At 52.9% G+C, this 131,566-nt stretch overlaps 5 protein-coding genes across 14 annotated transcripts in view; 2 read left to right on the forward strand and 3 right to left on the reverse strand.

The window, feature by feature from the left end:
- Window positions 1–9,672: 9,672 nt before the first annotated feature.
- TP53INP2 (tumor protein p53 inducible nuclear protein 2) lies at window positions 9,673–32,023 on the forward strand. Of its 2 annotated transcripts, none has more exons than XM_065032714.1 (4): window positions 9,673–9,832; window positions 18,714–19,051; window positions 22,450–22,759; window positions 24,164–32,023. In XM_065032714.1, exons 2-4 carry the CDS (start codon window positions 18,928–18,930, stop codon window positions 24,414–24,416), a joined length of 687 nt encoding a protein of 228 aa, XP_064888786.1. In that variant the 5' UTR covers window positions 9,673–9,832; window positions 18,714–18,927; the 3' UTR covers window positions 24,417–32,023. The 2 variants fall into 2 exon arrangements, with proteins under 2 accessions (XP_064888786.1, XP_064888787.1); XM_065032715.1 differs by having other exon boundaries at window positions 22,630–22,759.
- A 3,428-nt stretch (window positions 32,024–35,451) lies between these two features.
- On the reverse strand, window positions 35,452–83,608 carry NCOA6 (nuclear receptor coactivator 6). Of its 4 annotated transcripts, XM_065032707.1 has the most exons (16): window positions 83,437–83,607; window positions 76,044–76,146; window positions 71,425–71,577; window positions 71,046–71,320; window positions 66,505–66,660; window positions 65,804–65,926; window positions 64,280–64,408; window positions 61,558–62,373; window positions 57,886–58,032; window positions 55,889–57,008; window positions 48,788–48,909; window positions 44,912–47,908; window positions 43,303–43,371; window positions 41,555–41,591; window positions 38,930–39,078; window positions 35,452–36,051 (listed from the first exon to the last, which is right to left on the reverse strand). In XM_065032707.1, exons 4-16 carry the CDS (start codon window positions 71,278–71,280, stop codon window positions 36,005–36,007), a joined length of 6,147 nt encoding a protein of 2,048 aa, XP_064888779.1. In that variant the 5' UTR covers window positions 71,281–71,320; window positions 71,425–71,577; window positions 76,044–76,146; window positions 83,437–83,607; the 3' UTR covers window positions 35,452–36,004. The 4 variants fall into 4 exon arrangements, with proteins under 4 accessions (XP_064888779.1, XP_064888777.1, XP_064888778.1 ...); XM_065032705.1 differs by having other exon boundaries at window positions 35,452–39,078; window positions 83,437–83,608; XM_065032706.1 differs by lacking the exon at window positions 83,437–83,607 and adding an exon at window positions 82,204–83,308 and having other exon boundaries at window positions 35,452–39,078.
- A 6,668-nt stretch (window positions 83,609–90,276) lies between these two features.
- On the reverse strand, window positions 90,277–111,332 carry GGT7 (gamma-glutamyltransferase 7). 4 transcript variants are annotated; one of them, XM_065032712.1, is made up of 17 exons: window positions 111,104–111,287; window positions 108,599–109,045; window positions 108,308–108,431; window positions 107,836–108,062; window positions 106,363–106,514; window positions 105,295–105,409; window positions 104,764–104,831; window positions 104,034–104,107; window positions 103,084–103,277; window positions 100,824–100,911; window positions 99,969–100,096; window positions 97,790–97,878; window positions 96,479–96,631; window positions 95,858–95,975; window positions 94,999–95,136; window positions 93,939–94,038; window positions 90,277–92,449 (listed from the first exon to the last, which is right to left on the reverse strand). In XM_065032712.1, the coding sequence occupies exons 3-17, from the start codon at window positions 108,321–108,323 to the stop codon at window positions 92,286–92,288; spliced, it is 1,824 nt and encodes a 607-aa protein (XP_064888784.1). In that variant the 5' UTR covers window positions 108,324–108,431; window positions 108,599–109,045; window positions 111,104–111,287; the 3' UTR covers window positions 90,277–92,285. The 4 variants fall into 4 exon arrangements, with proteins under 4 accessions (XP_064888784.1, XP_064888783.1, XP_064888782.1 ...); XM_065032711.1 differs by lacking the exon at window positions 108,599–109,045 and having other exon boundaries at window positions 111,104–111,295; XM_065032710.1 differs by lacking the exons at window positions 108,308–108,431; window positions 108,599–109,045 and having other exon boundaries at window positions 90,277–91,238; window positions 111,104–111,332.
- A 5,777-nt stretch (window positions 111,333–117,109) lies between these two features.
- RAB5IF (RAB5 interacting factor) lies at window positions 117,110–125,786 on the reverse strand. Of its 3 annotated transcripts, XM_065032716.1 has the most exons (5): window positions 124,983–125,146; window positions 122,888–123,783; window positions 122,399–122,502; window positions 119,487–119,616; window positions 117,110–118,854 (listed from the first exon to the last, which is right to left on the reverse strand). In XM_065032716.1, the coding sequence occupies exons 2-5, from the start codon at window positions 123,170–123,172 to the stop codon at window positions 118,813–118,815; spliced, it is 561 nt and encodes a 186-aa protein (XP_064888788.1). In that variant the 5' UTR covers window positions 123,173–123,783; window positions 124,983–125,146; the 3' UTR covers window positions 117,110–118,812. The 3 variants fall into 3 exon arrangements, 2 of the variants coding, with proteins under 2 accessions (XP_064888788.1, XP_064888789.1); XM_065032717.1 differs by lacking the exon at window positions 122,888–123,783 and having other exon boundaries at window positions 124,983–125,189; XR_010466674.1 differs by lacking the exons at window positions 117,110–118,854; window positions 122,399–122,502; window positions 122,888–123,783 and having other exon boundaries at window positions 119,485–119,616; window positions 124,983–125,786.
- Window positions 125,787–129,673: 3,887 nt separating this feature from the next.
- The window catches only part of MYL9 (myosin light chain 9), a 9,111-nt gene continuing 7,218 nt past the window's right edge, over window positions 129,674–131,566 (forward strand). Inside the window, exons 1-2 of the mRNA XM_065032718.1 lie at window positions 129,674–129,792; window positions 131,052–131,125. The gene's annotated coding sequence lies outside the window, so the exon portion shown is untranslated. The remainder of the gene's footprint in view (window positions 129,793–131,051; window positions 131,126–131,566) is intronic.

Here is a 131,566-nt window from a genome sequence, read left to right on the forward strand (position 1 = left end):
TGGGAGAGGTGCAGGAGGAGAAGAAGCAGAACCCTGACTAGGGTGAGAACAGGACTCAGCCATTCTGCTGGCCCTGAATGTCCTTCACTTGTCCCAGTCCATCTGGGACCTCTGGGCACCACAGCCCAATGCCTGTCAGCTCATCTCACATTGGGCACCAGATGCACAGCACTGGTGGGGTGGGAAGTTTCTCCCCGATGACTCTGGTGTGGCTGTGCACCGCGGTGCTGCCTCCCCCAGTCCTGTGCACGTGGCTGTAACTCAGCCCAAGGGAGTAACCAAAGACAATTAACATCCCCAGGAGCACAGGAGACGGAGGATGGACATTCACAGCCCCTCTCTCCAGACGCCTGTCCCATGGCCGGGTGTCTGGAGCCATGGTCCCAAATGTTGCACCCCTCCTGTGTGGGAGCTGTGCTCCATCTCTGGGCTGGTGCCGTGCCGCTGGTGTTGCCGCTAAGCAGTGTTGCTGGCCTGGCTGAAAATAGCCTAAAGCTAATTTTAACCTTGGCAGTGTTATATTTTTTCAGGTCATGGGGGTGGGTGGTGGGGAGGACGGGGCAGGGGCATGTACGGGCATGGGGCATGCGGGGCTGTGCACACATGGGTGCCTGCACAGACATCGATACTTGGGAGAGGCACCCCAGGTATAATAACAGGGGATCTGTTTCTGTCATCTCAGCACAAAACCAGACTGTGGATTAAGAGAAGACTTTAGTGTTCCCTTCCCTCCATATAGCGCAGTCTACACAGGGCAGGACATTTATAGCTGCCCTCCCTTATGAGGAGCTCTCTTGGGTTTCACTGCGGGGTGACACCCGGGCTGTGCTCTGGTGCTGCTGCAGGCAGGAGGCTGCAGAGTCTGCCTGCCCTGCATGTGCTGCACAGCCCCCGTGTCCCTGTGGTCTGGGAGCCACCGTTGTGCAAATTAGGAGTGGTAGCCATGGTGCTGGACACCCGCAGCACCATCGGTGCTCCTCGGGGCCACTGCATTTCTCTCTGAGCAGCAAACGGGAGACGTCTCTTGGCTTGGTGTCACACTGCATCTCTTGGTACCTGTGTCAAAAGACTCCAAAGACTTTGCTCAGTGCTACCGTAGCCTTTACTGCAGCCACAGGAGCTTGACAAGGAGGAAAGTCCCTCCTTTGGAGAGGTGCCATGTGTACATTGGTGAACTTGATGCAGGCTCCCCATCAGCTCCCTGGGTCCCTCCTCTCCATTTTTCACACTTGGCTTTACAATCTTGCTTCAAGAAGGAGATAAAGAGCTGCCCAACAGGATCCTGACAGCAAGGGAGAAACTCTGAGCCAAATGGGCATCGTGGACCAGTTTGTGGGCAGCATTAGGGAAAAGCTGCAGGCAGCCAGTCCCTGTCCCCCAGAAAGAGCCAGGCCAGGGCTCAGGGCTCCAGCTGCAGTGAGGTCCCTTCTCACCCGGGGCAGCTGCAGCTGGTCCCCCCGACTGCCCCCTAACCCCCCGGGGACAAAGAGTCTTGGGGCTGAGACACCGTGGTGGGGGCTGCCCTGTGCCCTGGCTGGTATGTCATAATCTGAAGGCTCCATAAAAAGAGCCAAGGTGACTCACTGCAAGGACAGCCACCAACACAGCCAACACCGCCTGGAGCAGATCCTCCAAGACTGTTATTTAAGGCTGAGGGTCACAATCACAATGAGTGATAAACCCATCCTTGTCCCAGGGAACTGACTCCAGCACGAACTCCTTAGATTGCGGAAAACTCAACTAATGAGGAAAGAGAAAGTAGAGCAGAGTTGCTGCTGGTGCCCTGGCCAAGGTGGCTGAGTGCAGCACAGATCCCAAAGCTGCTCCCGCCAGCTGCTGCTGGAACAAGATCCCTGGCCCCTTCCTGGGGTGCTCTGGGGAGACCTTTCTCTCAACATCAGAACAAAACCAAACTGCAGGACAGAAAGCTCCTCTGGAGGGGCTGATGGGTTCACTGCCCCTCACTTTACTTGGACCTTCTGGGTTGAGGATGCTCGGGATGAGGCTTTGACCATGGAGTTTGGATGGGATCTGGAGGAAAGCCCAAGGGAGCAGCTCTGCCTCCATGCCGGTACCAGACCATGTTCACCATGTCACTGTGTCACCATGGTGGTAGCCAATAGCAATGTCCCCTGTGAACACCAGCTACTAGGGAATGTGTGGTGTGACCCTGTTTTGTGAGGTAGAGGGACCAAAGGGAAGGGACATGTCTGGATGGCACCAACGAAGTGCAGGAGAACTGGTCCATCTGGGAGCTACCATCCTGGCCGCCCTCCAAAAAGCCTTGGCTAGGCAAGCAAGGCTCGCCATCCACAGAAGAGGGATTTTCTCCCCTCTGATCTTCCTGTCCCCTGAAATAGAAGACCCAGGTTTCATTTATTTGCTTATAATTGTCCTGGCTTGAATTTGAGTGTCGACAGTTCTGCCTCTTGTTCTAGAGAGAGATTTAAAATAAATGAATACAAATAAATGGGATGGTGAGCAGACGAAGCTGATCCAGGGTGAAGGCCAGCATGCTGCCGTGCCCACCATAGGCTGTAGGCCTGTGAGGGTGCGGCTGCCGTGCCACGTTCACCACGATCACCACCACTGTGCCGCGGCCCAGCTGGGCTTCATGGGGAGGTGTGTGTGCTCCCAGGGCTCCAGCTCCAGCAGGCGAGTGATACACAAATCCACACCAGCATGGCAGCCTGGCTGGGTGATCAAGGGGTTGTTCTTTTATCCAGCTGCAACCCAGCATCATTTTTCACCCTTGCCACAGGAGGGCTGAGGCTTACTTGCCTGGATGGATCCCCGGGGCTCAGCACCATTCTCCAGCAGGACTGACAGCCAGGACCTCATCTTGCACAAGACAAATATGTGGCAGGAGTCAAAAGAGCCAGAAAGCCTCTCGTGTGAGAGCTGACAGTTTGCAGGTTGCTTGGTTCAGTCGCTTGGTTCACTCTCATCGGTGCCAGCGGCATTCTGGCGTGAGCTGCTCTGACCCAGCGGGCTGCAGCATCTCCAGCGACTGAGGCTTGAACTTCCACTGGCCTAGGGTCAGCTTAGGCAGGATTTAACCCTGACGTTACAGAGGCCCTAGATTCTGATTCAAATGCTCATCCTCCTTTAGGAACACATGGCTGAGTTCGAGGACTTGAGGGCAACCCTGGAGCACCCTCCGGTACAGTATCACTGGGCACAGCACTAGCCACATCATGACACCTGTCTGGAGGGGGTCACTTCCAACCCTGGAGCAGGTGAAAGAGCAAAGGCTGCCCTGATTTATAAAAGCTACAAGCCTGTGTCATTGCTGAAGCCGTTTAGGGGGTGTCAGAGATCTGGGGGGATCCTACAGTCCTGAGGTACCCAAGGACCTCCAGGGTCCTTGTCCAGACTGGTTGCAGTCAGCAGGGCCATACGCAGAGCAAGCCTTGAGCCAGGGTCCATTCCTCACCTCGGCACCATGATGTGCCCTCTGGGGCACCAGCCTGGGTGCACACTCACGCTGTGGAGCACACACTCCCCTTTTTGGAGAACATACACCCCCCTTTTTGGAGAACACCCCACCCCTATGGAGAACAACCCTCTGGAGACCAGTCCACTCCTATGGAGGACACAGCACCCCTACAGTTCGCAGTACAAGCCCTTATAGGGGTGAGGCGGGGCGTCTGAGGGGTGACTGCTGCTGCTGGAAACCACACATGGAGCCAGGGCAGGGAAGGGGAGCCCTGGGGATGCCAAGGCTGAACTGATAACGGGGAGACAGGACCAGCCATCCCCCAGCAGCAGAGGGGCAGGGGCGGCAGGGTGGGCAGGCTGCGTATCAGCCACATCTGAGGGGACCCATCACCGACACACCACTAAGGGTGACGTGACCCATGGTCAGCGGTTGTTAATGGGGCAGCAGCTGGGTTCCCCTTCTCTTTGTCCACAGTGCAGGCAGGGAACAGGCAGACCCTCTCCAGCTCTCTTTGCCCATGACAGCTCCCTGCTCCCTCTGCCGGGGGTGACAAGGAGGTGGCAGTGGCAGGGGGTGATGGGCAGGTGGCAGTGGCAGGGGGTGACGGGGAGGTGGCAGTGGCAGGGGGTGACGGGGAGGTGGCAATGGCAGGGGATGACAGGGAGGTGGCAGTGGCAGGGGGTGACAAGGAGGTGGCAGTGGCAGGGGGTGATGGGCAGGTGGCAATGGCAGGGGGTGACAGGGAGGTGGCAGTGGCAGGGGGTGACAAGGAGGTGGCAGTGGCAGGGGGTGATGGGCAGGTGGCAATGGCAGGGGGTGACAGGGAGGTGGCAGTGGCAGGGGGTGACAAGGAGGTGGCAGTGGCAGGGGGTGTCAGGGAGGTGGCAGTGACAGGGGGTGACGGGGAGGTGGCAGTGGCAGGGGGTGACGGGGAGGTGGCAGTGGCAGGGGGTGTCAGGGAGGTGGCAGTGACAGGGGGTGATTTGCAGGTGGCAGCGGCAGGGGGTGACGGGGCTCTGCTGTGCCCGGTCCCACACCAGCCCCTTGCCACATGGGCAGTGACCCAGGCCAGGAAGGTTAGTCCACACTGAGACACACACCCCAAAATCGCCCTGGGTCAGATTACTGGGCTCATCTCACCAGCTGCTATTTCCTTCTGTCCCAAAGCCAAGCGAGAAGCGTGTAGAAAACAAGAACGTGTCAGTCAAAGGATGCACTGAGTCAGAGAGCTCCTGGGCTGGGGACACGCAGGGCTGCTTGTGGCAATGGGCTCTCTGCAGTGTCTCCAGCTGGGAGGGACAACCCCCCCTGGCAGGTGGAAGGCAGCCAACTTCTCCCTGATGACACCCCCAAAGTATCTGCCTCCCTGGGCAGCCTTCCCAACGGGACACCACTGCCTGGCCAAAAGCCAGTTTGCATCCCTGGGTTCAAAAGATGTTTTGGTATCTCCCGGCAGAAAGCTGCTGGTGACCCAAATTCTAAACATAGAAGCAAATCCATTTTTCGTAACGAAAGCAAAACATCTGTACCACGTTCATCTTTGGGAAACAGGTCTTTTTGTCAGAGAAGTGTAAACGTAACACCCAGATTTCTTTCAGGTGAGGTCACCTCCTGGCAGTGGTCATTCTAAGAGTGCTCTCACAGTTACTTGCTCCAGGTAAACTCCTCCAAGCTCCTTCACTGCTGGAAAGGCACACTCAGAGCCTCCAGCAAATCCCAGGCCGGTGGCTGCAGCTCTTCATGTGATGGACTGTCCCCACGCGATGGGCAGTTCCTTGGGATGGAGGTGCGGTGTGAAGCCTGCCCACTGCCTGCTGCGTGGGCAGAGCAGCTGGGGACGGCTGGAAGCCTGGTCCCCACCTCTGCCCTGCACCTTTGGGTGCCACGCAGGCTGTGGGCATCTGTTGGTGGCACAAGGAGGTTTCTTGGGGCTGGAGGGCTGTGGTTGCCCCATAGGCATGATCACCTTCAATCCTCTCCACACTTCACTCAGGCTGGCGTCTCTCATCCAGCTCCAGCAGCACAGAGCAGCTGCTGCCCACTGCAGAACATATCGCTGTCCCTGTCCCGTAGACACATGCAGTGTCCCCAAGGGAGAATCTGTCCCCAGCCTTGAATTTATCACAGGTTCCCTGGATGCTCAGCTCCTAGCAGAGCCCAAGAAGCCTCACAGCTCTTCTCCAGCACAGGCTGGGTGGTTGGGCAGAGGTCTCTGTACCCACCGGGTGGGTTAGGGTTAGGGTTAGGGTTAGGGTTAGGGTTAGGGTTAGGGTTAGGGTTAGGGTTAGGGTTAGGGTTAGGGTTAGGGTTAGGGTTAGGGTTAGGGTTTAGGGTTGGGTTAGGCTGGGAGCCGATGCCAGCAGTGGAGCAAGGGCAGGATGAGGCCGCAGAGCCCCATGCTGGGAGCAGTGGGGTCCTGGCCACCAGGCAGCAAGTGACCAATGGTCATAACAACTCCAGTTTAATGACCACCTGAGCCACAACATGTCCACACAGTCCCAGCCCCTGAAGGAACTGAACTGGACCCTTAGCCTATGGACCCCTGCCAAGCATGGTTGGGTTTCCCTGGCAGTGTCCCTGTGATGCCAGTGGAGAGAAGAAGAGGAGGAGAGGAGACACCAACAGACACCAACACCTCCTGTTCCTGGTGTCACTGCTCAAGGAGACAGAGCTGCTCGCAAAGAGAGCAAGGAGGCTTTTTAATGATGTAAACCAGTGTATGTTGGCTTTTCTTGATCTAGGACACAGAAAACCAACTTCAGGCAGGAGCTCCCAGGCAAACCCATCCCAAGGGACAGGCAGCATGGAAACAGCAGCCTGAGGAGCTGAAGCCTGGCAGACACGGGGATGCCAGAGATGTGGGTTATTGATGGCAGCTCCCAAGCCACCTCAGTGGGGCTGAGGGGGGTGTCAGGGTTTCTGGGCACATCCCAGGCCCCTGCAGTCGGTGTCCCAAGGGCTCGCAGGGGAGTGGGGTGGCTGCACAGGGTGTCCTTCTGGGGAAGGAGGAAGAGCAGCCTCTGCTCATCTGATTTTTCTGTTCTCTGTTGTTTCATGCAGGGTGTGTATTTAAGGACTGTCTCTGTGTATTACACATGTGTGTCTTCATTAACTGCTCTTCCCAGCCCCGGCTGATGAGCACACAGCTCACAGAATGGCAGCAAGCCACGTGGCTCAAATGGACTGTGGCCTGCAGGCACCTGGGAACTGTGAGAACCTCAGCTGGTGCTGCCCCGTACCCCCAGGACACGCAGACTGCGAAATGCCTCTTCAGGGTGCTCAGCAGTCACCTGTGTGACCCGGCATCACCAGGAGAAATGACTGGGGCAGCGCTCCCTGGGCTTGGGGAAAACTCATGCCAGGGATGCCAGGACCAGCATCTGCTAGGGGTGCAGCGAGGTGACCCCAGGGATCCGCAGGGAAACCAGAGCAGGCAGCTGGGGCTGGAGGGACACCCTGGGACACCCATTCCTCCTGAATGCTGGATGCTGTTCTTGGAGGGCTTTGTAAAGATCCAGTCATACTACTGTATTTCCTGATCTCTTTTTTTTTTTTTTTTAAGTAGCTGGACAGAGTGTATATGTATATATATTTTTTTTAGTCAAGGACAGGTAAATGTTGAAAGCCCTGACCGATTTGCATGCCATTTGTTAGGTGAAACAAATCACGTGCATTCCATGCCAGCCCTGCACTTTGCCAGGAGCTCTCGGTGCTGCTTCCCAAAACTTCTTGGGTGAAGCAGAAGCCAATGTGATCACTGTCTCATTTCCAACAGTCACCCAAATACTCAGAGTGCTGAATCTGCGCAGCAGAGCCCCGGGCGCCTGCTGGCGCAGACTGACACAGTGACATGCCAAGGCTACAGCTCACTCTCCATTACCTGCAGGCAGGTGACGTGCAGGCAGCTGCCTGCTCCCCTCTCCAGGCACAGCCAGCTCGGGCCTTGCAGGCTGACTCACCACAGCGTGACTTTGCCCAGTGACCCCATGGCCTGGAGCCCGGCTCAGGTCATCCCCTTGGCTGGGGTGGGTGTCCCTGAAGCCCACACTAGCATGCCACAGAGAAGTTACTGAAGTAACTCTGTTTATCTTTCCAAATTCAGTATCAGCAGACACTGCTTAGCCTGGGGACCAAAGGCAAAGCCACTCCAACACCCGCAGGCTCTCGCTGCCAGCCCTGCAGCACAGCCAGTCAGCAGAATGACACAGGCTCCAGTGCAGGGTGGCAGCTCTGTCACTGCAGGCTGGGACGCACGCGAGGGCTGGGTGACCACGGCTTCCTGACAGCTGTTCCCTGCGCTGGCGAGATTAAAGACACCATTTCCCACTGCCACCAGCGCTTGAGCCCACAGACCGCAGCACCCAGGGCCAGGCCCAGCAGCCTCTGCCGACTGCTCCAGGCTGGTGCGCAGCTCACACCTCTGCTTTATCGCATTTGCAACAGCTTCTCCCCAGCAATAAATCACTGTGGCTAATAACCACCATGAGAAGGGGGCTGCCTCCCTTTTCTTGCAGTAAAAGACCAGGGAATGGTGCAGCAGAGACTGAAGCAGCTCCCATCTCAATGGGGAGAGTCATTCCATAAAATCAGCCCTTTAGGGGACATGCTAGTGCAAATGGGACGATTTAGCCCGGGAGGAGTTTAACCCTAGCAAGAGTTGTTTTGATGCATTTATTTATATCTACCCCTATATGGCAGCAGGATTAAAGGTTAAGCTCTGCACTCCTGCTGCAGCAAATAAGAGCCATGTTGTAATCACTCCGTGTGAAACAAGCACAAATAAAAGCAGCAAAATGGAACCCCACTGGCTGCATGAACCGTTGTCTTCAAGCAGGAACCAGACTGAGGGTCAAGCTTGCATTATGCTGTAATTTCTGTGTCTCCTGCAGACGCCTGCACTGCTCTGACCCGCGGTGCTGAGCAGCTCCAGCTGTTCGTGGCATCAGCTGAAACTGCCATTGCCAGCTGGCAATGCCCTCCATGGGACATCCCAAACGAGTGCATTTTTTGCTTAGAAATGTTTCAATGTTAATGGGCTTCTGCTCCCTGCCCGGTAACGCAGGGTGAGAGCTCTGCCAGGTGGCGGCTCTCATCCTGAGGTGGTTTACGCCCTCCTGCAAGATCCTTCAATTACAGAAGACTAAATGTTATTTAATTTGTGACTGTAGGTTGAATAAGACTCAATTAAATTTTGCCCCTTGTGAATTTGTGATGGGGAATTCTCACCTGTGGTACCAAATGAGTCCTAACTGTACCATGCATGACACAGACACACAAACTGCTCTATTAATGACAGTTTTAATAAGTGTTCTATCTTTATAGGGACAATTTCCTGCCGTGTGACAAGCTTGGCACGATGTCAAACCAAACTTTGGTCCCATGGTCAGCCCATGCTGAGGACGAAGGTGAACCCGGTGCTGTTGAGCATCCTGGGGGTTGTAGCGCCCATGGGATGTTCCCGGTACCAGCCCGCAGGTACCAGCCCCGCCTCCCGCACCCGCTGGTTTGGAAGGTGGGTGTCCGGGCGCCGCGTCCGAGGCTTTGAGCTGCGCACTCACCTCCAGCCTCCTCATCTGTGTCCCGTTACGGTTTCTCTTTGAATGAGGCCCGGGCAGCGATACAGGGAGGAGGCAGCGAGTGTCCGGCCGGGCCGCGGCCGCTCCCCCGGCAGCCTCAGCCCCTGCCCGTCCCCACCCGCGGCCCGGCCGGTTCCTCCGGCCGGCGGGACCAGCGCATCTCCTCGCCCGCTCCCTCCCCGCCCCCCCGCTTGTCCCGGGCCCGATCGCAGTTTTGTTACTCCAGCTCTTCTTTTATTTTTCATGCATTTCCTCCCCATTCCCGCTGCGTCCCGGCTCCGGAGCTCGCCTTTCCCCCTGCACAGACCCGGGTTTCCCAGCCGCCCGCCGCTCTCCCTTCGCTGCAGCCCCGCCCTTCCCCGCGGGGCTTCTGCCGCGTCCCTCAGGGCAAGGAAGGGGCCAGGGCTGACCCGGCTTCGGACGACCGTGTCCCCGCAGGACCGGCCCCACACGGAGCGGGACGCCCTTCGCGGAGCCGCTCCCGTGCCCGGTGCCGCCGCCCGGCTCGGGGCTAAGCGGGGCCGAACCCCCCGGGCTGAGCCCTCCCAGACCCGGACCCCCCCACGCGGGACCCCGCGCTCACGTGGGCGGTGCCCGCCCCCCCGGTCCCCGCCTTCTCGGCGCCGCCTCCTATTGGCCGCTGTGGCCGCCGGCGGGCGGGCCGCTTTGTGACGTCACGATCAGCTGTCGGAAGGTCCCGATTTGTGCGGGGGAGCGGCGGGCGCTCGGCAGAACCGCGCGATCGGCCCCGCCACCGGCACTACCTCAGCGCTCCCGCCGCTCCTCCGCCGCTCCCCTGCGCGCCGCGAGGAAGGTCAGTGTGGGCAGTGACCCGAGGGCTGTGCGCTGCGGGGCGGGGGGATGGCCGGGGCTGCGCGGGCTCCCGGTGCCCCCTGCGGGGCGAGGGGGGTTGGCGGGGGGGGGGGGTCGGTGGAGGGGGGGGGCAGAGGGGCCCCCCCGCGCCTGTTGTTTGTTTCTTCATCAGCGGATTAAGATTCGAGGTTGGTCTCCGCTCCTATTGGCTCCGCGCTAGTGACGTATGGCTCATTTGCATATGACATTGAGACGTCATACGGCTGTTCCCCCCCCCGCGTTCCGGGCGCGTTGTCCTGCGGTGACCCGGCGGAGCGCGGCCCCCCGGCCTGCCCGGGGCTTCCGCTGCTGCGGGGGGGTCGCGGCAGCGGTGCCGCCTGGGCGTCCCCCCCCCCCGCCTTGATGTCCCCATCTTCCCCCCCCCGTGTCCCGGTCCCCCCGCGGTGTCCCCATCTTCCCCCCCCGTGTCCCGGTCCCCCCGCGGTGTCCCCGTCCCCCCCGTGTCCCGCAGCTCTGCGGCCGGCAGCGCCTGCCGGTCTCTGCTGCGTTTTTCCCCGGGCATATCGCAAACGTGGACATGTCTCTCAGTTTTCATGAGAGGCTGTTTTGGGTGAAAAACGGGGCTTTTTGGAAAGAGAATATAAATATATAATATAGAAATATATGTAATATTGAAACAGCTACATCTGTATTTTCTATTTAACTACGTGCTTTCCAGCAAATACTTGGTGCTTTTGAATGCCTCCGTCTTTAGATATTGATTTATTTTGTAAATCCAAGTGATTTTAATGAGATTTGGGTGTGTGCTTACATATTTTCATTAACTGTGGTGCCCGGGAAGGAGCCGTAGTGGGTGAAGGACGCTGGCAGCACCACCGTGCCCTGGTTATATCAGGTGTAATGTGTAGTGGCTACTTGTCTAATTACTGCTCCAAAATGCTCCTACTTTGGGACAGCTCAAAAATATCATTAAGTGCTAAAAGGTCAACAAGGGGCCTCAGCAGCTTGGCTGAACCCGGGCACTAAACCTGCTCCCATCTGAGGGGCCGAGCCGCTGGAAAACTTGGACTCTGTGGAGAGTGACTGTAGAAACATGTTCAAAGGGGCATTTGTAATTTTTTAATACTATATCTATGCATTTATATCTCTTGTATGCAGGAGAGCTACAGCCCTGCCTAGGGAGCCTGAGCAAGGGCACCAGCCAGGGCTGAGCTGGGCGGGTGCCGAGCGCTGTCGATCATTTGGCCGAGGCTTTGCTGGGGTAGGAAACCACCCCAGAAACAGGTGCTGGGCTCCGGTACAGGACTGCACTGTACCTTCTCTCCCACTGGGCTTAGTCTAAAAAGTGTCAGGAACATATTTTTTTTCTTTAAAATAAATCTTTCCTCTCTTTTTGTATTTTATAGTTTTTATATTGTATAGTTTTTATAGTTTTCTGCTGTAGCTCATTGTCACCATCAGGAACCCGTTGTGTCAAATTGGTGCTTATCTGGCTGAACTGAAAAGGAAAAACATAAAGGAAGTGTTCCCCCTTGAGAATAAACCGATATCGCCAGCTCGTAGCAGGACTGGAAAAACTTGAGATGTGAACTCTTATCTAAGAGCTGTTTAGCGCTAATTGCACAGCGGGCCCGGCAGGCAGGTCTCGCCCAGCGCACGTGCGGCCCTGGGCAGGTGCGGGACGGAGCTGGGGGGCTCGGGGCTCCCGCGCTATCAAAGGCCAACTTGCCGGTTCTAGGATTCGGCCTCCTGTGATTTATGGAGGGTGCGGTGCTGGGGCTGCTCCTCTCCTGACACGTGCGCTCCCAGGGACGCTTCACCTAGTGCACCCCAGAGAGGAATCTTCTGAAATTTCATAGGATGGCTCACAGCAAATCTAAAAGCGTCTTGCTTGCTCAGACCCCGCCAGCCACCGACAGATTTTCCAGGGCGGTGTACGATGCCATCAAATAGCAGCAGGTCGGGTTTGTCCTTGGGACAAGGACCTTCCCTGCAGCAGTTCACGCAAGGGAGACGGTGCGGGTGAGGAGAACAGCTCCAGGAAAAACACCCCCTTTCTGCGAGCCCAAGACCCCCTCCTTCAGGTGGGATCTGGAGGAGCACATGGGGACATTGTCCATGCTGAGCTCCTGGGCTGGCTGAGAAAGCACGTCCAGGTGCTGGCTTCAGCTGCCGTTAATAAGAATCTCTTTAAGAGTGTTTTGGAGAATTTTTCTAACTACTCTCTGCCTTCGCCCCGCACCCCTTCCCTGCTCTGCAGTGGAAGAGGCTCTGGCTGTGGACCGGCCTCTGGTTTGCTGGAGTCTGTGTCGGCAGCAGCCTCGGGGTCCAGCTCCGCCAGTGCTCCCCAGGGGAACCCCATAAACGAGGCCGCTGGTGAAGTGGAGGGAGCAGCAGGAGCAGTTGCCAAGTGACCAAATGCATTAATCCAGCCCTGCCAAACTGTCTTGGCCCCTGCCAGCTCTGGTCCCATCCTCGATGGGGAGGGACAGAGGACAGCGCGGGGATGCTTCACTGGTCATTTGTTGTGATGTGCAGCCCCCTGCCCAACTCCCAGACCCCCTTCTCCTTCACTTTGTGTTTCCATGCCAGGTTTAGGATTTTGGTACATACAGCGAGGTGAGAGCAGCCTGTGAAACACTTGTCTAATTTAGGTAAAATGAGTTGAAAATAACATTTCCCAAGTGGGTTGGAGGAAGGCACCTGATTTATACCTCCAACGCCTGCTGTGATGACTGCGTGGGGTATTATTAGCTCTGCCGAGGAAGGACGGCTTCTGCCGCTTGTCAGCAGCATCCCTCCTGCCGCCGAGTATTTATGGAAAGTTTCGAGGAGCCTGTTGCCACTTCCAAGCGGAGCTGCTTGTTCTTGCAGCCTGTGACTTTGGGAGCTGCCGGTCCCGCGAAGCTGCGGCTCCCGCCCTGGCGAGCTCCTGGCGCACCCCGGGGCTTTGCTGCCCATCCTGTTGCCTGTTCTTGGCTTCCGGGGTTATTTGCAGTGACAGTGACTCATAAAACTAATTATTGTGTCAAGGTCTCTAAAGGAGGAAAAAAACAACTCTATGCTTTATGGTTTCCTTACTCCTACTTTAACTTTTAATATTTAATACCCTGGGGCTAGTTTTAAAAGGCTTTCTGGAAGGACTCTGATAAACTTTAGTGGTTAGGAAATTCATCTGTCCCCAGGTGAGTGTCACCCATGGGCTGTCCCCTCGTGCTGGCAGTGGCCTGGGGTTGACATGCTGAGCGAGGGGCTGTGTGGAAGCCTGGGAGGGGTGGCAGCTGTCCTGCAGTGGTGACACCGGCTCTGGCAGTGGACAGGGCACAGTCACAGCAGTGTGGGTGGGTGTGTGGCTGTGGGGGCAGCTCAGCTCCAAGGATGTGGCACACGGGCCCCTGTGCCCCAGCGCTGGCCGTGACAGGTACAGGTGGCCTCAAAGAAGGTACCAGAGCTCTGAGCAGCCCTGGCCACTGGAGGGACACAGAAGCCACCACCTGGTCCAAACTGCTTCTGCGGGCACCGTCTCTGCCTGGTGACAGGGCACTGCTTGGGCAGCAGTGAATTAAATCCCTTTGCAGGGACAACTCCAGGTCCCTCCTGCACTGTAGTTCTCCTGAGGTTGCCAGCTCTGGTTTCCCTGGTGTAAATGGGGCAAATGTTTGCTTCAGGGAAAGTGCTGGCTTTCCAAAAACCTGGAGAAACTTTGGAGCTTGATCTGCTGATGGCTGTGGGCTGTCCCAGATGGGAAAGGGCTTGGTGGCAACTGCAGGGACTGAGGTGGCATGTGGCCATCTGGGGGCGGTTGGTAGCAGCCGGCCAAGGAGCCTCTTGCTATGTGAAGGGCCAAGAGAGTCACCCCCAACTCTCTGTGGTGGTGACACTGAGGAGCTGATGTTCATGGTGGTTTGTGGGGAGGATTTGGAGTGACTCAAGGATGATGCACTGATCACATTGGCCAGGAGCTGCTGCCTTCTGGGGCAGATGGGAGATTATAGACTCACAGAACAGCTTGGGTTGGAAGGGACCTTCAAAACCCATCTAATCCAACCCTTATGGGCAGGGACATCTTCATCCAGATCAGGTTGCTCAAAGCCCTGTCCCACCTGGCTTTAAACACTTCCAGTGATAGGACGTCCACAGCTCCTCTGAGTAACTTGGGCCACTGTCTCAGCACCTTTATCGTAAAATATTTCTTCCTTACGTCCAGCCTAACCCTACCCTCTTTCAGTTTAAAACCATTGCCCCTGGTCTAGTCACCACAGGCCTTGGTAAAAAGTCTCTCTCTGTCTTTTTTTATAAGTCCCTTTAAGCACTGAAAGGCCGCACTAACGTCCCCCTGGAGCTTCTCTTCTCCAGCTGCACACCCCAGCTCTCCCAGCCTGTCCCCCAGCAGAGCTGTTCCAGCCTCGCATCATTCCTGTGGCTCCTCTGGCCCCTCTCCAGCAGGTCCATGTGTGTCCTGTGCTGAGGACCCAGAGCTGGACCAGCACTGCAGGGGGTTCCCATGGGCTCACCCCTCCAGCCTGACAAGGTCTCTTGCTGGATCCCGTCCCTCTGGCACGTCAACTGCACCACTCGGCTGGGTGTCATCTGCAAACGTGCTGAGGGTGCATCTCGGTGATAAAGAGCCTGATCCTGCTTCTTTAACACAGTGGTGCTGAGGATTTCAGAGCAGGGAGAATAAAGCAAGGGTGAGGCTCATTTTGGTTCTTGCTTGCCAAGATCCAGCTCTGGCTCTCAGGAAGCCTTTGCTCTTCCCACAAAGCCCGTCTGGTCACATTGTCTGTCCCTCTGCCCAGCTCCTGCTCTGGTCAGGACAGGCAGCCAGGGCAGCCCTTCCTGAGGATCACAGCACGGTGCAGCACCTGTTTGCCACCACCATCCACACTGCCACCAACCCACGGTTGCTCTTGCAGATTTTACCAGTTAACCAACCTCCCCAGGTTCTTGTTTGGGATTGTGGTGCCTCCAGGCAGTGGGAGCTCAAGGAGCAAGGCAGGTTTGCTTCACCCACGGCGCTGCTCCTGCGAGCTCTGCCCTCCCTGCATAGCCCACCCATGCACCACAGACCCCAGCACTGGCTCAGGCCACCCCATGCTCCCTGCACAAACAGGGGGACAGCTGGTGCCTTATCTAAATCCTTTGGAGAATGAGCCTTTAAAGTGATCCATCTCATCTTTTGCTCTTGCGGAAGCTTTTAACTTCTTCCTGCTGCTCCTGGAGCTATGGCACTGCCTGCCAGCCCCTTGCCCCAGCCATCCTGCTGTGCTGGGGGTTTGCTCTGTGCAGGATGGCCCCTGGCAGCCTGTTAGCACAGGGCTGGCTGTGTGTGGTGGGACTGTGGCTATCCCAGGGCCTTTAATTAGAGAGATAAGGAAAATGAAGTTTGGGAGAGAGGGCAACTGAAAATAATAATAACTGCTGCGTCTTGTGTCTTCAGGAAAGGAAAATTATCTTCAGGTTAGGGTGGGCCCCTGTGGTGTCCAGACACTTCAGCTCCTGGCTTTCCCATCAGTGCACTGGTGGAGAGTGAGACTGGCATTGCTCCTGTCCAGCAAAAGCTGCTGTCAAGTTTCAACAAAATAAAAATAAGAGGTTTTGTGCTCACTGTTTTGGCTGTGTAATTTATCATTTGGCTTTAAACACACTTGAGGATGAACTTGCTGAGGGCTCTCCAAGCCAAGCCCGCAGAGCCGAGGGAAGCGTGCCGGAGTGTCGGGCAAGGCACTTTGGCAGGGCCGCGTGTGCCAAGCCAGCCGCGGGCCAGCAGTGAGCTCGTTCTGGGCCACCTGTGCTGAGACAACAGGGAGCATCTCTGCCTGGCTCAGACCTTGGCCTGTGGTGGCTGCTTGGGTGCTCTTCTGGGTGACCTTCCCTTTGTGGCTGGGCTGGGGCCACTGGACCCCCCTCCCCTGTGTGCCAGCTCTTGTCCCCAGCTCTCTGCTGTTGTGTGACATGCGCGTCGGGGGGAAAGACTGAAATTTGCACATAGGCCACTGGCCAAGGCAGACCGAGAGCATTTCCAGTGTCCTCCCCAGCCTGGCAGGCGCAGGGTGCAGCACAGGGGATGCCGCTGTCGCCAGCCCCCTCCAGCCCTGCTGCGTCACCCTGAGAAGCTGCACAGTGACGCTGGGGTCAGCTTTGGCCCAGCCCTTCTGCTGGCCTGGAATGCTGCAGGCAGAGCTGCCCCAGCTCAGAGAGCGCGTGGGCCCGCTGCTGGCCGTGCACCAGGCCGGGGCCATGGTGGCCTTGGGGGACTGGAGCCCCCCTGGGCCGCTGGGTGCTCCTGCCCCTCTCCCTCCTGCATGGGGACCTGGGGAGGAGCAAACAGCGGGAAGACCTGAGGCATCAAGAGCAGGTACCTGGGAGCAGTGGGGTTTCTGCCACAATTAGATATTTAATAAACAATAATATTAATGTAATATTAAAAGATATTTAATAAATAGGCAAGTGCTCCAGGCAGCTGCCAGATTTCAGGTTGCAGGCAGGGAGAACAGGCATGTAATGAAGCTGGGTCTGTACACCGCAGCCTCCAGGGCTGCCCTGGCTGCCCCTCGCCAGCCTGGCCCATGGCGAGCGGGTGTGCACGTGGGTCCTGTGGGTGGGAAATCTCCACTGTGCAAAGCACAGAGCACATGAGAGAGCCGAATGGGCTGATTTCCATTCATCACCCAGCTGGATATCAGCCCCTCTTCATGTTATTTGCCTAACTTGTATTATTACACTTTAATGCTCCAGGAAAGGGAGGTGTCTGGCTAACTTAATTGTGAGTGCACTGGAGGATAACGGAAATGCCGTGGCTTTGCTGTGGTCATGGCGTTGATGGGGGGCTGGGAGGTAAGGGCTGTGTTGGCTGAACCTGCAGCTCTCACTGCGCTCAGAGGACACAAATCTGTTGTGTCTCAGTGCCCCAGAACACTTCACTCAGTGCTTCCAGGGGAAGCCAGAACCCTCTTTGGACAGGGAGTGGGGCATCCTCACCAAACTCTGATTCACCGTAGTGAGAGGCTCCGTGAGTCTCAGCCAAGTCCCTTTTGAACATGCTGTCCCAGCCAGGACCCGGCTGGCTTGTCTGCAGCTGGGTGGATCTGGGTGCAGGTAGAAGGGATGAAGCACGTTGGGGCGGCTGCCATCCCAGCGGGAGCGGCACTGATGGGGACGGACCCTGGGCACTGGGGTCTGGAGCCAGGTATGGCTGCAGCCGCCTGGTCTGTCCTGCACCTCTGGCGCAACTGGAGTCACCTGGAACTGGAGACCTGCTCAAGGGGACAGTTGGTGTCACCTGCTGCCCCGGCCATGCCAGCGAGGGGGAGCCGGGTGTCGTGGGGCTGCTTTCATGCTCTGGCGCTCCCTTCTGCATCCTGGGGCAGAGGTGCAAGATGAGCCCCTGAAGCCCAGGGGATCCCACCCGTGGGGAAAGGCCCCCTCGGTTTTTCATTTTCTGCTTTGTGGAGCAGATGTTGTACCTCCTGAGGCACCCAGGAGAAGGCAAAAGGCACAACAGTCCCACAGTGAGTAAACACCAATGTGCCCGAGCCCCAGATCCAAAGCAAGCACTGGGCAGCTGTCCCAGCAATGCTGAGCCTGGAGAGGCCACTTCAACAGGGTGGTGGTCTGGGCTGGAACTTGAGCCGTTGGAGAACTGGCACGTGTATGGACCAGAGCTCAGACACATCGTGCCTCCCTCCACCCTTCCCAGTCTGTGTTGCCCACAACAGATGGGGTTTCACCAGCGTCCAGAACCCCTTGCAGGCTCTATGTCACCTTGGCCAGAGCCATGGATTGGGGGGTTTGCCCTCTAAATGCACGCACAGCAATGTGCCAAGCAAGGCATAATGCGGCTGTCCTCTTGCTCCACATCTAGCTCTGGGTGGTATTTTAATGCCCTTTGATGTCTCTGGATCAAAAAGCATTTTCCCTGCACGAATGTCACTCTGCACCTTGTGGCTGCTGTCTGTCTGTGCTTCTCCAAGAGCTTTGCAGTCGTTAATAAAATTAGTGAGTCCCAGCATCTCCCTGAGCTGCAGGGAATGTGTTTCCCCAGGAGTAAACCAGTGATGAGCGTAGATGGAGCAAAGTCTCGCCCAGGGCTGGGATGGTGCCGTCCCCACACTGCCCCACTGCAGGGGAGTGACCTGCTGGTCCTGCGCTGCTGCCTGTGCGCTCAGGGCCGAGACACCACCCATAGCCAAATGCTTTGGTTGGTGGCTCCTTGTAAGGTCCTTGTAAAGGAGCGGTGATGACACATGTGACAGTGTCATCTTTTGGGGGCTGGTGGGTGACAGCTGCATCGGGAGAGCATCCCTGCAGATACACACACAGCGCGGCAGTGGCGACTTTCAGAACTAAACCAACCTCAAGCAGGTATTGGCACAGGTGCGGCTGGAGCAAAACGCTGGTCAGGACTTCTTGGGACGCAGTTTGAGGAGGGGAGGGTGGTCACACTGGTGTGGCTGTGGGTTTTGGGGACAGCTCGTGCCATTGGTTCTCAGAGAGGACAGCAGCATCTTACTATTTGCCCTCTCCTTCCAGCAAAGTTTCTGCCACCAGCCATGCTTGGTGCCTGTTTCGTGCCAGGGGAGGCAGGTCCCAGCCTGGCTTTGGGGCTGTGTTTGGCTCTGCCCGGCCAGCTCCGCGGATGGGTCCCCCGGGACACCCCACCGCTGGGGAAGGGGACACGGTGCAGGCACCCAGCCCTTCGCTGCTGCTTTCAGTGTGCACACTGCCTGTGAGAGGGTAGAGCTGGGACAATCCATGGCACCAACCAGTGCTGGAGCCACCTTTCCACTCTCCCCTCTGGCCTGTTGGAGCCCTTGGGATGCAGGAGGGCCGCGCTGCCTACCAGTCCAAATGGAATATTCCTTTTTCTTTCCCTTTTACAGGCCTTTGCACTGAAGCCAAGTGAAGAACCTCAGAATTGCACTACACGCTGTTTAACTCAGCTACGATTTTGCTAGCAGCAAAGAATCTCTGCCAGCACTGAGACCTCGAGTGCTGTTTTTCGCCCTCCCTGCCTGTCGCTCCCATCTCTGTGCCTGGAAGCCAGCGCTCAGCAGTAGCTCTAACTCACCATCTATCCCCGGACTGCTTCCCACCATGTTTCAGCGCCTCACCAGCCTCTTCTTCAGTGACAGTAGCACGCCGGAGGGCCTGGAGGAGCCCAAACCCTTGGTTGAGGAGGAGGAGGAGGAGGATGGCTGGCTCATAATTGATCTTGCAGGTGAGAAAAGGAGGGGAGATTGCTTTCCTACAGCCTCTGCTGTACCTTGTCTCTTTGGAGCTGGGCAAACCCCTTGAGACGACAGCAGATGAGCTTCCACCATGTGTGATCAGCTCTGCCCTTCATCCCTCCTCCCCTGGTTCCCCTGCCCTGCCCATGATGCCCAGCGCTGTGGTCACCACAGCAGTCCCGACCTGCTCCTTCTCTTTCCCTTTCCTCTTCCCACGGTGGTTCCCGATGTTCTGCCAGCATGGGAGCAGCAGCAGGAGCAGTGTCCCCAGCTGGGGCTGCATGGGAGCCCCCAGGTGCCTTCTGGCACAGCACCAGCCTGGGGAGTTCAGCCAGGGTTTGGGGTGATGCTGGTGCTGGGGGCTTGGTGAGGGATACGGTCCACGTGGGCTGTCTGCCTGCAAGCCGCGGCAGTGCCGTGGGCTCGGCCGAGCTGTGCCACGGGTAGCACTTTCCCAGAGGAGCTGGGCTCGGCCACTCCTCGTGATGCCCCTATAGAAAGCAAACGGGGAGCCTGTTCCCCTTGGGGAAACCTGGTCCTGGGCGCCGGTGGGGGGCTGGGGTGTTCCCCACACGAGGGCCCACAGCGGCAGTGCCTGCTTGTCCCAGCTGGGGACATGCCGCCAGCAATCTGGACACGTTTGGGTCATTTGAGTCCATCGGGCGCAATCAATTCCAAATGGCTTATCCTCCCAAGTCATTCCCGGTGCTCACGGTGCTCATGCCAACAGCACGCAGACAAGGGATGTTTGGTGCAAGGTCCCTGTACCTAGAGATCCCTCCAGGGTTCCCGTTCCCAGGGACAGCGACAACCATCCAGAGCCCTGTTTGACACCAGCCAGGGGGGTCAAATTCCTTGTGTGCTTCTCCAGCTCCATTAAGACCTTGGCGTTGCTATTGCAGAGTCGATGACTCAACCAATTGCAATGATAATTTTATGACCTTTTGCTTGCAAATCAAGCAGTGAACTTAGACAAACAAGCCTGCCTGCGCGGGAGCTGCTCCATGGCCATGCTCTGCTTTTGCAGCCTCTGGTTAGTTGTGGCGCCGCAACCCAGGGGATCACAAATGCATCCTGCAGGTTTAGCAGGAGGGTTTTGTCCTCCCTCTTGCAGGTATTTGTTCTTCAAGCAGGTGCTCCCTGCCTGCCCTCCATGCACTGAGCAGAGAGCAGAGCTTGTTTTCATGATGTGAATTGTTCATTAGGGTTTTTGCCCCATGCGGTGAGCTGGAGAGGGGACCAGAACGTGGATGGGGAACAGGGACAGCCCCGAGCCGGGTGGGAGCCCTAAGGGAACCTGCTGGAGGTGGGTGGGTGGTGTGGGCACAGGCGGCCATGGAGGATTCCCTGTCCCCTGGGCTCGCTGGTGCCTGTCCCAGAGGGGTCACAGCAGTGACGTGGGAGGGTGCTGGTTGCAGGGAGGTCCCTGGAGCAATGGGCACACAGCTGCCACGTGTCGGGGCCAGCTGGCAGCGCTGCAGCATGCCCAGAGCATGCCAGAAGGAGCCAGGAGTTCCCCCAGACAGAGAAACTCTGGCCTGGGCCCTCATCCCCTGTATCCGAGACTGCAGCCATCTCCACAGGGACCCAGGCAGGACTTTGGTATCAAAGGCTCTGTTTTTTTCCAACCCCGTGGCCCATCTCTCAGTGCAGAGCTGGCTTTCAGCAGCGTGTCTGCCTGGGACCTGCCACCCCACTGCTAACCCCCAGTGGCCCTGCCCCTGCCTTTCCCCATAGCATTCCCTGACCAGTGAGGGACTGATTTATGTCAGCCCCATTTGTGAGGCTGGAGTTATGCAAAGAACTTTAAAAACTAAACTCACTGGCTCTAGCCCCCATCCTTTCCCATCTCACAGCCTGGCTCCTTTCGACAGCAGGGCAGCCGAACAAGCCTCTGAATTCGTTCCCTCTCAGTCAGGTCTTTGACCCACGTGTTGCAAAATGCACCCTAATTAACCAGCTCTCCCAGGAGCGTTTCAGATGCCTCTCTTGCCCACCACCCAGCCTGGCTCTGCTCAGCACCCAGGGAGGGAGCAAAGAGCATCTCCCGGTGCTTAGTGATACAGCTGCAAGTCACCCTGGAATTTGGAGACTGCAAAATATTCCTTGTGACGTTAAAACCCACCTTGGCAAAGGGTGGGACAGGTAGCCATGGACGGCTGGGGCCGGGCTCAGCTGCGCTGGTCCCCTGCTCCCCACGCCGCAGCCCCGCTGTAGCGGGAGTGCTGCTGGACCGGGAGCGCTCGGCTGGGCTCTCCAGGCTGGCAAATAATCTCCAGCCTGGCATGTCAACAACTATTAATAGCTTGATATCCACTGACCTGAAGAAAGACGCTCTCCTGTTCACAAGGCTAATTGTGGCCTGCCCTGGGCCCCGGGCTGGGGCACGGTCTGCGTGAGGAGCTGGGGACATGCTGGGTGGCAAACACCGGCCTCATGTTTCATGTACTCTATTTCTCCACTGCAAGAACACATTCACCTCTGATTTCCCCTGCACCCTCACCCAACCGCAGGGTCACACATGGCTGTATAGATACTGCACCACATTCTCCCGCAAGACCAGTTCCTTTGAATCCCTGTGGTGAGACCGGGAATGGGTCTGGGTACTCCACTGAGCCTGACATTAGGTGCAGGCTCCCTTCCCATATCACAACCAGTAATTCTGAGCACAGGCAGCCCAGAAAAGCACCAGCCCAAGCGCTTTTGCCAGGTGGAGGTGAGGCTGGGAAGGCGAGGAAGGCTGGGGTGTTGGAGGGATGTGGGATGCAGCTCCTGGATCAGCCACCCAAAACTCGGCCTCTAATGGACTGAAGCTGAAGGTGTGGTGAAAACCTTTGCCGAAGACTTTATTCCCCCGGTTTCTTCCAGAAAAAAAAAGGTGTGAATTGTTTTTTTTTCCTGTGTGTGTGCTTGATTTCAACGTTTGTGAATTGCCGGGCGGTGTTTGCAAGCACAGGCGGGCCGGCTTTCCTCCGGGGTGGGATGGCGCGGCTCAGGTGCCGTAACAACAGGCAAAAGCAGCATTTTTTGCCAGCTGAATTTCTTCCTTCGTTTTTGAGAAGGAAAAACAATTGCTGTGGTTTCTCCCACTTTTTGGTTAAACTACCTGACCAGAAATATTTCCATTGCTTGCTGGCTTAGCAAAGCCAGACCCTGCAGCGCCAGCAGCCGCTCTGGTGCAGCGGGCACTGGTTGGGGTGCGGTGGGGGCACTGCTGGCGTCTCCCTCCCCGTGAGGCGACGCCGTGCCCGTCTCTAGCGGTGGTGATGGTTGTGGGGTGTCTCTTGCACTAACGATGCCCCTTTCTCTCCCCCCTCCCTCCCCACTGTACATGGTATGTGTGTGTCCCCGCTGTGCCCCGCATGGCTCTGCACCCCCGCCACCCCAGGCAGCCGTGCCCGCCCTGGCGCAGCCCGGCGAGCAGGCGCTGGCGGTACCGGGCGCTTGGCACGATCCCGCCCAGCACCCCCCGGTCCCCCACCGCCGCCCACCGCTTCCCCGGCTCCGGCCGGTCCCTGCTTGATGGACGAGAGTTGGTTTGTCACCCCACCCCCCTGTTTTACTGCAGAAGGGCCCGGCCCCGATGGCATGGGGAGCAGCCCCATGGAGGACCTGCTCATCGAGCACCCCAGCATGTCCGTCTACGTCACCAGCACTCTCGAGGTGGAAGGGGAGGGCACCGACGATGATGCTGCCGGGTGAGTGTGGCCTGGGGTGCTCACCAGGGGCTGCTGTCCCCTGTGCCCGCTGGAGAACTGGGGTGGACGGTCAATCCTGGTGTCCTAAATCACTGTGTACGCCCAATGGAGCTTCACTCATGCTGCTCGTGGATCGAGTGAGGCTGTGCAGGACCTCATCGTCCCATGTCCTACCTCAGAGAGCACCCTGCACACCTGGCAGGTGCCCCGGCTGACAGCCTCTGTGTCCCAAAATATTCTGCTAAGGTGATCTCAAAACCATGTTGAAAGCCATGGGCACAGGACCATGATCTTGCCACTGGGCTGCAGTGGGAGTGGGCTGTGTCCCCCTCCCTACCCCGAGCAGTGTCACCTGTCACCCCACCACCAGGCCAGGAGGGTTTGCCAGGCTGGGCTTAAACATGGGGTCTTGCACAGGTATGGTCCAAGCAGAGCAAACGCAATGGAACGAGGTGGCCTTTAGACACAGTGGTTTCCCCCAAGCTCCCCCAGGCTGCAGCCCCTGATCCCCTCCTGGCTCCGTACTGGCCCAGCACATGGGTGTCCCACAGCTGCAGGGGACCAGGACACCCCTGGCCATGGATGCAGGTGCTTCTTCCTTCCCCAAAGTCCAGCTTAGTGGGGTGAGAAAAGTTAAAGAGAAATGGCCCCACCGTCCTCTCCTCCCCCAGGAGGTGTGGGCTGGAGGCCCCCACCCTCCTTCCCCGGGGCCAGAGCCTCGCTGCAGCCCCTGGGGAGCTCTGCCCCCTTCCCATGGGTGCCCCGTAGCAATAGGACATCATTGACCACGCTCACGGGCAGCCCCAGTCCCCACCATGCCCTGGGGTCCCTGCTGCCCCCCAGTCCCAGCCCTCCAGCACGGCCCACAGGAGCCCCTTACCAGGGCGAGGGAGGAGGAAGCGCATCCCCCATGCCACGTGGTGATTCACCCACAGTACAAGAATTTGGGGTGAACATCCACCCAGGCTGGCGGACGCCTTTCCTCCAGGGCTTCTGTCTTAGTAAAGTCTTCCTGAGGGACACAGCTTGATCTCAAGAGCTTCAGAGGAACCTCAGCGCCGAAGGGTGCTGAAAGGGACCAAAGGGAGTCAGAACTGGGCAAGGGGACCAGATGGGTCACAAACAGGATGGAAATGGGTCAAGGCTTGGCTTCCCTCCACTGGGCTCAAGGGACCTGGGTACCGTGGGGACAACCACATTCCTAGTGGTGTCTGAATTTATCCTGCTGCCCTAGAGCCGCCTGTGCTGGAGCCTCCCCACCCTCGGCAGGCTGCTGGGGCAGGAGGGGACCGCGTCCATCCTGGGGACACGGTGTCACGGTGCAGGGTGGAGACCCTGGTCCCCTTCTTGCCGGGGAGGGTCAGGGCTGGGTGCCAGTGGCCACTGACGCCCCTTTCTCCGCAGGGAGGAGCCGGAGCCGCGGCTGGAGCAGCACGTCCCGCACCGCAGCGGGTCCCTGGCGGTGCAGGCTGCCATCCTGGAGAAGGTGGGGCAGGCGCGGCGGGTGCAGCGGGCCCGGCAGCGGGCGGAGAGGCCCTGGCTCAGCCAGAAGGCCCTGCAGCGGCAGAACCGGGCTCGCCAGCGCCCGCTGCGCCGGGACAGGCCACACGCCGGCACCTTCATCCACCAGCCCTGCCAGCGCCACTGCAGCTACTGACCTCGCCGGGATCTGCGCCACCGCTGCCCTGGCGCCACCGCTCCCCCGCCACCCCGGCGAGGGAGACTTCACCCCCCGCCCCGACACCAGCCACCCCGGGGGCACCGGCCCCCACAACCACCGCTGACGCCGGCTGCAGTTTCACTCCACACCCCCACACCTGCGCGCTGGCCCCTGCTCCTCATCTTCCTCCCCCCACCCTCGCCGCTCCCCTTGCCCCCGACGCCGCCGGGCCTGCAGCCCCTGGAACCGCTGGCATGGGGGGCTGCGCCACACCCTCCACCTGTTTCCAAAATCCACGGCGAAGCCTGTTTGTCCTGACGAGCCCGGGACATCAGTGCCTTTCTTCATGGCATCAGGACTCCTGGTGTGGCCAGACTGGGATGTCACAGGCAGAGACACCGAGTCAAGCGAAAAGAGCAACAAAGCAAGATGATTTGAGATTTTGACACTAAATAATGCTTCCTCCCCCCAAAGCCAGCAAATATCCCCCTCTCTTCTTGATTTCTTAGTTACATTTTTACCCTGATAAGACAAAAACCCAACTGCTGGTCCCAAAAGGGCTTGTTGTGGGGAATAGCTGGTGGAAGCCCTTGTGGCACGGTCAGCCAGGCGGCTCATGGCGCCTCGTGGTGTTTTTTTTAAAGACAACCTTAAAAGCAATCTCAGGAAACAAAGCACCGTCCCAGCACCTCGCCAGAGCCCCTGGAGGGGCTGCCCAGCCCGGGCCAGCGGCACCGTCACCATTGCCATCACGTCACGTCACCGTCAATATCGCCATCACGTCACCGTCACCATCGCGGCACTGCGGCTGCTGGTCCCACCAGCTGCTGGCTGCCCCCTCCTCCTGGAGCCACTCGTCTGCCCACGAGCCGCACCTATATACATATATATATACATATGTATGTGTGCGTATATATGTGTCCATTTATTTGGAAGAGGCACCGTTGAAGCCAAGAAGCATTGGCTGCCTGGCATTAACCCCTGGGGGAGCAGAGGAAGGGACCTGTGCAGCTTCCCCGAGGTGGCAAAAGCACGTTGAAGCTGGTGGTGAAAGGATGATGAAGAGGAGGCCGGGGGAGAGGCTGAAGTAAATGCAAAGATGGAGCTGGGAGCGGCTGCGAAGGGACAGGATGGGGCAGGCCCAGCAGGGCCGGATGAGAGGGTCGCTGCAGTGGGAACGCCTTCTTCCTCCACTAAAAATTGTGTCATTTCCCATGAAGGGCCAAATTCTGTTGTTGGCAACACTGATTTTTAATGCAAACCCTTCTCTTCCCCATGACAGACTCGTTCTGCCTTCCGAAGGACACGGTCCAGACTTTTCACTGCCTCTAGCACCAGCTGAGATGGCTCCAAACCCAGCAGGAATTTGATGGTTCCCCCTCCAGCTCTTTCCCTTCAGGGCCTGGCTTTGCACCCTGTGCCCTGGCCAAGTTCTGACCACCGAGTTGTGCGCTCAGCCTGGATTCCCACCCTCTGAGACAATGATCCCACACACACCCTCCCAAAAAATGCTGATTTCACAGAAGTTTCTTCTGTTCACCACATTACATCCCTTCATATCAGCTTGGGACCTGGGTCAGAGGAATTGCGGTAAGCTCAACTGCAGACAGCTGATACTTATTGTTGTTTAAATGAGATTAAAACCAAAATGAACCCTCTTACGAGCACCAGGTCCCAGCTCTGCCTGGGAGGGGCCGGCTGGTGATGCTCACCTGCAGCATTTACCTTTTGCTCTGATGACACAACATTCCCAAAAGTACAGAAAGAATGAAAAGCCCATTTCAACTATTTCAGCCTTTCCCTTTCAACTCCTCCAGGCCAGTTTTGTGTTTCAGGTCCCCCTGAGACCCAGTGCCCTCATCACATCAGTGATGTGGTGCCTCCTGCCCCTCCAGCTGCAGCAGCCGGTGCCACCGGGGCGAGCGCGGTGCCGGCTGCTGTGCCGGCTGCTGTGCCGGCTGCTGTGCCGGTTGTTGTGCCGGTTGTTGTTCTGGCTGCTCTGCTGGGCCCTATTGTGCACCCACCACATTGGTTTGCTCAGCTGCTTTTTCAGCCTTCCTGCTCAGCACAGTGGCATTGGAGCAGATTTTTCACAGCAGTGATTTATCCGCTGAGAAAGAGCGGGTTGAGGAGCCCAGTGTCACCCCCAGCCCTTGGCATCCCCTGCTGCTCCTTGGGCCTCACCGTGGTCACCGTCCCTCGCTGCTGAACCGACGGCCACGCTGCACATCACCATGATTCATCTCTGGTGTCTTCTCGGTGAAGAGACTGCCAGCTCCTTGGCTCGAGGGGAAGGTTTACATCCTTTAGCTTCCTGGGCTTCCCATTAAATGCCTTTTTTTACACCGAAGAGATGCCCGGTACGAACGGGGAGCGTGGCGTCTGCAGGGATATTGGCACAGGTACTTGTGAGGACGAGCAGGGCTGAGCCCGAGCTCCCGGGTGCGCAATGGACGTGCGACGCCTCCCCCGTCCCACTCTTCCCATGTCGCTGGGTGACGTGCTCTGTGGCCACCAGGCAACAGCATTAGAGGAAGCGTTTTCTCTCTAGCCCAAATACATGTCAAGAAGCGGACAAGCCAAGAAACGTCCTGCCTCCCAACCCGCTCTCCATTGCAAATTCTCCTCCTGTGCATCTGCAGCCATGGTCACTGATCACTGGCTCCCAGCACCGTTTCAAACGGCTGATCCTGTTATTCCGTCCTGGTTTTCAGAAGCTAATGCAAACGGTTTTCCTTTCTCCTTTCCATGCCAGTCTGAGACAGCCACCATGGGCAGGAAGCAGAACTGTTATCACATTATATCAAGAGTATGTTTATAAAGGATTAATAAATTATTAATAATGTTTTCATGAAGAGGTTAATCCAGAGTCCTAGCATCCCACAGGTCAACGGAGCCCACTTATCGCAGCATAGATGGGCTCCTACGATCCCCGCCTCTGTTGTTTACACACTTGCTCCTGTATTAACATCTAATAACCACCTATTAACCCCCTGCAACGTGACTGTGATCCACCAGTGCGACCGGCCCTCCTTACGCTGCGGCAAAGGCGCGTTCAGACTGTGCTTTGCAGAAGCCCTGCAATGCTCCTCTCCTGCCAATGGTGAGCACAAGACCCGGCCTGATACCAAATCTCCTGCCCAGTGTTGCCAGAGCAAGAAAACGCCTTTACACTGAGCTTACGAGTCTCCTCGAATCTTAAAACAAACGAAAGGTGCTTAAAAACTGAGAACTTTTCCTGTGTGTGCACACGTGTGCATGTGTAGATATTCCACGACACGGTGTGGGTGTTCGGTAGGCTGTTTTGGGGTGTGGGTTTTAGTTTTTTTGGGGTTTGTTGGTTTTTTGCTTGCATCTAGTATTTTCAGTTTGTGACCAGCTGTGTGAAGCTCCCGACGGGAAGGTGAAGCAAACACGGCGCTGCTGGCCGGGGGGCCCTCGGGCTGCTGTCCTGCGTGAGTGGCCAGGAGGAGGCTTGCTTGCTTTTCTTTAATTGCGTAAGGGGAAACCACAGCACGGACTCAGGGACAAACAGATACGCTGGGATCTTTAAAAATGTGGGGTTTTTCCGGGCTTCTCCGTTCGGCTGCGGGGTTTGTTCCTGTCTGTGGTGCTGCAGGACGTGGCCCGAGCCTTTGGCCGCGTGTCAGTGAGAGGCTGCGCAGCCGGCTGCGCGCTGGGAGAGCTGCGGGTTCCGTGTTTGATGCTCTGACACAGCACCCGCACAGCTCCGGCGGGGGGATTGGACTGGATGAGCTTTTGAGGTCCTTTCAAATCCCTAACATTCTGTGATTCTGTGAAAAGGAGCTGTGGCCACTTGTGGTGACGCCGTCCCTGAGCAGCAGCCCTTCTTTGTTTGCTCATGTCCCAGAAATTCACTTTACTGCTTCTAGGATGTGGCTGCCCCTCCTAGGGCTGCTTTGTGAACAGCCAGGTACGGATTTTAAGCTATGAGCCCCCGGGGATTTGGGAAGTGGAGCGGAGCTGTGATTGTGCCGCAGCTGCTCTGGCACCCACCATATCCCAGGGGTCAGGAGCAGCCGGGACGGGGGGAGCTGTACGAGCAATAACATGGAGAACATGGAGAAATGCTGATGCAGGTGACAGGCAGGAAAAGTTCATGGTGGAGAGAGTTGGGCACATCCCGGTTTAGTAGCACCAGCTTTGCCGGGTGGTGCCGCAGCTGTGCCGGCCGGGCTGGGATGGACGAGCTGGCCCTGGCCCCACAGCAGCTTCGCAGCCCCCGCTGGTGCGGCAGAGGGGACAGGCAGGGACGGGGATGTGGGGACACTGGGGCCGGGCCTTTCCACCGCTCACAGGCCCGTGCACAGGGCGTCTTCTCTACGCAGGGCACCAGAGGTGTGCAGTTCAGCTGCCTCCTTTCGGTTGGGGCCAGGGCAGCTCGGCTCACACCAGCGCGGTGGTGAACCCCAAAGCGAGTGGCGAGGCTGCCCAGCCATCACAAGTGCCACCTCCTGTGACAAGCACCAGATCACAGCTGAACACACGCACCCCCGGCAGCTCCCGCGGGCTCCTCGCCACACGGCGCCAGGGCAGGTCGGTGGCCGCAGCACACGCAGGACGACTCGTCAGCCACAGCAAAGTCCTGTGGCCAAATTTGAGCTCTCACCTGCACTGCCAGGCTGGCGGGACCTGCCAGGGGAGATGGGGGAATGTCCTTGTCACCTAATGCTCTGAAACTTGCGCTCACAAACGTGCTTTCCAAACAGCTCTGCTGTAAACCTTGATCTGGAAGGGAAATGATTCTTTCCATGGGAGTCAGCGTTTCTTTTTCATCGTGGATAACATGAACACACGGCTCACCCCAAAGATCACCCCTGCGCGAATCTTCCTTCTTAGATAATTTCACATTTACATCTTACTGATACCATTTCCCTCTTCCATCCAGCCTCACTGCAGAGATAAAAAACATCCCACTAGATGTTTTGTCATTCCGGTCAAAATGAAAAAACCCCAAAAGATTAAAAAATACTCCAGTGAGGTTTTAAACTCAAATCACACAGCTTTGCAATCACTCAGTTCCAGTGCTCCGCGTAAAGTAGAAATTATTTTTCAGGTGAATTTATTGAAAAACAAGCGACTCCCCAAAGATTAAACCATATAATAATTAGAAAACAGCCAGTAAGAAGTGGTAGGACAACTCAAGAGAAACGGTTCTCAGCCTCTGCCTGTTGCTGCCTGGCAGACAGCAGCACCAGCTCCCCTCCTCCCGTCCCTGAGTCTTCCCTGCACGTCCGGGTTTAGAACAAGAGGCCGCGTGTGTCCACGGTGACTCTGTAGCCACTGGGGATTGTCAACAGCCATCATTTCCACGGGTGGCTCGGATGTGCCCCTGGTTCGCTGCACCTGCCTTGGGGTCTGCACTCAGAAACAGCTGCTGGAGGCGGGAGGGACACCCAGCACCCCCCAGTCCTCTGAGATCCCCCAAGTCCTCCCCCGGCACAGGACTTGTCTGGTGATGTCCCCAGCACCGCTGCTCGCAGCGGCCACAGCCCGGGGGTGGACACCCCACGCTACAGCCCTTCCGTCCCACGGGACTCCCACCGTCACACCAGCTGGGGACATTAAAGGGCCTTAAATGGGGCCGATCACCTCAGGGCTTGTCTTCTTCAAGGCAGAGTTTTCCATCTCCACCTGCTTCTCTCAGATTTGCTCAATACGATGTCAAAGTGGTGAATAATTTCCCGGTGTCCTCAAGGGATCGGTCCTTGTCCCACGGCCATGGCCAGAGCAGCTGTCACGGGTCACAGGAGCGCGGCGGCAGGAGCTGGATGCGGTGGTGGGGGAGGCTCTGCCTGCCGGGCAAGTCCCTGTTGTGGCGAGAGGTGTCCCCAGGCCCACCGGAGACAGAGACGCTGCCTCCTCCAACGGGTGCCCATGGAGCGAGCCCCAGGCAGAGCTCTCCCCACCACCCCCTGTTCCGTGTCATCACCATCATCATCAGCCATGCCTCAGCAAACGGCCTTTCCTTTTGCTTCTTAAAAGAGATGTGCATCAATACCTAACCCCTCAACTCTTTCTTTGACAAAGACGAGCGGCTACATTTAATAACAAAGATGGCTCTGGCGTGTAGTCCTTTCTTGAATTCTCTTTCACAGAGGGGCGGCACAGGTGTCTCTGAGCTGACGCCTCCTGGGCCGGCTGAGGTGTCTCTTTCCCAGAGCAAGCCCAAAGCTCGGTTAGAGACGGCACCGCGTGCCGGGAGCGTTGGAGCCCCGCGCGGAGCCTTGGCTGTGTTACAGCGAGCCACGCAATCCCTCTGCCTTCCACGCAGCGTGCGAGGAGGAGGAGTGTGTTCCTTGCAAATGGAGGGGAAACCCGCACAGTGAATTATAAGTGCAGCCTAGAAAGGGGGTGCACAGGGAGCCCAAAGTTCCGGCACTTGTCCACGTTCACCTCGCGCGACCATGTCAGGGAGCAGCTCTGCCCAGACTCACCGACCCCTTATCCTCAGCTTTGTATTGACACAGTTATGCTTTGGGAAACCCAGGGATGAGGGAACAGCACAAGGCGTAACATCAAATAGTAATGTTTTCTCCTGTATCATAAATATATCTGTACAGAGCCACTGAGCACTGCAATATTTTATTTGTATGTATCAACCCCAGGTATTCTGCTTGTAAAACTCATGCACACACTTTGTCCATCTCTATTGGGGCTGGCTGTACATGTGCCTTTCACCCTTTCTCATGGTTTGTCATCTTTTCTTAACACAACTGCAGAACTTGAATAAATCGGTGAACTATAGTTAAAAGTCCTATGCAAGAGACAACTGGGGAGTCAGTTTTCAGTATTTCTGTGTTTCTATGTTGTTCGAAAAGCAGACGCTGGGATTTTCAGAGAAGCCTCACAGAAACAATGCCCTAAAAAGCATTTTTAAACATTTTAGTTAAAAAGCATTTAGCATTTCAGACACTCAATCTCCTGAGCAGCTTCGAGAAGCTCAGCCTAAACCCCAGTTCCTCACCAGTTTGTGTGTGGAGAGCCAGCAGCAGTGGCAGCACCAGCACCAGCACTTCTCCAGCACGGCGTGTTCATAGCTGCTGTTTTCTTGCAAGAGAAAGGCCAAGGAAGTGCTGTTGGTTGGAAGAGGTTGCCTTAAGCCTGTCCTAAGATGCACCGGAGAACGTCACCGTCTGCCCGGCAGAGCAGCCGGGGGCGCTGGGGAGGCCCCAGGCGCCAAGGCCCCGCGGCCCACGCAGCCGCTCGGTCACCCCCTCCGCACCGCGCTTTTGAGAAGAGGAAAGAAAAGCCCCTGTTTTCCTACATCACCTGTGCTGTAGGACCGACACCTCGTCTGAAACTCAAAGCTGACAAAAAATGTCCTTTTGTGTGTTACGTGTTAAATCGGTGTGAGCAAGGTCAGTAAAGGAAGGGCGTCTGCTTCTTGTAGGACACTGTTGAAACGTTTGCTGCGTGTCAACAGGCTGAAGGACACGACTGCCTGGAGTATGTTCGTAGTGTGCCTGTGCGTGTGTAACCTGGTTTTGGTCGTTAGGTTGTAAAGCTGTCTTTTGACTGAAAAAAAAATCTAATATAAAGAAAGAACACAAGAAATAAAAAAAAAAAATATTTAAATGCTATTTTATGTGTATTCCTCTAAAGTCTGTGAGTAAACCAGGTTGCAAAAAGCTTTGATTTTTTAAATAAGCTTTTACAAGTCAATGCTAAGTAACAGAGTCAAGTCAATAGGGAAAAGTCGCCCTTGAAGACAAGGGTGCACAGGAGAGGGGATGGTGCCGGCTGGGTCCTTTGAGGGGATTTTTTTTCTCTCCCCATTACCAAACCCTGAAACTCAGTAGCTGATCAAGAGCCAAAGCAGATGCCGATTGCCCTGAGAAAGGGGCGTTCGCATCAGCCCAAGCCCACAGCAGCAGCCGGTTCTCCGAGCACACAACAGCCTGGTACGTTCCTACCGTCCACCTGGCTGAGGCCACTGCTGCCTCGGGGCGACGCGGGCTCGGAGCATCTGACACGAGGAGAGGCCACGAGTGGGATGCTCCGGGGATCCCATCCGTGGGTGCGCACACCTGGGGGGGAGCGCAGGACACAACCGGACTGTTCTCAGCCCGGGGCAGGAGGAGAGCCACAAACCAAGCTGAAAAAGAAATGAAATTCTACTTAAACGTAAGAAAATGCCTTTTTGCTGGGAGGGTGGTTAACCACAGGAGCAGGTTGCCCAGTGAGGCTGAGGAGTTTCCATCCTTGGAGATGATGAGTGGACACGGCCATGAGCAGCCTGCTCTGGGCAGGGCGGGATGGGGCTGGCCCAGGTCAGATCAGAGCCAAGGGGCGCCGGGTTGCTGCCGTGATGCCCAGCTGCTGGGAGAAGCACGCCAAGGAATCGTTAGGTTAGATATTGGGGAGGAAAAAATAGGCGAGAGTGAGCTTAGACAAAGCTCATGGGAAAACTGAAGTTGCAGCAGGAGACAAAGCACAGGGTGACTGGGGCTGGGAGGGACCTCAGGAGATCTTCGGTCCAAGCTCCTGCTCGCCGCAGGGTAAATACCGAGTTCGGACAGGTCTTTGTACAGACGGTTCTTGAAAATCTCCAAAGAAAGAGACCCCTCCACACCCCAGTCTGGTGTCCGGCTGTCCCTGGGGGAGCCTCCTCCTCCCACTTATTCTGGGGCTGTTCCCCCATCCCAGCACCCACCTCCGCAGAGCCCGGCTCCATCTCCTCCAGTACCTGAAAGGGTGATGAAGCCCATCTCCCTCAACCTCTCCCCTTTGGCCAGGTGTTCCCAGCCCCTGGCCATCTTGGTGGCCCTTTGCTGTGTCCCCTCTACCTCATCAACATCTCCCTTGTGTGTGGGGGGGTGTGGAAACCAGGGGATAATATTCCAGATGTGGTCTCACAAGTGCTAAAAGAAGGGGAACAATCTCTTCCCTCACCCACTGGCTACACTCCCGCTGGCACAGCCTGGCACAGCCGCCCTCCTTGCTGCCTTAAGCCAGGCTTGGCTTGCTCTGACTGCCGCGCTGCTCCCCAGCCGGCCGCTGCCCAGTGCGCCAGTTGGGCAGCAGTCCCTGGGTCCTCCGCTCCCTCCAGGTGTAGGATCTTGCATCTGTCCTTTCCCAAGGCCCAGGAACCTGTAGACACTGCGCCTCAAGCTCATCTGCTTCCCGTAGTGTGTTTTTGGCAAACCCAAGTGCACTCTCTCTCGTTCTCGAGTTTATTGGTACGCAGCCCTCACCCATGAAGACAACCTTCCAGTTTTGTGGACTTCGTCCAGCTCCTTATTCTCCAAAACTTCCCAGCTGGCCTGACCAGCAACAGCAGCAGCGCGTCCGCTGGGCAGGGCGAATGTCGGGGTCCGGCCCGGGCCCTGGGGCGCTGAGCGGGCAGGACATGGACACAGCCCCGCCATGGGGCTGCTCCTGCCCCACCGCAGCCTCTGCCCGGCGTGGTGCGATCCTGCCCTGTCCTGAGCACAAACAGACAGGTGGAATGAAACCGTTTTTGTGAGCTGGACAAGATGAGGGTTAAGAAATGCAACGTGGAGAATGGAAGCAGTAAAACGGGTCACTCCAGAGACTGCTTCCTAGTGACTGTACTTACGTGTGGGAGCACATACAGACATACATATAAGCATGTATCAATGTGTATGTATGGACCTACAATCCTAAAGGAGTAGGTAGTTTTTGTGGAAACCACTTTCATATACTATCCCCCGATGTATGGGAAGTGTGAGCAGCCAGAGGGCAGGTGTTTGGAGAATGGGGGGCAGCGGTCCCGGTCCAACACCCACAGCGAGCACCCGAACCCAGCAGGGGGGACCACACGTCAGCCTCGCTCAGCGTTTGTCACCTCGTGCACAAATAGGTCATTCCTGGCATTATAAAAGGTGACAGTTCAACCAGCCTTTTGCTACAGATGCAAATACATTTTAAAAATAAGCCATAAGAAAAGAAAAAAAGGTGAAAGTGTCTATTTGTGTACAAAGCAGCGAGCAATCAGAAGCTCCTGGCTCCTCCGTTTCTCCCTGTACAAGTTTCCCGGAGCAGACGTGACCCCTTTGCCAGGCAGCACTGGGCCCTTGTGGCCAGGAAGCCAATGGCACCTGGGGTGGGTTAGAAGGGGGTGGTCAGTAGGTCAGAGAGGTTCTCCTGCCCCTCTGCTCTGCCCTGGGGAGACCACATCTGGAATATTGTGTCCAGTTGTGGCCCCTCAGTTCCAGCAGGACAGGGAACTGCTGGAGAGAGTCCAGCGCAGCCACCAAGATGCTGAAGGGAGTGGAGCATCTCCCGTGTGAGGAAAGGCTGAGGGAGCTGGGGCTCTGGAGCTGGACGAGAGGAGCCTGATGGGGGACTCATTCATGGGGATCAATATGGAAAGGGGGAGTGTCAGGAGGATGGAGCCAGGCTCTTCTGGTGACAACCAGTGACAGGACAAGGGGCAATGGGTGCAAACTGGAACACAGGAGGTTCCACTTGAATTTGAGAAGAAACTTGTTCCCGGTGAGGGTGGCAGAGCCTGGCCCAGGCTGCCCAGGGAGGTTGTGGAGTCTCCTTCTGTGCAGACATTCCAACCCGCCTGGACACCTTCCTGTGTAACCTCATCTGGGTGTTCCTGCTCCATGGGGGGATTGCACTGGATGAGCTTTCCAGGGCCCTTCAACCCCTGACATTCTGGGATTCAGTGATTCAGCACACCCAGCCCGTCCCGTCTGACAGAAGCGCGGTTATCGGAGAAACTCGCCAGAGCCACCGCGTCCCCCACAGTGTCACAGCCCCCCGGCACCGCTCCGTGCCGCCACTCCCTGCCGCGGTGTGTGTGCGGCCAGCGGGTGCTCGGGGCTCCACCACGCGCAGCCGGGGGCAGGGCGGCCTGGGCCGTGTTTGTCTTGCAAAGCAAGAACAGCTGCATCGGTTAATTCGTTTGTGGTTAAACAAATTCCTTTCTAAAGCTCCATATAAGGAGCTTGCAGGCCTAGAGCTCTAAATAATCCCTCCAGTCTTCCTGTTTGGAATAATGCTGTTGTTGCTGCTAATAATAATACAACCCAAATTACGGGACAATAGCATTTATTTAGAGCACGAGGGATTCCACATTATACAAACCCTTAAATTTATTTCTTGTTTCACTGGTCCATTTCTACAACAAATACATCAAATCTACTATATAATAGAATTATTTACATTTCCAAACAAGATCGGGTCTGTTTGTAAACCCTCTTACTGCTATTCACATACAGTACTTAAACAACAGCACAATACATTATTTAATACCTAAAAATGACAACCCTGTATTCTAATTCCTTTACGAAAAGTGGAAACAAACAAATTTACAATTGTCATCCCCTCCCATTCCATTTCGTACAAACACATTAACCTAATGTGCTAACCCTGGACTACACTGTGTAAATCCAGGGGGGTTTAGAAGAACTCGGTTTTTATATCTATTTATCAATTTTTTAGAAAAAAAATCATTTATTGGGAACAGTATAATATTAAAATGACTTACTGTACAGAATTTTATTTAAAAAAAGAAAAATCACAGCTCAAAATTGCTATTGGTAAATTCACACTCATTTACAAGTCTCATGTTTCCATGCAGTAATTTACTTGGATTTTCTTCTTTTTGACTGCATTGCACTGGCACTCGTTTCTGAAATCAAGAGAAGAGAACAAGCGTGGATAGGGAGTCGGTACCGCCGCTGAGCACAGCTGCAGGCACTGCCCTTGCGTCCCGCTCAGGCCGCACCAGAGCGCAAACGCGGGCGGGCGGTCCCCGAGCTGCCGCAGCGCCCGCGCCGCGCGGCCGCCCCGACTCCGTCCAGCTCTAACAGAACGGACCTAACCCTGAAAGGCGCGTGTAACCTGTTCTTTCGAGGGAGCCGCCGCGGCACAAACCGCCCCAGCCAGACCCGAACGGGGAGATGGGTGCAAACCCCCCAGGAAGGTGTTCTGGAGCCCGGCACACGAGTTCAGCACCGAGCAGTTTGAGTCCGCGGAGAGTCAGGTCATTAGGAAACAAGAAAACGAGTCTCGCCAGCGGACACTGTGATTCACAGAAAAATGCAGAAAGATACAAAATATACAGCGCTGGAGCAGAACAACCAGAGCCCGCGCAGAAGCTGCAGCGAAAGCAGATGCCATTGTCAGTGCACTTACCAAGGCACTAAGTTTCCGTTCCAAAACAACAACAAAGAGTAAGGACCAAGGGTATTTGCATCTTTAGATTCTTTTTCAAATGTGATTTTAAATGTTGGCAATGTATCTTTGGCTCTTTGCAGTATTTTCCAAAAGCTATTCTAGCCGTGTGTATTTTAAGAGTCGAAAGGGAAAAAATTTCCGAGACATCTAAAAGTAGAAAAGCAACGGTACAAGCCCATGGCTGCTAAACGTCGTGTTAAAAAAATAATCGACGTTTCAAAATTCAACAAACTCGAAGCTACAGGAAATGCTGAAACAGCCCTTGCTGGAAAGGTACTCCAAAAAATGAAAACACCAACACGGCACCGGTTCTCAGGAGCGAAACGGCTCAACACACACGACTGCCAGACCCCGGGCAGCAAGCGCTGCGACTCGCCCTGCGGCAGCAGCGAGAGCTGAGCCGGCCCCAGGCCCAGGCCCAGGCCCAGGCCCAGGCCCAGTCCCAGTCCCGGGCCCGGGCCCAGGCCCTGTCCCAGTCCCTGTCCCAGGCCCAGTCGCAGTCCCAGGCCCAGGCCCTGTCCTTGTCCCTGTCCCAGGCCCAGTCGCAGTCCCAGGCCCAGGCCCTGTCCTAGTCCCAGTCCCTGTCCCAGGCCCTGTCCTTGTCCCTGTCCCTGTTCCAGTCCCAGGCCCTGTCCTTGTCCCTGTCCCAGGCCCAGTCGCAGTCCCAGGCCCAGCCCCTGTCCCAGTCCCTGTCCCAGTCCCAGCCCCTGTCCCAGTCCCAGGCCCAGTCCCTGGCCCAGTCCCTCGGGAGCAGCACCAGCAGCTCCCTCCCCTGTTTTTCATAATTGCCATTTTTATAATGACTTTAATCAGCCTCCAGGCCAGGAGCACACAAACCAGATGTGCTTTCTTAAGCTACAAGTCACTAATAAACACGTAGACCAGAGCAGGCACAAGTGGCGAACCTTGTTCGCTCCCTCAGCGCCCGCTCCCCCAGCCCTTCCAGCCCTTCCCTTCCACTGCAGTCCTGTCCTGCTCTCGTCTCCTGGCCCCAGGCGCTGCACGGCGGGACCTTCGTTCTCCAGCAAACCCCTGGGATTCTGCCGCAGTTTCGGATGCACGTTTTAAAAACAGTGATTCTACTTACAGAGGTAAACGAATAACACAGTCAGTGCAAAACCTCTAAGTGAGTTCTGGTATTATTCAAATTTGATGTAATTTTGCGTTCCCACATTTTCAGAATCTGACGTGCCACTGGTTGTCATCTTTAGGTTTATCCATGACAGTGTGTGGGCAGGTCATGGGTTCAGATCCCCTCAAGCTCAGGGAGGTATCACCAAATCGGTTTTACATTGGCTTCACATTGTTCAAACTTTTCTTCACAACCATGAAAGTTATTTTTACAACACCGATTCCTCTGCACAATCCTGCCACAAGAAGTTAAATTTAACTAAATTCAGCAGCCACAGAAGTGCAGAACATTTAGGTCCCTCCATGTAATCTTCAAGAGTCACTGCACAATTACGTATAGCTGGAAGTCTTCTCTGGAACTCTTAAAATGCAAATATTCTTGCCAGCAAACTCTAGTATCTTCAGTATGGAAAATGGTTGCTGAATTCAACTTGACTTCCTTTTATAATAATTTTATATTAATACCTCTTTGTTCTGTATGTTATTTTTAAAATAGTGGTGGAATGTTGCCTCTTGACAGTCTCTACCCTCTCACACAACTTTTGTCCACCCGAATTAAATGACCCTTAAACACAAGGAGCTGACACAGCTTCGGGAGCGCACAACGACCCTGCGCACCGTGCGCCCCGGTAATCACCGCGTTTATCACACAAATGCTGCATCCTCTGTTAAAGATTGCAACCTGTGTAGAAATAAGGCACGTCAGCAACTGCTAATGCCACGGTTAATATGTGTGATTTTCGGATTTCACATGTTCTTGGCAAGAACAGCCGGGGCTGTGTGTCTGAGCGCACCTGAGCCCCAGCGCTCGGCTTCGTGAGAGCCGACCGTGCACTGGGGAAGACTTTAGCGCTTGTCTCGTGTCTTTCAGGCTTCGGGAAACACAAAAAAAGTCCCTTTTAGTGGAGTACGGTCCTTTTAATGGCAACACGTCTGGCAAGAGAATTCCCCTAGGCAAGCTCGCAGAACACTACGGTGATGAGTCCTGCAGACAACGAGTTCCGCAAATCGAACAGTGGGGAATTCACCCAAGATTTACTGATGTCAGTAAACACTTCCACACCGACCTGTGTCTAAAGCATTGGAACTAGAGCGAGCAGCACCCAGCGCGCAGGAGCTGTGCAGCAGCGTTAGGGCTACGGCCCGGGGAGGGCCGGTACCTCCTGCCCTCTCCAGGACGCGGCGGGCGCGCGTTTTACCTTTTGCGGTGCCGGACGCGGACGCTGGTCGGGACGATCTCTTGCGCTGCCCGTTCTCTACAGTTTCCTGTGAAGCGGCAGAATCCTCTGTTCTTGAATTTCTTCTATTTGGAGTTTTAGACTTTTCACAATTCTCTTTTGTCTCATTACTAATAAAGTGGGACAAAATATTTCTGATGAAGTGTAAGAAGAATTAGGTTTTTCTATGCAACTCAGACAAGCTGGAGGATGGACCGACACAGGTACCAGTTCCGGACTATTAGCACTGAAGATATGAAATGCTAGAGATACCAGAAGGTTTATCAGATGAAGAATGACCTGAGTAAGCCAGAGTACAGTCCGTTTCTATGGAAAATTATCAGAGGATACAGAACTGAGAAGTCCTCAAAGAGAATATTTTCAAAATGAGAAGACCAACAAATTAGATGCATTATAAATTGTTTGCTCTGCTTTCCACAGGTGCCACCATTACTGAAGTCTAGGAAAAGCAAACAAGGTACATTAGAGACCGCTACAGTACGAACACAGACCTGAAATTGCACATGAACACAAGGGGAATCACGACCGTTCGGCGAGTGTGCCGCTGCTGCTTTTACTGCCAAGGCTCACTCCACCGGCCCAAGTGATTCCTTCACATATTAATAAGCTTAATGCTTATTTAAAACTTTCTTCAAGCTTTAAAACTCGAAGTTAAAATAGGTTTTATTTTTTATAATAACAGAAAGCTTTTTCTGCTATAAAAACTAATTGTAGGTAGTGTGGAAATCCGTGTTTCTCGTCACTGAGATAACGAATGGAGGGTTGCATTTTGTAATTAAACTCCTCTTTTGTTTTATCACTCTTAACCCGGTAAACTCATCCTGGGGTTTGGGTGTTTTCTCCTTAACGCATTAATGCCAGACAATTCCCAATCACTACGTGGTTTCTGAAGATTAAGCTAAACTTATCTCCTGTGCATTCAAAGCTAAGTACCTAATCAAACAAATTATTCTGCTGACAATGGAAAAGGAGAAAGGAAACTCATCTGAAGGCCTTTGGGTGATGCTTGCAAGACGCCAAGAGAGGCTCCTCAAGCAGAACTGAGCGAGAACAGCCAGAGCAGACTGTGTGTGACAGAGGCAACCGCAGATCCTGCTCTGAGGAACAACCACTACCAATAGTTGTGGATTTAATAACAGATACATGTAATCAAACACAATTTGTCAACTACAGGAGAGACACACATTGCCAAGCAAGGAAACACACAGTAGAGGAGAATATTGAAGCACATGGATTGTCTTGGATATAAAATAAATATTGAAATATGTTTCCCCAGAAGTCAGCACCATGGGGGATCTACAAACCAGATCCTACAAACCAGATCCCCCAAAATGGTCACAAACTGTTCACCTGTGCAGCTGGAGCAGCCACCAGAGGGACCGGAGGCAACAAACAGGCACCATCACCTCAAGTTCAGTTCTTACCGGGAATTTTTACAGATTCTAATGACTAATCCATCGTTTGGATTGTCTCAAAGGAACCAACGCATCGCTCCTCTCCTTCCATAGGAGGAAATCAAGTTGGCCCAAGTGAGAACACTTGCAGTGCTCTGCAGTTACAAGGCTGCTCTCCAGTTTGCAGCGTGTGCGTTAACTCCGGGAGCTCCGGGCCCACACCACACCCTCAGTCTGCCTGAAAACTGCCCATCCTTGCCAGTCCTGTCTGAAACGCATCAGGGCAGAACAATCCTAACAGAAATGGTAATTTGGTGTGCTGAAGGCGTCTGGAGATGGGTCATGCAAGGACACTGCATTTGCAGAATCTGCTCGTCTGCCGCGTGTCAAACCTTCAGCTTTTTAGAAAAATTCTACCCTAAAAAAAGCTTGGGACATTTCAGTTCGTCTTTGATATTAACCAGAAAGATCCCAATCCGTGTGAAGGTAAATGTAGCTAAAGATTCAATTCAGAGCTGCTCCTGATCTGATAAAGCGTTGCGTTGCTTCCCTTACAAAAGACGACGCTGCCTCGTCTCCTGCTGAACCAGCTGGACTAACTGCACCCCCCTCACCCACTGACGAGGGCGGCACCAAGAACCGGCCAGTCGCACCAGCACACTTACCCAAAAACCCTGCCAAGGTCTGTCCCTACAGCTGCCTAGACTGAGCTTAATGCCTGGGGGGGGTTAGAATCTAACAGAAAAGGATCTTGGAAACGATATTTTCTTCTGACAGAACACAACCATTTGAAAATTGATCTCTTAATTACTTAATGTCTTAACTGGGACAAGATGAAGTTTCTGCCTGGCTTTCCTATCAGGTTTCTGCAAAGTGTCAACAAGCAAACACAGAAGATTTAGTTTTGATTTGTGTTCAGAACAGTGGAAACATCAAGACCCTGATGTGAAACACTCAGGCCTGAAGGGATAAGAGGAAACAGTGTCCAAAGCGTGAGGACAGACTGGGGAAAGGGTTACCCCCCGTTCTGCACTGGAGCAGTGTTCTGAAGCATTCAGTTAGCCCGAATCCTCAGCAGGACAGAGAGAAAATGAAAAGCAGTAGCAGAAGTTGTGCAAATGAAGCAAAGAGAAAGGGATTTCCTCCCAGGGAAGCTATATCTACTCCGAGTCCACACAAACCATCTCCTTACCTTTGACCAGCAACTACTGGAGCATTTGTTTCAAGTTCTACAAGAGAAAGAGATAATTTTTAAGTCTGCTGACAAGGCACGACCATCTCACATTTCTGTCAGTATGTATTACGTTCGAAGAATAAACTTATTGATCGTTTCTATCAAGGCAAGGGGACATTCAAACCCTGAACCGCTGCAGGACGCGCTGCTCCTGCCCACGGGCGCAGGGATGAAAGAAAACGAGTCTGTTCCCTTTTTACACTTGCATTTTAGGCTGTTTATTACTTCTAAAGCTTCTCGGTTTTACTAGTTTTAAACCTTAAAAATGCTAATCTGTATCTATTATGTACGTAAAACTTTGCCTTAACCCAACCACCTCTCACAGCAATATCTACTAATGCAAAGGAAGACAATTTTCTGAAGCTAAATTATACTTTTTCTGAATTGCAAAAGCTCTCAGGGGACAATACAAAGTCTGACCCGCCTCCTTCCTCTCCGTCTCTCACAGTGATTTCGCACATGCAGAGCAGGTTTCCCTTTGAGTCTTCACGACAACAAGCAGCTCTCCTTTTCAGCAGGTAACATCTCTCGTCTTTTTGCTGTCCATCTTTGACTTGTCCCCGTAACGCCGGGGCTGTGCTGAGAGGGCCCGTCTGCACCTCTCGCGAGCGCTGCCCGGCTTAGGGCTCCCACCGCGCGCCCCGGCTCAGCCCCGGGGACAGCGCTCAGCACCGCGGCTTTGCTCTCCAGATCAATTAGTAGCCAAAGTTTGTCAGTGTGCGCAAGGAATAAAGGTGTGAAAAAAAAAAAGGAAGAAAATAGATAATATTTGTCCCCTTCTGGTAAATAGCTCTTAAAATTTGTATTGGAACATCAGACTCTTCAGTGTAACAAAGGAAAAACAGACTAAGCTAAATAAGAATTACTTTTCTTCCTACCTAAAATTTGAACAGGGAGAATGTTCAACCGTGGAAGTTGATAACGTGAGTTATCCCCGGTACGGGCACGTCGGCACCGGGGCCGCGGGTGGGATGTAACGTCACGGGCGGCACGAACACCTTCTGGTGGGAGCTTAAAGAATAAGCTGGCGCAATTTCTCCTTTCTGACAGCTCTACTGTCACTCGTATTAGAGATGGCAAATGGATGGAGAGCGGCACTTCCATGTGCAGGTCCACGTCTATCCATCTTCCCTACTCATCTCGGAAACAACGTCTTTTAAAACCCCGCAGAACTGATGGTGAAACACCATGAGAACAGACGGCAACAACCAGGAGCCATCTGCCAGGGCTGCCCCTCGGGACCCTGCCGAGGGGTCATTAGAAACTGAACAGAAAAGACGAGATTACAGCTCTCAAACTGGCCTTCCCAGCTCGGCTGTGGAAAGTATTTGCAGAAGTGTCTCATGTAAAAGAAAAACCCCCATTTGCTCTGGGTAAAGCGTGAGAAGCAGACACAGCCCGTCACTGCGGATCCGGGCCCTGCGGCTCCCGACTGAACATCCACAACTGCCTCGGGGATTTCTCATTTGTTTTTTCATTTGTTGATCCCATATTGAATCTCCAACAAGGCTCTGGAGGCTTCTAAAGCACAATGCATCTAACAAATGAAAACCATCCCAAAAGCACAAATAACTAAAATAAAAAACCAACCCCCAAACGACCAAACATATTAGTGACCATTAAAGATGCATTAAAATAAATGCATCTTCAGCTACAAACAGAGAGAGTTTAGCTCGCCTATATTGTGTTTTCCAAAGGAGATTTACCTGTTCTTTGAACAGTACTTTCTGGTGTTGCAACTGAACTTTTTTTCTGTGCGAACTGTTGAGAGGATGCTGGAACAGAAGCGCAGGGAAAAAGCATTATTGTCAAGCAGCCCCAGGATTTCCTGTTGTGCGGTCAGGCACAAACGCTGTCTCTTCCAGCGCACTGCAATTGTCCATTTACAGACACAATGTTCAAACCCACCCCTCTATCCACCCCCACCACGAGTTTAAACCTTGGGAAAACTATCCCACAAGTTTTCTCCAACTAGAATAAGTGATGAAATTAAGTATCATAAACCACATTTTTAAAAGTAACAGCTTTTTACCCGACTGAGAAATTAAAGTCCTAGAAATGAAAGAGTTTAGTCCAATGCTAATTTCAACAGAAGTTCTGGGGGAAAATAGCATCTTTGTTAATGAATCAATGCCCTCACTCTTCCAATTAAATCGCAAGAGAGCAAAATGTGCTCCCTTGAAGTCCTTTGGCAATAAGATGACGTGACTTAACATTTCTTAAGGTGACCAAGATGGAAACCCAATTCTGCTGGGCTAACGCTTAAGTAGTCTTCTTTTATGTGTGATAATGAACTTAAAAATAACACAAAGATAAGAAGTTAAACATTCATGTTTAAATAAAGACTATCCACTTCCATTTTTCCCCAACACGAGTAATTCCTTCTGCGAAGCTCGCAGTAAACATGCCCATCTTCTGGGGGCACGTGGCCACGACACGTCAATGGCCACGACACGTCAATGGCCACAGGGACCGTCACATTCAAGCTGAAGTTCTCAGTCCCACTGACTTCTGTGCGTTTTATCTTGTGTCTAAATCAATGATGTAAAGCACAGTGGGTTTTCAGACACCTTACCTCGAGGGTCATGGTTTATTTCCACACTATTTTCAACAGATTAAAAATGGCATCAAGAAATAGCAGCAATGCCATAAATAAAGTCTGTCAGATGCTCAAATTAAAATAGTAAAGGATAAACCAGTTCAGATGTGAAGGTATTTCATGGTTTTGAATTGGGTATAATTCACTTACAATCACTTTTTCAGGTACTTCTCTGAAGTGACCATTTTAATTTTTCCCTGGACATAAGGGCTTCTGGTTTTCCTTTTCTTCCGGAGGTTATTCAGCTATTTCCCTATGGGGTCCAGGTTGTTCAGAAATGGAACCAGTATAATTAGGATTAATTGAAAATATTGTAGTTAAGTCAATAAATTGAAATCAGTAACAAAAATAAAAAGTCTGTATGAGGCTGAAGCAGAACACCAGTACATCTACTGGTATAAAAGGCACCTTAAGTGTTGCTTTTGACATTACTGATACACTCACTTTTTCTCCCAGTTTCTAACAGTTAAGTGAAATCACTTCTGGTATTGCATCATACGTTCATAACAAATGTCCCACTTAAGCAGTAAACAGAAACTGAAATAAAACATCTGAAACATGAATCTTAGTGAAATAAAACCCTGTGCGTCACTCAGACGTTAGAAACAAAAGCAGCTGTCAGCCTTGGCTACAGCGTCAAAATTTTATTACATCCATGGGAAGTTTACAAAAGCAATCTTAGTTGTTCCACGTCCATGGGGTAGCGCTGGACTTACCTGCACTCTGCAGCAGCTCCTGATGCACTCCTGCTTTTTCCTCGGCCGTGCCAGCGCTGGTTTGCTCGGCCGGGACGCCGCCGTGGTCGCTGCCGTTAGCGCTGGGGGCCGCGGGCGCCGGGTCGGGGGCTGTGGGAGCGGGAATGGCCGGGGCGCTGGGAGCGGGAGCGGGAGTGGGAGCAGGAGGAGGAGGAGGAGTGCTTGTGGAGACACCGGGGGACGCGGCAGGAGCAGCAGCCGCAGGGCTGACGCCGACACTCGCGTTGCCAGGCCCAGAAGTGCTCTGTTTTGTAAGACTGGGTGATGGAGGTGTCACAGTTTTATTATCCAGTTCTGCTGGTGATTGCTCTGCTCCCAAACTACTCGGGACTGACGTTTCTAGTCCCTGACCTTCTGTTTCTCCATCCAAAGCACATTGCTCTTCCCCTTTCTCAAGGGAGCCGGTGACTTTCTTGCACGCTTTAGTCAGCAAGAGTTGGCCAATCTTGTCTACTTTTCCCTTTCCCTTGCTCGAGGAAACAGGACTGCGCCTGTTCCCAGGCCCCGGACTGCTGGTAAGCAGAGGCGGAACTGCAGGCCCCGGCTGCGCTGCTGTGGCAGAGCACGGCTCGCTCGGCCCGCCCGCCTGGGGAGCCTCCTCTGGGCTGAAGTCTTTGACTTGCTGAGCAGGAAGATGTGCGGGAACATTGGCAGAAGTTGTAGTGGGAGAAGGCAGCTGGACAGGAGGTGCCAAGGGGTTAAGAACCAGCGGTCTGCTGGCGGGAACGCTGGGAGCAGGGCTGCTGGACGACGTGCTGGGAGCAGCGGGCCCGGAGGAGAACTTGATATTCTGCGGTATATGCAAAGGACCAACAACCGCCACTGACTGAGGCATTAGACTGGAGCTAGAAGTCATCGGGGCTGTTGGAATCGTACTGGATTGAGAGCCCTTCATAACCTGAATTATTGACGATGAGTTTATAAAAACGGGTGTAATAAACTGTGGCCGGGCGTTCGACTGAACTGCCGACTGTCCCTCAGAAACCATCACTTTGTTCCCTACGTTGGGCATTGTGACAACAGTTGACACTAATGCAGGTTGCAAGTGAGACGGCAACGGTGCTGATGTATTAGCAGAAGACGTAATAGGGTTTGAAGTTACAAAAACTGTTATCTGGTTGGGGGGTAAAGGACCTGATATAGAAGAAGAGCTGACGGGTCTTTGCATTACTGGAGGAACACTCTGAGCAACGTTTGAGTTTATTTCTCCCAGTTCCTGGTGCCCTGAATTTGAAGAGGCCTCATTGTTTTGAGGCAAGCTAAGTGAACTAGATGCCTCTTTGCTCGAGGATGCCTCCTGCAGCGGAGGAATGACAGCTATCTTCTTTAGCTCCTCACCAGTGGTGACTATCGGTGCCATTTCAAGACCAGTCAGCCCAGGGGGTTTAATGGTTACATTAGGAGCTCCAGAATTATCAAGAAGTTGACTTAAAGAAGTTGGTGCCTCCCTCATGGCTGGAGATACCATGGTTTTACTTTCCTCCAAGACTGGAAGTTTACTGGTGTCCACGGTCTGCCCGTCTTTTTTTGACTGTTCTTCCGGAACCAACATTTTCATTTCTGGAGCAGGGACAGCTTTTAGTTCAATACTGGGCTGGTCTTTGTTACCTTGGACACCTTGTGTGCTTGGACACTCGTTATCTTGTGGCACACTAAGGCTCTCCTTATTGTCTTCAGGAACCCCTGTGACAGCAGGTACAGAAACTGCAGGATTCTGGTTACTCAGCATGTTATTATTTTGAAAACTTGTAGTCACAGGTGTTGGCAAAGAAGAGGGACCAGCCATCATGTTTCTTTGTAATTCCATGTTCTGCAAGAGAGATGGATTCTGCTGAGGTGTCAATGATAATTTAGCTGCTTTTGAATTTTGTCTGCCAGGGCTGGGTGTAGTTTTCCTACTGGATCCAGGACTGGACCTTCGACTATTGCTTGGACTCGCTCTCTTTGTTCCTCCACTGTTGGTTTGTTTGCCTGAATTGATGACAACACCTTCCAATTTGTGTGACTGCGGAGCAGCAAAACTAGACTGATTGTTAATTGTGAGGTTTGATGGGGCTTGTCCAATGGCCTTCAAAGTAGTGGGATTAAGACCCTGCTGATCAAATCCTCTATTGAGATTAGGCCTGGGAGGCAAAGGAATATTAATCTGGGGAGGGAACAGACCAGCTATAGAAGCATTGAGTCTCTCTGGAGACAAACTGATTTCTGATGGTTCTGTGCTAGGTGGACGGTTATTAGGAGTCTGAGGATAGTATGGCCTTGGGCTTGCTCTGTTTGGTGTTTTAGGCCTTGAAGTTTGTGATGGGGCGGCAACATTTGGAAAATGGTGCGTAAGAGCAGTAGGCAGAGAACTGGACTGCTGCTGGGGACTTGCGCCTTGGGCAGCTGAAAGGGAGGATGGTCCCGGTTTGGGTCCTGTCATCATTAATTGGTTCTGTGAAACTACTAAATGAGACGTCAAATTATTCTGAGCTCCTGATGCTGGGGGGCCTTCAGCTCCACCTCCTTCTGGAAGGGAGGATACCGATGAAACCTCTCCGAGGGGTGAGTTGGAAGGATTCTGTACATTATCTTGATAAACCATTTTCCTTGCATTATTTCCCAGAGGAGGATTGCCCGGCAAGGAAATTCGTTGCTTATCAGGAGACGGAGGCACCGACCCCGGGCCTTGGAGGTTCACCATCACCGGCATGCTGCCGCTCTGCTGCATCGGCATTCGCTGAGCGTCTGTGTTCACGGGCCCTCTGGGGGGGTGAACTCCCTGCGGAACGGGCAGCCTGACTGACTTGGGATCCTGCTGCATCATGAGCATCATCATCATCTGCTGCTGCTGCTGCGGTGTCTGTGGCGGGGCCTGGCCTTGCTGCGGCTGCGGCTGCTGCGGCTGCTGCGTGTGTGGCAAGAGTTGAGGTGGCATCTGCTGAAGTGGCCTTTGCTCCACTGGCTGAGATGGATAGCCTACAACAACGAGAGGACACGTCCGTTGAAACCAAAGAAAGATCAGAGAAAGCAGGATTTCTGTAACGAACAGGACCAGATGGGAAGTATGGCCCGTTTATCTTATGTGAGGCTTCACAAATAAGGACGAAGATTTTAGTTAATTCTTAAAAATATTTTTACTTAATATACAAATGACTTGCATGACATTTAATTGGAGAAGACCACTGAGTGTATCCTGTCATCTACCAGCTATTATTCCAGATTCACTGTACCTGAAAAGCCGCTGCAACTGTCCGTGGGCTTGTTTTCACTTGCAAACGGAGACTTGGACTTTTGCTAATTAATACTGTTTAACGCAAACAAGACTTTGACAGCGGGACACAGACATACCTGCTACACATCTGGCATTCTCCTAGTGTACAAAACAGAATCTGTCATGTATTCCTTGGCCAAACACAGTGCTAAGAACCACCTGTGTGGCTTTTAATATAAATTACTTCACGGACTTTGGATTTAATCCTAACTACGTGCAAAGGATAATTCCAGCTGCAACCCTCTTGTTATAACTCTGAAAAATCATCTAGTGGTTAATGCTGAATTATGGCATCAGTCCATGCTACAGTTAGAAATACAGATTTTTTTTATCAATTATGTTATTGCTGAATAACTCTATGCTATTCAATATGACACCTGCAGGATGATACAGGAGAATGTGACCACATTCAAACTAATTCAAAGAAAACACTTAAACAATGGTACCAATTAGTTATTAGCAGGAAAAAAAAACGTTTTCAACTTGAACATACGATAGCACAAATTAAATTGAACTGTCAGAATGACCAGTAAAAGCTCTCCTATAGTTACTACACTCATAAACCACACAAAAAGTCCTACTACCTGGTGGCCTACTTGCAAAATCTGGAAGTTTAGGGCCTGAATTATCTAAATTCATTCCTTGCTCTCCAGACATGGATGACTGATCACTCTCCTCCAGCCCAGCTGGACGCGGTTCTGAAGAACTGAAAGAAAAAGAATTGCAGTTAAGATCCAGCCCTCACATCAGCATTTGACTTCTGCTTCCATAGCTGAGTACTCAAGTAGATCATTGTTAGCACTTTTCACAGACCTGCACGTAACTCTCTGACACAAACCGCTGCTTCTGGTGTAACAGGACACCCTCGAACACAGAGCCCAGGTCTGCTGGCACCCACCCCTGCGCCTCAAACATTACTGAAAAGGAAACGAGTTGCCTGGTGTTCTACTGATCGTAAACATTTCTTCTGTTTCTGCCTTGAATGTGAGTTTTATAACTAAAAGAATGCCAATGGATATTTCAAATTATATATATATGTATGTATTTTTAAAATATTAAATAGCCTTCCCTCTCATAGTGCTGTGACATCTGTATAGGTAAGTACCATGGGTAGATACACAAACATTTATTTTAATGGCAGCACCATTTCCTCCAGTATCGTACCCAGAGGTGACCAGCCCAGGGGATCAGAGACGGCTGGTAACACCACAGCACTGATGTATCAGACGTGTAAAGTCACTTGCCAGAGCACAGACCCTTGGGGGACACTGCAGCTCTGGAAGCGACCACAGAATCACCGAATGGTTTGGGTTGGAAAGGACCTTAAAGCTCATCTAGTTCCACCGTCCTCCACGTGCAGGGACACCTTCCAGCAGCCCAGGCTGCTCGGGTACTCAGGGCTGGGGATCCAGAGCCGCCCTGGGCAGCCTGTGCCAGGGCTCACAGCTCACAGGGTGAGTTTCTTCCTATCATCTAGTCTAAATCTACCCTACTCTTTTGGTTTAAAACTGTTACCCCTCATCAGAATCCTGCAATTTCTGTACCTGCTGCGACTGGCACTCCTGAGGACAACAGAGAGCCCTCATGCGCCTCAAGATACCATCCGATACTGGACTCCCTGGTAAGCGCCCCCCCAGCATTACTGCAGGTCCCCTTCAGGTACAGAAAGTCCACACTAAAGTCTCTCTGGAGCTTCTCTTCTCCAGCTGCACACCCCAGCTCTCCCAGCCTGTCCCCCAGCAGAGCTGTTCCAGCCTTGGATCATTCCTGTGGCTCCTCTGGCCCCTCTCCAGCAGGTCCATGTGTGTCCTGTGCTGAGGACCCAGAGCTGGACCAGCACTGCAGGGGGGTCTCACAGAGCGGGGCAGAGGGGCAGGATCCCCCCAAACCTGCTGCCCACGAGGCTGGGGATGCTGCTCAGGATATAGTTGCATTTCTGGGCTGCAAACACACATTGGTGGCTCATGTCCAGATTTTCACCCACCGGTGTCCCCAAGCCCTTCTCCAGGGTCACCTGATGCTCCAGGAGACTCTCTTAAGACTCTTCAATTGTTTGGATTCAATGCCCAAAACTTCCACTGAACCAAGACAACTTTTGCAGACTTAGATAAAAACAAGTTTCTATAGTTATCAATATATATGGTCTGAGGATGTAGGATATAGAGGGATGAAGAGGAACTGCTTATCAGCTTCATGAATATATGAAGGGTGTAGGGAGATCTACGGAATATAAGCTCTGAGTTAAAATTATAGACATCAAAATAAGACCACTGCCACCAAAGTGAGGCGGAATCATGAAGAAATGCCAAGAGCAAAAGACATTTTCAGCAAAAGAATGTGAAGTATATAAAGGCAGAGAGATTGATCTTATCTCATTTTACTTGAGAGTAACAGCTTCTGGCACCTGTACAGCTGCCAAGGAGACGCAGATGTGTCCTAATGTCCTATTAGCTACTTAACCAATGGTCAAAAAGCAGCATGTGCCTTCAGAATCCCTGCACTATCGCAGGTCAACACTGGGAAGAACATAAACCAAGAGACAAGAAAGGCAAGACATGGGGCAAACACAGAACCGCTCACCAAGGAAAGTATTTGAGTTAAACCTTCTGTCTAATGCAGCACATCACCGACTTTTGTGATGCACTTGTTGTACGCTCACACGCCTCCGCCAATAAAGTTGATGAAAACCGGCAAAATACATATTAGCAGCCACAAATGAACACAAATCCTGGCAGGGAAATCACCCAGAGGAGCTGCAGCCTTTGATGTAGGTGCCAACAACACGGATCAACTGCCTAAAACTGTGAATACAATCTGGAGTTTGTAATTTTGCCATTTGTGATTCATTTATAATGGTGGGAGATTCAAAATGCTACAGTTAAAGATCAGATAAAAAGCCAGTTTAGAGCATCACTGCGCAAACAGGTTTAACCTAGAAAACAATCACGCAAAATCAATTCTTGGAAAACATCTCCTGCCAGATGGGTCTGACCGAGCGAGCTCCACAATCCTTGCAGAACAGGCACGAGCTTTGTTTGCCAGCACAGAGGAGCAGTTACTGCAGCAGACTGCTGCTGGAACTGCTGGAAAATTCAAACATAACCTGAATTTTGAACGTAGCTGAAATTCACTGGGCATATTTAACAACCACCAGTCATCAAACAAACCAACAAACAAGTTCTGAATATAAATAACAAGCAAAATGAGAAATTGGTGTGAGAGGGACAAATATTAAAACCACAGAATGTCCTGAGCGGGAAGGGACCCCCAAGGCTCATGGAATCCAACTCCTGTCCCTGCACAGGACACCCCACAGGTCACCCCGTGTGTCTGAGGACGTTGTCCAGTCTCTTGAACACTGTCAGGTTGGGCCGTGACACCTCCCTGGGGAGCCTGTTCAGTGTCCAGCACCTCTGGGTGGAGAAACTGTATTTGTTCTTCTTTCCTATTGCTCTGATGTAACAAAAGCACATGAGGTACAGTACGATCGTCGCAAGGGGACCCTTTGCTCCACCAGCTGCATTCTCAAGCACAACCTTCAGATACAAAATCCCTCGTCGGAGTGGAAAGAACTCCAGGAGACAAAACCAACCAAACCAAAACACCCAACCAACAAACCTACACCAAAAAGTGCTGCAGATGGCGAAGTAAGGCGTGCAAAAATAACATTACGGTACAAGTGCAAGCAGAACCAGCCCTGTGACATGGTATGATGTTCTGCAACTACTTTTGCTTTTACAGAAAGGCCCTTGTCCCCTGATGCTGAATGAGTTTCACCTCCCACGTGCACAGGACTGTCACCTCCAGGCCTGCTCAAACGCTCTGAATCTGAGAAGGACGTCCCTGTGCTGGCGCGTGTCACCCGCGCGTCACCCCAGCCTGGACACCCAACTGCACCAGCGCACGCCACGGGCACGGTCTGTGTGCGGGAGAGCACTGAACAACCCTGCGTTTGTGCACGTACTTAACAGAATTAACTAAGACGTTCTACCTGCAATCACACTGCATCGAGCATCTTTTATATCCCATTACCTACAGTCTTCAGGTTCAGACACAATCTCTTTTAAACAACCTGCTTTTCCAAAATGTCTTGAATTTCATTCCAATGCTCAGTTGCTCAATTAAGCAAACCCTTAAAACTGTTTTAAACTCAGCGGAATGACATCTTGTCAACAGCTCACTTATCCTATTTACACTCCAATATGGCTCAGTCTAAAAACCGTATTATTAATGGTACTTTTGTTACTATATTATTACATCTTCCAAGATTATTTCTAAGGAACAAAAAGCACATTTATCAAATTAACTGCGTTTCCACACAAGGTTCGCTGCTCTGAACTCTAAAATTTCTGAGAGAGAATGACAGAGAAGGAGCCAAGATGAAAAGCATCCTTGTTTGCTTCTGATGCAAAGGAAGGGGATCCAAATCGGATTTTGAAGTGTCAGCAATTCCAAGTCAGGAAAGCGCTGAGCTCGCCTAAGGGCGCTGGGCTCTGCAGTCACCTTCCTCCTGCTGGAGAGCAATCTCAACCACACTGGCAAGGACAGCTCCCTTCTTAATGCCCCTGCAAGGATAAAGCGATTAACACATAGCCTATTAAGAAACAAACCGCTAATCCACCGCCGGTGCCAAACCAGCGTTCTGCAGGCAGCAATGGGGAGAAACGTTCACTGAAAAGTGATAGAGTTATTATAAAGTGGTATTTCCTTTGTGAATGCACCAAAATCTGATTAAAAGCCTTATTGAAGAGCTAGGAATTGTTTTGTATTGTCACAGCTCAATAGACAAGCTAAAACTTAGGCTGACTTCATTGTGCAAACTTGTTAACAACAAGTAGTCTTGTGGGGCTCTGTGAGCTCAGAGAAGAGCTTTCTGTATCTGTGTACGGGTAATCCCAGGCCACGGAGAAGCTGGGTGATCATCAGCAACATGAATGAAAACAAAGATGCTAACGAGGCTTTTCTTTAATGATTAACAGATTTACTTTTCAGAAGAGAGCGACCTGCCTGCCCCTCTGAACCCTTTGTCATTTCCACGGCAGGACAGCTCACTGCAGTTGTGGTTATGATGATTTTGTTAGAATCTATTTGGAATTGAAGCTTTATTTTCTAAACACATAGCACCGAATCTTTTCTACCTAGAAATATAAGGCCATTTTTTGTCTTTGATTTCGGGCCATCAAACAAATAAACAACATCTTTCCAGGAAAGATGCGGATGGTTAATTGTTTGCATATTTTACTTTGTTGCAGACTATGGGCAGTGTCTACTGGTACTGTACAAATTGCTGCTGGGTAGCGGCTCCGCAACACAAATGTTTTTGATACAAAGAGAAGAAGATGGCGTTGTTGTTGGAAAGACAACTAGATAGCTTTGAATGTCAGGTGAAGAAACAGGTAATATCTGCTTGTTATTTATTTGAGACCCTCTGCAGGACGCGATGTACCACGGGCAGGAAGATGCAGGTCCTGCCGTGGTGCTGCTGCTCTGCCCAACTGCACACACAGCCCTGGGCAGCACAGCGGGACAGGCCCCAGCGGCCAAACGGCTTCACGGAATCCCAGAGCGTCAGGGATCAGAAGGGCCCTGGAAAGCTCATGCAGTGCAATCCCCCCATGGAGCAGGAACACCCAGATGAGGTTACACAGGAAGGTGTCCAGGCGGGTTGGAATGTCTGCACAGAAGGAGACTCCACAACCCCCCTGGGCAGCCTGGGCCAGGCTCTGACACCCTCACCAGGAACAAGTTTCTTCTCAAATTTAAGTGGAACCTCCTGTGTTCCAGTTTGTACCCATTGCCCCTTGTCCTGTCATTGGTTGTCACCAGAAGAGCCTGGCTCCATCCTCCTGACACTCCCCCTTTCCATATTGATCCCCATGAATGAGTCCCCCCTCAGTCTCCTCTTGTCCAGCTCCAGAGCCCCAGCTCCCTCAGCCTTTCCTCACACGGGAGATGCTCCACTCCCTTCAGCATCTTGGTGGCTGCGCTGGACTCTCTCCAGCAGTTCCCTGTCCTGCTGGAACTGAGGGGCCACAGCTGGACACAATATTCCAGGTGTGGTCTCACCAGCACTTGGACTTAAAATTGCTGGAATGGCAAATTAAGGACACCTACACCCCTCACACACCTCCCTTTGACACAGACAAAGACAACCAAAGCTGGAGAGCTCCCCTGTGGCCTCCCTCGCGGGCCTGGCTGCTCCCTGCAGGACAGACGGACCATGGCTGTCCCACCGTGGCCGTCCCGCCGCCCGCCGGCCTGGGGCAGCCATAGGCAACACGCGGCAGACGCGGACGAGCCAGAACGAGTTGGGCAAGGGCCGAGCTGGGATCCCGGTCGCGGTTTCCACGTCCCCGCCACGCTGAGCCCACCCACACGCGGGACACTCGGCTCCCACACAGTCACTTTGAGCAGGTCCTCACAGTGCCCACAGGTTGTGTCTCCTGGTTTCACCTGAAATCACACAGCCTGTTTTCAGCAGCACTGAGCTGACAGGCCATACCACCCCCATATGCAATTATATAGCACGTATCTGAAAGACTCTTTTCAAGGCCGATCAGATTAGCATGCTTTGCTTCACCTTCACCATGCAGCATTTTTGCACTGTAAAATGCACGTAACAGCTCCTGTATTTTACTTTAGTACTAGTAAAGCCAACTAACGACTGCCACAAAAGATCACTTGCTATAGACGATGTGAGTCACTTCAGTGCAGAACCAAAACGTCCCTGAGAAAATTCAATTTTCACGAAGGAATCTCGCCATTGTGCAGAAATGAAGGCTGGGGCTACACACTGAATAACCAAAGGAAAAAACTAAATACTGAAAAGTCACTTAGCACTCAAACACCATCCACTCTTTGCATCCGTCTCTGGAAACGGTGGCATGAACTCCACGTTAAGACTAATAATGATTATTCAAAGGACAGAGACCGGCGGCAGCGGAGCCACACCAGTACTCAACAGGCCACTGCTGCCTTTTTGTTTGTTTAAGAATTTAACTTTGAAATTTGGATATTCCTGGTTTATCATTTTCTGTGCAGAGTTTTTCCATTGTTTTCTAAAGCAAACTGGGAATGATGCCCAGAAGTTCTATCAGGTGGATTCCTGCCAGTGTTCCTGGGGCTCACTTGCAGCTTCAGAAGAATTAGATACAGAAAGTACCCGATTCCTGCCTCCAAATCCTAGCAGCAGCTCCAACTAAGAGGAGAGTCTAGCTCAACGCCAGAACCATGACATGACATACATATAATTCAGGAAACAAGTCCCCAAAAATCTCTACTGCACATATTATATGGAGGCTTCTAATTCTTCCGAAAGTAGCTCCCAGCCTTTGGGGCCGAGTGGCTGCTCAGAAGAGGCGCCTCCTCTCCCAGGGGCTGCGGCACCACGTGCCACTGATATACAAACAACCTCTGCACTTCCTCTACCCCGTAAATGTAAGGAATGGTGATGTTATAACTGGGTTTATAACCAAGCTCGGATGTCTGCATGGGATTTTTTTAATCTTGAATGAGCCTTGCAGCGGCAGACTTGCCAGTGGATTATCATTTAACTCTTGAGAGAAATTGTTAGAATATGAAATAATACAGGTCCTTTCTCACCCCATACTTGTTGAAAAATATTGACAAGTTCCCTGTGGAGCTTCCCCATACCCCTTATAAAAATGATGTAATATTAAACCTACGTTGTTTGTTCTAGTTGTTGATTATTTTTCTTCTTCCTTGGAGGCTTCTTCTTCTTCGGCTTGTTGGCATTCTGATTATTTTGCTTGTTGTTCACACCAAAGTGTCCCGCCGATATATCGCTTTGTAGAAGGTTAACCAAGAGCGGGCTGGTGAGCGTAACATCTTTATTGACAGGAAAAACAGGATTCTGCCCACAGGAAATCTGATTCCCATTTGGCGTTCCACTAAACCCAGTATTGAAAGGCAGCCCATGGCCAGAGAAATGACTCCCTGAAGCGTTGTTGTTTCCTTGCATTGCTTGCATATGAGAAGGCACCATGTTTGGCTGCTGCACAGGAACGTCAGGTAACATCTGTGCCAAGTTCACATCATTATTTGTCGTAGTCGTAGTATCCCCAAGTTGCTGAGATATGTGAGGACCAGGTCCAGTGGGTCTTAAAACCTGCCCTTGGATTCCCATAACCTGAGAAGGATTACCATTCACGGGGCCTTGCTGCGCCATCATCTGCCCAGTGAACTGCACCATGTTTCCTTGCATGTTTGGGGTTGGTCCTCTCATCAGTTGAGCTGGCCCCGTCATAACATTGGACTGGTTTTGCGTACTAAAAGGCTGTTTGTTTCCTTGCATCTGAGTGGTCATCATCTGTTCCATCATTGAGTTTTGCTGTAACAAGACCTGGCCCTGAGGTCCCATCATCTGATTGTGTGTAGACATCATCTGTTGTCCCTGCTGGGGAATCATCTGTTTGGGTGGGGTCATCCTCTGGGGAGAAGGGCCAAGATTTTGGTTTTGTGGCGTCACCATCATTTGGCCTTGTGGCATGAGCTGAGTTCGAGAAAGTATCATCTGGTTTTGAGGGTTCAGTGATCCCTGAGCCTGAATGTTCACCATCTGTCCTTGAGAAGACACAATTTGCTGGTGCATGCCCATGAGCTGAGACTGTGGTCCTTGTTGCGGCTGGCCCTGGATGTTGCCCATGTTCACCTGGGACACCCCGCCAGCACCAGCCTGCTGGTTGTTCATATTTCCATGAAGTCCCATTAGATTGGTCTGCATCATATTGGGTGGGCCATGTGCTGCTTGCAGCTGATTTTGAGGAGGTCCAGATCCTTGGCCACCTTAAAAAAACAAAACAGCCAGTAAGAAACTAATTGGACTAGTATAAAAGTTTTCACACCTTTCGATGTTAAGTTTTCTTCCTTTTCCCAATAAACTGGAATATCTGGCATATTTGCAGCCCTGTGACGCAATGCTTGATGCCACAGGTACACGTGAGTTGTTAGAACAAAACCTCATGCTTCTCAGAATAAACCCTTAGACTGGTACTTCCCGTGTACCCCACTACGGAGCACAGGACAGAAATTTAACTTCACTTGTTATCGCTATCTAAGTTTGAAAATAATATCACCTAACTCAACAGAATAATTCCAAAATAAAATAAGCTTCAAGTCTTAAGGTTATTTTATAATGAGTTAAAAAAGAAATACACATGGAGTACTGCTGAAATGGCATTATCAGGGTATTCATAATCTAAAAGACTAATAATCGGATTGTTAAATGGAGACATTTGTGAACTAAAGATTTAATTTTACAAGACTGTAGTACAGTTCCAAAGCTTTCAAAGGAACTAATAAATCGTATTTTCAAAGCAAAACAAGATTATTTTGTTGTTCTGCTTCCAGGACACTCTTGTTTTTTTTTCTCCTGGACAGGAAGTTACCTTTGTGTTCTATATAACCCCAGCCTCCAAATTTAAACGCTACTTCCATTCAATTCCTTAACAGATTCTTCCGGATGCGAGTACCACAGTCCTAATCAATAATAGTTGGGTGGTTTGAAAAACACGAGCAGCCTCCTGCTTTCCCTTCCTCATTTAGCAACGCCCAGCGAAGGCCTGTGCAGCCCCAGCGAGCTAACTCCCTATCAACAACAAGAGTTTACTGCTTTGGTGTCTGTGTCACACAAGTAAAGGCACAATTTTGTACAAAAAGAGACCTGTGTGCGGCACGTTTTGGCTGGTTTGCAGCTGCGGGGCCACGCTGTTCACCGGCGTCCCGGGGGCCGTGGAGGGGACCTGGCCCTGCAGGAAGCTCTGGCCGGGCTGGCCCGCGGGGAACCCCGGCGGGAGGCGCTTGGGCATTCCTGAGAACAGGAATCGTCTGGTTAGTACGCGTGGAAAACGGGGAGAAGAGAAAGATAACATCTATAGTTGGAGTATGAGAGGAGGAAAACCCGTGAATCCGTACTGTCACATTACGCGTTCAGGCAGAAAGTGGTTTTTGCCAATATAAGAAACCCACTGAGGACATTTATAGCTCTTATCTGTGCAATAATTCTGCCTAACAAGTTGCCGTGACTTGGTTCAAATTGTAATTTAAGCACAAAACTTATCCCATATAGAAGGCAAAAAGTCCATGTCTGACTTTTTAGAAACTAGAAATTAAAGTAAGATGCGTTGCTGTTTTCCTCTCCACTGCACCTCGACTCTAGTCAGGCCTTTAACTTACTCCACATACGCAAACACCAGTATCCTGCATTTCTGTCACAGTGATGTGCTCCTCTCAGCAGCTCTCACTGTAACACACCAGGTGCACACTCCTGAGCGCTCCTGCACGGCTGCTGCATGTGTGCACCCCAAATAACCCAGCTGGGCTGGGAACCGCATGAGTGGCACGGCCAGAGCAAAGAACGATGCTCTGCAGGTAACGATGCTCCTGCAGGTAACGATGCTCCTGCAGGTAATGATACTCTGCAGGTTAACGATGCTCCTGCACGTAACGATGCTCTGCAGGTAACGATGCTCCTGCAGGTAATGATACTCTGCAGGTATCGATACTCTGCAGGTAACGATGCTCCTGCAGGTTAACGATGCTCCTGCAGGTAATGATACTCTGCAGGTAACGATGCTCCTGCAGGTGATGATACTCTGCAGGTTAACGATGCTCCTGCAGGTAATGATACTCTGCAGGTAACGATGCTCCTGCAGGTAATGATACTCTGCAGGTTAATGATGCTCCTGCAGGTAATGATACTCTGCAGGTTAACGATGCTCTGCAGGTAACGATGCTCTGCAGGTAACGATGCTCTGCAGGTAACGATGCTGCTGCAGGTAATGATACCCTGCAGGTTAATGATGCTCCTGCAGGTAATGATACTCTGCAGGTAACAATGCTCTGCAGGTAACGATGCTCTGCAGGTTAACGATGCTCTGCAGGTTAACGATGCTCTGCAGGTTAACGATGCTCTGCAGGTAACGATGCTCCTGCAGGTAACGATGCTCTGCAGGTAACGATGCTCTGCAGGTAACGATGCTCTGCAGGTTAACGATGCTCTGCAGGTTAACAATGCTCTGCAGGTAACGATGCTCTGCAGGTTAACGATGCTCTGCAGGTTAACGATGCTTCTGCAGGTTAACGATGCTCTGCAGGTAATGATACTCTGCAGGTAACGATGCTCTGCAGGTAACGATGCTCCTGCAGGTAACGATGCTCTGCAGGTAACGATGCTCTGCAGGTAACGATGCTCTGCAGGTCCTGCTGCCAGAGCAAGCAGTTGTGCAGGCCCCTGTCTGGCGCAACCCCCACGCTGTGACACAGCAGATCACCGCTGCTGGACAGAGAGAAAAACTCTCCTTCTACCTACCAATGTGAGCACAGCATAAATGGGTTTAACAGAACCTACTTCTTTTACTTCGCTGTCAAAGAAACGCTGCCACAGACCTAGAAGCAACCCTGCCCTGCCTTATTTTTCTGACCCACAATATGCAGGCAGAATTTGACTCTGGTTCCTTCTACAGTTACAGCTTTCTGGCACACTTAATTGTATTGCTTGTGTTAATTAATCTTGTGTTAGGTTTGTAATTGTTATTTCAAGATAATCAAGTTTACAGGTCAAACAACAAGACACATCTGCAAATATGGAACACATACACATCACCAGACTATAGTTTCAGTTCTGCTAAACCTTTAGGAAAGTTTTGCACGTGGGAATGCTTGAACGGAGAAAGAACAAGCGTTAACTTGGCCGATTCTAAATCTAATGTAAACCTTGATTTGCTAAATTAACCAGGTGAATGGAAAGTGTTTTAATGTATTCATTTACACCAAACCTTTCAAAGCAAGATGGCTTGAAAATTGAACAATCTGTAATTACAACTTAATTAACAGACAAATTACAGCACGGAATTGGCATGCTCAGAAGGCCGGCAAAAATCTCAGCACGTGGGAGCAACAGAGCTGTGCTGAAAGCAGCGGAACCCGGCACAGCAGGACTGCTGGTTGTAGCAGTACAACCCATGGGGAAACCAAATTCCATACCGGGTAGCTTAGTAGAAAGGAGGGAAAATACAGAGGTTTTACTACCTAGAGGTCACGCTGTGCTGCCCAGAGGAAACGATTCCTGATGGGGATGTGCAGCTGGTGAGGCAAAACTGTAGGGAAATGTGACTATAATAAATAATAATAACTGCTTCTAGATGGAGACATGATAAGATGTACTAAGTACAGGGCACTGGCAGATGCTAAGGACAAGAGGAAAACCTTGAAAATGAGACAAATCATCTGAATCAAATTAATCTGAACTCAAATGAGGCCCCCGGTACAAAGAGTGAAAACAAGAAGCTTGTCCAGACCAGCAGACCAAGCAATGGGTATTCCTTACGGCCTCCTGGGCAGATTTCAGACGTACAGTGCGAGCGTGCAAGAAACTAGGATATATATGTGTGTGTGTAGTTGGACAAAGAATATGGCTCACACTTGACAAGTACAGAAAGAAAGTATTTCAAAGGCTTAAGCAAGAGCTTGTGTATGGGTGTCTGAGAGCAGCCGTGCAAGGGAACGATGAAGAAATGAGTGAGCAGAGAGAAGTGCCGCAAGTCTGGCACCGAACCACAAAATGCTCAAATGGAAAAAACACCAAGGACACAAACGAGATCTTGGGATTGACAAATGAAATTCCTTCACTGTTAGAGTAGAATCCAAGGAGTAGTAAGTAAAAGATTTGAGTGTGGAGGTCTGACAAGAAAAGTAAAGACAATACAGCTGAAACTGAAGTTAAAATATCCATTGACCTCTTAAGTTTAGAACAGGGAGTACAACAGCATGGCAATAATAGCTCTTTCCTCTTCTGTGTGGGAAGAAACTAATGACAAACAAAGACAGGTTCACAAAGAGACATCCACAACTTGGAAAGGAAGACGCAAAATAATGCCTCACTTCTCTAGTTGAAAATGTAAATGGTGACAAAGGAAACTGAAGAGAGAAAGAAAACGTTCACTCAATCTTATTACACTCTTGCTCAAACAAAAATGCCCCCTCTCCCCTAGAGCAACCCCAAACCAAAACGAAAAACCCCACAGCATCTCTGAATATCCTGATGTTGCTTAAAGACAACAGAAGAGCTGCCAAGAGGACGAGCGGCAGTCACAACCAGCACCCGCACACAGCGATTTCCTCGTGCAGCCGCGCAGGGTCTGCGCTCAGCCAGCGCTGACGCTGCAGGGCAGAGACCGAGAAACCAAGTGATGCTGCTGCTAATTCACTCCCACCCCCTTTATACTCCATCTATACCTCTATTCTGTCTTTCAAAGGATCTTGTCAAAACTCACAGTTCTAGTCATTTTACGTTTCTTTTCTTTTTAAAATAAAAGAAGGTCTCAGCACTTCTTACCTCCTAAACCAGGGTGTAAACCTTGCGCACCTTGGTTCTGCTGCTGCATCACCATGAAGTTGGGGGGTACATTCCCCTGTTGCACCATAGGATTACGACTGGGAGAACTGACAGGCTGCTGGAATCCCTGGGGCAGCGTGCTACTCTGGGGAGGCCTTGGTCCCATCTGCTGCTGCGGCTGGTTAACTGTTGGAGATGATGCAGGAGATCCCTGCTGGAAGGAGGAGGGAGAGGAAGCAGGAGACTTGTTGGTGAGGTGGGGCTGTTGTAGTGGCGTAGGAACCCGCGAGGGCCCTCCCTGAAGGCTTTTCATTTGAGGAGCAGTAAACTGGCCAGGATTGCTCATCTGGGGAAAGTTTGAGTGAGCCTGGGAAGCTTGCTGGCTTCCAAAAGGATATGGAGGTGGAGGATGAGTAGGAGTTTGTACTGTTGCTAGAGATGGTCTTGCTTGAAGTTGCTGCTGCATTTGTCCAGGCAACGGGGCCTTTTTCCAGCCCTGGTTTACTGTCAATGTACCCAATGCTCCCTGGGTCGGAGGAGGCTGAAGTGCTCCAGAAGGAAGCTGGTTCCAGCCAGGGGGAACTGGAACCTGTGCTGGTGAAGTAAAGGAAGGTCGAATACCCTGCTGTGGCTGCTGATGTGGCTGGGGAGGACGTGTCTGCAACTGCGTCTGCTGCTGTAGTTGCTGGAAGTTGGCTGAGTTCATCTGCCTGTTTAGAGGAACTGACTGCATTGAATGGAGCTGGGGAGCTAAAGATCCAGATGGATGACTTTGCTGCTGGATATTTAGCCCAGATAAGAGTGGGTCCATTGCATCTATTAAAATAGCAAACAAAAGTAAAAAAAAAAAAATAACCTACTGAAGACAAAACCCGCACAAAGACAAAACCAAGAAAGGATAAATTGCTTGCTTGCATTTGCTTACTCTGCACAAAAACTCACGTTCCAGTTTCTCCGACAGACAGAACAGGCAATGCTCTAAAAATCTGTAAGTTGTTCGGGAATCCCGAGAAGCCAGGTCTTACCAATTTATAACGTCTACGGTGAAGCACAACAGCTCCACAGTGTTTGTTGCTACAAACTAATGTAAACCCTCAACACACTTAGAATCGTAGAACCACAGAATATCCCAAGTTGGAAAGTACCCACGAGGATCATTAAGCCCAACTCCCTGCTGCCCGCAGGACTATTCAAAAATAAACCATATGACTAAGAGCATCAACCAGATGTTGCTTGAACCAGGACAGGCTTGGTGCTGTGACCACTTCCCCAGGGACCTTGTTCCAGGGACCGACCACCCTCCCAGTGAAGAACCTGTTCCTAATGTCCACTCTGAAACTTCACTTGATGCAGCTTCATTCCATTCCCTCGTGTCCTGTCGCTGGACACCAGAGAGAAGAGATCCGCACCTCCCCTCCGCTGCCCCCCGAGGAAGGTGTAGACTGCGACGAGAGCACCTCTCAGTGGTGGGGTCACCCCTCAGTGGTGGGGTCACCCCTCAGTGGTGAGGACATCCCTCAGTGGTGAGGACACCCATCAGTGATGAGGACACCCCTCAGTGGTGAAGACACCCCTCAGTGGTGGGGTCACCCCTCAGGGATGAGGACACCCATCAGTGGTGAGGACACCCATCAGTGATGAGGACATCCCTCAGTGGTGAGGACACCCATCAGTGGTGAGGACACCCCTCAGGGATGAGGACACCCCTCAGCCTTCTCCAAGCTGAACAGACCAAGTGATCTCAGCTGCTCCTCGTTAGTCTTGCCCTCAAGACCTTTCACCACCTTGGTCACCCTCGTCTGGACACACGCCAGTTGTTTGGTGTCCTCCTGCTCCTGAGGCCCCAGAACTGTCCCCAGTGCTCGAGGTGAGGCCGCAGCAGGGCAGTGCAGAGGGGACACTGTGCTGGCCGCAGCCCAGGACACGCCTGGCCCTTTGGGCTGCCAGGGCACATGGGTGACTCCTGTTCAACCTGCCATCAACCCAAACCCCAGATCTCTCCACGGAGCTGCTCTCCAGCCTCTCATCTTCCAGTCTGTATGTACAACCCACTTGTTGGGGCATTTATCCCTACCAGTTTACAAAAGTGGCATAACAAGGAATTAAGGTAGCATCATAAACTAATATTCCCAGAATGTTTAAAACATTTATGAAAAATACTGTCTGTTAGAATAAAAACTGCAGAGATGTACAGATCTACAGAAGCTGGCAAGTACTGCCACCACACATGGAGAGACAATGAAAACCCCCTCTCTTTTTCTGTAGTCCTACAAGTGCAGGTAACTTGTACTGGCAGAACTGTGAAGAACAAACTCTGACCGTTCGCGCCCCTCGGATTCCCAGCCCTCAACCTCCCGGTCTGCCCGCGCCTCCTGAAAAGCACTTTGCTCAGTCTGGTGCATTTGCTTCCTGCCAGAGACATCTGCCTCACTGACCAACCCTCTCACCTTCCTCCAAGCATAAAGCGCAGTCACAGCAGTTCTACTGCAAAAATACCTCTGCCGCTGCTCAACGCATTTGACCAGAACACCGAGCTTATCAGGCACCTACACTATCCCTGGGGACAGGGAGGGTTCCACAGAAAGAGTAACTCCAGAGAGGACAGGGCAAATGCTCCAGGAGAATTCTGGAGTACTCTTGTGAGCGCCCGCGCAAGCCTGTGTGATGAAGAATAAAAATCCAAGCCCATTTTCAGGTCAGCACTGTGAGTACATGTTAGCACCTGGCTGTGAGGAAGGCCGAGGAGCTCTTGTCTGCAGCTCAGCGCCAGCACTAGCCGCCACCATGGAGGAGGGCACGCTCCCACCCTGGGACATCATGACAGCTGCAGCGTTGCTCATTCTTATTAAACCTTGAAAAATCAAAATAGAAATGATCAAGTCTTGCGGTTTTAACATACAGAAACATTTTAGATCATTTTCTTACATGAAAAATTTATATTCATTAAGAAAACATTTATTTCAACTTTAAGAATTGTTTGTCCAATATAACCTGAGGACACGTGTCTCTCAGAGACTCCCTGCTATGAAACAAACAAATTAAGGTCATGCTGAAGTTTCTCCTTTAGCACCAAACCTTTTAAAAGGCTACAGAAGGAACCACCCAGAGCCACTGTTTGAGCCCCACTTGGCACCACAGTCAACGAGTGATGAGGTTGTATCAGTTGCATGTGTATCAAGGTTTCTGCAAAAGCTGATACTAAAAAGTAACCGAGGCACTGTAAGAGCAGGATTTCAATGTTTCGCTCCCACAGGGTGCTATGTTATGAAATGGTTTATATAGTTGACCTGCTGGTTACACTGTTGTTGTATTTACACTGGTTACATTTGTTTTGTTGACCTGCAGGCAAGAAATGAAGCTCCTGACTCCCACACTGCAGATCAGAGCAGACACTTTCAATCATACTTCCTTACATATTTTAGGTTCCTTGTTAAGCACAATTATTTAACTACCGGCTTCTACAGAAGTGAAATGTTCACTGACAGCCACACGTGCAACTTATATTAAATCTGACTAAAAACATTCCAAGTTTTTTTAAATTGCTTTAGATCCTATTTACTAAGATACTAATCAGTTTATTTTGCTTATGATTCAGCTATTAAAAAATAACACAGTAAGTTCTTTTTAACTCTTCATAGAAACCAGACTTTTTAGTTAAAAATTACTTCTCATGTATATATAATGCTCTAAAATGTAGAGTTTAATGAAACTACACCTCTCTAGGAAAATGAATACTCCACGATCAGATCATCAGATCTCAGAAGTTTATCAGGAAATGAAAAGAGAGACTAACAATGACAGTGTCCTGTCCTTCCCACAATTATAATGCGTTTAATCTAAACCTGTTTGTTACTGTACACTGAACAAAGGCTTATGCTCGCTTTCATCGAGGCGCCACACATAAAACGGGTAATTTGTGAACCCATCACACTAGACTCATCTGCGTTTACAGTATTTCTGTAGCAGAAGCCAAACCAAACCACCAAAGCTGAAACAAAAACTTGAACGACCAAACCCTCAAAAAAACCCCTAAACAACCCAATCTGCCCCACCTGCACCATTTCAACGTCTGGGGGAAAAAATGCAGCCGACTGTTTGCTTTACATAATGTGGGACACGGCTTGACAGCACAGGAACACCACCACACACTGATGGAAACGGCAAACAACCATTGCTATCATCAGTGGAATTTTACTATTAGCTTAGCAACGGATTTCCAGGTGTTTAAATCTTCGAAGGACTTTACCTTGTCCCCCTTGCATGGGAAACGCCGTCTCCACGCGCACGGCGCTGCCGGCGCCCAGGGGCCCGTTGATCCGCACATCCTGGCTGCGGTTCTGAGCCAGCGCCAAGTTGATGGCACCTTCCCCTGCAAGAGACGGACACGGGGTGAGCTGGGTCACACACGGGGAAGCAGACACAGACAATTTCCAAGCAGCATCTAAAAGATGTCACGGAAAGAGGGACAAACTTTACCCATAGTGCAAACTCTAGAAGGACAGCTATGCATCACACTACCTCTGCCTCCTGGATTTCAATTTTAAGAAAAACAAGCACCATGACAAGCATGAAAAGCCCTTGGTTTCACCCTGAGTGTGCTCTTGAATAACTGTCCAGAATGGACATCTTAATCGTGAAATCCACTCAAAACTCATTCTTGGAAAAATCTCATGTGAAATAATTAGGGAAAAAAACCTGAGGGCACATTTTGCCAGCTAACAGTCAAAAAACGCCCATGAGGAGGTTTCTGATGTTCAGAGGGGTTTTGGCTATTATACTTATTTTCAAACCTACTCTTGAAAGAATAAAAATCTCAAGCTACCTTTCCACTGAAGTCATTCTCCAGATTACTAAATTGCAACATTAACCAGGTACACACAAAACCGCCTGTTGAGAATACTTGAAATTTAGCTGAAGGCCTTTGGAAACAAATCAGGCACGAGGTACCTTCAATCTGAACTGAGAGAATCCCCAGGTCCCGAAGCTGTTGGTTGTTGTTCTGAGCCAGAATGCGCAGCCGCTCGGCGGCTTCCCGGGGAATGTTGAAGGTGACGCGCACGCTGTTCCACGGCTCTATCTTCTGCAGCTTTAGCTTGTTGGATTCTTCAAAGGAAAACAGAGTCAGTGCAAACGCAGTTTTCAAACAAGCACGAGCAAATAACTTGGTAAGAATTATTTGGCTTTGAAAATGATGAGCGGTTGGTCTCAGTACGGGAGATTTCCCCAGCGACCGATGTTACCAAACCGCTCCGGGTATTTCCCAAAAATTTGTGATATAAAAACTGCCCAACTGATAATCAATGCAACAGCCAACACAATCACTTCATAATATTAGTCAAAAATTGAAATAGTCTGTGGATAAAATACTTGGGAAAGATAGTAAAATATCTAATAAAAGATACAGTAAATCTGCTTAGAGAACCAGAGGGATGTGCGAAAAAACTCACTACAAGAATTAAATCGTCATTATTTAAATACTTGCTCTACAAGTCCTTTTGAAACCATCTTTATTTTTTTTAGAAGACCAGTGCCAACAGTCCTAGCAGTGGTTCAGTAATTTCTACCATATTATTTAGTTTTTCTGAATAGGTATGTTCAATCCACTGCAAAAAGCACGTTAATGTTATGCAACATATTTAGTTGCAGATTTTCCCAGAATGTCAGGGGTTGAAGGGCCCTGGAAAGCTCATCCAGTGCAATCCCCCCATGGGGCAGGAACACCCAGATGAGGTTACACAGGAAGGTGTCCAGGAGGGTTGGAATGTCTGCACAGAAGGAGACTCCACAACCCCCCTGGGCAGCCTGGGCCAGGCTCTGCCACCCTCACCAGGAACAAGTTTCTTCTCATCTTTCAGTGGAACCTCCTGTGTTCCAGTTTGCACCCATTGCCCCTTGTCCTGTCACTGGTTGTCACCAGAAGAGCCTGGCTCCATCCTCCTGACACTCCCCCTTTCCATATTGATCCCCATGAATGAGTCCCCCCTCAGGCTCCTCTTGTCCAGCTCCAGAGCCCCAGCTCCCTCAGCCTTTCCTCACACGGGAGATGCTCCACTCCCTTCAGCATCTTGGTGGCTGCGCTGGACTCTCTCCAGCAGTTCCCTGTCCTGCTGGAACTGAGGGGCCACAACTGGACACAATATTCCAGGTGTGGTCTCCCCAGGGCAGAGCAGAGGGGCAGGAGAACCTCTCTGACCTACTGACCACCCCCTTCTAACCCACCCCAGGTACCACTGGCTTCCTGGCCACAAGGGCCCAGTGCTGGCTCATGGTCACCCTGCTGTCCCCAGGACCCCCAGGTCCCTCTCCCCTACACTGCTCTCTAATGGATCATTCCCCAACTTACACTGGAACCTGGGGTTGTTCCTGCCCAGATTCAAGACTCTACACTTCCCCTTGTTCTATTTCATTAAATTTTTCCCCGCCCAGCTCTCCAGCCTGTCCAGGTCTCTGATGGCAGCACAGCTTCCAGTGTCAGCCACTCCTCCCAGCTTGGTGTCACCAACAAACTTGCTGATAGTCACTCTAGTCCCTCATCCAAGTCATTGATGAATATATTGAACAGTACTGGCCCCAGCACCGACCCCTGAGGCACTGCACTGGATACTGGCCTCAACTGGACTCTGCCCCATTGACCACGACTCTCTGGCTTCTTCCCTTCAGCCAGTTCGCTGTTCACCTCACTACCCGATCATCCAGACCGCACTCCTTCAGTTTAGCAGCGAGGATGCTGTGGGAGACTGTGTCAAATGCCTCGCTCAAGTCAAGGGAGATCACGTCCACCGCTCTGCCATCATCCATCCATCTTGTTATGTCTTCATAAAAGTCAATGAGGTTGGTCAAGCGTGTCTTCCCCTTGGTGAAGCCATGCTGACTGCCCCTAATGACCCTCTTATCCCTGATATGCCTTGAGATGGCACCAAGAAGTCTTTCCATCAGTTTCCCAGGGATGGAGTTGAGGCTGACCGGTCTATAGTTACCCGGGTCCTCCTTCTTGCCCTTTTTGAAGACTGCAGTGACATTTGCTTTCCTCCAGTCCTCAGGCACCTCTCCCATTTCCCAAGACTTGGCAAAGATGATGGAGAGCGGTCCAGCTATGACCTCAGCCAGCTTTTTTCTGAAAACATATTCTACATATGAGTATTTCTATGCGGATCAGTTGTTTTAAAAGTAGCAGGTGGGAAGTATCAAAGCGGCAGGGCAGCCACGATGGATGGATTATGTGAAGTGGTACCTAAGGAGATTACAGCAAGATTACAGCCCAAGAACTGACACCAGGCCCAACTGACCACAACTGGACAAACTGGAAAGAACAAAGGGACAAAGAGGTTCAGTTTGGTTATTCAGAAGTCATAGGTTATTCCTCTGAAAGGTACTTTACTTACTATGCTGGTTTGACTGAAAATGGGTTAATTTTCTTCATGCAGTTAGAAACCTTTCTTTTCCATAGCTCGCACACTCATTATTTACACTTAGTTTGAGAACAAGCAGATAACACCCAGCACAGAGTTAATGCTTTTAATTGCTCTGGTGTGAGAGTCAAGGACACTCTGAGCTCTGCCCACAGGTGTGAGGCAGCGAGGGAGGGGATGGATGGATGGATGGATGGATGGATGGATGGATGGACGGACAGAGCTGGACTGACACCACACTGAGCAATCAGAGTGTTCCAGCCCATTAGCATCAGGCTTCAGATTTCAGGAGAGCTGCTCTTCCAGGTTGCTTCCCCTTCTCTGTCTTGCTCTTGCTGTCAGGCTGTGGGAGTTCAGGCGGGACATTCAGCCCGGCCTTTTGCCATTTTGCTCTGGGTTTTTTTGCCTTTTTCCTCTCGTTTCTCTCTCTGTGATTGACTTTAGGACCAGGCATGGTTTGCTGGGACTGGCTGCTCAGTTGTGGGAAGAGCTCGTGGGGAATTGCCTTGAGTATCTTCTATTTCTATTTTATATATATATTTTCTAGCACTGCATTAGTATTTAGTTATTTTATTAAACTGTGTTTATCTCAATCCAAGTTTCTCCCTTCCCTTTTGACTCTCTCCCCTGTTGGGGGGTGGGAGAGGAGGTGAGTGAGCAGCTATTGTGGTTGTATTGTTACCTCAGGCTAAACCACAACAATTACTGAAAAAACAAGGACTGCAATGAACATTTTGAAACCTAATCCAGAAACTTTGTTTTGTTTAAACACCAAGACTGCCTGCCTGAAGAAAGGTGGATTCTGCGCTGTCCGCTGTGATTTCAGAGCACGCAAGAGAGGAGCAGCACGCTGGGATGGTGACGCGGAGCTTGGAGGCAAAGCTCGGGCCACAACAGCAGGACAGGGAGAGGAGTCTGAGCTGTTCTGTGGCTCTGGCACTGGAGCTGGTGACACTGTGCCAGCTCAGAGCAGCGCTGCTGTGCTCCCACTCTCCAACACTCTCCGGTTACGTGTTCCTGCCACCGCACCGCCCAGCTTTAGCTCTCTATTGCAAACTAGGCCAATGGCAAGGGATGAAGCCGTTAACCTGATGTTCAAGGGGTACCCGCCGAGGGGCAGTGCTGGGGAGCTGGCGGTGGGGACGGAGCGCGTCACTCACCCGAGCACGCTGAGCACAACCCCGCCGAGGGGCCGTCGAGGCAGGAAGGTTGTACTTGTACAAGCACAACCATGTAACCAGCTGTCAACAACCACCACGCCCCCCAGGGAACAGGTCAGGGCCCTGGGCTGGCTGGTGCTCAAGAAGGGTTTGGACAATGCTCTCAGATACAGGGTTTAACTTTCAGGCTGTCCAGTGCCGAGTCAGGAGTTGGACTGGATGACCCTTGTGAGTCTCTTCCAACTCAGCATTCTATGACCATAAGACCTTTTGCAAAGACGCTCGGTGGACAGATGTCTTTTTCCAGATCTAGATGTGCTGGTAAAAGATTCTTCCAAAAGGCTGTTATCATTCACTAGATACACAGGTGTGCCCAAACCTCAGTGGGTGTGTGGGGGTACATGAGAACACTCCACGTCCTCCACCAGAAAACCAAAAACCAAACCAACCAAACAAAAAGAATCAGGTAGGGTAGGCCAATGTAGCAGCCAAGGGGCAGTAACATCCTGGAGTAACACAGTTACTTGAGAGTGAACCTATTCTCAGACACACTGCAGCAGTTTAAATTGGATGGTTTGGGTAGTAAACAACACCTCTGTGGACAAGACTGGTCTCACTTTCATATAACAGAGCGACGTGTAATGGAGGGAAACGAAAGAGGAAAAAAAACAAGTAAAACATGGAAACTGAAGAGGAATAAATGAATTCACTAATGAAATCAGTTTTGAAAAATAAAACAACTGCAGAAACTTGCACTCTGTGTGCCCAAGAACAGTTCCCAAATCCACCACAAATAACCCAGACAAATCTTATTACAAACTAAGGAACTCGAAAACAACATAATCTATTTCTCTATACAAGCACCCTAAGTAAATGAATACTTAAAGGACAGCTGAGAAATGACAAGAAGGTACATTACCCATGTGTAAAAGGCCAGGCACATTCTCCAATATGACATCTAGTTTCTGCTCAAAGTCTCTGTCACCTATATTTCCTTTAAAAGCTACAAAGATTGTGGAATCCTCAGAAGCAGCATCTTCCTTCAGCTCGTCCTCCTCCAGTCCTGAATCAAAATCCACCTCTAAGTCTTCCATAGCTGAGGAGTACAAGGAGGCATATGTATCTTTTAAGTTAGGTAGATCATCCAAAACCATTGTTTCCAGCAATGGGAGCCTGTCAGACGTTACGATGATGCTTGGGAGGGAAAAAAAATAATTATAATAAGTATAATAATAAGTGTGTAAAGACATTAACAACAACTTTCAATGGCATATAAGATCATTGACAGAAAAACCTACCGGGTGACCCAGTGCTAGTGTCTGCAAGACAAACTGTGCGACTTGGAAAACCGTGGCCATGGCAGCACCCGAGCTGTTCGTCCACTGGAACAAACAGAAGTGGTTTCCTGACAGGACCCTGCTGCATGTGACTTGAGAAGTATTCCAGCTGACCTAAACGACAGTCAGGTACAAAGGAAGGCAGTGGGGAAAAAACATAAAAGAAAATCAGTTACATTCATCTCCCTATCGTAGAGCAGACAAGCACCCAGCACCAATCCTGCAGCACCCAACTGCCGGGAAACGGTGCCACTGACAGCAACACTTCACTAGAGAGAGACAGGCCAGCCAGCAGATGCAGCTGGGGGCACTGCAGGTGCAATTGGCAACTCCTCCGTCCAGCAAAGCCGCAGGAAACAAAGCAGCCAGAGCACATTGTTACCAGGAGAAACGTAGCATTTGACAAATATTTCGCTCCCACCCAGAGAAACCTCAAGCATACTATGCCTGCTTTCTAAAGGTTGAGGTGTTTTCAGCTGCTTGTGCACATTACCACCTGAAATTCACTCCCTCTTGCTGGCCCACAACTCGCCCCATGGCCCTATTGAGCTTGGAGAAGAATGAATCCAGTAAATCAAGTCACACACCTGGTGTTTTTCACTTCGTAAAATGTCTAGACTTTGCAATAAATTCTCCTTGACATTCTGCTGGTAATCTAAGATGTTATCTGTACAGAAGTACGATGTACTATAAAAGTTATCCCTACATCTATGAACAATACCCATGTTAACACACACGTTTCTCCACTCCAACACGAGCCATTACACGGGTCCCAGCACTAACTCCTCCAGGGAGGCCCCTGGGATCACACTCGACATTTTGCAAGTATCACTAAAAAGATTAAAACCATCTACACCAGCCAAAGCTGATGGCAAAACCCAAGGAGGAACGTGCTCCTCAGGACCTCACAACTCCAAAGCTGTCGGTGTTCAGCACAACCCCCCAAAAACATTTCTTCTGGGACAACATACCTCGAGTAGGATACAGACCATGCTGCTGGCAGAGGTTCAAGCTCCCAACACAAACTAAAACCACAACTCTGAGATTAACAGTGAGCTGCAAATACTGGCCAGGAAACAGCCCTTTTTAAGGAAAGGATAATTATGTTAGACAAGCTGAGATTCAGCTTCACACTGCTTGCACACTTGCATAACGTTGCTGAAGGAACAATATTACAAGTGAAAAAACGAGGACTCAGAAGTCACAAAATACCCACAGCTTTTGATCAGGTCTCTACAAACACACTTAGTGTGATCTTACAAAATATTATATTGGTTTTTGTCTCCCTGGCAACCCTACCCACACTGGGCAGCTCAATGGCACTAACGAATAAGCACCTATTTACCACACGGCTCTCTCATCCTGCAGCACCAGCCCTCCCTTGTCAAACGTGGCTCAAGCAGCAGATTCAAACCAGTTTTGTCGCACAAGCTCTTCTGCAGTCTTGCAGCAGAAAGTAAGGAAAAGTGTTTCACACATCTATTTCCGTAGTGCTTTCATAAGTTACTTATTATTACCATGGAAATTCTGAAGACTGGGATTAGAGATTATTTTTTTTAATTCATTACCAGGTGAACACAGAGACAATTAAATCGTTTTCTCCCCAGGCTCCTGGCTGCTCAGCCCCGTATCTGAACCACAGGCCTGAGTGCTCAGCACGTCCATTAAGTCAAACTACTCAGTTTCACATCAGGTGCCGAGAAAACCAGAATGACCATTAATAACCTTCTGTGAAAAGCTGTTTTAATTGATTTTCACACACAATTTCTTGGACAGGGAACTTCCTTCCCAGAGCTGGCTCTACAGCCCCCAGGGAGAACTGCTCCTCCTGCCCCCTACACTGTTCACCACACACCCACCGCGGGCAGAGCGGAGCTGGGCGTCCAACACAAACCACCATTTACAGAGCAACCATTCTGAGCACTGAGTGAGGCAAGTAACCTGCGAAATGTAAGCACTATATTTTGAAGAAAATTGCACAGCATATTATTTATCTGAAAATCGTGAGTAAGTTTTTCAGGGAGAAAGACCTCAGCTCAACATACAGGACCTGATGTGTTGAAAAAGCACAATTACTTAGAGGGGATGGGGTGTCCCACCTGCAGCAAGAAACATGAGTATTTCTGACAATCCCTGACACCAAAGAAATAAAAGGGTTTTTATAAGAACACCAATATTTGAAATCATTTTCTGAAAGGGAGTGTCTGAAGCCTCTGTTCTCCCTGTGCAACAGCAGAGATCCAGACTGCTCCAACCGGGGGTTAAAGACGTCAGCTTAGACCAGATTCCACCAGCCTTGCCTCAACGTGCCAACATCTGACGGTTCTTGAAATTATGGCCCTTCGTGAACACTACTGAAATACAGTTTGCTAAATCCTGAAGGACCACAGGCTTTGTTTCATCTGACTCTGAAAATCATAGGACAGGAGGGAAAGCTTGAGTTAAGGAAAACGAAACCAAAACAGGACCGAACTTCTAATTTTACTCTCTTGATGAGAACACGTGGCTACAGCTCCCTTTGCATTTTATTTTCCACATTCTGCTCCTCAAGCATCTCTGTTACATCCACCTTCCCCCTCTCCCTCTCACACACACAGAGCTCAGTCCGTTCCTACATTCACGTATAATTTATCTCAAGTCTGACAGGAGGAAGCAATGATCTGCAAAACCTTCCTCTTCGGGCAGAGCACAGCACGCCATCCATCTCAACCAAATGAATCCCAGCTGCACCCCTCGTCCTAACAAATTCTGTAATCTCCTGGTTAGAGGTTTGACTTCCATAAATCACGAGCCAGCACTTGACCGCAATGAGCCTGTACCTTCGCTCAACGCTCTTCCACATAAGCACAAAAAGCCTCTACGCACAGGTAAAACTCCGGTCATTCAACAATTCCCGTAAACTAGATGAACCCCCAGCAGACTCGAGCATCTCTGGTGAGCAAGCACCACACCTGAACCTGCCTCGCCACAGCGCATTCCACGCACCTGAGCAGTCCTGCTCACATGGCAGCACTAACAGGTCTCCGCACATCATCCAAAGAACACTCACGGCCTCCTTCCCGCCCCTGCCCCGTCTTTTGAGTTTATACTTTCACATTTCCCATTACACAATTGTTTCTACAAACTCAGAGCAAGTCCGGTGCTACCACACGGCAACCAGCTCCCCATGAGCCTGGCCTGGGACACGCCACAGCAGCACAAAAATCCTACTTATTAGAAAGCTGGTTTTATTCAGTATAGTCTCATTATTAAAAATATGTAACTGAAGTGAGGTGGGGATCAACAGCCAGATAACACACTGATAACCAAAGTGCACCTGCAGTGTCGACTGAGGGTGGGGGTGGCAGGGGACAGGACCCGAGTGTCCACAGCAAGGAGCTGGAGGTCTTGTGCACGCGGGTAAAACAACCAACCGAGTCAAAGGGGCCAGACAGACACTATCCAGAGGAAAAACTCATGTCGGATAAATGATGCTGCAGTCTAGATCTGGGCTGATGGACAGCTGGTTCACACCACGGGTCGTACCAACCAACAGCCCTGATGGCGAAAGAAAACCTGCGTGACAAAGCAGCACCGTGTACGGGCCAAAGCCAGAAAATCCCGTCCAGTCCCTGGAGAGGCAGGATTAGAGCATAACCTGGAGCAGCTGAACAGGGGGAGCCGGCAGGGTGGGGGGACGGCACCGCAGATGGAACTGCTGGGCTCTGGGGCCAGAAACACACACAAACAAAAACCCAAAAAAACAACCAACCGGGCTCCTGGTATCCTCATCCCTAGATCCGCTTAACTGATCCCAACTTAAGGGTATGTCAGTTTGTTTCTTAAACAGAACTTGAAACCCTCTGTATCCCTGTATCCCTTTCCTCTAACCCCTGCGCTACACAGAGCGAGTAAACCAAGCCAAGGCTTTGTCTAATAACCTCTCCCGGGTTTTCTGTCACAGGGTCTACCGAGTTACGAGCTGTTTTTTTGGCCAACTCAGAATAAACACTTTCACAACAGATGTCACACCAGAGCATGCACCCTCTAAAAACAAATATGCAGGGAGCCCAATTAAATAAAAAGCACTAAAATATGTTAAGGTATTTATTAAGTTTTTGAGGATGAGGGCAAAGGAGGTTCAGCTTTGAGAAGATGGCTTTCGTTTAATGTACAACATATACACAGGTGCACCCACACAGGCAAACTTCTAAAGTGTGCCACCTATGAAACCCAGGACCACTCTGATCCTAACGCTGCTTCTCCTGCTCAGTTGTTAACAGTGTCTTATCCTCCTACAGATGCTTCAACCATTTTGTTGCCTAATGTAGTGACCTTGGAGCTTGTGAAATCTGACCAGTGAATACATTTATAAGCACCCAACCATTCTATGATACAAAGACTAAAATGGCATAATTGGTTTTGGCAAAAAAAAACCATTTGAAAAAATCCTAGACAAGTGTCATATTGTTACACAAGGAGATTAAATAAGGCTGAATCACTGTTACAATATGAAATAATACTTAAACATGCAGTGAAATTTCCTCTGAAACAACTTAGCTAGAGGTAGTTCAAATGCATCACAGCCTTATTTCACCTACCAAAACAAAGTCCACAACGTCAGTATTTCGTGGCGTGCAACAGGTCTTCAGGTAATTCCAGACTGGCAAACATGGTTGAACAGCAACTCCCAGAAATGCAATCCTGAAAGAAAACCACCACGTTTCAACAGGCAAGAACGCAAAATAACAAAAATACCAAATATAACAGCGAATACCTTGATTTTCTGATGTGCAGTTTCACACCAAATTCAAGTCTCTCCTTAGTAATGTAAAAAGCACGTGTTACTATATTCAAATATTAACAGCAAAAACTGAGTTTCTGGAAAAATCAACCTTCCATTACAGGTGAAAAACCTGAATACTCCCTTTGGCTGGAAGTAACATATTTTACTAAACAGGAGCAAGTTTAATTTAGAATAATGTATCTAAGTCTTAAGATAAACTCTTCTAGATGAATTTCATCCTCTGAAAAGAGAGACTGGCACAAGTAGGATGCTCTTGGCTCATGGTAAGCAGGCGTCTAACCCGGCTCAAGTTAAGCCTGGCCCAGAGGCGCGTTTACAAGCCCCCCAAGGCCTCAGGTGGCCGCTCCTGTTGCAGGTGCCCAACCAGGCCAGGTGGATCCGGCCCCACAACCTGCGCCTGTTCACACTCTCAGCAAGTTGCATTCAAACCTCTCCGGGTAATGAAAACACGGCAGTAACGCTAATGGCTCCAGCGAGAACAAAACAGCGCCCCTCAAATCAAGATGATTTATATTATAATAACATCCCAGTGCTACCTTTCAAGCAGATCTTCTCCTTACAGGCCAGCCTGCTTCTCAGTGGGGAAGGGGACTACCCAAAAACAAGCTGGGAAGCAGAAGGGGGAAGAAGACTCAGAGAGACAAAGCAGAAATCCATCCAGACAACAAAGTAAAATGGCTTTAACACCTTAGTGTTGTGCCAGCCTCTGCACCTCTGCCAGCCCAGCAGCTGGAAAGGAAGGAAAGATTATTCACATTAAATCAGACCCTACATGCTTTGTAGCACTTTAAATAGTCATCTAACACTTTTCAACCTCTGGTATCTTCTCTTTTTCTACGTAAGTACTGCAATTCAGTGAGCAATATAGTACCAAGTAGAAGGTCTCAGTAGCTAAATCATAAGCAGTAACTTTGCTGTTTCCAGCTATAGGCAAACCTTATAAATACCATGACTGGACACCAGGGCCAAAGCAAAATCTGAAATATGATATTTTAAAATTATTATTAAGTGTAAGCCAAAACTAAGATAGCTTTCCACGTTCTATAGCACATACTGCATTAGTTGTGTTTTTTTATGCTTTTTATAAAAGGATGTTTCACTGACTGTTTTAGATGGACTCAAATTGAGTCAGGTAACAACCAGGCTGGTTCTCTCCAAAGCCGTGCTAAGAGTTCTGATGAAAGAGCAGGCCTTACTTGCCCAGGAAAAGCTGGTTTTAAGGCCCCCCAGCCCCGTTCACACTGTCCCTGCCCTGGCAGGGCTCAGCGGTGACATTTGGCTGAAGGATGATGAACTGGAGGGAAAATCAATACAAGGAACTGAGGGGCTTTTAGTTCCCCCACTGTCCCTCCTGAGGGGCAGAGTGACCGTCCCTGGGGGGTGGCCGGGACACCCAGCTGGGAAGGATGGACCCCGCACCACACTGCGCATGGCCAGCCCGGCTATGGGAAGAAGGATCATTAACTGCTGCTGTCCCCATTCCTGCTGTACATGAGACAATACCAAAATTGGTTAAGGAAAATAACTAATCAACATCGGTTCATTAATTCCAACCTTCATTACAGTAAGTTACCTGACAGAGACCGTGGAAATGCCTAGAGACTGAATGTATGCCTTCGCAGACACCACAGAATCAGCCCTACAAAGTGTTCATCTACAGAAAGAGTTTTGTCTAGAGCTTATGCTTTCCCAAACAGCAGGAACACAAACCTGCCCCAGGCAGGACTCATGCACCATCCTGACCCAGACTGCTCTCCACGCTGTTCTGCTGCACTCCTGTAGCCCTCGAGCACAAAACACCCAAAGCCAAGTGTTTCTTTCTAGCAAGGACGGAACTACAGCTTGTTATATGCATATGACCCTTTGCAGTGATACCTTGATGTATTTTGACAGAAGGTTTAGTGGGACACTGGTTTGTTTAAGTTTCATCAAGTTTGTTGAAACGCCACAACTCATGCCAAGCTGCAATGGACATATCTCAACTGAGCTGTTAATATTTATTTCAACAGAATTTGACTGATGAGATCATCAGGGTTGCTTTAAAAAGTAAGATGATAACTCCAGAACAAGTTTCAACGGCAGATAAGGAAGAAATTCCCACTTTTGGCAGCTGAGATACCACACAGGAGGCTGCCAGGCCTCCTCCTGAGTCACAAGTTAACTCAGCATTGGCAATTCTGTTGGAAGCTGCAGTCTACACAATGTAATATTTGATCAATCAATTCTCATTAGCTGAATTATTAATTTCACAGGTTAAGGATATTTCCATTTGAAAGAAATACAACTTACAAAGATCTACAAGTGCATCAGCAAACAAGTACAATGAGATGCTCTTTAAAATAAGATGCACCTTGACAAGAATCTATACTTAATTTTACCTTCCAAAGGCTATGAGAAAACTCCTTTTCAAGTAGCAGCCTATTCATTGTTTGTGTTGCAACAAGCTTTTTATTTAAAGTTGGATTTAACCGCTACCAAGCCCTCCTGGGCTGACACGCTCCACAGGTTCGCCGTTATCACCAAATTCCCACTGAGCTCCACCAACGCTGATGCAGCCAGTCCAGGTATTCTTGTGATCACCAGTCCTGAACTGAGGTTTGACTGAAAACTGCACCTCCGACTTATTGCAATGTCCTTCCTTCTTATACGTAATAAAAGTCTAGGAAATTCCATTGACATTTTTAAAAGACTGAAATGTTATAAAGTACGAAGAAAAGATTTAAGATAAAACAAACAGCTTAAAAGTAATTCCTTTGATATGAGGCGCTCAATCAGGCAACCATTGTCCCTGACCAATAAAGAGAAAAAAATCTTAACCCAGGTAGGTGCAGCTGTTCTGAGAGTTTCCTGACTGCATAAGAACTTGCAGCTTCTTTTGTGCTGTTCTGGACTTTTGGAATAATCAAATTTCACTGGTGTCATTTATTGTCACCACTGCTATTAAGACCCACGCCATCACTGCTCACCCCTGCACCTTCCGGGAAAATGAGGGTGCAGCAGAATCGGGGAGCAAAGCGGCCTTGGGACGGGAAGACGCTCATGAGCAGGAGCCTTCCTGCACTGCAACCAAGAGATGAGGCACTAGCTCTTCTCCAGTATTATCCTTAATTGAGACTCGCTCAAAAAAGCTCATTGTGGTTTTTCCTTGGGAAGTTCAGCCCCTGCAGCCGTGGCCCCAAGACTGTTCTGGGGAAAAGACCCACCAGAACTGCCAATATGAGCCCTGTATCTCACCTGACCCACCGGAACTGCCAATATGAGCCCTGTATCTCACCTGACCCACCAGAACTGCCAATATGAGCCCTGTATCTCACCTGACCCACCGGAACTGCCAATATGAGTCCTGTATCTCACCTGACCCACCGGAACTGCCAATATGAGTCCTGTATCTCACCTGACCCACCGGAACTGCCAATATGAGTCCTGTATCTCACCTGACCCACCAGAACTGCCAATATGAGTCCTGTATCTCACCTGACCCACCGGAACTGCCAATATGAGCCCTGTATCTCACCTGACCCACCGGAACTGCCAATATGAGCCCTGTATCTCACCTGTCACAGCCTCTCCACTCACTGCTGGGAAAAGCGATGTTATTACAGACACCAAAACTTCCAGTTTATCAGGCAGCAAGGCAGAAACAACTCCTCACGTTTCTCTTGTACCATGCAGAGAGGCAGCAGCCTCATCAGAGTGTACGTGTGCACATGTATGCAGAACACAGGGGCTCACATCTAAACTCAGTCTCTGCAAGTACTACCCAGAAACCACGACAGGAAACGCAATCTCACACCAGCAGCGCAGTCTTGCTAGGTCATTTGATTTTTAAAAGAATAAAAATTACAAAATTAAAATTATATGCATAGGACCTGGAGAATTTAACAGTATGCATCTTTTAGTGGGAATACCTAGGTCATTCCCTTTCACACATCACATCTCCTGCTCAGGCTCCTACATACGCAAAGCAGCGTCCACAACTCCCTGCCCCGAATAATCAGTTTACATGAAGACAAATGAATTTAGACAAGGCACTGTTCATCTCCTGTACTTCTCAATTTCCACACCAATCTGATCCAAACCCCTGCGTGGGGCTGTGTGTCAAGACTACTCACACAAGCGGAGAAGCGGGCGACCGTCCTTGGTTCCAGCGGCCGGTGGCTCTCGGGAGCCTCCCCCTCGCCCCGCTCCCACACCAGCGACGCTGCCACACGCACTGCTCGCCCTTCTTGGCTCCCAAATACACAAAGAAGGGTTATTTACTGTGACACAACCCCAAGGTCGCAATATATACGTGACAGAATTCACTTCTAGTTTTTAACTGCAACAAGAGCAGGTTTTGGTGTGCATTCAGAGCACAGGCGGGATGCTGGTAACAGCATCAACTAACGGCAGAGGACACGCTGGGTGAAAAATGACCCCTAATGCCCCACAGGCTGAGAAAAATCCCAGGCTCTTGGACCTCTGGAAAACTTCCACTCCTATCCTTCTGTGTAACCCAAAGCTTAGACGAACTTTCAACTCCAGCAGCACCACCGAAAAGACTTTTTCCTTCCTTTTAATTAGCCAGGACACTAGACAAGCTGAGTTTCATGCATCATCTTGAGCCAAACCTCCAGCTCTCAAGTCGTACACACTGAGGAACGGGCTGACTACGTGGCTGAAACACGCAGTTATCTGCTGAAAAACGCCAGTGATCCGCTCTGGAGGGGACAGCAGAGCTCCTAACAGCGCAAGACAAAACACAAAATATCCACAGCCTCAGCAAGGCACGGGTGAGTTGGTCATTCGTTAACAGATGGAAAATATCTCACCTGTAGTTCGATGCTGCATCTTCCCTGCCTCAGGTCTGTGTCTCCTACGATTAGTTCTCCTTCCCCTTCTGCCCCTTAACCTTTCCCAACCCTCCGCATTCTCTCCCACTGCTTCTGCTCCAGCCCAGCATTAAGCAACAAGCTTATGCTTGAAGAGAGTTTTTGTAATACAGAGGGTTAAGTCCTGCCGCTCGATGGCACACACACCAACAGGCGTCCCGCTCACTCCTCTCCATGCCACAGCATTTGTAATTCTCAAGACAGAGCACACGATTTTGAAACAGACCCCACCATCGCGCCTTCTGCCCTGCCGAGGTACATGAGCGATCTATACAATTTCCCTATTCCCAAGGCCATCAAGGGGTTAGAGCCACGTTAACTCCTCGACAGCTTCGGCAGCAAACACTGTGCTGCTGCAAATCCCTAAATCTGGCATGTCTGCCTAACTCAGTTGTATGACTCCAGCTTCCACCCAAAAGCAATGAACATGGTATTAGAAAATAAGAATATAATAGAAATCTGTTCAACGGTTATCAGTTAGAAATATTTATCATCTACTACAAAGGCATGCAATCTGTATGAGTATCATACTTAAACAACCAAGAGAGACATTACGATTCTTCAGCAGAATCTACCTTTACATCCTCACATTTTCAAGTATTTAAGCCACTGCAAAATGAAAACACTTAGTTTAGAGATGCACGATGGGCTGGATTTCTCAGGTTTCCCCACACACAGCTGTTTTTCATTTTAAGGAAGCACCTATGTTTTTACTAGAATAGCGTAAAATAACTGTATCAGTTGGAAGGTTGTTGCAAACAGCTCCTCCCTCCAAGTGCCACCGAAGAACAGGCTTTCCAGGGAGCGCTGCTGGGGGTCTGTCCAGCCCAAATCCAAAGCCTAACAGAATACACTTCAAAGGTTTCAAATATCAAGAAGTGTCACTTCTCAATAGATCAGGTCTGTGTGCAGCCTCCCCCCATTTTGATTCCATTTTTTCTCACAGGACAGTCAGGATACAGTACGACTGTGAAAAAACTCCTGGTAAAGCTGGTTAATGCTCAAACGAAGCCACGTGGCTCAGACGAATTTCTATCAAACGGCTCGCTGTAGGTAGTGCCTTTAGTCCAGAGGCGCACAGACCTGGCATTTTTGGATGTGTGCCTTGAGTCCTTTGTTTCTCGCTCCACAAGATGCACAGAAAAGCTGGGAACGCTCGCTATAACTGGAAAAGAGCTGCTAAATCCAAACGTTGTGGTTACTGCACCTGGGGATCTTTTTTGAAAAAGCCAAACTAGCTCTCTGTGGTTGTTTTCTCATATGGGAAATATTGAAAGATGCTTTAGCTGAAGAACCGGCCAGAAAGACTACAACGCACAATAATTATAAATATTGGTGAGTCTGTCCTCTAATAAGACCGAAATGAGAAAGGTTTCGCTATAGCGTCAGGGGAACAAACACAAGCGTGTGTCTGGAAGCCGGGCGGCTATGAGGAGACAAAGCTCATAAAGCTGCGATTCGCAGGCAGATTTCAGAACCCTGGGAGGTGAGCGACGGAAAAGCTGCTTCCCATTCACCAAAGAACTGTGAGGGGATCAGAAACCCTGAGCTTCCCGAGACATTCTTAAAGCAGATGAAATTCAGGGAACCACAGAAACCAAACCGAGGGAATAAGTTAAGAAGCCTTTCTCTGACTATTCTAAACAGTTACCGAGCAATTCAAACAAAAGCTTGGGCTCAAAGAAACGTCAACGCGTCCTTGCTGACATCTTACAAAGATGCCAGCGCCCGCATGAGGCCAGCGCTGAGAAACTGGAACGAGAAACAACGTCCCAAGTCAGAGAAGCTCCCGGGCTGACAGCACCCGAGCGCCCGGACCCGCTCCCCGGGGGCCGAGCGACCACCTGCCCCGCGGGAGGCTCGGCCGGGGCCGGGGGCTGGTTTCAGGGTTCCGATTTGAGCTGCGGGAGAAACGGGGCCGGTTCAGCGGCCACCCCCGGCAGGGCAGCTCCGGCCCGGCGGGACAGGCTGCAGGCCGCGGCGAGCGGGCTCTCCCGTTGCCGGGAGCCCAGGCCGCGGCCCCACAGCCCGCTGACAGGCTCCCGCCGCGGAGCCCCGCGGGACTCGGCAGCGCCCGGCACCCCCAACCCGGGCACCCCGGCCCGGCCCCGCGGCGCTCTCCGCGAGCGGCGGCCCGGGCCCAGGCACCGCTTCGCGCCCCGCCAGGCCCCGCTGCCCCTTCCCGCCGCGCCGCCCGCGCCCCCGGCCTGCTCCCGGCCCTGACACCGCCGCGGCCGCGCTTCCGCCCCGCCGCCTCTGTCACGCCCGCCGCCCGGTCCCCGCGGAGAGGCCCCGCCGGGCCCGCCCCGCCCTCACCTGCCGCCGCCGCCGCCGCCGCCGCCGCGCCCGCGCCGCGAGCGCGCGCAGGAGGGCGGGTCCGGCTCGGCGGGCCGGGGCGCGCGCGGGGCCGGGGCGCGGGGCGGGGGTCGCGCGCGGCGCGGGGACGCCCGGGACGGCAACGCAGGCCGCGCGCTCCGCCTCCCGCCGCGCCACGTGACCGCCCGCCCCGCGCGCGCCTGCGTCCGAGCGCGCGGAGCCGGCGAGGGGGGAGCGGCGTCCCCGCGCGTGCGGCTGGGCGGGGGCGGAGCGGGACCGGACCCGGTCAGAGCCCGCAGCCGGGGGAGCGGGACCGACCCCGCCCCGGAGGAGCGGCCGCACCGGCGGGGTCATCCCGGCTCCTCCGGGGAGCCCGCGGGAGGGACCGGCGGGTCCGGGGGCTCCCGGCAGGCCGGCGTCGGCCGGGGGGTCGGGCAGGGGGAGCCCGGGCACGGCCTGCGCGGAGCTGCGGGGCCGCACCCGCTGCCGACACCGAGTGAAGAGCATGTCCTGAATGGAGTGTGAGAAAAAGCGTAATTAAGGCCTTTATAGAAGAAAAGCGGGAAACAAGGTTTCTGGTTCGAAGGAGTTTAAATGTAGAGGAACTTCTCGTCTGAAGCTTTCGGACTTTATAAATACCGATGAGCTACAGTTTCTTTGGTCTGAGCGCCGGGGAGGTGGGGAGGAAGCCGGAGGTGAGCCGGTACGCACCCCGCGGGGCCGCGATGCTGCGCTTTCGTTAGCAGCCCGTTTATCTGGTTCCTGACCGGGCCTGCAGCCCCCAGGGCGATGCTGCCCCCTGACAACCACCGCCGCGCACGGGGTCCCGGCGGGGACGGCCCCACGGAGCAGCCTGCGGGACACACAGCCGCCCGCGGGACACACAGCCGCCTGCGGGACACACAGCCGCCCGCGGGACACACAGGACACACAGCCTCCCGCGGGACACACAGCCTCCCGCGGGACACACAGCAGCCTGCAGGACACACAGCCGCCCGCGGGACACACAGCCGCCCACGGGACACACAGCCTCCCGCGGGACACACAGCCTCCCGCGGGACACACAGCCTCCCGCGGGACACACAGCCGCCCGCGGGACACACAGCCGCCCGCGGGACACACAGGACACACAGCCACCCGGGGGACACACAGCAGCCTGTGGGACACACAGCCGCCCGCGGGACACACAGCAGCCCGCAGGACACACAGCCGCCCGCCTCTGCCGACAAACCTTCAGTACCATGAGAAATGCTAAATTAATTAAAAAACAGTGCGCTGCAGAAATGTCCGATATTCTTCCTGCCAGTCATGGCTTTAAGCAGGAAGCTGTTATCTGGCGGTGGTAAAGAAACAAAATGTGACAATTACTAATTCAGGCTAGTAAAAAAGTAAAAAGTTTGGGAAAAATCACACAATCATTTCAGTTGGAAGAGACTCCGAATCATCGAGTCCAACCACAACCCACCTCTAGCACTAAACCACGTCTCTAAGAACCCCATCCAAATGCCTTTTAAACCCCTGCAGGGCTGGTGACTCCAGCACTGCCCTGGGCAGCCTGTTCCAATGCCCCACAGCCCTTTGGGGAAGAAATTGTTCCTCACATCCAACCTCAACCTCCCCTGGCGCAACTTGAGGCCGTTTCCTCTGCTCCTGGCGCTTGTTCCTGGGGAGCAGAGCCCGACCCCCCTGGCTCCAAGCTCCTTTCAGGCAGTTCAGAGATCAGAAGGTCTCTCCTCAGCTCCTGTTCTCCAGCTGAACCCCCAGGTCCCTCAGCCGCTCCATCACACTTGTGCTCCAGCCCCTCACCAGCTCCGTTCCCTTCTCTGTGCTCTCTTTAGTCCCTCAATGTCCTTCTTGTAGTGAGGGGCCCAAAACTGACCCCAGGATTCAAGGTTTGGCCTCCCCAGTGCCCAGGACAGTGACACAATCACTTCTCTAGTCCTGCTGGCCACACTGTTCCTGATACAAGCCAGGATGCTGGTGGCCTTTTTGGCTCATGTTCAGCCGCTGTCACCAACACCCCCAGGTCCTTTTTCAGCTGCTCTTCCCCAACCTGGAACGTTCATGGGGTTGTTGTGACCCAAGTGCAGGACCCAGCACTTGGCCTTGTTGAACCTCAGACAATTGGCCTCAGTCCATCGATCCAGCCGGTTCAGGTCCCTCTGCAGAGCCTTCCCACCCTCCAGCACATCAACACTGCACCCAACTGGGTGCCATCTGCAAACTTACTGAGGGTGCACTCGATCCCCTCCTCCAGATCACTGATAAAGAGATTAAACAGACCTGGCCCCGGAACTGAGCCCTGGGGACACCACTCGTGACCGGCCACCAACTGGATTTGGCTCCGTTCACCACAACTCCTTGGTTGGCCCTCCAGCCAGTTCTTTATCCATCGCAGATACACCGTCCAGGAGATGCTGTGGGATATGGTGTCAAAGGCTTTACTGAAGTCTAAGTACACAACACCCACAGCCTTTCCCGCATCGACTGGGTGAAAGACTTTGGTCCTGCAGAAGTACGTGTGGTTAACGTTAGTAACGTTACTAACTCGAGTAGGTTCCGCTGGCTGCAGGAGGGTGCAGCGGGCCCGGGTGCTGCGCAGCCTGACATCGCCTTCGTGCACCTCACTGCAGGATAAATGCCGTGAAAAGAGGAAAACGTTTTGGTTTGCTTTTTTATTTTGCAAAACCCTTTAAATACGATAACCTCACATCTCATTTGTTACTACACCTCAGAACACAGAAAAATAAAATGAAATTGACATAAATCCATCAAAACCAAACAAAAAACAACAACAAATATACAAACCCAACCCAAGCGAACATCATGGTCTATTTTAGGAGACACTTCTCAACACGGCTGCGTTTAACTTCTTCCTCCTCCAGGCTGATCTTCCCCAAGAGGCTCATGCCCGTCCCACTGCGGTGCAGTCAGATCAGTGCTGCTTCCAGAAAATCCCTGTGGTGCTGCTGTCCTTGTCTTCTGCCCTTCAAGTTTTCTGCGTGCTTGTTTTTGTGTGTATGATCTACATTAAAACTGGGCACATCTCATATACCATAGCAAACCAGAACGAGCAGAACACTATTTTTCAATACATGAGTTTTCTGGAAGTACAATATCGAGGTGTCTCACTAAGATCTGCTCGGGCCATCCAAATGCTGTGACTTTCTGGTCTAGTCTTGAGAGGTACCACAGGGATAACCTTCCTGTGTCTAATCACACCTGGAGTTTGCAAACTTCCTTCGTCAGCAGCTCGGTGCCTCGTACGTGCGCTCAGCACCTGTAACACGCTGCTTCCCACGCTCTTCCGCAGGCTTCTGCTCACCGGTGGGAAAGACCAGAGCTGGCACAAATGCCACTTGATTAAAATTAATCCTCATTCTCTCAAAATAGCTTTGCCACCAGCGTAAGGATGTAAAGGGAACGTGGGGCTGAAGGGACACCAGGGTGACAGGACCGGCAGCTGGAGGAACCCGACGGGGGTTTGCCATCCTCCGTATTGCAGCTGGTGGAAGGCAGGCGGCTTGCTGGCCACCGCGCACGGCGGGAGACCGACCGGCGGCTGGCAGCGCTGAGACGGGAATAACGTGACGTGGGGAAACACGGGGCAGCGCAGTGCTCCCGCTGCGGCGCTACCGCTGGGGACGGTGCTCCAGGGTGAGGGTGTTGCACAGCCTGGAGCCGTGCTGTGTAACTGAAGCATTTCCAGACCTCCCTGGCCTCTGTACACCGTAACCAAGACAGCAGATTGTTCTCAGCTAGATCTGGCCCATCATTCTGTGTTTGTGGAGCCGCTCCATGAGCAGATCCTCATTTTGGTTTGTATTCCGAAGCTTTGCTGCAAAATAAGACACAAACTAATACAATATCACCTGCAGAACAGACACCACAGTGAGGAAGGAGAGCTACGTACAGCACAGAGATGGCTTCAATGATTGAGCTGCTTCAGTGTCCACAAATAGATCAGGGAAATGCATTTGAGATCACGACAATCAAGGCTGTGGTTATATTTACATGCATTTTCATATGACAGTATTTTCAAAGGAAATATATGATACAGAAAAAGTAAGTAAACTCATGAGCAGCTTCAGATTTTCCAAACTTAGATGTTATACAATGACCTGAACAAAGTAATTTCTCCTCTAATAACTGGTACGATGCTCACTTAGAAAGAACGAAGCATTGCAGTCACTACCAGTTTTTGATCTGGGGGTGTGGTGGGACGGGTGGGCAATTGGCTCCAGACGTGATAGATGGGGCGGCAGCACACAGGAGTCGTCCTCCCGTTCTGGGCTCCGAGCAGGCGCGGAGGTGAGAGCCGCCGGGTGGGCAGCCCGGCTGTGCTGGGGACGGTTCTGGTGGCTGAAGGTCCCGGCTGCCAAGGGGCTGTTGGCAAACAGGATTTTCCCGCAGGCAGCAGCGTCAGCTCTGCCAGGACAATCTGCAGCTGAAAGTGCTGTGGCCACTGGAGGGCCTGTCCTGGGCAGCGTGTTTCGCTGCTCCAGTGCTCCTGCTCCATCATCTGCTCCATCTGCTCCTGCTCCATCATCTGCTCCTCCTCCACCCGCCCTCCTGCCCTCCACACAGTGTTCCCGGTGCTGCTCTGAAAACCAGCTGTGCTCTCGGAGCGCTCCTCGCCCTGCCCAGGGTGCAGATACCCGCCACCGAAGTGCAGCAGATCTATCCAAACCCACTGTGATAAAGGCACCTGGGTGCTACAGGAGCAATTTCCATGCCACACGATTCTTTGCGAAACCTTACAAAATATTCAGTGGTTTTGGTGTGTTCATGACAGAGATGCAGGTTCCAGCTCACGGTGTTTGACTCCCCTTTCTCTCCAACAAATCAGTGTCCCGATCAGGCCGTGGAAGCTGGCTGAGTGTGTGAGCGGGTGGAAGGAGGCTCTGAGATGGTCCAGCCAGACACCCGGAGGGTCCAGATCCCCCACGGCAGCCACCGACCACCCGATGCTGAACAGGCCCTTTGGGATTTGCCACACCAGCCAAGGGACCCCTCGGACTGACCCTGGCAGAGCTGCAGCAGAGCTGTAGGACACGGGTCACCATCCCGGGAGAGCGGGGGTGACCCTGCAGCCCCGGCGCTGGCGGCGGTGGCCGCTCTGCCCTTGGCGGCCCCGCAGCCCCAGGCACAGAGTGGGGCCAGTGCTGGAGCTGCAGGAGCTGCTCACCGGAGCGCAGGGACACCCGGTGCCCAGGGCCGCTCCCGGGCTGCTCTCACGTGTGGCGACGGGGAATGATTCATACAGACACGGACAGAGACGCACAGAGTTCTCATTAGCAGCGAGAGCAGGACCAGGCAGAGCTGAGCTGACTTTTATTAACAGTTCTCAATTCATAGGTTTACAGATACGGGGCTGGACCAAGAGGTCAGACAGGATGTTTTTTCAAAAATGTTATTCCAAACACACCACGCTCGTGTTGTGTCTGTTTTCAGTCACGTTCCCGTGCATATCTTGTGGGTGGTGTTCCGACCCACTCATTCCCACAACCGGGCCCAACATTCACACATCATACATACGGGGGCGGTTTTCTGACCCAAGATACCATTCTCTCTGGCCTGGGCTACCACTCCTTACACTCATAAAAAACGTACTTGTTTATGATCTGTCCAAGGCCCTTTAGGTGGAACCGCATGTCCTGCGGTTCCCACACTCACACCTGTGCCGGGGGCAGTGGGGATCCCGGCGCTTCCCGTGCCTGTGTCGGGCGCTGTGCCCCACACCCCACACCCCACACCGGCAGTGGGACCACAACCCCGGCAGCAGCTGCCCCGGACACAGCAGCGGGAGCAGCGCCGGCTCCAGCCTCTCCCGCTGTCCAGGCACTGAACAGGACTGCGATGGAGCGCCCTCGGCCCCCGGCTGTGGGGCAGTGGCGCTCAGTCCTGCCTCACCCCTCCTGCAGGGTTTGACACACACGATCGGTGCTCGGTGCACACAGCGGTATCTACAGCTAGCGAGCACGGCTTGTCAACCGCCCTCATGAACGGCAACAGCCTTTGTGAGAGACGTCGATCGATTGAGCTAACACTGAGCGGCAGAGCCCGTCTCCAGCTTATCCCCACGCAAAACCCAGTGCGCAAACACGGGCAGAGACACGCTGATCACGTTCTAGATCATAATAGTCACATTTGACAAAGGCATCGCTTATTTATTTATTGATTCATGTTTTCGTTTGTGCCTTTAAAATTTCCTTATTGCTTTATCAGTTACTTTATATTTTGTACTCCATGTTCTGAGCTCCTCACCGATACTGTCATGTGCAAGTTTCAGGACAAATTCGCTTCAGAGCTGTTAGACATCTGCAATAGCTGGGTTGGAATCAATGCAGTTACTCTGCACACACCGGAATACGGCCCTTTATTTCACAATGTCCGTCTCACCTGCACAGAAGGAAACATCGGGTATGTCCTGGTACTGCACATTAAATTAACCAGATCTCATCACAACAGATGGACTCAAAGTATCGGAGACACTGGGCCAATTGGCAGATTAACGGTTTCCATATCGAATACATCTGTGCTGTACTTGATGCCATTTTTAAACAGAAAAAAAAGGGAAATAATTCAAATTGTTTTTACTTCTCTCAGCCACGACCTCAGGGGCCTCAGTCACATCTTCCAATTTTATTTTATTTTATTTTATTTTATTTTATTTTTGGTGACATGGGCGGTTTTCCAGCAGAGCCGTCAGGAACACGCTTTATCTCAAGATTCTGAATAACTGCTGTGAAATTGCACCTTAAGGTGTGCAAGTGCCCTTATGAATCAGGACCAGAATCCTGAACTCCCAAATGAATACACAGTTCCCAGCATCAGAAGTAAGTTGGCAAACTCATTTAATAAGGAGGAATTTAACCTTTCAAAGTGTTCTGTGACATTCCATGCAGAGTACTGAAGGAACAACGACTTGACCCCTTATTTTGCAGCTGTGCTCAGTAAAGCCCCGTGCCCGAGGGACGGATCCCTGCTGAACTGCACCCGAAAGCCCCAAGTTTCCAGCGGTGAGATTGAACACACAGAACCGCAGCCTGTCCTCCCTGTGAGAGCTGGGGCTCTGCTCCAAGACACGACAAGATTTAGGAACGCAGTGACTAACTAGTGCTGATGACAGGAAAGTAAATAATTCGATGTTCCTAGGGTGAATAAAGTCTCTTCTTGCCCTGCAGGCAGCGTGGTGGCGCAGAAGACAACGTCCCAAAGACAACGTCGTACTTCCCCCCGCTCTCAGCTGAGGCCACTGACACATTGCAACAGAAATACCGTCCCTGTTCCCGCCTGCCGGGCTCTGCTCACGGGCGCTGCGCTTCAGCATAAAAGCATCTCTGTCCTTCCTGGGCACAACCTGCAAGGCCCCGCATCAGGTGCCTTGAGATCCTCAGCTGGCAGGAACGATCAGTCCGATGATCTGCCGTAGCGCCCCGGCTGCCGCAAAATGTCCCGTGCGCTCCCCGTGTCAAACGGCAACGAGCGCTCGAAGGCGCGGTACAAACCGGTGGGTGTCAGCGGGTCCCTCGGGAGGAAGGCTGGGGTGACAGGTGTGATCATCAGATGAAAGACCAAGACAACCATCAGCAGACATACATACATGATATGTACAGTGGCCATAGATGCATTTGCTCTATGAAGGAAATAATAACAGTTTAAGCTGCAGAAAATTATCAGACTCCAGAGTTTTTTAGTGCCAGGTGTCTGTAAAACTTGCCAGTAAAAAGAGAAGGAAATGTTCAAATGTGGGCTGAGCGAAGTGATGCAGCTGTCAGATGTGGTATTATTTCTTCACTCTGTTTCAGACAAGAAATGCAGAAGTATGCTTATATTTTGTACTATGTGCTGTGGACAGAAAATTATCGCAGTAGTGTTCGGTTTGGTTTGTACCTTTTCTCTCACTCTCTTCAGCTTTTCCAACAGAGCCACCAGAATCAAAACAGGGAGTGAAAGCACAGGTGTGGATTTAGTAGGCAGCAAATCCCAAACCTCTCTGTGGGGATTAGGCGATTTGGGCTTTCAGAGCGGGCAGAGACACGGCAGTGTAAGGAAACCCTGAACCCACCCAAACCATTGATTTTCAGTCTGTGGTCTGTGGGTTTTTATAAATCTGGAGAGTACTGCTATGATATCTCCAAAGGTATCTCAGAAAATGAAGCCCGTTGCCACTAAGCTTAAACTTACCACGGAGGAGGCTGAACCTCTGTAAGAAAACTATCGGGGGGTCCACAAGTAGTTAGAGGTTGAAACCCACTGCTCTGGTTACAAAGTCAGGCTGGCAGCCAGTCAGGTGTGTCGTGACGTGAGAAAAGGAGCGAACGCAGGAGGCTGCACGCTGCTTAAAATCAGCTGGTCCATACGGCGCACGAAAGGACCCCCCAATACTCCAGATACAGGCAGCTACACACACTACATTAGGCTGAATTAATTATTGGCTTGCACAGGAGGCAAAGAATGACCTTGGGACAGACAAGGAGATGAAGATGATGGTAGCAGCAGCAGCTGTTTTTTCCTTTGCTAATGTTCCTGTTCACTAAAATTAAGATGCTGGCTAGAACTGGGCTTTTGAAAAGACTAAAAATATTAGCAAGACTCTGCCGAAAGAAACAAGTGTGCTCCCCGCGCTCCTCTAACAGGGACCGGGCTGCTCGCCATTCGAATCATTAAAAGATAAAAAAGATCAGAGTGCTGTGTTGGGCTGCGAACCCCTCTGGTGTCGTCCTGGTGGGGAGGGCAGAAAGTCCATCAGCGGGTGTGCAGGGCCCCGGCGGGAGGGCCGTGTCACAGCACGCACGGGACCCGCCAGCGTCCCGGCCCCCAGCGGGCACGCCACCGGCGAGCGGCTACGACACTGTGGCTCCGGCAGCATCCGCGCTCCTGGGGTCCTTCAGGCCAATGATGAAACTATTGGTTCTCCTGGCCCCGTGAACCAGGGAGAGCACTTTGACTTTGTCCACTTGATGGCCCCTGGCTACAAGAAATTCAATGTCTTCTTCAGAAAACTCACCTGTAGGGGTTTTAAAAGAGGAGTTTGTAACTGAAACCACTGCTGCCGCTCATGCCAAGCTCTGTCCTAGCCCTGCTGGGGTGTACGGTGCCATGGAAGGGCCTGCGGCCCCCGGGGTCCCAGCTGGGCCGAGCCCAGCGCCAGGACCAGCGCTGCCGCCGCTCAGAGCCGGGCAGAGGGAAACAAGGGGATCCAGGAGACGATTTACAGATGTAGAAGATCCTCCTCTTTGGAAAAATGGGGAAAATAATTTGTTGGCACCTACTGTAGTCATTCGGCTTACAGAACACCAGGCTGTTGCTGCTCTTAGGAGCTTAGGGACAAATGACAGTATCAACAGTTACGAGTGAAAATAAGATGCAAGGCAACTCAGAAGTAACAGTAGTAAAACAAGTTGTCAAATGACAAACTTTGTGATAAGCCTTCCAGGTTCCCCTTCATGCATTTCTCAATCTCCCAGCCATCCACCTGAGGCTGTTTGCTCTCCTGCCTTCATTTTGTTTATTTGGTGGTTTGTCATTTCTGTATGAAGTGCCTGAGGACACGAGCTGGGGATGCAGCCGGACAAACCAAGCAGGCACACAGAAATCCCACAGTTATTTAAGCTCTACACAGTGCAGATATATTGCATAGATCTTGTTGAAGCCAAATGTCCAACCCCCAAAATTATGACCTTTTGAAGTTTCAGATTTGTTTGAATTACATTCTAGTTTCCAAGCCTGTGGGTCACACTCCACAGGCATTCTTAGATTTTCCTCCAAAATGTGAAATCCTAGAAACTTTGGCTATTTTGTGTCAAATTTAAACCGAATTTCACTTATGGCTCACTCTGGTAAGGTATGGGGCTTTGTAAAAACACCAGCTAGACCAAGACTTGCAAGAACAAGGACAAGAGCCGGCAGTGCCGTGTGCAGAGGGTCAGCACGGATGCTGCGTTTCCAGCACTGTCAAGCTACAAGCCTTGCTGCAAGCCTTGTCTTCTCCCCGGCTGGTGGAGTTAAGAGACATGGACTGGAAGGTGAAAGAATATCATTCATGGCAGCGGTAATAAAGTGTATGCAGAGCTGGCAGCTTTCAGGACCTGTCTGGGTGAAGCTGTGGTTGCACTCTTGCTTATTTGGATGTCCTCAATGGTGTAATACCAGATCGCCAAAAGGTTTTAAGGACAGCAGGAGTGCTACCAGGAGGTGAGCGGGACAGAGGGAGGGGTGGGGAGAAGCAGCCCACGGAGTTTGGACAGGCAGTGTTGGAGGGGTCAGGGAACGTTCCCAAGCCACGAGGGAGAGGGCTCGGCGAGCGCTGCAAGCTCTGTGGACACCAGGCTGCTGCTTCTTGTCTTCCCCAAAACCCCCTGCGCCCCCTGGGGACCCTAGACCACGGTGAGCTGTGCGCTGCTGTCCCGCCCCCACAGCGGTGCGCCAGGAAACCCGTCTCCTTTTCTAAACACCCTGGAGTGGTTGGCTGCACAACTCCCAGTGTCCATACTCACTGTCAACCTGCAGGGTGTCAGTCTGAAGCTGTGGGTGAAGTCGACCAAGTGACAAACTTTCACTCAGATTCTTGTTAAATGTTAACACATTTACCAAAACCTGCAATAGAATAAAAGATCTTCAATAATTTAAAAAAGTAAAGAGAATAGGAGAAGCCAGCTTCTCGGGCATCCCTCTCGTTGGCGGCTTCAACATTTGCAGACGCGGCAGGCAAAGAAGATTCTGAACCATTCACCAAACAGCATGAACTAACGCAGGGTTTCACACGCACAAAGAGACCCCTGAAATACAGCCTGTACGCTGCTGGTGGAAAAGCGGTGCCTTCTCGGGGCTGCCTGGACTTCTCCTCACACAGCTCCTGCTAACTTAGGAGACTGGTGTGTCAGAACGTGATGTAATCTCTAAATACATGTTTGTTACAGCCAAAAGCTCAGCACAAGACTTCTCCAAACAAAGCATTAGGAAGCAATGGTTGGCTTTAGTTTTGCCCTGAATAATGCCTTCCAAAAGGTAAGGAAAATGGGAGCCAGCTTCACTTGTGCCTTTCTTTTTAGCAATCCATTGTTGAGCGTATAATCACGCTACATGCAAGTACTTCTCATTATCATAAATCATAAATTAGGAGGAGCTGCCCAATGTCTAGCACATGCTGACGAGGGAGGAGTTCATTTGGGAATGCGCTAAAAGGAGCATTTCATAGGGAAAAGCACTAAAGGGCTGCCAGTCTCTGAACACAAAATGCTCCTGTTTCCCTGATGATCCTTATGAAGAGCTTTGAACAGGTATTAGAATGACACAAAACCATTACACATTTTGCCAAGACGCTTTTCCTCTATAATTGTGAGTGGTGCAACCAGGAAAGGTACAAGAGAAGTAAATCGGTAGCTCTGAGAAATTTGAAAACCCAAATGTGTGGAGCTGGTGACATAAAAGACTGAACTGGTGATCCTGTGGCCACCAGTTCCAGCGCAGCCGGGGATGCTGGGAGGGGAAAGTCTGTGCTGGGGGGGACCCTGCTCAGCGCTGAGCCCAGCCGCGGCTCCGAGGGGCAGCACCGACCTGGACAATGCTGCTCAAGGCTTTGTCCCCGTTGTTTGCTCCCAGACAAAGGTACGTCCCGCACATCCCCTTGGACGGTCTCACGATGGTGGGCAGCAGGAAAGACAGGGGCCGTTTCCGAGGCTGGATGAGGTTTTGCTGCAGTTGAAGAACAGACACACCAAAGAATTTCAACAAGGTGCCTAAAGCTTTGCTGGTGCTCAGGTTGTGCAGGTTAACTTCTCACTCTTTAGGCTTCAGCCAGCAATGGCACTTGTGTAGTTTTACAAGGCTGACACCCTCACTGCTGCGATAACGCGCTCTGATGTTAACAGGATTGTCCCGTTTCACACCGTGGCTCTCATATATACAGAAGGTATATAGAGCCATTTGCCCACTGCTAAAGTATGAGCCCAGCAGAGTGGGATGGTTTTACAACACGAGGCAAGAAGAAGCAGCACAGCAGCACTGGAAGCCACCAGTACTGGTCTGTAATTGTTTCATCCAAAAACCTGAAGATTTTTTTTATGCTATCTTTTAATTTTAAACCTGCAGAGCATCAATTAATAAAGAGAGTCCTTAATTCAAGTCGAGAGAAAAGGACGGTTGCTCTAAAGTGCATCTGGACTGCAGGGGAAATAGCCAGCTAAGATGTGCAGTATTGTTTGATAAAACTGCATTATAATAATAACTGATACACATGAAGCCTTCTGTTCACTCTGTTTCAGTGGCTCATATAATAAAAAAATAGGAGCTTTCTACAGACTGTTGCATCTCAGTAATTAATAAGGTATTAAACAGCCTCCCTGTTGTGGAGATGAGAATAAAATTGAAAAAATATGGTGCAGACAGCTCAACGTCATCTCATGTCATTCATTACCGGTCTGGGAATGGAGTGGTTCGTTGTTTTGTTTTGCCAGGAGAAGTCCAACATCTGGCTGTTCAGGAGCACTCCGGAGCGTGTCATTATTCCACTGCCAAACGGACGGTTCAAAGAACTGAAAGAGGCACAAAGAAATCTCATTAAAATCCTCCCAGAGGCTCTTGTACACCTTGAGGCTTTCACAGCTCCAATTTTTTGTCCCATCTTGGCTTGACAGAGACTCCTCAGTAGCTCTTCAGGGCTGGTTAGATGTGAGGAAAGCCTCCATGTACTTAGGAGCAGCAACCACATGGGCGACAGCAGCTCTGTCCCTCCCTGTGTTTAAGGATTCCCCTCTACATGACGGATCAGTCTCCACGCCCCCATCAGTCCTCAAATTTGGCCATGACCTCTTCTCCAGGGAGCAGATTCAGGCCAGTCCAGACATGTTTCGCTGTGAGAGGTGTAGGATCGCACAGGGCAGAGCATTCCTCCACTCCCCCATCCCTCCTCTTGCAGGACTGAGACAGAGCAGCCCAGCTGCTCCAGCTCTGGTCCCCATCCCGTCCTGGTGAACCTGCCTTCTCTCCTGCTCCCACCCTACGAGTCCATCACGGGGGGAGGAAGTGAATCCTTTACCTTACAGCCGCCACAATGAAGTCATCGGGTCCCATGACAAGGACCTGGCTAGCAGCGGGGCCGCTCTCCACCGAGAAGTGAGGCACATGGAGATCGGACGAGAAGGACTGTGAGTCATTAATCAGCTGGCGCAGGGAATTAGCTTCTGATTTGCTTCAGCAGTGAGGGAGGGAAAGAGGAAAGAAAGCCATGAGCCTAGGAAGCCAAACAGCTCTTGGTCTCTCGTTGGGAGCACATCTATTGGCTACTGCCACGAGGATGGAGCCAGACTCTTCTTGGTGGCAAACAATGATAGGACAAGGGGTAAAGGGATCAAGCTGGAACACAAGAGGTTCCACTTAAATTTGAGAAAAAACTTCTTCTCAGTAGGGGTGACAGAGCCTGGCCCAGGCTGCCCAGGGAGGTTGTGGAGTCTCCTTCTCTGCAGACATTCCAACCCGCCTGGACACCTTCCTGTGTAACCTCATCTGGGTGTTCCTGCTCCATGGGGGGATTGGACTATATGATCTTTTGAGGTCCCTTCCAATCCCAAACATACTGTGATACTGTGATACTGGTGGCGTGCCCCTGAAACGGGGCTGGTGCTGAGGACAGGGAGCTGCTCCGGTTCCCGATGGAAGGAGACAGGCTGGCTCAGCCCGTGCAGAGCGGCAATGCCGCCGAGCTCTGGGCTCTGTGTGCTGTGGCGATCTCAGCCGCACCGAGACGGGCTGGCACCCCCTGGCTGAGGGCCTGTCCTCCAGCAGGAGGGCAAGTCAGGGACAGCCTGGGGCCACCAGCCACAGATTAACCTGGCTGGGCTGAAACCCCCACCTGGCCTCTCCCGCACGTCTGGGTGTCCTGCAGGGGCACTGAGCCCCAGGGTGGGGAAGGGAGAGCCAGAAATGTGCATGAACGGTCATGACCATGTGGATGGCTGCTTATATGACCTGCTGAGGAGGAGTATTTAGAAGGGTGAAAAAGCAGGAGGAATCCTGAAGATGAAGCTGGTTCCAGGAAGCCTCCACGTGAGGACATCCCACAACCCACCCCCAGAGCCCCCTGGTATCAGCTGTGATCCCTGTGGACAAGTGAGCCCTAGGAGGACACTGAAGTGTCCTCAGTAGGACAGAGACAGAAAAACCTCAGGTTTCCCTGGGCACTGAAAAGAGCAAATCCAGGAATGACATCCAAACCACACACCTTGCAACTGTCACCCAGGCGTTCCTGCTCCAGTAGGGGGATTGGACTAGATGATCTTTTGAGGTCCCTTCCAATCCCAAACATACTGTGATACTGTGATACTGTGATACCCGTCAGCCTCAGACCTACCTCACCATGTCTTCTGCAGCGTGAGTGATGGACACATCACCAGATGGGTCTCCCAGGTTGCTAGCTAGACTCAGGGCTATTTTTAATGTCTACATTGAACACACAAAGAAAGAAAGAAAGAAAGAAAGAAAGAAAAAGAAAGAAAGAAAGAAACACTTAGGTGGCTCTGGAAATACAACTTTTCATACTCCAAGGAGGAAGAGGTATCTGGTCTCCTGGCATGTTGGCTAAAGGCTATGAAGAAAAATGTTTAAAAGCCTGGTCCTGGAAACACCTCATGCAAAGGGCTGCCACACGTGGGTATGGGGACCAAAAGGGCATCAGTTTGTCTTGGCAAACTGTGTGTGTGGGAGCTGAGTGTCTCCAGCGCCGTGTGAACACGGTGGAACATCCCTGGCAGGGGCAGACCAGCTGGCTCGACCCAGCTCCGTGTTCCGGCTGCGCTGCCAGCTGGCAGATGGGGTCACCAGGATGCCACTCACTTTCTATTTCCATTCCTGAGTGGAGATTACGGCGAATCCCAGTGGGACAGGGGGTCCTGGGCTCACCGCTGCCCCACTGGCCCAGCACCACAGCTGAGCAGAACTGAGCTATTCTGCTCACCAGCTGCTACCCACGCTCCTAGTTCTAAGTCATCCAAAGTGCTCGAACAGAAAGTGTTAGTCCCAGCACACTTAAGGGAACGATGGTTTAAAAAGCGGGAAGGATCTGGTTTCTCATACATGCAGAATCCTGGCTAAGCCAGTCCGTTAAAAAGGGGGAAGGAAGATGCCATTTCAAGACAGTTTATCCAGCCGTGCACAGCCAGAGACAGCCACGAGGAGAAACGTGCTCCTCAGCCAAGCCAGTTTGTGCCCAGCAGAAACACACCAGACTTTCAGCTTGCAGGTTGTGCCATTTTCATCCAAGCTTCAAGGCAGTACTTTGTCCTGCAGGTAGGTAGCTAGATGTGACATCTCTTTTGATACGTGCCACATATCAACAACTTATCCAGAAGTGTCATAATTTATCTTCTGATGTACAGTGTAGAACATTATTAACTTCCGGAGAAGGTGGCATTTGCATGAAACCGTCTCCTGACCACCACACCATATGGAGGATGTACTCGGTGGCCATGGAGGAGCTCCACTGCAGCACACAGACCATGTCCACCCCACACCCTGGCCATGGCTGTCCCAGGCCTGGACTACCTGGTGCTGCCCTAGCACTGAATCTCAGCTGCGTGTTCAGCCGTGTGATCCCAGCTGTCCAGGGTTACACACCTTCGGAAGTCACGGCCCTGTATCTGGAGGTTGCTGCTCCTCAGCTGGGACATGATAACCAATGGGTAGAACTGTTGGCCTGGTGCAAATGCAGTGCAAACAGATTCATCTAAAGCTTCCTGAAGAGAGCTCAAAAATAACTTAGGTGAGTCAACCTTCTCTGCCTCTGCGCAGGCCTGTCAGCGTGTAACACCTCCAGTTGTTGCATTTTTTATGAGAGGCAACGACTTCCAAGCGCCCACTGTTCTGTCTGCTACAAGGACATGGTGAAATCCTTGCTTAAAGTCCCCAACTCCTAAAATCCAGTGGTGGGCCTGATAAGCATCTAAGAACATAACTCTGCTTACAGAGCAGGAACCTGAGCACTTGCTTGACTTCCTGGGAAGCTGTAATGTTTTGGTAGGGCTGACAGCCCTGAATACTGGAAAATCATGATCTGCACCACGGAGATCATGAGGTTGGCTACGTGTAAAGATTTTTTTAACATACAAAGCCTTGCGTCAGTTTTCCTTGTCATCGCCACACACAGGATTTTGCTGCCTGCCCTTGCAGTGCCCCAGCAGCACTCTGCTGTGTCCAGCGCCCCTGCAGCACAAGAGGTGGAGGAAAGAGATGGGATCACCCCCAGCTGCTGAGGGTCATTCTGAAGAGACGATTGCACACAAGACATGGGCAAAAGCCACAGATTTTTTTCTTCTGAAAAAGCTCTGCCTAAGAAAGAAAGAGCTCAGCGGAGCAGGAGGCTCCAGCACCTGCACCTACCTGAGGCAGCAGCACAGCTCAGATTTACACCTTAGCAGTCTATTTGCTCATTCTCCTCTTGGAATTACCTACAAACATTTTTGCACAACCAAGGAATAAATAAATAATTCTCTAGCAGCACAAGAAATTCATCCAAATATTGAACCCGTTCTTACCTCTGCCATCCAGTGCAAGACATTCCCCCTGGATACTTGACTGGTGATGTTAAAGCCCTCGAGGATGTTCAGTGCTGTGATCAGCGCAGGACCTGCATGTGGAGGTGGGGGACTGAAAACAAGATGACCTGTGAAGGGAAAAAGAGAGGAATAAAGCTGCTTTTGTCAGATACTGTCCAGTTATAACACTTTCCCATAAGCTAGTGTCCTTGAGGACAGGGACACCTTTCCACATTTATGGGGAAATAATGGAAAGCAACATTATTTGAAAAAGATTTCCTAAAACACTCCTGTTGTATCTTTCTTTTTCTTTATGATGAATGAAGGAAGCCCAAATAAGGACGGTTTTTTTACATCTGAAACTCAGTTCTTGTTGGTTGGCTAGCTGGTTTCTAAACTGCAGTAAGGAAGAATGGAGATAAAATGGGTCTGCAACATTACAGCTATAAGGAGAATAAATACAAGGTTTTCTAGAAGAGAATGACATTTTAGAAACTTTTTGCATAAAGTAAGTTTTTCTTCCTCGTAGGTCAACTATGGGAACAGCCTTCAGACATAGATGCTGGCCTATGGTCCAGCTTCTATCTAGACATTGTGTGATCATTTTGCATCTTTACATTCTAACACTATCAAAACACCAGTGGTCACTATGAAGGAAAACACAGGCCCAAAGTGCTGGAAACCCCCTGAATTGCTGACCATGCACCAGTGGCAGCGGGCAGGGCAGAACCTCTCCGGTAGACTTTGCTGCAGGTGCCTCAGTGCGGCTTTGACTTCCATTAAATGCTGTCACCGCCCCTTGCCAGGCGGAGCACATTTTAACTGGAGCTGCATGGCAATGGGTCAGGCGTTTACCTCGATAGACCGTGTGGATGGGACTCTCCACTGTGACGCTGTAATTGCTGAAGTCTTCCTCCACCAAGACCCCTCCGTAGTTCTGGACCTGTGCGGGAGAGCAAAGCAGCGCGCCCTGAGAACGCGGGGTCAAGGCTTTCCACGCTCCTCAGGTCAACACACATCGCGCTGTCAAACAAACCGAGATTCTTGAGCCAAGTGCCAGGTTCCTCAGGATGCCGCAGCGCCCTGTGCGTCCATGGCCCTGGTGGCCTCGCTCACCACCTCCAAAAGCTCACCCGCCCCAGGGTGCTCTGAAGACGTCCTGCCCACCCGTGACCGTGGGGACTGGCGCTGCCTCGCTGCCTCCTCTCCCCAGGGTAGCAAGGATGAGTATGTTAAAGGTTATGGAAGCATTTGAATGCTATCAGGATAAAAGATACATATGGATCCAGAACAGACCTAACAGGTCACTATCCCTAGAAATCTTTAGCAGTCAATTTCCACCCTATATTTAATTATTTCAGGTGACAGTGGGTCTGCTGTACCCTTGGTCTTTCTTTAAGACTCTGTTAAACGTACATTTTGCTGGCCTTGATAATTGTCATGAATACAGTAAAGATGGGAAATCCCCCCAGTGCAGCTCTTCTGTGCCTGAGTCACGATGGGGACGAGGCGGGACGATGGCAGCTGCGCTCTGCTGGCTGGCCATGGCGCAGGCAGCGCTCTCAGCCCGCATACAGGAGCACTGTGCCCACGGGGGAACTCTTTCCTTCCACCCAGGAGAAGCCACACAACCTGGTGAGAGGTTCTGCTGGGGTGAGTTGCTGCCATGAGCCCTCTGGATTTCCACCCCCAAAATGGGTAAGAACAAATAACCTGTGCATGCTCTGATTTCCAGGCTAGCCAGCTAACTCGGCAATAAAAATTCTTTGGCAGAAACAGATGAACCACTAGAGCAGAGAAGCTAATGCATGGCACGTTGTGGGGGGCATGTCAAACCACCCCAAAGCTGCAACAGAAGATGGAGCCCCTGCTTGGGATCCCTGTCCCCTTCCCAAGGTCCCGCAGAACAGGCCGGCTGAACCCCCGCTGAGGTGCGCAGGTCCATGCCAGGAGCTGCCCCCCCGAAACCCGGGAGAAGTGGAGGGGAGCGGGGCAGGAGGAGCCTGACGGCTCCGAAAGAGAAGCCCTGGTCTGCCACACGCCGCTGGCATCACCTCAGATTCCCCAGGGAAAACTGTTTTGCACCTGTGTCCTCCCATCACGGGATGGAAACAAAGGGTGGGGTGTTTTGGAGATTTACTTGATTTCACCACATTGACGCCCTCCCTTTGCTGGAACAATGAACACTCAGCCCTGCTCTGCAACCAAAGCTGGAATTATGCACTTGATCCCGGAGCTTGCCAGGGCCTTTGGTGTTGCAACTCCGGGCCTTGCTCCTCCAGTTTGTGCTTCCCCGCAGCAGCCCAGCCAGGGCAGCGGGTGATGAGGGCTCACCTGTGGAGATGCACAAGCTTGGGACTTGGCCTGTTCCTTGTTCTCCACCTCTGCTGTGGCCAAAATGAACCACAGGAGGAGATTTCCAAACACAGAGCTCACAAATGTCTCAGGCTCGAGCTGAATGAGCCCATTCCAGATTACCAACGGCGTGCTGAAGGTGCATCACTTGAACTGTATTGGTAGGGAAAAATAGTGCCACCAACGACCCTGACTGCAGCTAGACAGCAATAAGTTTGGGGTTTCTTTACCAGAAGAATTACTTTGTTTGTTGGTGCTATTTTTTCCAGAGCACCTCTAACAGCAGGAGTCAAACTAGGGCAACCCTAAGTGGGACCAATCCTGCCTGATCCTCTGCTCACAAGGCTCACAGTTTTATTTTTAAACCATCTTGCTGGAGTCTATATCTTACAGTCCCAATAACAACCAAAATTTGTGTTTAACAGTGGGGCACCTCTAGTTATGGGGAAAAAATACCAACACAGCCTAGAGGGGATCTTGAAATTGAGACGAGCCTTCAAAAAACCAGTCTGTCCTGGTCACAGAGGAAATGGAGGTTTCACTTCTGCAGGCTGTGGAAGTGACCTGTGTGGCACTTATACCACTGCAGTGACAGGGACAGGAAAGAAAAAGGAGGCTCCATGCCTTTGTCCCCATCGTTGTGCTGACACTCGGGTGTGCCTTATCTCCAGGTTGTCACCTCGGGCAGGTGACGTGGCAGGCGGCATCCGCAGCCCAAGCTGTGCCATGCTGTGTGGGCCAGAGACAGAGACAGACTCACCTCCGAGATCATCTCCTGGGTCAAGTTTCCGCTGTAGAAGGCTGAGACCCCTTCTGTCCCCACCAGCTCCAGGACGGCCGCGAGGTCCAGGCGCCTGACGAACATGCCCGGCAGCAAGGGCTGGCCGTCCGGCAGGAAGATCTCCCGAAATCTGTCTGAGCAGTTCAGGTCCTTCAGTTCACTTATGGCTTTGGCTGCGGGCGAGAGGGAGAGGGACATCCAGAGGAGCCAAGAATGCGCAGGGGACCTGGAGCCACTGTGTGTCTGATGGGGATGTTGGAGACTTGCTGCTGCCTCTTGCCCTAGTACAAAACTTGAGGGAGACTGAGGGGTGACTCATTCATGGGGATCAGTATGGAAAGGGTGAGTGTCAGGAGGATGGAGCCAGGCTCTTCTCAGTGACAACTAGTCAAGGGGCAATGGGTGCAAACTGGAACACAGGAGGTTCCACTTAAATGTGCGAAGAAACTTCTTCCTGGTGAGGGTGTCAGAGCCTGGCCCAGGCTGCCCAGGGAGGTTGTGGAGTCTCCTTCTGTGCAGACATTCCAACCCGCCTGGACACCTTCCTGTGTAACCTCATCTGGGTGTTCCTGCTCCATGGGGGGATTGCACTGGATGAGCTTTCCAGGGCCCTTCCACCCCTGACATTCTGGGATTCCGTGAGGCTGGGCCGTGCACCCCTGAGGACCAGGAAGGAACCCCAGAGGACCCTGTGCCGTTCCCTGGCTGGTCCTGGACTGCCCAGCGTGGGCTGCTCTGACCTGTCCCCGACCAGCCCTGGGAAAGGGCTCCAGCTCTGCTGCCACCACGCTCCCCATTGCAGTCTGTGGCTCACACGTTGCTCAGCTCCCACCACCACCCACCTCCACGTCCAAAGAGCCCTAATTTACTATGAATAATGATCTACATTCCCAGATGCCACATGCAATGGCTCCCCACCAGGTACTCACCCAAATCATGTGTGACATTAAACCCCTCCTGGGCGACTCCAGCCACAAGACCCAGCAGCTCGGACCACGGGAGTCTGCCAGAGGAGAAAGGACAAGGAGAAACGTGCCGTGCGCAGCAGGGCAGGGTGCTGGGGAGCCCACGCTGGGCTCAGCTCTGTGGTCAGGGGGCTTCTGAAAGACCAGGCTGTGGGCCAGCGGGGCCAAAGGGAGGACTGAGCTTTCAGTGGGTTGTTTCTTTTTAGCAGGACCATCATCAAATGCTCCATGATGGGCACAAGAGAGGAAGGTCGGCACAAGGACAGGGGAAGGGCCATCTCCGGAGCAAAATTTCAAGCCAGGCCCTGGCCTTGAGCAAATCATTCAGATTTCTCCATCCCTGTCCCATCAAGGACAGCCACACTTCTTAAGGTCCAGCTAAAGAGACAACGAAAGTGCAGACATGCATGAAAGTGTCCTGTGCCTGTTTCTAAAAGAACATTTATTTTCCATATTGTTAGCCAAAATTTTTCTTTGCAGAAAACCTGACCAAGCTTTTGTTAAATGAAGTACTGAAAAATGAACATATTTTTCAACACAAGCCTCCAAGCACCCCTTAGCTAATGGTTTTGACTGATGGCTGAGAAGGTGGTCTGACGGTGAGGGCCTGTGAGCTCCAGGTCCCCTGTGGGGACCCCGGGGCACGGTCTGTGCGGCACAAGGACGGCTCGCCTGTGCCCGCCTCGTCTCTTACCTCCCGTGTAACTGGTGAGCCTGGTGCAGTCCTTGTATCATGCCTGGCACCCCCACGAGCAGACCTGGCTGTACAATAGGAAGGACAAAAAGGGATTGCAAGTCAAGAAGATGCAAGTCACATTCACATGGTCTATAGGAGCGTGGAAGAAGTCTGGAGCAACACACTAAATTAGGGAATAAAAGGTTTTGAAAGGAATGAGGCAAATTCAATCCTGTTCTCAATCCAGTTTGGTCAGGAAAGATAACTCAGCAGAGCAACACGGGATCGTGCTCCCTCCTGCGGCCCTTGTTCTCCTGGCTCCCCAGGGACGTGGCCCTTTACTCCCCAGCCCTGCAGGCTCCAGGTGGTTTTGCGCTTCCAAAGAAGCATTTTCCCTGGACTCCACATGTCTGCAGGGCCCAGGATCTCCCTGGTGGTGGGAGAGGCCTCCTGCTGCTTCCCCGTGCCAGAGAGTTATGGGTAGAGGAGAGCTGGAGACATCAGCCAGCTGCAGCGCTGGAGGGGTCGGCATGGGACACCGCTGCTCACCTTGGTGTCCTTCTGCAGAACCTCGTCCAGCGGGATGCCCAGGGGAGCCATCTCACCGAAGTCGATCACCCAGCTCCTGTTCTTCCGGATGTCGTGGACCAGCATCACCCCCCCCCTGCAGCGAGATGGGGTCACAGCCGGCACAGCTGCCCCTGCAGCAGCCGCTGCCGTAAAGCCAGAACAAAGAGCACGGGTGCCACCGGGGCCGGGGCCAGCCCCAGCGTGACAGGGCCATCGTCACAGGTCCCCAGGCTCAGCAGTGACCCGGGGCTGGCCAGCAGTGCAGGGGAACGCTGCTGCCCTGCCCCAGAGAGCGGCTCAGGCCAACCAGGCAGCCCTGTGCTGAGCCTGCAGCGAGGCCGGAGCAGCCCCTGCCAGCCTGGCCAGAGGACCACTGGCTCTGTTCCACCGTCGGGCTGGGACTACCTGGGATTTTCTTTCTAATCTGAGCAGTTTTGCAACAAAACAGGGTTTTTGCTTACAACAGCAGCCTGTGGCACAGCCTGGAGAAGCTATCAGGTAACAGCGTTTTATGCAACGCTCCCGAAACCTCCCGGAGAGCAGCGCTCACGTGGATGCCACCCTGGGACAGAGTGTGAAGAGGCCACCTGTCACCAGGTGCTACCCCGGCTGCTGCCCCACACCCGGCTCCAGCCTCAGCCCGCTGCCACAGCCGGAGCAGCGCTCACGGAGGGCAGCTCTCAGTCTCTGAAAGAGATGGGACCGAGCCCAGTGTGCTCCCAGCTCCCAGCACACTCGCACAGGGGCTCGGCAGCCTGTGGTCACTTTTTCAACCCTCTTGAGCCTGAGGCTTGGGCTTTCCTGGCAGCCACTGCGGCAGACACAGCTTCTCCCTCCCTGGATGCCTCCATCCCTCACTGTCAACTGGACGCACATGAAGGGTCCCTGTCCCTGTGCAGATGTGGACACATCCACCGCCTGATGTCAGAGACCCAGTGCCACGTGCTGGGACATGGGCTACCAGGAGGCAAGTCTCAGCTGATGGGGAAACCATCTGCTTAAGAACAACCACAGAAAACATCACAGGGGAGAATGACCAACACTTACCCGCCGATCCCTGACGTGTGGGGGTTGACGATTCCTGCGCAGAGGGCCGAGGCGATGGCTGCGTCTACCGAGGAGCCCTGCTTGTTGAGCACCTCTATGCCCAGGGCCGTGCAGCGGGCAGCGTCTGTGACCACGGCACCGCGGTGGAAGATCTGCCGGACGAGGAGAGCGGTTCTGCCCAGGGAGGGGTGCTGGGGCCACCCAGATCTTCACCCAGCTCCCTGGACCTGAAGCCTGAGGCCACTGCCAAGGCTGTGGCTGATCTGCATTTCCAGGTGCCTCCAAAGGCAGGTGGGAGTAATATGTCCCTTGCCCCCCCAAGGCAGCAGTGGCCGCTCTGCATGTAGCCTTGGCCATCAGCTCAGCCGGCTTCCAACAGCAGAGGTGCTGTGCTGCTGGGCCATGTCTCACCCTGTCCTCCGCAACCCCAGAGCAATGGGTGACAGTGTGCTGTCCCTGCGCTGCACAACACGGTCACTGGAAACAGGAATACGGCTGCAAAGAATGCAGCACTGCCCAGCACCACAGCATGTTCTCATCCTGCCCTGGTGCCAGTGCCACCACTAATGCAGTCACAGGAGGTTATAAAAGGCTCATTTTAACCCTATGGTACAAATTGCAGCATCTCAGCACGAGCCAGCGTGGCTTTGGGAATCGTGAGGACAGAGGGGCGCGGGCAGGCTGGGGGCAGGACTGGCCCCTCCCGCAGAAGGGCTGCGTTGCACAGGCTCCCTCGGGCGCTGCACCCCCAGTGCTGTGTTCTGCGTGCCAGCGAGAGAGCAAAACATTTAAAAAAGCAAATCCCTTCCACGCGGACCTGCAGGCAGCTCTGCCTTCCGAGCAGCAGGCGGAGAAGGTGACGGTAACTACTGGCTGCCCCTTGGCCCTTCTCAGGCTGCAGCGCCTGGCAGGAGCTGTTCTGCAGGTACAACCCCACGGCCATGCTGCCTTTTCTCGGCAGTTTAGCACTGCAATGAGGGACAGATCAGCAGGACGTTTAGCTCTGTTTTCAGCTATTGCCCTGCTTGGTCCTGGATGGATCCTTCCAAAGGTGAGTCTGGGCATACAGATCCACAGACCTCTCTTCAAGTCGAGATACATGAAAGACTCCCACTGCTTAACTAAGGGTTGCTTTGCGAAAGCATTCACATCTGGCTCAAACCACAGCTGGAGACACAGCAGCGGGGGTGCCTGTTTCCTCCTGGCAGCACCCCAAAATCCGCCGGGCACAGCCACCCATGCCCTGACCGCGGTGCTGAGAGCCCAGCTCTCGAGTACAACCCCCAGCCACAGGGAAAAGCTTTCAAGACAATTTGGAGTGGAATCACAGAGACCCAGAACCCAGGGTCTCACTGACACCAGCCGGGGCTCACCAGCACTCACCCCACTAAACTGTGGGCAAAGTGGAAAGTTAGGGAGCTTCTCCTATTTTTGGGGCCAGAGCCCAACCCCAGAGGCACTGCTTCATCTTACCTGAGGGTCCCCAAAATAGATCTGCATGATCAGGGCCACCGTGACCCCCATGGCGAAGGTGAGGCAGGCGGTGATGATGACAGTCAGCCCGTCCTGCCGGCAGCTGCAGTCTCCAGAAAAAGGGTCCTTGCTGGTCTCCTGGAGAGGGGACACGTCCTGGCTGCCCATCTCTGACGAGGACGAGGGCAGGCGCTGGAGACGCGCAGACTTCAGGAAGGAGTCTGGGTCTTTGTGAGCAGCAGGGAGAAAACAAGTGTTAGTTATTGAGCAACACGGGGCTCTTATTGCAGTGTTTACCCAGCGCTAACGTTACGTCGTGCCCCGTCCAGCAAGGTTATTATCTTCCCTATTGATTCCAGCTCGATAGAGAATTTCTGGCTCAGACACTGCTCTGGGCTGCCTTATCAACCCCTTCCGCTAGCTCTAGTCAGCTCAAGCTGACTTCCCTGGAGATTAAGAAGGGTGAAAAAACCTGAATTTTTCTCCATTTCAGTCCATCCACCAGTCTTCAGTGACAGGCCCACAGTTACTGCTCCGTTTGGATGGGTTCTTAACACAGCACTGACTTGCAAACAGGTCTCTGAAATGCATCAGGGCTGAAGAAGAGGAAATTAAGATATTAAAATAAAAAATCCAGCAGCCTTATTGGGAACTACTCTTGAGCTAGAGCACCCGAGCAAGATAGAGGTGAAGCAAAACGTGTGGCCCGGGCACAAGAAACACCCCTACGGAAGCCGGCAAAGCGGGGCAGAGAGGAGCAAACCTGCGAACCAGAGGGCCTCGGGGCGTCCGCCCGCTCTGACGGCAGGATCAGCTCTGCTCTAATTTCTCGCTTCCTCCGGCTGACAGGGCCCACTGTGAAATCAAGCCGCTCGCCGAATGCCCAGCTCTGAGATGGCAAGTGCAGCGGGGCAGGGTTTTGCTGGGCGTCTGCCGGGTGGCAAACAGTGCGTGGCAGGATGAAAAGGTCTCTCTTTTGCTCTGAAAGATGCTTTGAACCTCTGCTCGCGCCAGCTCCTTTGCGGCGGGGCGGATGCCGCCCGAGCGCGCCCTGCCCGCGCGCGGAGCTGCTGCCGCAGCCCTGGGGACGTGCCCATCGCTGCCGGGCACCACAGGGGACACGCAGCTCACGCACCGGCCAGGGCTCCTGGATGAACGATTTCAGGGGCTGCTGGGAGCCAGCGGTGCTGCAGTGCCCTGTGCATCCATGCTGGGAAGAAGAGAAGAACCCAGTGGAAAAGACAAGATGAGAAGCTTGTCCCTCCACTCGGGGGATGTTTCCTGGGTTTGGGGTAAGGGACAAGGGCGTGAGCAGGATATCGTGCATCCCCCGTCACCCCACTCCATCTGCTCTGGTGGGCAGCACCTCCCTGGGGGCTGCAGCCCTGTCCTTGCCATGACATTAGCAAGACCTCCCGGGTGCAGCTGTCCTGGGGCCAGGCAGGGAGTCAGTTTTTCAGTGAATCAGGAGTAAACCCCCTGCAGCCAGGGAATCCCCTTTGGGTGAATTTAATCTCATTTATGCCGTGGTGATTTAAGAGCAGGACTGGGAAAGGCTCAGCTTTCCCTGCCCGCACCTGAGCATGCACGGAGCCCCTCCCTGGCACGTCTGGTCTGAGTGAGCTGGGAGAGACCTGGGAGGGGGTGATGGGCTGGCGTGTCCCTGCTGGAGGCCATAACTGCCCTGGCAGGGGATGCCACTGGGGAGCAATGTCACATACGGCTCCTGGCACCCCCCCAGTAGGGAACAGCCCCACCAGTGGGGAAACAGTGAGGAGTGAGCCGGGCTCCTCTGCACAGCCCCGCCAGGACACCATCACTCTGCTCTGCTCCCAGAGCGCTGGTGACAGGCCAGCCCAGCACGAGGGGACACGAACATCCAGAGAGCAACCAGGGGAGAGGACAGGCCACAGCTCTCCAGGGTGGCCTTGCCCACCCACACAGAAATCCCTTCGTTCTCCACCACAGACACCCCGCGTGGCATTGGGCAAGTCACTCAGTCTCTGTGACCCCTGGCACAGCGTGGGGAGAGCAGTGCCACAGCCTGGGGACGGGAGGGGCTGGAAGGGGTCAGTCGGGAGCACAGAGGGCAAGGACCAGCTCGAGAGGCCAACACACAAGTGACTGTCCCACCACCGACATCCATGCTTGAAAGAGAAGCCACCAAACACAACTTGGTTTCTGTGGGGGCTGTGAAGGAGACATGGCTCCAACAGGGGAACCAGGGTCACCTCAGCTCTGGAGCTGCTGCGGAGGGAACAGCAGAGACTGGAGCTGCTCACAAGCTCTGGCAGGTGCTGCAATGTGGGACCATTCAGTCCTTTCGGGGTCTGTCCCCAGCACCGACAGCACAACAGGGCTCCCTCCTTTCAATGAGATCTTCTGGGTGGTAGAAACCTAAGATCCTCGTTCCCCCCCTGCTGGTCTGGCAGATAACGCAGCATGCAGAAACAGCCGGATTTTGCAACACACATGCAGGGTCAGATGAGCGCGAGGTTCCACATGGCAGGAGGCAGCAGCTCCTCCAGCCGCCCCCCGCGCACACGCCGGGGAGCCTGAGACCCCGTGCCCAGCGGGGCGGCGGCACGGCCGAACTGCTCCAAACTGCTCGTGCTCTGCACGCCAGCCAAGAGGCCTCGTGCTTTCGGGAGAGCTGCTGCCCCGAAGCCGCGCACGACAGCTTCACCCCACCAGTGCGGGATGGCATGGGACAAGAGCGGCCGATGGGGACTGCACCCGGCGGTCACAGCGGGACGGGGCAGAGGACAAGGGCTCTGCTCAAACGCGGGGTTTTGGGGTCGGCAGGGCAGACGCCTGCTCACGGGATATGAAGCAGCCCCGGGGATGAAGGGCAACGTTCCTGGAGAAACACGGCATGAGGGAGAAGAAACGTTTCTCTGAACTACTGAGAAGGAAGCAGTCAATTAGAAACAAGCAAAGGGTTTTCTCAAGGATCAAAGGACCACCTGACTTTATTACCCCGCGCTGCTGGGGGAAGGGATCGCTAGCTCCGTGCCAACCCCCGGCACCTCCCGCTCCCCCCATGCCCGCGGCCCTGCAAGGTAACCGAGGGGCTGGGGACGGGGAGGAGCCTGGCGGGCCCCGCTCTCCGCGGGGGCCGGGAGAGCGAGCAGCGCCGGGGGCCGGTCTGGAGGGTGGGGGGGCTGAGGGGACCCCTGGCCGGGCGTGCCGGGGCCGCGGGCGGAGCGGGGCTCGGCGGGGCCGGGGACATGCTGCGCCGCGGGCGGGCTCGGCCGCCGCCCCTCACCCGTGTCCTGCTCGCCCAGGAACGCGTCCTCCTCCTTCCGGGCGCGGAGGCCGCTCTCGGCCGCGCCGCCCGCGTCCTCCTCGGGCAGCCGCGGGAAGCTGGTGATGCTCATGTAGTCCACGGGCGAGCCGGCGGCCAGGGCCCGCTGCCGGCCGCCCCCCGCCTCCGCCGCCACCGGCACCGCCATCGCCGTCGCTGCCGGAAGGGGCCGGGCCGGGGGCCGCTCGGCTCCTCCCCGCGGCGGGGCCGGGCCGGGGAGCGGCCGGTGCCGGAGCTCAGGGACGAGGGCGCTGCCGAGGCCGCGGCGGGCAAGCCGCCCCGGCCGCGGACGCTGCCCCACAGCCCGGGCGCTGGAGCGGACAGCAGGTCCGGGGGGCTGGGGCCGGCGGGGCCCGGCTCCGTGGCTCGGGGCGGCTGCAGCCGGTGACGCTCTGCGGGGCTGAGCTCGGCCCGGCTCCGCACGCTGGGTCAGAGCTGGTGGCCGGTGCGGAGGGACCAGCCCCGGCCTCCTCGGGCCAGCGGTCCCGGCTTCCCGGCCCGAGCCTCCGGGGCAGCTGGGTCGGACATTTCCCAGTCCTGCCTGCAGAAGGCTGAAAGTTTCCCGAGGGACGCGCGTGTGCTTTGTGTCGTTGCTTATTCAAGCCAGCCTCTCGCAAGGAGGCTCACACGCCGCCATTTCAGCTGTTGCCTTGGGAGCAAGGGGCGAGCGGCACGCAGGGGGACAGTGACACCACGACACTGGCGCAGAGCAGCCTGGCGTGTCCTTGCTCACAGCCAGCCTGGCCTTCCACTGTGAACCTGTGCGTAACCGCCTGCAGATGGGAGCTGAAGATCACCTGCAGCACCACAGGGTTTGGTTGGTGGCAGCGGGTGAACCTGGCCAGGCTCAGCCCTGGCTCCAGCACCAGCACCGGGGGCGGAAGGGGCTGAGGCTGCCAGCCAGCTCGGCTGGCACAGCCAGGGCAGAGCCCCAGCTGCGGCCGCAGAGTCAGCCGTGCTCGGGGCAACCCGGAGCTGTGGTTAACAACAGAGTTTTGATTGAAATGTGTACAGCGGGGAGGGCTGGTTTGCGTGGACATTTCTGAAATCAAACCAGCTGAAACGTTCCTTTTTTTACCCCTACACTTCTTTCAGAGATTGACCTAAAAAACACCAGTAAAATAACTGGAATCTGGGAAAGGTTGTTTCATTCTAGGCTGAACAAAACGCTTCAGGTTGGTACAAATCACTTTCCCCCACAAGGACACTGGCCTCTCTCTTTCAGGTTGGCCCGTGTGCTTGGCTGTTTGGCTGCCAGATCTGAAAAATCCACCCTCTGCTCTGATGTGTCCTGCCCATCTGTTGTTTTGGCAGACAGAGCGTGTTGAGTGCTGGGCTGTGTGGCTGGGGGGAGGTCACCTGGGAGGTGCGAGTCCCGTTTCCTCGTCCTCCAGCGAGCCAGCCAGTGCCTCCTGCTCTTCGCTGCGTGAGCAGCTCCACCAGCTCAGTGCTCATTAACGCGGGGAGATGCAAACCTTCCTGAGCCGTGGCAGCGCCAACGTTTCACTGGTGCTCTCCAGCAGCCTGAGGGCATAATGGACACTGCCAGGTAGTAACGAAATATTTGTGGGAGGGTAGTTGGGCTTTTACAAGCCAGTCTCAGCCTGCCCCATCTTCAGACATCTCTCCAGCCTTCACACCCCCAGCAGTTGGAGGTGGTCCCTTCCCCCCAAAGCAGCTCCTCCAAGGCCAGGAGCTCTGTGCACACTGTGTCCTCGTCCACTCGTTTGTCTGACAGAGTGTTAACATACATCCTTGAAATGAAACGCCCCAGGAAGTGTGGGCAGAGATGCTGCTGCCCCAGAAGATCACAGCAAACGCTGTCCCAGAAGGTCACAGCAAACGCTGTCCCCACTTGCCCAGTTGTTCATGAGACTTAACAGTGCTTGAAGACAAAGCTCTACGTCCCACTTCTTGGGTTTTCAAGACCCTGCTTGCTCCAGACCAACCCAGCCTCTACTACTCTCGTGTTTCTGACAAACCAAACCTGATCAGCTCTGTCACCTGTGGGCACCTGAGTCCCAGCGACTATGAGCGCAACCTTTGCAAGACTGGAAGTCAAGCTGGAAAAATGCAGAGCTGACACCTCCGCAGGGGGGACAGCCCGTGCTCCCAGCCCCAACAGTCACCACTTGCTTTGGAGACATCCTGAGCACTGTTAAAAATACGTGACATCCACGTTCCCTTGCTGGGCCGAACCCACAGGCGGCACATTCACATCAGGCTGCGTGCTCAGCCGTGGCTGCGGCAGAGCTGCCCCGCGGCGGGCAGGCGCGGTTGCCAAGGCACAAGATGTGCACCCTCCTCTAACACCCGTTAGCACATCTTTGCACCCGCACCATTTTTCCCTTTAACAAAAATAACTTGCAGTAATTTTTACCAGATATGACAAGGTGACCTGCTTAGTGGATGCGGGAAAGGCTGTGGGTGTTGTGTACTTAGACTTCAGTAAAGCCTTTGACACCATATCCCACAGCATCTCCTGGACGGTGTATCTGCGATGGATAAAGAACTGGCTGGAGGGCCAACCAAGGAGTTGTGGTGAACGGAGCCAAATCCAGTTGGTGGCCGGTCACGAGTGGTGTCCCCAGGGCTCAGTACTGGGGCCAGGTCTGTTTAATCTCTTTATCAGTGATCTGGAGGAGGGGATCGAGTGCACCCTCAGTAAGTTTGCAGATGGCACCCAGTTGGGTGCAGTGTTGATGTGCTGGAGGGTGGGAAGGCTCTGCAGAGGGACCTGAACCGGCTGGATCGATGGACTGAGGCCAATTGTCTGAGGTTCAACAAGGCCAAGTGCCGGGTCCTGCACTTGGGTCACAACAACCCCATGGACGCTGCAGCTGGGGAAGAGCAGCTGGAAAAGGACCTGGGGGTGTTGGTGACAGCGGCTGAACATGAGCCAGCGTGTGCCCAGGTGGCCAAAAAGGCCACCAGCATCCTGGCTTGTATCAGGAACAGTGTGGCCAGCAGGACCAGAGAAGTGATTGTGCCACTGTCCTGGGCACTGGGGAGGCCAAACCTTGAATCCTGGGGTCAGTTTTGGGCCCCTCACTACAAGAAGGACATTGAGGGACTAAAGAGAGCACAGAGAAGGGAACGGAGCTGGTGAGGGGCTGGAGCACAAGTGTGATGGAGCGGCTGAGGGACCTGGGGGGTTCAGCTGGAGAACAGGAGCTGAGGGGAGACCTTCTGATCTCTGAACTGCCTGAAAGGAGCTTGGAGCCAGGGGGGTCGGGCTCTGCTCCCCAGGAACAAGCGCCAGGAGCAGAGGAAACGGCCTCAAGTTGCACCAGGGGAGGTTGAGGTTGGATCTGGGAACAATTTCTTCCCCAAAGGGCTGTGGGGCATTGGAACAGGCTGCCCAGGGCAGTGCTGGAGTCACCAGCCCTGGAGGGGTTTAAGATGTGTAGATATGGTGCTTAGAGACATGGTTTAGTGGTGGACTTGGCAGGGCTAACGGTTGGACTTGATGATCTTAAGAGGTCTTTTCCAACCTAAATGATTCTATTATGCTTGAAGCCCAAGAAAGGCCACAAGGAATTTCTCTGCCAGTTCCACACCAGAATGCACTTGCTTCTCTCCTCATGAGGAGATTAGGCCAGGAAATATCTCTCTCTCCGTCCTGCCAGGGACAGTCTGCTTTTTGCTGAAAGCCACAGCGATGTTCCTCCCGGTGCAGCCAGCGGTGAGCCGCAGCAGCAGTACAGCCTCTGCCCTGCACCGCCACGCAGGCCCCATAAGGACACAGCCTCCTGGTGGAACTGTATCCCAGCAGCTGTGGCTCCTGCAGCTCAGCTCTCCTGTGCAGGAAAGACCTTTTCCTCCGTGAGTCGCTGCTCCATGGTAGCACAGATCCCATCAGCCGTTGGTTTAGCCCCCTCATCCCTCAAGGAGGGGAGAGTGCAGAGCAAGTATGCACACTGCGCCCATACCAAACCTGCTGAGGACGGAGCTGCCCGAGCCGTTCCCCTCACCGCAGTCCCTCTCCTGTCGGCTGCTGCTCTTCTCTCTTCCCAGCACGCAACCTCATGCTGTCTGCCAGACCATCCCTGTGTCAATCTCTCAAGTCTCTGCAAAATCCCACTTGTTTTTACAGTGCTCATCATTGTAAGATGCTCAGCTCCCTTCTATAGGCTGCCACATTTCCTTCTTAAACCTAATCTCATTTCTTTGGGGACAGACACCATAGCTTTAGTTCTCTTGGTGATCAGCAATGGGGATACCTGCTGCTAGCCACTGAGGCACCCCTTAAAACAGAAACCATAAGATATTAAACGCTTGCAGCTGAGTGACTACGATCACCAACTTCTTTACCAGGACGAGATCCAGAGACACAGTCTCCCACAGCATCCTCACAGCTAAGTTGAGGAGGTGTGGTCTGGACAATAGAGCAGTGAGGTGGGTTGCAAACTGGCTTAAGGAGAGAAGCCAGAGAGTGGTAGTCAGTGGTGCGGAGTCCAGTTGGATGCCAGTATCTAGTGGAGTGCCTCAGGGGTCAGTACTGGGGCCAATATTATTCAATATATTCATTACGATTTAGATGAGGGAATAGAGTGTACTATCAGCAAGTTTGCTGATGACACTAAGCTGGGAGGAGTGGCTGACACGCCAGAAGGCTGTGCTGCCATCCAGTGGGACCTGGACAGGCTGGAGAGTTGGGCGGGGAATAACCTGATGAAATTTAACAAGGACAAGTGTAGAGTCCTGCATCTGGGCAGGAACAACCCCAGGTTCCAGTATAGGTTGGGAAATTACATATTAGAGAGCAGTGTAGGGGAAAGGGACCTGGGGGTCCTGGGGACAGCAGGGTGACCATGAGCCAGCACTGGGCCCTTGTGGCCAGGAAGCCAATGGCATCCTCGGGTGTATTAGAAGCGGGGGGGTTAGTAGATCGAGAGAGGTCCTCCTTCCCCTCTACTCCACCCTGGTGAGACCACATCTGGAATATTGTGTCCAGTTCTGGGCCCCTCAGTTCCAGAAGGACAGGGAACTGCTGGAGAGGGTCCAGCGTAGGGCAACCAAGATGATTAAGGGAGTGGAGCATCTCCCTTATGAAGAAAGGCTGAGGGAGCTGGGGCTCTTTAGTTTGGAGAAGAGGAGACTAAGGGGGGACCTCATTAATGTTTATAAATATATAAAGGGTGAGTGCCATGAGGATGGAGCCAGGCTCTTCTCGGTGGCCAACAATGATAGGACAAGGGGTAATGGGATCAAGCTGGAACACAAGAGGTTCCGCTTAAATTTGAGAAAAAACTTCTTCTCAGTGAGGGTGACAGACACTGGCCCAGGCTGCCCAGGGGGGTTGTGGAGTCTCCTTCTCTGGAGACATTCCAACCCGCCTGGACATGTTCCTGTGCGACCTCACCTGGGTGTTCCTGCTCCAGCAGGGGGATTGGACTGGATGAGCTTTTGAGGTCCCTTCCAATCCCAAACATACTGTGATACTGTGATACTAGTGTCTCTCCCACATAGTCATGACCCTCAAAGGGGGATCCTCCTCAGCTTCCAGACGCGAGAACTGTAGAGAACTGCAAAGACCAAGAAACTCAGGTGGCGGGACTGCAGGCAAGCAAGGAATAAAGCCACAGGGCAGGTAAGCGAGTCCCCGGCTCTGCACCCTCTCACCCTGCAGGTTTTAGAGCCGGGCTGCAGGTCCTGCTCTGCCCCAGGCTCGGGGACTCCAGCGCAGCCGTGGCTCTGGCAGGATTGCGCGTCACAGGGCAGGGACAGCTGCTAAGCAGCAGAACAGCTTATGTAGAGGCAACACTTGGCTTAACCTGCTTAATCACCCATTAAAGCATGGATCTAAGCAGTACTACTTCCCCTTCCTACAGTGCAGGCCTGCCGCACGGGAGACCCGAGAACCCCAAAGAGCTGCTGGCTTAGATATTTACCAAAAATCGGACTCTTAAAGGAATTCCACACTTTTATAAAACTTCAAAGACCAGCGGACACAGAAGCTGCACAGTGGATTATCCAGGCGACATTTATTAGAGCATTTCATGTATACAATGATTTTACTGATGGCTGTGATGCAACAGATGCCAGTAGGAGAGGGTGACCTAGAACGAGCAGGCTATGCAATTCTTGTGGGGAAATTAATGCTTTCAGCTGAAAGCAGAGGATCAGACTAAAAAGCTGAGCAAGTTTGGGGCTGGGGAGGAGCAATTATGTAAGTTTTTGCTTGAGATCACTTACTTAAACTGGCAGGTCACAAGCAGCAGGTGTCTGCTATTGCACTCTTCCCTTGGCAGCCCAGGGTGTTTGTTCCACCAAGAACAGGCAGCATTTTCCCTGGTCAGAATGGAGACCTGCACCGGTGGGCGATTCTGGACCCCCAGCACAGCGCTTACAGACACAGATGTCTGGCTTCGCGTACTCACGCGTGAGAACAGGATGTTGAACTCCACCAGCGAGGATGCAACGCAGACGTTCAGCAAGAGCGCGCTAAACCTACCAACTCCTCACTATAAGGCAGCTTTAGGTCAGGACTTCTTGGGTGCCTGAGCTGTTGTTTAGAAAAGCAAGGACCACATGGCAACAGGACGACAAGGTCCTCCGACAAGAACAAGGACTGTGCGTGTTTCCCAAGAGCTATTTCTGAAATACATGTCCTTAAAAATACCTTAATGCAGAGACTCCCCCATTGATGCACAAAAAGGGCACGACTAAGGAGGAACTGAGCTATGAAGCGATCAACTCATAAAAAGCACCTCACAAACCAGAGGAAATGTACAATACATTGCCTGATTTGCAAGTTAGTAAATCTGTGTTTAAGATAATAGCTGCCTCAGTTGTGTCTTAATCTCCTGCAGTTATTAACGAGGAGCAGTTGAATTCAATAGCTTTAAAATAAAAAAAGAAATTAAATGCTTAACATTTAAAAGGCTGTATCTCCAGAATGACTGTCCTTCAGGACTACTGAGCTCTGAGGTACGTGCTGGTAACCTGGTCAGGCTAGCAGAATGCTGTGGAGTCTCTAAGCCTCTTGAACACCCCCCAAGTTAAACCTTCATTAACCAAAAGAATCACAATTCTTTCTAGTAAAGTTGCTTAAAAATCTGTCTTCAACAAAGACAAGTTAAAAATTCTGGTCAACAACTGATTTGCAAATAAAACGAAGAATATTAGAAATGGTACCAACACAGTCTGTTCAATCAAGTCGGATCTGATGAGTACAAAAACGCGCTAAGGACAGCCACTCAACGCGTATCCCAGCTGGCGCAGCGCCGGCCGCCCACGTCCCCTACAACTGCTTGGTCAGAACTGTTTGTCTGAAGGACAACAATGGAAGACAAGTCAGGATTTAATGACAGAATTCAGACAGAAGGGCACACATACATTAAATTAACAGATTCAACCTTCAGCACACAGGAGTTTGATAGAATTACTGGCTAGAGTCACAGAAAGTTCAAAATTTGAACAGTCTTGAACCACTGCCAAAAATTCCAATGGCTTTTTTAATAGTTCCAACAATTAACATTATATAAAACAGAGACGGGCTTCTCCAGCAGAAAAGTTGGGGCTCTTCCCGGTTCATCAGACCACTGGTACGGAAGGGAATGATGGGACTTCCCCGACCTTCCCACCAGTCCACTAAAGACTATGATTCATTAAAACCTCCTCAATTCACTGGTGACTGATTAAACAGGCAGAAGCTGCAGACCGTGTCAATCGTAGTGGATGGCAGTATAGAAGATTATCCAAACAACCTGTGGAAAGGAAGCAAAGGTTATTTTGAAGCCTCTGGAAGGTGGTTCAAACACAGAAAAGGAGCCCCATGCTTTGCTCTCAACAGGGGACTGAATTCCAGCTTGGAGATGGTCTCGGGGAGATGTTGGGATCACCGTGTGCCACCAGGCGGCATTCAGCTTGCTTTCCTTCTGGGGTGACTAGTCTCTCCACATTAAAATCCCACCACAGTCCCTCTAATGGTACAGAAACACCCCCAAATCACGCGCTGGGTGTATTCAGGGACTTGGGAGAGGGGAGTAAGGGATAAAACAAAGATCCCCAAACCGCCAGTTTGGGTGTAACGAGCTCTAGATGAAACTCCACCAGGATGCGTGGGACAGAGGATGGGAAGACATCAAAGTGGCAGATGCAGAAGAGTAGCTGCCTGTTCCTACATCCCTTCTTACAGAGAAATCCCTGGCATTAATACTGTATTTCATAGCCAGTAGCCATCAGATCTGGGGATTTTCTTGCCAAATCAACTTCAATTATTAGACGGTGTTAACACATCTCTCTTCTATCAGTGCACGACCTCACCTGCTTTTCCTCCAGGTCTTTTCCCTCACAAACACAATTCACTAATCAGCTTAGAGAAAGCAAGAGGCGTTACCAGAAACAGTGCAAAAGATGTCATGAATCCTTCCTTCGTTAGCTCCCACGTCCCGCCATACTCCTCCTCATCTATCTGCTGGAAGCTACTGAAGTAGAGGTACAGAACACCAGCATTGATCAGGCAGAATCTGGAAGAAAGAGATGAGGAACCGTCATGTCGGTGACACAGGGTACAGGTACCCAACACACCACGCTGCAACGCAGCAGTGAAACACCTTCCATCCGCAGCAGAGGGGAGCAAAGGGGAACCAGCTCCCGCAACACTCGGGGCCGCTCAGGCACTGCTTGAAGAGCAGCTCCAGGGCAGCTTGTGCACTCATTTGGCTAAAAGTGAGTTAGTTTTCTTCATGCAGTTAGAAACGTTTTCTTTCTCTTAGCTAGCACAGTCGTGGTTTGGATTTAGAGAACAACAAGATAACACCCTGCGACACAATTACTGCTTTTCTCCAAGTACCTTTGCAGCGGTTTTGAGCGGGAACAACGTCAGAGCTCACTGATATCTTGGTTGTTGTCTGGGAGCCAAGGACACTGAGCTCTGCCCACAGGTGTGGGAACGGGGACATGGGTGGGACAGACCTCGACTGACACCCAGACTGAGCAACGAGAATATTCCACACCATTAGCGTCAGCCTTCAGATTTAATGAGAGCTGGGTTTTCCAGCTGGGGAGAGCCATTCCAGTTCTGCTCTGTTTCGGGTGAGTTGTGTTCAGGAGTCGCTGCGTTTGGCTATTTGCCATTCCACCGTTCTGCAGTGGCCTCTGGGCCTTTCTGCCTTTTTCTCTCTGCCCTGGGATCGGCTGCACAGCACCAGGGCGTTCCCTCTCTTCCCGGCACTGGCTGCTTGGCACAGAGTTTGTGAGGAACTGCATTGAGTATCTTCTACATTCTATTGCCAGTTTAGCAGTAGAAGTATGTATGTATAAAGTAGTAGAAGTAGTATGTATAGAAGAAGTATGTATATAGTAATAGAAGTAGTACGTTTGTTTTATTTTATTAAACTGTTTTTATCTCAATCCACAAGTTTCTCCCTTCCCTTTCAATTCTCTCCCCTGTTTGGGGTGTTGGGGAGTGAGTGAGCAGCCGTTGTGGTTACATTGCCAGCTGGGATTAAACCACGACAGCCTGCCATAGCGTGCTGGGTTCGGACGGAGTTCACCTCACAAGGCACCACCTACTTGTAAGGCTCAATAGACCGTTGTCAACAGCTGGAAGTATCAGCAAATCAGCAAACCCTGCAGGTTTTCCTGTCCGCAGACCAGCAGCAGTCCTGCTTCCACACAGAATCCAATTGCCTTGTGCGTGCTGCTTGATTTTGAGGCTGCTAAGAGGGAAGACTGTTAGACTCTGTGCTCAGCGCCACATCCCTGTCAGCGTCCCATGACCAAAGGTAGCGGCTTAGGGACGAGGGCCAGAGAAGGCTCAATAGTGCCCTCAGAGCCACAGCGCGAGGGTTCGACCTGAGACAACTCTCAGCGCTCTGGTCCGTGCCAAGTTATGCTTCAGCGGAGAGAAAAAACGTGACCTCCCGGTTGTCCTCAGACACTTCTGGCTTTACCCACGGCGGCTGGGGGCTGGCACAGCCTGGGGAGCAACGGGTACGTCTCCTGGAAAGACGGCTGCGCGGGAAGGGCGATGCGGGAAGACACGCAGCTCGGTGACGGGCAGCAAGCGTGAGCAGCGTGCGACCGCAAACCACAGAGCAGCCACGCACACCGTTCCAGACGCTTTTAGTTCTTCCTCTGTACACCAGATCGATTTAATTTCTTAGTAACGTTTAGCACAGGAATTGGCTTAGGTACCTGAAGGGGCCTTGTGAATTAACAGGTGACTAAGTAAGCATAATTCTTGTCAGCTACTCCGCATCTGTTACTGGAAAAACTTGAGATTTCACTGTTTGCTTGTAGCTTGGTGTTTCTGTTGGAGCATCGCTGCTTTACGCCCTTTTTCCGTAGATTTCAAACCTTTTCTTATTTCTCTCTTACAGAGACTTGCTGCTACTCCCTCCACTTCCTCGCCGCAGGCAGGACACTCAGGAGGAGGGACAAGATGACAAGTTCGTTTTCCCTAAGAAAAGCTGTGAGGTTGTGAGCTTGACTAAGAGACCTTGATGAGGCAGAGACACTGGCAAACGGTGACTCCCCAGAACAGACGCAGTTCCTTCCCAGCCTGGTGTTCCAGGAGCAGGGCTGTGTTTTCCACCTCTGCTGAACCTCCAGAGGCTTCCGGGAACACGCCAGGGCCAAATACATTTTTGTTTTATAACTCCGAGTGCCCACTGCAGCCTTCGGACACCTGCGGAGAGGTGACCTGAATCTCATGCCGCGGTGAGGATCCAACGTGCCCGCGCCCGTCCAGGCGCCGCCTTCCCCGCAGCGGGAGTGCTGCCGACGCAGCCCGCGGCCAGCGGTGCTCTGAAGAAACCCTTTCTTTGCCGAAGAGATACTGCCTCTCTTGTCCACCAACAGAACCTCCTCTCTGAGGAGGGCTCCTGACTCAAAGACAAGGACTACGACCCTTCCCTTCTACGGGTCTCTCACTTCTTTGGTTGCCACACTAGGCACCATACTCAGAGCCCCTACTCACACGTGCAGGAACGGGCCACTTCACAAGTCAATTGAACCTTTTGTTCCCTTCTTCTACCCCTGCCCCCTCTAATAAAAGTAAATATTTTAAAAATAATAATAATTTTTAAAAGAATTAATGAGGCTGACGAGAAAGAGGTTGATGAAGATATGTTATGATTTGTATGAATTTCATGAGCAATAACAGTCTGGAATGCGACGCTGCTTTAAGACGCACAGCAGGGCCTGCGTCTGGGCAGCACTGTCCAGAGCACGACTTTAAAACAGACACCAAGCAAAGCCCAAATGTGGGAGAGTACATAGGACAGAAAAGGAAATAAACCTTACACTGCTATTCCCACGAATCCCTTCAGTGGAACTACTCCCCAGATGATTCCCAAAATAACTGCAATGATCTGCCGGAACCAGTAGATCACATCTAAAAACTCGTCCTGAGGAGATAAAGCACAAGAAAGATTTTGGCATTTACTATGTTTCTTTTTTTTAAAGCATCATACAATTAACAGTTGAAAAATTAGCACACCGCACACTTACTTTTCCATTCAGAGCATAAGATATTGTACTCAGAGCAGATGGAAGCAGCTTATGGCATCACACCCCCTGGGCTTCTCTGCTCCCAAATTCAATACATGGCTTTGTCCTCCAATGGGACAATTGCAGAGGCCAACAAGTATCTAGTCCCCTTGTTTACTAAAGATTCAGGTCTACAAAAATTCACTGGGTAAAAGTTTAAAGAGCTGTTTATGGCACACGCAGTGCCCCAGGTCCTCTCCCACCCAGTGCTCAGCCAACTCCAAACCACAAACTGTATCTCACACGTTGTGCCGGCACCTCTGCGTTCCTCCGGAGCAGCGGAGGCAGGCGCTCCTGTGCGCCCGTAGGGCCCACACGGCTGTAAGTCCCGCAGCTGCACAACGCTGACTCACGCTTTAAACAAAATTCACTTCCGCTCACATCTGTTTTTCCGCCCCCCCGAGGACAGGATTGCCCCAGCACACCCCAAACACCAACGGCCCTTGTGATTTTAACTGTAGGATGGGCAAAGTTGTTTGGCTCCACGTGGAAGACCAGAATCCATGTCAGATGAGGCCTCTCAGTCATTTTAGCCTTCAGTTCACATCCTGTTGCACTGTCATTGCTCCTCTCGCTAACTCCGAAATTCCTGCCCAGTTTGTCAGAGGGGCGCGAGGCTGAGTACAGGAGAGCTCCACCAGCTCTGCGAGCAACAGCAACTGATAAGAAAACAGTGACACAGACTCACGTCTGTCCCCCAGAGAACAGCAGGACGGCGTCCGCACCTTCTCCAAGCCGGCAAACTGGGGAGGAGACGCGGCGCTGCGCCACACACGGCGTGCCCGGCTGGGACACGGCGGGACCAAGGACCCCGTGCCTGCGCGCTGGGGGCAGCAGGAAGAGGCACACACAACAAAAGCCTCACTAGCGCTGAAACCACCGGGAAGCCTGTGGCTGACACGTTTTCACCCACACTTGGAAGGCTTGTGGCAAACACAAACCAAAGCTGAGCACACATGAAATTTTGTGGAAGCCAAATCTCCCGGTTCACTGGAAGCGGCGAGGTTCGGCGCGGCAAAGCAGACGCAAACAGCTGAACAACGGCGCAGGGCTGCTCCTCTGCAGGAACGCGCCGTGGCACCACACAAGCCCGTTCTTGCCGCTGCCCTTTCCCTTCGTGCCTGACAGGCCAGCTGGATCTGCAAATACATTTTTTCCCCAACTTAAGGTAGATTATATTTCTACTTTTATTTTCACTACACAAAGTAGGTTTTTATTTAATCTCGTAAGAGCTTAACCCAAAAGTCAAATGGGGTATCTTAATATAAATATGGCTTGTGTTTACTGTGGCTCTGTGCCCAGGTAGTAGAGAACTGGGTCTGCTGGAGGCTCCAGCACAGATGTGCCACATCTGTCTGCAGGAAGGGCTGGGAGGGCAGGTTCTGCGCACAGGGAAGGACACCTGGGGGTGACGGCTCTGCCGGCTCCAGGCTGGAGCTGCGCCGGCCCGGCCCCACCGCCACACTGTGGAACCCGGGGTGCAGCCGAGCCGGCACCCGCAGAGACTGCAGCAGAGACCGCGGCTCCGGGTGGGCCGTGCGGGGGATGGGCACAGGCCGCCCGCCCACCGGTCCTGCACAGAACCCCAGAGTGTCAGGGGTTGAAGGGCCCTGGAAAGCTCACCCAGTGCAACCCCCCATGGAGCAGGAACACCCAGATGAGGTTACACAGGAAGGTGTCCAGGCGGGTTGGAATGTCTGCACAGAAGGAGACTCCACAACCCCCTGGGCAGCCTGGGCCAGGCTCTGCCACCCTCACCAGGAACAAGTTTCTTCTCAGATTTAAGTGGAACCTCCTGTGTTCCAGTTTGCACCCATTGCCCCTTGTCCTGTCACTGGTTGTCACCGAGAAGAGCCTGGCTCCATCCTCCTGACACTCCCCCTTTCCATCTTGATCCCCAGGAATGAGTCCCCCCTCAGTCTCCTCTTGTCCAGCTCCAGAGCCCCAGCTCCCTCAGCCTTTCCTCACACAGGAGATGCTCCACTCCCTCCAGCATCTTGGTGGCTGCGCTGGACTCTCTGCAGCAGTTCCCTGTCCTGCTGGAGCTGAGGGGCCACAGCTGGACACACTAACCCTGCACAAGGGGTTAAAGCCCCAGCGGCCGCCGGCCGGCTCGGCGGGGAGGCTCAGCCCGCACTGTGCCGGCGCTGCCGTGTCCGTGCGGCCGCTCTGCCCCGCTTCGCTCCCACCGCGGCTCCGGCCGCTTGTCCCCGCCGAGCGCTCCGCGCCACGCCGCCCGCAGCCCGGGGACCGGCGGGTGAGGCGCCGGCACCGCCAGACGAGACATCCCCGGTCCGGTTCCGGTTCCGGTCCGGTCCGGTCCCGGTCCCGTGCGCACCTTGTCGTGCCAGGCCGCGTCGCTCCGCAGGGCCTTGCCCCACACCGACCCGCGCGCGCCGCCGTTGGCCACCGCGTGCTGCTGCGCGTGCGGCGGCTCCTCCCTGCGCCGCGCGCCGCTCATCCTCGCGCTCTCCCGCCCCGCTCCGGCCCGGAAGCGGCCTCCGCGGAGCGTCACCTGCCCGCGCCCCCGCTCCGCCAATCGCAGAGGCGTCGCGCGTCACACGTGACAAAGACAAGCGCCACTCCCTCTACGGCGGGGAAGAGGGACCAAGCTGAGGGGGGGAGGGGGAGCAGCTCGCGGGGCCCGGGGGCGGGGCTGGGGCGGGGGGCGGAGCCTGAGCCTGGGGAGGGCGGGGCGGGGCTCCACCGGGCTCCACCCCCTCCTGCCGCCGGAGCCCCGCGCGGCCTCTGCGCCCCGGGGGCACCGGCACCACCGGTATCACCGGTAACACCAGCACCACCGGTATCACCGGTAACACCAGCACCACCAGTATCACCGGCATCACCGGCATCACCGGCACCAGCGGCACCACCAGTAACACCAGCACCACCGGCACCAGCGGCACCACCGGTATCACCGATAACACCAGCACCACCGGCACCAGCGGCACCACCAGCACCACCGGTATCACCGGCATCACCAGCACCAGCGGCACCACCGGTAACACCAGCACCAGCGGCACCACCGGTATCACCGAAAACACCAGCACCACCGGCACCAGCGGCACCACCGGCACCACCGGTAACACCAGCACCACCGGTATCACCGGCATCGCCAGCACCACCGTCACCGCCTGCCGGCTCCTGGCGCCTCCGCAGCCCTGCGGGGCCCGGCGCTGCCGCCGCTGTTCTCACCGGAGGGGAGGCCGGGGAGGGCCCCCGGTGTGCGGGCGGCGGCCGGGCTGGCAGCGGCCGCGGGGAGAGAGAGGCCGATCCCGGCACCGCTGCATGAAGGGACACCCGGGGAAGGGCGGGCCCGCGGGACAGCAGCTCCCGTCTTGTCCTGGTGCGTTGGCGGGACAGGGGATGGGGACGGGGACAGAGGATGGGGACGGGGACTGCGACAGAGTCTGGGGACAGGGACAGGGGACAGCCCTTTGCCCCACACGCGCTGCAGCGTCGTGCTGAGCCACGCAAACAGAACGGCCGCACGGAGACCGGGGTTCCTGGGGCAGGTTCCCCTGTGCTGTGCCGAGGCCGCTTGGTTCTGTCGCGCTGCACCGCGCGTTGGAGACGCTCTGTCCGTCCTTCCTGCAGACAGACTGCAGGACGGGGTGCGTGGAGCAGGGCAGTTGTGCAGGGCACTACAGCTTGTTATCTCTGTTTATTCAAGCAGACTTTACAGCAGTCATACACCGTCTGCAGAAACGATGCTCTTGGAAGTGTATGCAAATAGAATAAGCACTGGAATACGTATGGAGTCCTAAAGATTTGACCTTTTTTTAATATTCTTGCCTTAAAAGAGCGATGGTATTCAACTTAAAACGTTTTTTTCCTCATGCAAAAAACATACTGGGAATTGCTTCTCCAGCCTGGGGTGTGCAGGGTGTTTGGTTGGGGTCAGTTCACTGTTGTGCTATCCAGGCTGAGCTTGTGTGGGCAGGGGGCAGGGGAGGGCCTGCGTTTGTGACAATAATGGCTGAATTCCCCCCATACGCCTGTGGGTCTAGGTCTCCCTTCTGGTGGTGGTGCGTGCCGAGCCCTGCACAGACACCTCGTGGGGAGCCCTTCTGTCCTCACCTGTGCACGTGGCCCCCAGCGCTGGCGCTTGGCGACGTTCACGGGTTCATTTCCCCGGGCCCAGGGTCCTGCTTTGCTTTCTGTTGCACGAACCAGCAAATGCACGATGTGCTGAGCATCTCGGGAGCGCGCCTGCTCTCTGCAGCAGTAAATACCCATACACCTCGCTTGTGATGGCAGCAGGAGCTGGGAAGCTGCAGGGCAGATGGGCCTGTGTGCACTGTGTGTGGCTGTCACCGAGGGGAGCAGGCAGGAGAGTCCTTGTCCCAGACCTCTGGTCATGTCCAGCTGAGGCCATGTAATTTAAACACAGATTATGCAAGATACTTTTGGACTTCAAAAGGCCCCTGAGCACATGCCCAACCACTAAGGCCTTTGCCACAAGCCAAAGGCTGGTCCAAGCCAATGGAGCCGTGTTGCACTGAAGGGGACATGCAGCAGGGGGTCATCGCTGTATCTCTGGCAGGACTTTGCCTCTGACACGCCCAGCATCGCGGGGCCCTTTGCAAAGGGTCCAGGCCTCGCGTGCCCTGGTTCCAGCCTGGCTCCCAGGGTGCTCTTCAGGCGCTTGGGGCGCGGCAGCCCCGTCCCTGCTCTGCGCCCTCTGTGACGCGGTGACGCGGCTGCTGAGCACGGGGGAAGCGCCAGCTGAGGGGCCCCGTGGCTGACCTCTTCCAGAGCTCCAGGCTGCATCCCCAGCTCCACGATCCTGCTCCAGGCCCCTTTGCAGGGGTGGAAGCACTTGCACAGTGACACGACCTCTGGATCAGCGAAATGATCTAAAATTCACATGCTAAAAAATCTCTGGCCTGTTTTACTCCATCTCCATTGCCTGATCCACTGCCCAGAGAGAAAAGCAAATTAAATTCGGGTTTGAAAGAACAAGGAGGAGACAGGAGAGATGCCAGAGGATGCCATGGGGGTACAGACAGGTCCCCAGTAACGCATGTGTGTTGGTAGGCTTGTGGAAGCAGGGCAGAGGATTACACGGGGAGCCTGGGCACAGGCGGGGGGAGGTGGGAAGGGCTGGGCTGGGCTCAAGGGTGAGCCCGAGGGGCTGCGCAGGGCAGCCCAGCAGCAGCCCCTTCTGTCTGCGCAGCCTCAGGGGCTGCAAAGAGTGCGAGGAGCTGCCGTGTCCGTCCTGCCCCCCCTTCCCCGCTTCCAGGGCCTGGGCTCGGGGAGGGGCTGGCGGGGGTCCTGCCCCCTGCCGGGCTGGGGACACCCTTGAGTCCGGGGTTTCCTCCAGCACAGGAAGCCCTGGGACCAGCCACGGGGTGGCAGCTCAGGCTGACTCGTGTGACTTGTTCTTTTTTTTCTTTCTTTTTCTTCTTTCCTTACATTTTTTTGTAAAAAGGCAAACCTTGGACCCCCGGCAGACCATGGGCACGGTGGATGCTCTGCGCTCTCCCTGCCTCTCCTCTGCCCCGCATGGCGCTCAGCGGTGGTTCTAACCCCATCTCCACACTTGGCTGCTCCTGACTCCCCCCAGCACAGCCTGTGCTTTGGGGGTGTGGGCAGGACACCTGCCCCAGCCGAGGCCGAATGAGCGCTGTGCCTTCCCCTTTCCCTGGAGGAGGAAATGCCCGGCAGGTTTCTTCAAGCAGCACGGGAGCAGGACTAGGATGTCACCAACTCTGGCGGGCTGTTGGCAGAGCAGGTCGCTGGTCTTCTGAGCCAGTGGGAACAAAATCTGCGCCCGGGGCAGGTCTGGCCGGGCTGCTGGAGGCCATGGCCAATGCTTTTGCACCAGTGCTGAAACTGTTTTATTTTTTCATTAACAGTTGTTTGTAGTGATGCCCCACAGGACACCAGCAGCTGAAGATTAATTTATGTCATGCTCATTTCCGCTCTTCACCTGTGTTGCTGCGAGTGCAGCATGCTCCATGCTGTCCCCTCGGCACCCTTCTGCCATGCTGGGAAGTGGCCAAGGGGGACAGCAGAGTATGGTCCTTGTCCTTGAGCTCCCACGTCTCTCTGGTCAGCGACAGAGCCACTGGCAGAGCAGTCCTGCCCCAGCTCCTTGCTCTAGGGTTGGCCAAATCCCTCTCAGAAACGCTCCTGGTGTCTCCGTCTCCCACTTGCCTGCTCCTCTGCAGGCTGAATTCTACCTCCAGTGTTGTGGGGTCCTCCAAACCAAAGACAAATTCCCCCGGTACGATGTCTGCGGAGGGCTCCCACAGGGAGCTCCTTTGGCTGGGATGTGGTGCGGGGTTGGTGCTGGAAAGGAAACACGAGCAAGACACGCTGCCCTGGAGAGGCGACCCCAGGGCCGGCGAGGGGCAGGAGCTCCCAACCCTGCGCCTTGGGGCTCCAGACCCCCGCTCGTGAATGGGCCGAGTCCCTGGCTGTTCTCCACACCACTTCGAGGGGCTGTTCAACCACGTCCTTTTGGGGCGCACAGCCCAGCAGAGGCAGGGCTCAGAACAACCGGCTGGTCTTTCTGGCCACCATTCCCTTGCTAGCGTGGTCCCACTGGACCATGGGGAGAAGCTTTCAGTCAGCTGTGGTGCAGCCTTTGAGGTGCCTGCAAAGCTTCTCTGTGTCACCCGAACGGGCTGCTGGTCCACAGGCAGCTCCACGCCAGAGCTGCTCCAGCACGCCCAGGGTGCGCGTCCAGGGTGCGCGTCCAGGGTGCGCCCAGGTCCATGTCACCCGCGGGCCCCTGGCTGCTGTCATCCGTGGGTGCCCACAGCCCCGCAGAGCGCGGCGGGCCCCTGTGTCACCAGCCTGGGGGTGCAGGGACGTCCACGGAGACGCCGGGACACGCGGGTTCCCAGCCCCGCGGGTGCCACCCCGAGCTGCGCATCTCCCCGCGGGAAGGCGGGCACGCGTGGGCCGCCCCCGCCGCCCTTTCGTCTATATAAGGCCGGGATCACCGTCCCGCGGCCCCACGGCCCCGGCCCCGCCGCATTCTTCTGCCTTGTATGGGCCGCGCCGGGCCGGGCTGCACCGCCCCGGCCCCCCCCGCCCCGGGCCCCGCTGCCCGCCCGCCCCGCTAGGGCCGCGCCGCGGGCCGGGCCCCGGCAGAGCAGCGCCCGCCGCCCCGCAGTTGCCCCGCTCCGGTCCAGGTGAGGCGGCTTCGCCGGGGACCCGGCCCCGCCGCTCCCCGCCCCGCCGGACGGGCCAGGAACCTGGCGGCCACGGGTAGCGCCCGGCACGGCAGGGAGCGGGACAGCCACGGCGGGCCGGGAGGGACCGGGCGGGATGCAGCCGGGGCAGCCCCGGCGGACCGGGCGGGACGCAGCCGGGGTAACTCCGGCGGACCGGGCGGGATGGAGCCGGGGTAACTCCGGCGGACCGGGCGGGACGCAGCCGGGGCAGCCCCGGCGGACCGGGCGGGATGGAGCCGGGGTAACTCCGGTGGACCGGGCGGGATGCAGCCGGGGTAACTCCGGCGGACCGGGCGGGATGCAGCCGGGGCAGCCCCGGCGGACCGGGCGGGATGGAGCCGGGGTAACTCCGGTGGACCGGGCGGGATGCAGCCGGGGCAGCCCCGGCGGACCGGGCGGGATGGAGCCGGGGTAACTCCGGTGGACCGGGCGGGATGCAGCCGCGGCAGCTCGGAGGGGAGGCGGCAGGACGGGAAGGGAGAGCGGGAAGGAGCAGCTCCCGGCCGCTCCCCCGCACTGGCTCAAGCCCAGGGAGGGGACGATGCAGCGGCTGGAGAAGCCCCTCTGGTCCCCTCCGGCCGCGCAGGAGCCGCTCTGCGGGGCCCGGCAGGGATGTCCCAGCTAGGGGACGTGAGGATCGGTCTTAAGCAAAGCTCTTAATAACTCTTTGCAACACCTGGAGCTGAGACATCCCAGTTTCTCCCCGGATGGCAGTGCTGCAAGAGCAGATCCCGCTGCTTGCGGCTTCACCTGCCTCCTGGTTTGTGAGAGCTGTTCCTATCTGGAACATCTGCTTTTTCCCCAAAATCTTTTTGCTGGTGGCCAGAGCCAAGGTGCAGATGCTTGTGTGATGCTCCAGTGATCTTCCCAGTGACCTGTGAGCAACTTCAGGCAATGAACTGCTGTAAGGCAGAAAAGCTTTATTTAGCTCATTTCCCTCAGCCTTGAACACAGAGGAACTTTGTGTTTTGTTTAGCTATGCCGATGAAAACTTGAGGTCCTCTTGGCTCCTTTCCCTGCATGCCCTTTTGGTACAAAATGTTATGATAGTGATAAAAGCCAGGGAGGCTCTAAAACATGGATGTGTAGCAGAGGACGGCAGCGGCAGCAGCATTCTTTGGAGTGGAACATCCCCAAGTGTCAACAGCCACCACTGCTGACCAAAGATGGTTGGGTTTCTTCAGTCACTTGAATGTTTTTCCTCTCATCGCTGACAGGCTCCGTGCGGCTGTAGGAGGAGTTTGCGGTCACCTCCCCCTCTGAGGCGCTGCGGCCAGATTCCCCCACCGAGGTGAGACCCTTAATTCTCCTGGGATATACCAAACCCAGTCCAGGGCATGTTATTCTAGTGGTCTGAGGCCACAAAGACCTTCTGCCCACGGTCTTGTTTCCCACCCTCCCTGGGCACCAGAAGGGTGCTGAATCTTTTGTGTGGTGATGGTGTCTGTGCATGGTCTTCTCATGGTGGCCTCGGAAGCTGAGCTTTGGAAAGATTTGCATGTGCCATATGGGTGTGGTGAGGTCCTTGTCCCCTAAACTCAGGGGGAAGGAGCTAGCCCAGAAACTGCCTGCCGAAACTTGCAGTTGAGCCCCACAGCTGCACACGGGCCTTGCCGTGAGCGCAGGGCAGGCTGGGATGAACGCTCTGCGCATGTGGCTCTGGCTCCCTGATGCTGCTCTGCTCCTTCCTGTCTACACATGAAGCCCGTTCGCTGTCTCCAGTGCTGGTGGC

This window comes from Columba livia, chromosome 16, assembly GCF_036013475.1.
Source record: "Columba livia isolate bColLiv1 breed racing homer chromosome 16, bColLiv1.pat.W.v2, whole genome shotgun sequence".
In the NCBI taxonomy this organism is placed as follows: domain Eukaryota; kingdom Metazoa; phylum Chordata; class Aves; order Columbiformes; family Columbidae; genus Columba; species Columba livia.

Excerpts from the sequence above, each read along its gene's own strand:
- TP53INP2 (XM_065032714.1), top strand. The coding sequence starts at position 18,928 with ATGTTTCAGCGCCTCACCAGCCTCTTCTTCAGTGACAGTAGCACGCCG. Across the intron at positions 19,052-22,449 it reads GCTCATAATTGATCTTGCAG|GCAGCCGTGCCCGCCCTGGC; the intron begins GTGAGAAAAGGA and ends CCGCCACCCCAG. Across the intron at positions 22,760-24,163 it reads ACCGACGATGATGCTGCCGG|GGAGGAGCCGGAGCCGCGGC; the intron begins GTGAGTGTGGCC and ends CTTTCTCCGCAG.
- NCOA6 (XM_065032705.1), bottom strand. The coding sequence starts at position 71,280 with ATGGTTTTGGATGATCTACCTAACTTAAAAGATACATATGCCTCCTTG. Across the intron at positions 62,374-64,279 it reads TCGGCCTTCCTCACAGCCAG|ATGCAATGGACCCACTCTTA; the intron begins GTGCTAACATGT and ends CTATTTTAATAG. Across the intron at positions 41,592-43,302 it reads AAGTACTGTTCAAAGAACAG|AACTTGAAACAAATGCTCCA; the intron begins GTAAATCTCCTT and ends TTTCTCTTGTAG.
- GGT7 (XM_065032709.1), bottom strand. The coding sequence starts at position 111,290 with ATGGCGGTGCCGGTGGCGGCGGAGGCGGGGGGCGGCCGGCAGCGGGCC. Across the intron at positions 104,832-105,294 it reads TTCTGCAGAAGGACACCAAG|CCAGGTCTGCTCGTGGGGGT; the intron begins GTGAGCAGCGGT and ends CCTATTGTACAG. Across the intron at positions 100,912-103,083 it reads CCCAGGAGATGATCTCGGAG|GTCCAGAACTACGGAGGGGT; the intron begins GTGAGTCTGTCT and ends TCTCCCGCACAG.
- RAB5IF (XM_065032716.1), bottom strand. The coding sequence starts at position 123,172 with ATGACTGAGAGGCCTCATCTGACATGGATTCTGGTCTTCCACGTGGAG. Across the intron at positions 122,503-122,887 it reads CAGAGGTGCCGGCACAACGT|GACGAGTTTTTAGATGTGAT; the intron begins GTGAGATACAGT and ends TTATCTCCTCAG. Across the intron at positions 119,617-122,398 it reads GGATTCGTGGGAATAGCAGT|ATTCTGCCTGATCAATGCTG; the intron begins GTAAGGTTTATT and ends TCTTTCTTCCAG.